At 42.4% G+C, this 116,525-nt stretch overlaps 3 protein-coding genes across 3 annotated transcripts; 2 read left to right on the top strand and 1 right to left on the bottom strand.

Moving 5' to 3' along the window:
* Positions 1–618: 618 nt before the first annotated feature.
* Positions 619–11,383, bottom strand: gpr142 (G protein-coupled receptor 142). The gene is made up of 3 exons (XM_072373566.1): positions 11,224–11,383; positions 4,322–4,476; positions 619–2,551 (listed from the first exon to the last, which is right to left on the bottom strand). The coding sequence occupies exons 2-3, from the start codon at positions 4,458–4,460 to the stop codon at positions 1,605–1,607; spliced, it is 1,086 nt and encodes a 361-aa protein (XP_072229667.1). The 5' UTR covers positions 4,461–4,476; positions 11,224–11,383; the 3' UTR covers positions 619–1,604.
* Positions 11,384–26,816: 15,433 nt separating this feature from the next.
* On the top strand, positions 26,817–32,261 carry btbd17a (BTB (POZ) domain containing 17a). Its single transcript, XM_072373569.1, has 3 exons — positions 26,817–26,895; positions 29,124–29,415; positions 31,108–32,261. Exons 1-3 carry the CDS (start codon positions 26,817–26,819, stop codon positions 32,180–32,182), a joined length of 1,446 nt encoding a protein of 481 aa, XP_072229670.1. The 3' UTR covers positions 32,183–32,261.
* Positions 32,262–33,980: 1,719 nt separating this feature from the next.
* map2k6 (mitogen-activated protein kinase kinase 6) lies at positions 33,981–64,126 on the top strand. Its single transcript, XM_072373567.1, has 12 exons — positions 33,981–34,305; positions 49,287–49,350; positions 51,585–51,633; positions 51,908–52,021; positions 53,310–53,429; positions 54,540–54,656; positions 54,759–54,810; positions 56,586–56,713; positions 57,221–57,298; positions 60,036–60,175; positions 61,423–61,468; positions 63,171–64,126. Exons 1-12 carry the CDS (start codon positions 34,215–34,217, stop codon positions 63,246–63,248), a joined length of 1,077 nt encoding a protein of 358 aa, XP_072229668.1. The 5' UTR covers positions 33,981–34,214; the 3' UTR covers positions 63,249–64,126.
* Positions 64,127–116,525: the final 52,399 nt, after the last annotated feature.

Genomic DNA, 116,525 nt, shown 5'->3' with positions numbered 1-116,525 from the left:
AATAAAACTGACTTGAACTGAATGTATGATGTCAGTTGAAGCTGTGAAGTGAAGCAGCCTGTGGGACACAACTCACTGCATCACAGCTCCATTTTGCCTTAAGTCTTAAGTAAAGTCAGGATTTTATTTTGCTAAGTTCAGTCAGTTTTATTGTATTTCTTGATCCTCCTGTAACTGTTTCTGCAAACACCAGATCATAGCTGCGTAGCATCGATATTTTACGATACATTCAGATCGATCGAACCTTAATCGATCTTCAGAATACGTTCCAGGAAGAACTCTTCAATGAAAGAAACTAAACTCATCTCTGAGTTTCCATCATCAGACAGAGGGGAGTTAGATCTGAAAGACTTTATCATGTATTACAGCCTTAAAACAATAAATCACTGACATTGATGTAAAATTTGCAGGTTTGTGTGATTTATTTTACAGTTAAAGGTTTAATTCTCACTGCCACAGGATGAGTATTTCTGTTTATCACAGCCAAAAACAATCTTTTAAACTCTGAAAAGGTGTCTTTAGAAAAGCAAAGGTTAAGACACTAAAAATAGACAAAATAGATCAAATACGAAGCCTTTTCCTAACAGCTTTCATGAACTAAATGAGGTTGTACTGTTATTGTAAACATGAACATTTAATACCATTCATCAGTCAAAAAAATACAAAAAACTCTTTTAAAGCTCTGTAATTAAAAAACATGTATTTGTACAGAAATATGTCAACGAGGTTGATTCAGATCTTTAAAGGTGGTGAGTGTGAATGCATCATTCACCCATTCAGTGCGTGGTGCAGTGGAAATGTACTAGCTGTCAGCTCCGTGTGTGCACATGTTCATGCATGCATGCCAGTGTGTTCCTTCTTGTGTGTGCGTGCGTTTGTGCACATCATCAGGCTAATCTGCAGTTTGCTTAGCCGCAGCCGAGGCCGTGTTGGGGTGAAGCAGCGGAGGAGCTGTTTGAAGGGCAGGGCCTTCACAAACGGTCAGCTTTCATTTTTTAAGCTCCAACGAGTTGCAATTCATGAAAAATAAACTAGAAGCTATAGCAGCTGCGTGGTTGTTTTTGCCTGAGAGTACAATTTCTTTTGCTCGATTGGCTTTGATCAGCAGGGTGGATCATGTTTGTGGGATTCAGCATCTTTACACAGAGCAGCCAGTTCGATTTTTGACTCTTTTCCTCCTTCTTTGCTATTTCCAGAATTACTATCAGAAAGGACACAGTCGTTGGATTCTGTGAACTAACCGTGAATTAATCAGATAAAATGATTCTTTCTGCACTAATGCAACAATATAAAATATATTCTGTCATATTACCACCATTTATGGAGAAGAAAATAATACCTACTTATGTTTTGTCAAATTCTTTTTAAGAAAAATAAATACGCGGCCATCTTATGATTTACATGGACAAACAACACCAAGGTCACAGAAGACAAAAACATACTTCCAGAGAGTTCGCTTCGTTTGAGGCCCTGTGAGAGAGCTCCAGGGCGGACTGGCTGCTGTCCACGCAGCGCCTGGAACGCAGCGTGTCCCTGGGGTCCCAAGAGCACCGGGACCGTGGGACGCCGGGTGTTTCGGATTAAGAGGAGGAGGGGACAGAAGGTCATGAGGGCTTTCTGGCCCTGCGTGGTGACAAGGGGGTGGAGTCCCGCTGCCAGCGCTTGTTGTTCCCGCTGTAGAGGGAAGAGATGGAGGCATTGTTGGGGGCCTGCTGCTGGGGCAGAGCGCGGCGGGGGTACAGCGGCCCCCCTCTGAGCAGCACCACGTCCCGCACAACGCTCCGGAAAGGCTTGCTGACGAAGCAGTAGAGGAAGAAGTTGACGGCGGTGTTGAGCATGGCCAGCATGTTTGAGAGGTCATAGGCCAGGTGCACACGCCAGTCTCTGTGCACTGAGGACACATACAGGTGGTAGATGATCACCACAGTTCTGGGAGCCCACAACACCGAAAACACGGAGGTGATGGCGAGCAGCATGGCGGTGGTTTTCCCAAGTCTTCGCTGTGGGCCACGCTCCTCCTGGCAGGGCTGCTGCCTCTGCCGTAACCTCAGCGTGTGGATTATCAGCGAGTTTAGGACCAGGAAGATGCTGCAGGGCAGGAAGTAGATGATGGTGACGTGAGTCCAGACGAGGACCGTGTCCAGCGGCGTGGGCGGGTGGCTGTTCCTCCACATGTCCGACCACCAGAAGAAAGGCACACCTGAAGCGAGGGATAGCGTCAGCACCACCAAGATGATCTTCCTGGCTCGCGCCGGGTAGCTGATCTGGCGGTGGAGGAGCGGGTGGCAGAGCGCCACGTAGCGGTCCACCGTGAGGGGCACGGTGGACCAGATGGAGGCGTGGTTGGCAGCGAACTCTGCAGCGCTGACCGAGTGCAGCAGGAGCTCGGGAACATCGCGGTGAAACACGGCCGTCTCCAGCAGGAAGCCGACGAAGATGATGAAGAGCTGGGAGAGAATATCTGATCCAGTCACTGCCAGAAGGTAGTAGTACAGAGCTTTCTTCGTGCGGGACGCCAGTCTGGACAAGGCCACCGCAGTGAGGACGTTTACTGGGAAAAACGGACAGGAATGTGATGATTTTGGCTGCAAATCTACGAATTAATTTTAATTTATTTAAAGGTAAAGAGAACACAATCTGGATTTCATCATGATTGACTATATAAATATGTTCATGCTGGACTAAAATGAAGGATCTTCAGCTTTCCAACACTCCTCATTACCTCCTGAGCTACAGTCATGACCTTAATCACGCCAAATCATTACAATATTTCTGTATTCAACTGCCTCTTTATCGATATCTGGAGGTATCTTGCTGTCAGAACACAGCTTATTAAGTTCCATGTTTACAATTCATGTGACACATTAAAATTGATGAAATTACAGCTGAACAGTTTATTCTGAAATTATGCCAAATGATACTTCCTTTTTGACATTAAACGATTATTCACATTATCATGAGATTCCTGTTTGATTGATGCCAACCTCATTGAAGTTTTTTTTATCTTACTTGTTCACATAAATAAATACCTTTCTTTACATTTTTGTTGGCATCTTACAGCCTTGTATAGTTCAATATAATATTAGTATTAATAGTTTAAATGCAGGTTGGTCCTTTCGATAATCTAAAAATGATTTAACGACATATTTACAGTTGTTTGTATGTTTAAATTAAGTAACATGGGGTCTAATTTAACCAGAGATATTCCAGATAAAATGAAGCACACCTTATTTTTTCAGTGTCATTTGTTGCTTCTTCACAAATAGTATGACAAAACCAGTACTAAACCCATCAGATCCCAGTCTTTCAAGACAGGAAGTCAGCTTTATTTGGAACTGTCTTGCTAAAATAAACTTATTTGCTCCTTGTAATTTTTGTGTTTTATTATCTATTATTAACTCTAATGTATAGCTATTGCAAAACTACCAAATCTTGTAGATTTTTCTTAATACTAAATGAGAAAATACCTGATCTAAATCAGTATGAGCCAAAAGTTTAACACAAAACTAGTGCTAAATGCTAATTAGCCTTGAAGCTAGCAGTGAGTGCCATCCGTGCAGCAACTTGTATCTCTGTTTGTTTGTTAGCCTGTTTAACTATTACGAATATTTAAGATCCAATAGCTTTTTCATAACACTAAATGAGAAAATAGCTTAATATAAATCAGTATGAGTCAAAAGTTTAACACCAAACTAGTGCTAAATGCTAATTAGCCTTGAAGCTAGCAGTGACTGCCATCCGTGCAGCAACTTGTATCTCTGTTTATTTATTTTTTTTTATTAGCCTGTTTCACGGTTTGTATTAATTTCAAAGCTTGCTTTCTCTTTTTTTCTGGAGGTTGTCCTCTCTGCTTTTGAAAGACACGCTGCTTTCTGCACGGATATATTTCCACAGTTTGGAAAGTGAAACGGCTGACTCGGGCCCTTTGGCTTTCAGATTTATTTACCTTTTAAGGACAGTTAGTGATTTGACCTGGAGGTCACCTGAATGTGTTCATGTCTTTGGTTGTTTTGAACACTATAAATCCCTGCTGGATCAATACCAAACATCACTGATTTATAGCAGCTTTGTCCATCAAATTTCTGTGAGCTGGTAAATTTGAACAAAAGAGAATTAAAAAATTGTTGGCTTGTGTGATGGATAAATAAATACTTAACTGATTATGAGATGATTAGATTGACATAAACCTGTGAGAATAACCATCAGTGGGTGTATTACCTCACTAGTCCATTAACACCCGTAATGTACCTCTAACTGACTTTTGTATTGATTTCTTAGGTCTTAGGTCCCCTTATTGTGCTCAGATGTGTTTACTGTTTACCTGGTACTCCTACGCAGAGCAGAATGCTGTAGTAGACAACAGGGATGAAGCCCAGGACACATTTGGACCTCTGCAGCTCCTCAGGTTTCAGGCCCAGCTCCTGGTGGCCGGATGCTGTCACATTGGGCCAGTCGATCATGACCTTGGTGCTTCCCCTGGAGGATAAAATGAGTCAGGAACAGAAAACCATGATTTTCAAAAGGTACAAAAAGTACAAAACAGCAGAGCATTTAGATGTAAGTTTAGTCTCCTGGAGGTCCTTGTTCTTGGAACATTTATTTTTAAAAACCTGGGGCACAAGTTGTTGGAAACATCCAGATTTAAGCTGATTTGGTTAGAATTGGGATATAAAGGATGGTGGTGATGATGATGAAATGACATCATTACAGCTTTTTAATTCCTCTACCAGCTCTGCTCTGTTGCCCTTAAAAACCTTAAAAACAAATCAGTGAACCACACTGTTATATAGGTTCACATATTTAGCTGTTGAAAACACACGCCACCCTGAGCAGATACCCCCTCATCCAAGAAATGAGGATCAGCTGTATTAGATAGTAAGCTGCTTAAAATAGGGACTTTTCCTAAAGTTCCTACCTGCCTTATCCAAACACTTGCCATTTACCCAGAATTTATGAAATGATTTGAGATTTACGGCTCCAGTCGGAGCCGATAAACTCAAGGCTGAAAGTGTTGGACGACAGCGTTGACACAAAGACTGACGCCTTGTTGGTTTTGGTCTGTTTGTGGGAGTTAAATCTGCCGTTTGTAATCCTAAAAGTTCTGACTAAATGGAGTAAAGCAGATGTGGTTTCTGAAGACTTGAAATGACACACTTTTGAGTCCAAATATCACATAATTTTGCCATATTTCTGTAAACCAACAAATAGTTTTATTATGGATTAATAAACTGTTTATTTTCAGTTAATCCTTTAGTCTATAAAGGTGTGAAAAAAACACTTTTTTTATAAATTGAAAGGCATTATCAGACCATCACAAGCTGTTTCCATCATTTTCTTTTTATCTTTTATGAACAAATATATTTTTATGCAGATTTGTAGTTTGTCTAGTTGGAACTGAAGTGGAACACAGGTTCAGCCAAGCTTCAATGAATACATCATATAAACAATAATTCACATGAAAGAAGTCTTCCAAATAATAACACCAAACAGTCTCCAGTTAGTTCTGAGTTACTAAATGTTTCAGGTTCATGACGTGAAAAAGAGTGAAAATCTATTAAATCTGCAATTTTACATGACACAAGTCTCAAAGTAATGGATTTCAGTCAGTTTATTGTTGTGCCTGCATCACATTTCTGTCTTTTACAGGCAGGGAATGTCACTTGGTAACGGTTAGACCTTGAGTTGGGAAAACTTTGAGAACAAGGTGGTTAATTAGAGAAAATTAGGGATAATTTTCACATGTTCAGGACATCGTGGTTGCTTTGACTTCAAGGTTTGCTGCTTCACCTCCTGTCAAAAAAGCACAAGTTCTGTGTGGAAGAAGAAAAGATAAACTCTGTTTTTGTGTGTACTTAAACTGAGTCACATACGTACACTGACTCATTCTTCGGTCCTGGAGCACCCGGGGGGCTGATTTACCGTAGTTTATGACTTTGGTTTCCAGCCCTGCACCCTTCTGCTTTGCAGTCACTTTTTGTGACTTTTTGATGGCGTCTGAGTGGCTTTTTCAACATGACATCGAATTCAGGCTCCAACAGAAGCTGAAGCTGTCCACTTTTATTTCACTAGAGGACTTCAAATGACTTGTAGGAAGGCTGGTGAGACAGTCAGTGCACATGTTCTGTACTTAACTAGTTCCTTTTTTCTTTCATTTTATTATTATTAATTATTATATGTTCCTGTTTTTGTCTCTTGTACGTTCAGTTAATCTGTAACTTTGTGTTTTGCTGCCTACCTAAAACAGGTCTCTCTTGAAAATGAGACCCTGGGTCTCAATGAGATTTTACCTGTTTAAATAAAGGTTAATAAAATAAAATAAAAATTCATGCATACGGCTGTGCATGTGCAGGGCTCAAACAGAGATTTGTTTTCAGGGAATGTGGGGGGTCATCCCACAGCAGTAGGAGGAGCCAAAGAGTTAAAACGTACTAAATTCTCGAGTGTTACACTAAAAGGTTTCCTCCTGTTAAAAGGGAGTTTTTTCTTTCCACCATCGCCTCATGCACACTCCTAACAGGCCGACTCGAAGAGAAGTTTAGGTTTAATCTGCTGGTTTCATAAGCGAAGCAGCTTTTTAATTGGCTTTGTATGAACTGGACAATGATTTGGAAATGAATAAATTGGATTATGATTGGATTACAATGAATTGGATCGTAATTGATGATATTGTGATTGGGTGCTATATAAATAAAACTGAATCAATCCGCCTCAGGAATCGTACACTAAGTCCAAGCTGCATCTGGTGGGTTCATAAATCTGGAAAATAGAGCCATAACCAATTCTTTTTAAAGCCCTGAGAACTTTTTCTTCAAAATGTAGATTAAGAGGGACTCTAAACGCAGTTTAATTTACAAAAAACGATCAACCTTTTATTGGAGCAAGGGGACCTCGGTTAATACATTAATATATATGTGTCACTGCATTAGTCTGATGGAGACTACCCTCTCTTTCATGCTACTGCGTGTTCATATTGATCTCTCATTAACAGCTTCAGATATAAACAGTGGAAACAATAAGCCGGTTAAAATGCTGAGTTTGAACTCAGTCCATTAAGCTGCAGGTTCACAACAACAGATGGGCTGACAGCGATGACCCCGTCACCCTCTCACGGCTCTTTATCCTCCTGTCTTCTCGTTGTGACCTTTTCACCTGGGTGCCATTCATCCTGTTTTTCACTGTCTGCTGCTACTCTTTCTGCTCTCCTAATTCTCTCCACTCATCCGTGAGGCCATATTTGGATTGTGTTATCTCTGAAGCTTTCAGTGACAGTCCATTTGTAGATGCTCAGCCAATGTAAACATGATAATAGAGCCACAATCACCCCATTCATGAAGGGACACTCCTGATGTGAGCATGGCACTCACCACCATGAGCAGTTGGTCATATTTAATTACTTCCATAGTCGAGCCTATTTATGTGCCAAAACACTGCGCTCCACTATATGACCGGGACCTTTTATGGCCTGCAGCAGCAATGTGATCATAACATTTAGGAGCATTGAATAGCTTTAATTCACCTGTCAGCACCATAAACTAGCAGAAAGACCAGGATCGAAACGTAATTTCAAAGATCAATGATGTGATTTACAGTGTAGAAAAGAGAAAGGTCAGTATAATGGAGCCTTTTTCACAGCAAACCACCTTCCAGGTTTCCTGAATTATCTTTTGGCTTTAGGCACAAAAACAACTTGTATTTACAGGAACTTTCCATGAAAGTACGGATCCTTCAGCCAGTTGTTACCTGCTAAAGACTTCAAACTATTTGGAAAATGACTCATTTGATGTTTCAAAAAGCAAAAGACAGGATCATCACAGGCTGCCATCTTAAAGTTTTGCATAGATAACTATCTCTGGACTTCATTTATTCCTCCTTAGATTACATCTGTGGCTTCATGTTGTTTTGTTGAAGCATAAAACTACATTAATTAGTTTGTGGAACACGTTAAGTTAACACTTCCTTCACAGTTTAACGTGCACTTTTAGGGTAGATCAGGGTTCAGAGTGAAACAGCAGACCTTTGTTTTTATGGTTAAAGTTACACCAAACATGAAGGAAGCGAACATACTGGATCAGCTTTGATATTTGAGCTGAAGCTGAATCATTTCCATAACTCCTGCAGACGCTGGAGAATTTGGCTAATTTCCTCTTTGGCTCCCTCTTCAGTTATGGGATGTAACACCACTGTCCTGAAAACGAGGGCTCGGTCAAATAGCCTGTATCCAAGATATTAGTAGCAGAAAAGATAAGAGCTACTCAGATTCTCTGAATTCTCCTTTAGCAGACGAAACACCTTTATGAGAAAAAGGAGATAATTCTGCCCAACAGTTCCTGGAGACGCAGCATTGTTTTCATCCACTCATAGGGACAGAAGGACAGAAGGATTTAAAAGATTTATAATCAAGTAATATTCTGTATTATCTCTATTATTATCTCTATTATACTACATTTGTAGTTTTAGTGCTGCAGACTCACATCACAGCTGAGTGACAGCGAGGTCGTCTTTTCCATCTTTCTTTCACTAACTTAAGAAAAGAACAACTTAAGAAAGAAGAACTTAAGAAAAGACCGAAGCCCAAATCTCTGTGTGAGCCCTAAATACGCACAGCCAAACGCAGAGACCATAAAGTAAAACAGCGGGGTTCAGGGATGGAAATGGGGCTGAAATACCCCAGTTCATGTCTTTCACCCCCCACAGACACACCTTCCGGGTGCTCTGGGGCAGTTTCTGGGGCAGTTTCAGGCCCAGAAACGAACAAAACAAAAGTTGTTGTACGTCAAAACAAGTCAGATGCTCATAGTTACGGAGGCCCTTGAGAGACGAGGAGTTGTGTTATCTCGCAATAATTACCTAGTTCCTCGATCCGTTTCTGAGGCACCGAGGCCACGAGACACAGCTGAAGCTCATGAATTAAAGGGACGTGCATAAAGGGCCATTTCGCAGCTTTTTTGATGTAGAGCATCCCACACTTGGTCCAATATGAAAACCACAGCAGTAAGACTGGAATGAATTACTTTACAAAGAATAAAGATTCATAAAAAAACAGATAATCTCACAGTTTTAGACAAGTTTCTGCATGAAGCAAAAAAGTGTTGCGAGGGAAGAAGAAGAAGAAGAAAAAAAGGTCAAATCTGAGATACATTCATAAATAACCCCTTTTTTCTTTCTTTTTTAATGATAAGAGAGTCTCAGAATCCACAATAAGTACTCTAAGCTGTCTGGAAACTCTGAAATACATTCTGGATGTCCTGAATCTGTTTAATTCACAACTTCTACAGCTGAATACTTCACTGACTCGACCAGTTAAGGCATCTGAAGGTAAAATATCTCTTTTACAATAAAGCCAAAGACAAGGTTTTTTTGTTTTTCATCAGATATTAGTAGCCAAATAATTATTTCAGCCGCGTTTTTCTTATTTACAAAGTGTTTTTTCAAGCAACAATTTGTCTTGGAAACAGCAGAAGAGGGGAAGAAGTTCTCTGTTCGTCCCTGAAAAGTTTACATCGTAATTATGTGACCGAAAGCTCCAGAGCATAAAACGATTTGTCTGCTCTGTCAACTGCAGTTTTCAAGGTCAAGACTGAACTTTCACAGAGACTTTAATCCAGAAATGAAATGCCACGTCCTTCGGCTCCGGAGGAAATGTGAGCTTCGAGTTATTCCACTTTGTTGTTTTTTTAGGGGCTTTGTTTATCAATAAAAAACGTCTCCGATTTCCCTCCCCGTTATGCAACAGCATTCCACGTGCTCAGATAAGATGTCCTATTCAGTATTAATAGGTGCGCAGCTCCCATAGGAGGTGTAGTGTGTGTGCAGAGATACATTCAGGGGCTGCAGGGTTGCTAACGGCACACAGCAGCGTGTTTTATTCATGCACATCATAACCTGGAGTTTAAACTAAGTTCATTTACTATCACTGAAAGACTGAAAACAATTATTAAATATTTCCCACCCAAATTAGACCTAAATATCTATGTTTTTTCCTGTATTAGCTGTTCCTTATATTTACATTTTGTAAGGGAGGTCAGTAGTGGATAAAACATGCATTTACTCATATTCAGCAACCCCAAAAATCCGCTCAACATGTAATCTGAGTCCATTTTAAACCTCTGAAACCGATGTTTGCCATGTCAAAGCCTCAGTAAACTCTGACCTAAGCAGCCAGAAATATATTTTTACGATCACTGGAACTTACTTCATCACATGCAGTGTTTCTGGATAAAGTGAAAACTGACAAAACAGCACAGTTTGGGTTGAATTTGAACATCTCGGTTGCATCCAACCTGTGAGATCGTTCAGGACCAACAGTGAGAAAGATGATGAATGAAAAGGTCGTCACAAAGGACCAGTAATGCCTTCAGATAATCAATAACCCACAGAACCAAGGACCTCTTAAATCCTTAAGCTCGGAGAGTTCAACATCTCCTTTACCAGAGAAAGCTCCTGTTTCCTCCAGAGGTGTTTTATTAGAGCCTCCCTCTGGGAGTTACATGTGTTCAACACAACAAATCCAGTCGAGCCTCAGGACATCAGTCGGTGCAGATCAGAGGCATATTTTTGATTAAGACTCTTTTTTTATAGTTTTCCCAGGGTTGAAATGCAGCTGGGGGCTGCAGGACACAGCTCTGCAGGGGGCTCAGAGCCCAGGAAGTTGAACTGAACTTCACTTAATTATTCATCGAGAGACGCTGCACCTGAAACAACAAGGCTGGGAAAGAAAGGGTGCTGCCAGCATAGCCGCTCGGCAGACATATCGCTGTTTCCCATGACAGCACGACAGATGCATGCTGCTGTTTGGGAGGAAAGTTAGAGGTTTCTTCTTGGATGCTGCTCAGGGAAAAGGATTCCAGTGAAAATCAGCAGCTGACAGACGACAGTGGAAAGAAATTACCATGCAGATCGTGAGTGGAGCGGCTGTTCAGAGGAGCCTGAGGCCAAAATCCTGACCTGTGGTCAGAGCTGTTGGGACGACTGAATCCAGAAGTAAATTCTGACAGCGCAAACTACAGGCTGGGTTGATGACAAATGTCTGTTTCTTGGAAGATTTGGGGTGTGAAACTACAGGAAAATACTTTAGGTAGCACAAAGTCAACAAGGAAACAAATGGAAGTGACACAATCCAGACGTGTTTCGCTGATTAACTTCGTGCTCCAACACGATGTGTAACAGCAAACGATCTTTCTACAGATTTAAAAGTACGTTCAGCCTCACAGTCGGCCGACTTACCTTCACATCCAGTTTCGCGGCGTCTCCACCTGGATCACAGCCACCCCTCTTCGCTGCTGTTCCCCCCAGAGGCTCCCACAGAGTCCCTGCTGGACGCTCGCTGAGGAGTCAAGGAGGAGGAGGAGGAGGAGAGGAGTCCAGGCAGCCGGTACATCACTGCAACAACTGAGCGGAGCGAGGGGAGAGAAATGAAGCAAAGGGGAGAGAAAATGAAGGGGAGGGTGGGGGAGGAGACTGATGTGAGAATAAGGGAGGAAACAGATCAGATGAAATGGAGAAGGTGCAAGAAAATACGAAGGAAAACCACACGGGATGAAAAGTGGTAATTTTCCCTGCAGAAGGAGCTAATGGAGATTTAATCCTGAAGTGTTTTCACGCTGGAAATGTGACAAAACAAATACGCTGAAAGCTTCCAGACTATATGCCAACCACATACAGCCACGATGAAGCTTACACAACCCTGCTGAGCAAAACGTAACTCGTTTATCAACCAAGGAGTGATTATTAAAAAGAAATCAATTTCAGTTTGACAAGCTTCACTGGCCTGACCATAAACATGTCGTAACACATTAATTATACAAAGTTTCTATGTAGAAAACTTAATAGAAAATAGAAATATTTTCCCACAGTTTGGTCTGTCTGACCTTCATCAGGTATCTACAGCTACGTTTATCTACAGCTACATTTATCGGGTATATCTACAGCTACGTTTATCTACAGCTACGTTCATCTACAGCTACGTTTATCGGGTATATCTACAGCTACGTTTATCTACAGCTACGTTCATCTACAGCTACGTTTATCGGGTATTTCTACAGCTACGTTAATCTACAGCTATGTTTATCGGGTATTTCTACAGTTACGTTTATCGGGTATTTCTACAGCTACGTTTATCGGGTATTTCTACAGCTACGTTTATCGGGTATTTCTACAGCTACGTTTATCGAGTATTTCTACAGCTACGTTTATCAGGTATTTCTACAGCTGCGTTTATCGGGTATATCTACAGCTATGTTTATCTATAGCTACGTTTATCGGGTATTTCTACAGCTACGTTAATCAGGTATTTCTACAGCTACGTTTATCTACAGCTACGTTTATCGGGTATTTCTACAGCTACGTTCATCAGGTATATCTACAGCTACGTTAATCTACAGCTACGTTCATCAGGTATATCTACAGCTACGTTAATCTACAGCTACGTTCATCAGGTATATCTACAGCTACGTTAATCTACAGCTACGTTTATCGGGTATTTCTACAGTTACGTTTATCGGGTATTTCTACAGCTACGTTTATCGGGTATTTCTACAGCTACGTTTATCGGGTATTTCTACAGCTACGTTTATCAGGTATATCTACAGCTATGTTTATCTACAGCTATGTTTATCGGGTATATCTACAGCTACGTTTATCGGGTATATCTACAGCTACGTTTATCTATAGCTACGTTTATCAGGTGTTTCTACAGTTACGTTTATCGGGTATTTCTACAGCTACGTTTATCGGGTATTTCTACAGCTACGTTTATCGAGTATTTCTACAGCTACGTTTATCGGGTATTTCTACAGCTGCGTTTATCAGGTATTTCTACAGCTACGTTTATCGGGTATATCTATAGCTACGTTCATTGGGTTTATCTACAGCTACGTATATATCTCCAGTTACGTTCATCTCGAGCTACGTTTATCTACAGCTACGTTCATCAGGTATTTCTACAGATATGATACCAATTCCATTTTGAGCACAAGCTCCGAGACCTTTTCCAGTGCTGTGATTAGTAAAGCCAACTTTGCTGGGTTCTTCAGTGGAAGAATCTCTTGCTTTTACGGGGTTTTAGGGGAGGTTTTATTTTTCTTGTTGGTGCATGGTGGTTTCTACGTTGGAACTTTTTTTTCTGAGATTCTTTGTGGATCCAAATCAACTCAACCTGAACGTTAGAGTCTTTCTGGCACTCCAGCTTGTGATGTCGAGTCTTTTGGGGAATTGAAGGTCTCTGGTTGAAAACATTCAGTTGCTTCACTGAGTTCCAGCAAGTCTCTTTTTGTGGTTCTGAAAAATCTTGTGGTTTAACTTTTTCAGGTGTAGAAACAGATCAGCTGGACACATTTCTGCTGAAGTGGGTTCTGGTACAGACACCTCAATGGGTCCATGCCGTTTTCCTCCATTTCATGGAGTCATCTGATGCTCACTTTAATCATATCAATTTGTTTTCTGCTGTAGCTCAATGTGACATTAGTGTGAGATTTACTGCCTCCAAATGTTTATCTTGAAGGGCTTCACCTCATAAATTTCATTAACTAATTTAGAGCTAATTTTAAAAAAACAACCCAATAACTAGGTTGGCTGCAAAAAAGGATTTGGAAAAATACTAAATTCTGAAAAACCATCAGCAAACTGGCTGGAGATGTGCTGTTAAAAAAAACTGAGAGATGAACAGCAGTTATTCTTCATTAGGTGTATGTGTGTTCTTAAATCATTTTTTGGCTTAAAATGGCATAAAGCTGCATAAATAAAAGGCAAAAATCTAGTAGATTTCTGCTCTTTGCCGTACCCTAACACCTCCGTTATAAAGACAAATCTCCATGTGTGCCCTGCACATGTACAGCCATACATGTGAGTTTAATGTTGTGTTGAAGGGACCATAAAGACGCCATCAAAAGCCCACAAAAATAACCCTAAAGACTTCAGAGCAAAACAAGTGTGATGCAGGGCTGGAAACCAAAGTTCCTGGGCCTCAGTTTCAGGCCCGGGAACCTGCATAACAAAAGTCCGTAGCTTTAAGGTTCAAACGCTTAACTAATATTGCTTTAATTGCAATAATTGTCAACTAAAATGTAATTATGACAGCTACATGCACTCAAAGGTATAATTTATTATTTGTCGTTTTCTTTTCCTTGTTCTACTGATAGTCAAATACGGCGTTAATGTACAACGACGCCCGGACAAATCAACTCCCGCTCCAACCAACCTGCACAGATTCAGTTTGTATACAATAATATACCCACAATTATTGGACAGCTGCAGCAATAATAAGTCATATGACCATCATTAATACCATTATGAGCTGTCCTTATATAATAAACTGCAGTATCTGTCCCGTCTGTTGGTTCTGTCCCAACTGGTGGAGTGTTGTACGAGGCGTGGAAGAGTTGCAGATATTTTAAAGTAAAACTTGATTTATTTAAACATAAAAAACAACATAAGGCTGAGCCGGATTACAAAAACTTAACTATGACTATGAAGAAAAAACTTGATTATGACAAAACAAAATCAGACTGTGACTAATGACCAAAAACATGGGAACAAACCTGAACCTGGAAACTAAATACTGAGGGGAGGTGATTGGTGACGGCGTGCAGCTGAGGGGGAAAACACAGGTGAAGTGAAGCTGATGACCACGAGTTACTGAGGGAAAAACATGGTAAAACATGGTAAAACTAACTTAACAGTTAGTTAACAGAAAGCTAAAACATGAAAACTAAGAACTAAAAACATAACAAAACCAACAGAGGTGACAGTATCAACACATGCTTCCATAAATAGCAGCTAATCTGGTGTCTGCGGAGCTGGAAAAACTCAGATTATGTGAAATGATAATTCATCTAACTTTAACATGTGGCAAAATAAAACGGGTTGCCATATTTTGACTGTTGCATTAGTGATTACAGACGTTGCTGTAAACTTCCACAGGCACAATGAACAGTGAAATGGAAGAATCCGTGTGTTACAAACCCTGATATGTCAAACAGATTAGACTTTTACTGTGAAACAAAAAGGTCCTGACAGCCGTGATGAAGGTCAGGACTCAACCTGCCGACGGCTGCCTCAGCTTATAAACTATGACCGTACGAAGACAGCTCACCTGTCTGAAGTTTAGTGGGCTATGAAGCGTCCTGTGTCAGGAGACAGGACACAGACAGGAGACAGCTACTTCAGCCCCTGCTTACATTTGGTCAAAAGCTGGATCACATTCATTCTCAGTAATCTGTTACTTGAGCTCTTTCTTCAGAAGATAAACTTTATCGTTCCCCACCGGGAGGTTTGGCTTTAGCTGCATTCAAGATCAGTCACATACTTCTTAATATCACAACGCAAACTGATCCCAAACGGAAATAGAAACAATGATTGGTCAGGCTATTGTAACTGGTGAGAAAGTAGGCATTAACAACAATAAGATGCTGGTGAGAACCTCTAATAAGGCCCGATGTCCTCTAAACCCTGTTCGGTATATATAACCGTTTCTATTTCTCTTATTTGGTGTGAGGTTAGTTTTGGCAGCATTACCGACAGAAAGACACAACTGTGGGAGTTGGAAACCCTGCAAAAGTCAGGTATTTCATTCATTTATTTGTCTAAATTTAATTTAATTTCCACAAAGCTCACGGGGCTGTTAAGGGGTCCAACTGCAGGCCTCTGAGCACTGAACGCACCGTATTTCAGCAAAAATAGAGTTTTATTCTTGACTATAAAACACTGCTCCAGTATTCCAGAACTGGCTAATGTCACAATCATTATCTTACAGTGTTTGGGAGTTTAAGATGCTCGGTTTGAACTTCAGCAGGTCGTCTGGACCGCCTCCACATGACTAAATGCATTGAGTTGCTGCCATGTGATTGGCTGATTGGCTATTTGTGTTAACAGGTAATTGAACAGGTGTTCCTAATAAAGTGGCAGGCGAGGGTCGGTCTGGTATGAAGGAAAATCAGGCAACTACATGGCTTTCTTCTCCCCTCGATGGTTAACTATGTGGTTACGGTTTCCATGTTTTTCTATTAATTCATTGTGATTCCTGTTATTTTATGTGAACTCTGACTGTAAGAAAACAGCTTCGTGACACATTATCATCTCACAACTTACAGCCGTAGATTGTACCACTACTAAAAAATGCATTAAATGATAGTTTTCCTAAACTTTAATCTGTGCAGCATCTAATGCCTCCAACAGAACTTCGAAAAAACTAATATAAAAAAGATATATATGTCCATCTTTACATATCTTCAGCTGTGGAAGATCATGGCTAAACTGTCATAGTTGCTTCTTATACATGAGACATCTTTGAAAACACATCTGCTCACATCTGAAGACAACGTCACTGGAGCTGATCAGTTCGTGATTCGAACCTTCGAACTGAATCAGGAAATCGCAAGTCTGAGGTCTCCGTTAACCCACAGCCTACGATCTCAGGCTGGCTGCTGCTAATTCCACCAGACGAGTTAGCGGCTGAGTTTTAAGCCACAATCTAAAGATTTTGAGTCCAGATCATTATTTGTAGGAGCACAAATAGATTTCTCACAGATTATTTCCCATCATGCACCTGGCTGAAATTCTAAACAACAATGAAGTGGACCGATAAGTAGTTTTTAGCCACAGCTGCATTTTAAAGTTCTGTTTTTATTCCCCTCATCACTCCCTCTGCAGGTATACTCAGGTATATGTATTCCCAGTCCACTGTTGGTCCTTATCGGATCATTTTCATGTTATCTGTGTTTGTTCCCTGTTAATTTTTTCTCCTCTGAGATCTCTTTGTTCAGTTCTTAAGACCTTTGAGACCATCTGCCTGTTATGCCTCCCAAAATGTGACACCGTAGGCCATTTGAAGTCCTACTTTGAATTGCAATATTTAGTTTTAGCTTAAATAAGCTGCTTAATGTTTATCTACATTAAGCAGCTTATTTAAGCTAAAACTAAGGGTAAACTAATAGTCGGATTTTATACAAAAACAGTGGTAAAAACGCACAAAGAACATTTTTTTTTGCATTCTGATTTATCTCCAAAAATAAGCCTGGAAGTGACACAAAAAGCCAAAGGAAAAATGTAAGAATAAAGTAAAGAGATGGAATTGGGACACGGTAGTTCAAATGGCCTCCAGCGAATGACAGCCAGTAGCACAAATGTAACATATGTATTCTTAACAGCCTTTGAAACTTAACATAATTAGCAGTGAGGAAATCACCACCATCAGTGGATCTGGGAGCCGACTTGTTGTTTTGCACAAGACAAATGTCTCCTTAATTTAACTAAATCCTTTCAGAGCGCACGTCTCATGGCTGCAAATTGTTGACGATAGCCGAGCTCCAAAGCAAACAGGGAGTTTAACGAGCAGATCTGATGGCCTAATTCATCTAAAGTGTGTTGACAAACCATTTGCAAACCTGATCCCTACGTGAGCTCGCTGTGACCCAATATGGCCGCCCTCACCCTGCAGCTGCATATCATTGTGTGTTTATCTGACATACAGTATCGTACCCCTGACCTTGCCCTGCAGCAGGAGGTCAGTCATGCCAATAATGAACCTTCCAGTTAATAATAATGCACAGACATGATTCGTTATCTATCAGACCTCTTGGACCGGAAGCTGGAGGTAATACATTTGTTTTGTGACGCTGATCAGTAGGAATTCGTTTCTCCTTTTGTGGACAGAAAAGACTTCTGGAATAAGGCTCACTAAGGCAGTGGCTTACACTGATAGAAGAGTAGCTAAATTCCCCTCCCTGTTTTTCGTACAATCAGGGATGTTTTTGCTTTTTTTTACCACATTCATACAGACAACCGGCATCATAACTTCTCACATACTTATGTATTTGCTACATATGTCAATTTTAAAGTCTCTACCTTTAAAATTTACTTATTTTATTAGTTTAAAAGACTATTAATTAGTCCTGCTATTCTATTATATTTACTTTAACCAGATGAACCCTACAGGACTCAGATCTTCTGGAAGAGGACCCCTAATTTCACCAAAATAAGAGCTAAAACCTACACAGTTACCTGTTAGCATATGGAGGTAGTTTTTTAGTAAATGGTGCTGTGTGGACTTGATTTCTTATGACAAAGGGAAGATATCTTTTTGATAAATGCCTGTATAGACAAGTGTCTGTCTCAGTTTCTGTCCTAATTACTAAAGTGGCATCAGGGGTTCTGGAGTTGGAGTTTTTACCCCACCAACTGCAACCAGTCAGGAATCAAGACCCCATCTTTACATACTTCATATATTCTGCCCTGCCACAACCACACCGTCAGATTGTAGGCTTTGCTTCGGCACACTGTCTTCTAGCCAACCTCTTTAGTTGCTGCGTGGGTTTTTGCGATGATCCTCATTGTTTCCTGTACTAATCGTGAACTCTATCCAGCCTTCTCCACCTGTAGCTCCGGCCCTGTACAGCCCAACCTAGTTTCACTTCTCTCCAACCAGCCAAGTCTCTAAACCGTAGAGGCCCGGCCTCCATTTCCTGCTTGTAATCTCTGACATGGATACTTTCCATGCCTGCTGGAAACAGCTCAGCCTGGCCAAGCCTCCTGCCTATTTGCATTCTTTCAGCAATAAATCACATTTTGCATTCAGACATTTCAAATGATGCAAGTCAGCTTTCTGGGTTCACTTGTCCTGTAGCTACTTACCAAATACCATGTCAATTTGGACCATAATAAGGGTCGACACGAAAGTAAGAATAGCCCTTAAAAACTGAATTTCATCAGGATTCCCATCAGGTCTCCAAATTTAGACTTCTATGGGTCCTTTCACCACTTTAACTGTACAAAGCAGTTATTGTGCCCACTAGAAGATAGCAGCTGATTTGGCTTTGCTATGACATTACGTCCATGGTGATAAGATTGTATCACCATAGATTGTACAAGAACATTGAACATGAACTGTCTTTAAAACGCAATACCACAGACGGCCACTAGGGAATGCCTTCAATGTTCCACTGAATCAACTAAAACTAATTTGATTCCTAAAGTAACAGTAGAGCAAATCTTTTTCTCTTTGTCTCCCCCTACAGTTGTGGGATGTAAGAACGCTGTCATAAAAACAAATCTCCCTGTTAGTCCTGCACATTAAGGCACTAAGGTGTGGGGCTGGAAACCAAAGTTGTGAACTGTGGTATCTCAGCCTCTGAGCCCTCTGGGCTAGTCTCTTCTCCTCTAACTTCTAAAGCGTTGCTCTAACCTGTTTTCTTTCTGTTTTGCTTTTTTTAAACTTGAGAAAATGGACATAATTGAATGAAATCAAACTGAAACTCTCCTCTGTAGGCTGGATGGATGTCATCATATTTACAATCATTGTTGATCTTAAAGTCAGATAAAGCACATTTTGAAATTTTGACCTTGAAACATACGTTGTGTTTTAGACTTTAGTTACTTTAAAATATGAAAAGGTAAAGAGACATTTTATTGAATTGTGGAGTTGGAGTTTCTTCTGTCTAAAACTTAAAATCCATGACGCAGTGGGATTGAGTATCTGGGCAAGCACAAGCCAACCTCAGTCCTAACACTCCTATAAATGGGCCCTCTACGATGCACAGAAATAGGGCTTCCCTGGATGCTCAGACTGTCTTTTTAAAACAACAAGGAACAATGAGAAAGGGAAAACCGGATGATTTTTATGAAGGCTAACCGGGGGCTTTTGGTGTGAGCGACCACAGCCGCTCACGACGCTCACGACCCGCCGCTTGTACTTCTTCTACCGCCGGAAGCGGCCAAAGGGGCGGGGCTTATATGTATAGCAACTAGCAGATATATATAATAATCCATCCATACAGCGGTTCCCTCTTTCACCATGGATCGTACTCTGGGCCTTCTTTGTGTTTGCGCTCTGCCGTTTTCTGCCTTTTTTCCACCTTTTTTCTGCCTTTTTTCCACCTTTTTTCCGCCTTTTTTCCACCTTTTTTCCGCCTTTTTTCCGCCTTCGGAATCCAGATCGGCCCTAATTACTAATTCGTCGCGTCGCTTCACTGCTCATTTGCATAAAGTTGAGCCTTTCTCAACTCTTGAAGCTCACGAAGCTCAGAACGCCGGCCGCTCATTGACGCCAGCTTACATTGAAAATGAACGGCAGCTGGCCGCTCACGCCGCTTTTGGTGTGCGCCCCCGGTAAAGCTGACATGGAAACACTCCAGCACAGTGAATCAGATCAATGCTTGATGGAGCGAAAGAGGAAGTTATGGCTACGATAGATTTCTGGATCACCACCAAAACCCGCCTCAGTTTTCACTTGATATTTAAAAAAACTGGTATAGGAGATGGCTAATTGTTAGAAAAATGATATAGTTATACTATGAGAAAAGCTGCAAGAATAAGAGTTTCTGTGATGGGGGGGGGGGGGCATCCTCCTGTCTTTTGGTTCTCATAATACTATGTAGCAAGCAAAAGTGTTTTGACTGTCTGAACTCGTCTTCCCATAACATTAAATGGACAGTAATGCCTTTTCCCATAATATCGTGTGGCCAGCAAACATAAACAATATAAATAGCAATAGCACCATTTTGTTAGCGGACAACTCTGAGCAGCTTCCTGACAGGTTGTGCCGACTCGTCTCTTTCTTGCAAGAAATAAATGTTTTGTGTTAATCGTTTCCAGCGACTCTGAGCCTAATTTTGAGAGAATTCTTCTAACACTAATATTAACAAATAAACTGCTGTGACTGCCAGATTTGAGCCAACGTCTCGGCTAAATTCTCTGCAGTAAGGACACACTGTGAGGATTGTACAATTTAACGATGTTAACTTCATCTACAGCATCAAGGTGAGTTTGCACTTGGCTCTGTGATGGACTGGCGACCTGTGCAGGGTCCGCCTCTCGCTGGGATGGGCTCCAGCCCCCGACCGACGGATTAAGCAGGGATAGAAAATGGATGGATGGATGGAGTTTGCACTTGGTAAAACTCGGTTTGCCTCATTGGTGCTGCTCATTTGAACTGCTCTGAGATCTGTTCAGAAGAAGAAGTCTTCACAAACAGTCCACCGGTGCCTCAGAACAAATAGCACTAATCATTTTATTAGAATTCTTTTATTTACTTGCTTGTTTTTATCAATCATGTTTGGCTGAGTGGTCAATAACACATTTGTCTGCAATGTGAAAAACTCAAACTATTGTATATATTTTGACTAATGCCTTTTAATAACCTAATTTAATTTGTTACGAGTATCTAGGTTTTACCGATCTGCTGCCCAGCAACGCTTGCAGATGTGTAAAAATATCTCTGCTGTCTCCTGAAAGTCTACATCAGTGTCAAGCCTACAAAAACCTACCGAGGATATTTTTTAGCACATTTCATGTGCCAGCACCATGTAATTTAATGATAAAGTTTCAACATTTCACATTTTAACACCGAGAGTCAGTCTGTGATTGGTTAAATACAAAACAAAACAACAACAAACAAGCAAAACAGCCCATAGAACTGTAATTTACAGTTTTACATGGTACTGACAATAAAAAACTAACGTTATTGAGTTAAACTGTTAAATTACTGCTTTAAAAGCTTCTGGAGCTTTAAATTAGCTTAACAATAGCTAAATACTTCTTTGTGGGTTTATAGGTCAAGCTAATATATATATTATACGTCACCTATATTTAATTAATCTATTAATTAATTAATGAACCTATCAGACCTCAATTTAATTAATTTTAATTAAATTATTTAAGTAACCTATTAATCTAGGCTAAAAACATATTTATTTCAGATGGCTTTTAATACCCAGTAGTATGGTGACACTTTTATATTATCTTATTCAATTTTGCTGTATTTTATTGCGTTTACTGTTATTTTATTGTTTTGTACTTATTCTTTTCTTTATTTATTATCTGCTGTAAAGCACTTTGGTGCCGAAATGGATTGTTGTAAAGGGCTGTAGAAATAAATTACATTTAAATTTACATATTTAGTAACAGTTTCCTCTCATGTTTTATGTGGTTAATTTCTTGAAATAACTCTTCTCCAAATCAATTTACTGAAGTTGCTCAGTGTTACATTCTGAGGAAGTTGTATCCTGCGGTTTGTGCATCTTTTCTGTGATTTATAGTCTTTATCTGCATACATTTCCCGCATTAAAGCAAATGTTCTTGAGGTCTAAAAGAGTTAGAAAGCAGAGGTAGTCGAGCCGCCTTAGTGAGATAAATCGATGCTGAGGCTGAGCTCGTCTCACGGTGACCTCGGCCTGGACGCCTGCCATAACCTCGGCTTTCCAGACTGTCACTCTGTGAAGCCTTCAGGCCATAAGACTCTGTGTCTGAAACCTGAGCCGCTTTCCAGTGAAACTCTGCCAAATTAACTCCACTCAGACGTACACTTTGTGACTGCATGTTCTCCTTTAAGCAAATTCATCCTGCTAAAAGTATTCCACTCTTGTTGTTGCTTTACAAATGACATAATTAAATGTGTATTATCGAAATTGGAATAATTGGGTGTTGGCTGCTGGATGACTGCAGCAGTAACCAGTAAGAAATGTGCTCTGCAGTGATGAATATTACATTTCCGTCTTATTTGTTCAAGTCATACCAAAGCAGTGACTCCATCTGGCAAAGACTCCTCACTATTTATCTCATGAAGACCTGTATTTGACTTTTAGCTGTAAAGCAAACACGAATTCAGTGATAATCTCAATATTTAAGTCCAAGTGATTACACAGTTAGATTTAAACACTGTTGTGGACAACACATTTAGGCTGGGAAACATAATTAATCATTCTGTAAAGCAAATAGTAGACCATGGACTGTAGGAAAAAAGTTTTACTCTTAAATTCTCACTTTTTTACACATACATTTCCCTAAAAGTACTAAAAGATTGAAATGTAAAGGCAGTATCAATGTAAATCCCTAGATTTTTCTGATTATTTCCCATCATGCACCTGTTGGAAATTCTTAACAATAAAGCCGACTGAAAGCAATTTTTCCCCCTTTCTGTCCTTCTTCTTCTTCTTGAAACACTGCAGAAGCGTTTGTGCTGTTGACATAATGCATAATGCTCCTCCTTTTGTACGGTCCAACTGAACCGTGCGTTTTTCTGGCCCATCGCCATGGTTACGCTCAGCCACAGCTTCTTGTTTAGCACATATTGGTTGAAAACGCAGAACGACTGAGCTAGACTTTAGATAGACATTTTTTTCAAAGCTCTTTTCCTATTATCTCGTAGGAAGAAATTATGGGATTAAAGGGACGATGGTGATGCGAGAAAGACCGCCTTAAAACAGCCTGGACTGAGTTTGATGACCACCTCACACCAAATGCCTCCTGTAAGATTCTTCCTCATGTAATTCACTTTTTTTAGTGTCTTGGATTTTATGTCACGTTCTGCTAATGTTTCCTAGTTTTTCCACTGAAAAATTAATAGTCATCGGATCCTGAGATTATGGCGGTGAGCCTGGAGAAGACCGAGTACGTCCAAAATGTGACCCAAAATGCACGACTAAAGGCTGAAAGCAGGCTGATGTCTGGACTCGGACCAAAAGGCAGGAACAAAGCAGGAATTAACAGGATGGACCAAGAAAAGAAGAGAAAAGAAGGCATGAAGGAGACAACGTAGTACTGCGGAATAATAAGGTAAAGAGAAGCAAGGAGCTCAGAGGGTGAATGCAGGTGAGTATTGATCAGAACCACCTGAAGCTGGCTTCATCCGTCCAGCAGGGAAGATGGGAGTGGGCGGGGCTTAGCAGAGGAGGTGGAGCTTAAGAAGTGAGTACTTTAGAAATGAAAATCAGAACCTTTCAAACAAAAGGGAACTAAATAAATCCCAGGGTTGTGTTCTGGGGGAGTTTTACACCTGCTGGTGGCTTCAGACGCCCTGATATATGCTCCCAGGAGCAGGAAGAAGGGTTTTTACACTATATGTCACCTTTTAAAGCTTATTATATGGAGTTATGTATATTGATTTAACCTGAACCTCATCCCAAGAAAGAGAATAAAATGTCTTGTGTCATTTTTGATTGATATTCTTTTTCTTTTAATTTCTTTTAGTGGAGTTTCCACTCGATGTTGTGTTAGTGTTTTGTGCTTTAAGCGGACTGTGTTCAGCAGCCCAGACTCTGACAGCTGGAGCTGCAACCGGTCTGACCTCTGGTGGAAACTGAGTGTAAATGCAGTGTTCTCTGGCTTTAACTGCAGAAAAGGAACGTAAACAGAGTTATTTTACTGTCACCTCACATTTCATATGCTAATCTTGTTCCTCTACTTGTATCTCACAGCACAAATAAAGATTTTTGCACAAAAGATGAGGAAGTTATAGTTAATATGATGCTTTGTAATGAAAAAACTGCTTTAATGATTGCAGAATGATCCAAAATGTTATGATTCCAGGTTCTCAAATGTGCCGATTTACAACATTTTCCTTTGTTCTGTACAATGCTGTGACCTTTGACCCATTTTTTTTACACCATTATCTGAATTTTTACAAAGCAAAAGACTGAGAGAGAAAACAATCCTCAAATTGATCCACTCAGGAAATAATTATCAGTTGCAGCTGGAATGAATGAGAGATGAAGTTCAACCATCTTTAAAAAGCTGCTTTTACACAGAATATATTCAGCAACAATATAAAAGAAGAACAATTGAACATCAGTTATAGTTTAGAAAAACATTTTTCTGAGTCACATACTTTACTTGGAACAGAGTATTTATACCGTCTTAAAACTTTAACTCCTTTATAAATACAAAATAAGTCCTGAAGGATGTGAATACTTACTGAAAATAAAAGGCCAATCATGAGGCTTTTTTGCTTGGATCACAGATAAATTTGTAGGTTTGGTTTGATTGTTGAAGAGGACTAAGCTTTTTAAGCATTTTTAAAATGTTTTTTACGGAGTTATAGTCGAAATAATGATGATTTGAGTGATTTCTTTGTGAGCTTCAGAGTGCAGATGAGCCTCTTGGTGTAACTTTAGGACACTGAAACCAGCATAATCACTGTTTTTCACCCCTAAATTAAACTGTGCAGAACTAAACATTTGTTTTTCTTTCCTCTTCGCACATACATGTCGAATCACTAGCAAAATACTTTGAAGCTTTTCACTATTTTTAATAATAGTACCTGATAATATTCTGAAAATCTGAAAGGCCCGAAACCATCAACAGCAACATGTTAGGAGCTGAAAGTCGTTGTATGATTAACCGGCTGCTGGCGAGCATCCAGCCACACAGACGGACTCAAACCAACAAACATAAAGTGAAATGAGTGTTTAAAAGGAGAATCTGAGGAGCTGAATTAAATTCACAGACGGAATCGATGGCTGAACTTTCTGTCAGAGCTAATGAAGCGTTCTGCAGCCCGAAGCTGTAAATAAATTGGTTGTGACAATATGTCACGCACATGTGACCCGGGTGAACACACTGACACACATAACTGCACGTGAAGAGTGTAAATACAGTTTAAAGCCATGCAGGCAGACCTTCCTGCTTATAAACCGTTCTTCTTTTGTCTCAAATAAACATGAATCATCACAAAGTAGTTTATGTATGAAGAGAAAATTTCCTCCTCACTAAAACCTTTTGAGTTACAGTTAAACCACTTCATTTATGTGGCACTAATGCTGGTTAATCCTAATTATTCCACTTTATTCTCAAAGTATTTAGACTTTATTCCCAAAGTATTTCGACTTTATTCCCAAAGTATTTCGACTTTATTCTTAAAGTATTTAGACTTTATTCCCAAAGTATTTAGACTTTATTCTCAAAGTATTTCGACTTTATTCACAAAGTATTTCGCCTTTATTCACAAAGTATTTCGACTTTATTCTCAAAGTATTTCGACTTTATTCTCAAAGTATTTGGACTTTATTCACAAAGTATTTAGACTTTATTCTCAAAGTATTTAGACTTTATTCTTGAAATGAGGAATTATAAAAAAGTTCTTCCTCTTTTTTTCCTCAGTGACCCAAATATTCCACATATACAGATGAATAAATACTCCATAAATTTGTCTATTTCAGGTTTAATAATCCCAGATTTGTGATTATTCTCACCTACATTTGAACAATCTGTGAGCTGGTTCAGTGGGCTGCCCGACCCAGCTGTGACGGGCACATCTGTCCACATGTGGAGCCGTAGCAGTGTAAAAGTCTGTGTTTGTAAGTTGTGAGACAGAAACATCTCCAGATGTTTTCTGTGGGTCAGTTTTCACATGAAGGGAATCATGACCTGTGAGGACTTATGTGAAAAACTGTTAGCATGTAGCTCCCCGGCTGCTACTCATAATAATAAAAAAAAACACTTTGTTCAGAGAATTTTTCACTGGTTTTATACAGATTTGTTGATTAACTGAGATGTGTTCTGTATGTTACTTTTGATAACCAGGTGTTATTGATCACAGCTGTTTTAACTTACGTGGCTGAAGACTGAAGCTTGTCTCAGAGGGTTCATGCTGTGTTGCAGAATAAAGGAGCTCAGACCAGAGATTCACTTTAAAGCTGCTGAGAACTGATAAAAAACTCATGTTTGAACATGTTTCAGTGAATCTCTGCAGCTGTTCATGACAAACATATAAAGAGATGAAGACTTTTGCACAGTACTGTGATACAAATGGATAAAATCTGACTTTGGCCAACTTCTTCAGACCTCCTGAAACCTTCCTGCTGTCCTTCTTCCGCTCTTTGGCCTCAGCAGTCTGAGGCTCCACAGCCTCCTCATCGGATCGATGCCGACCAGCCAAGGTCAGGAAGGTCAGGATCAGAGCGATGATCATGGAAACAATCCTGATCCGCCCACCAATCAATGCCACTGGTGATGTCCGGCCGGATGGGGCAAGGTCCACACAGACCTCCTCATCCTCTGCAGGCAGCCAGGAAGCAGAGATCCACAGGCAGTGAGGACAAGCAGGAGAGAAGATGGCGAGACGCGCTGCTCAGATCCACGCTGGGATGCTGTTTGTGGCTGTGTGGCTTCGGCTGGAGGCTGCTGCTGCAGGTAAGACGCACATCAGCTGCAGGGAAATGCTGTAAATGAGTGTTTGATGAGGCTGCTTCATGTGAATTTCATCTATTGACTCAAAAGGAATGAAGCTGGAGGCTGAATGAAAGTGATTTTAGGAGGTTTTGCCCTAAATCAACAGCTTACAGTCTAAATATCTCAGATTGTAAAGTTTGTGGCAGCAGGGGGTGTAATGTGATCAAACTGGCAGATATTATGCTGTAAAATAAATGCAAGTTCCCCAGTGAAACCGTCTAAATAAAACTGACAGACGACATCCACTGGATGTAGATAATGTATCTGAAGTTAATTCTCTAAATCTGATTGGTTTTGAATCTAAGATTCAGTATTTTTTGGGTGATTCCTGCAGCTTCTGGACTGTTTTTTCACCAGGCTGTGATTCGTGAGAAATTGACTGCTGGTAAATGAGTGCATTCCGGCTGTTTCTGGGTGGGGAAGGAAGTGTCAGACATTTATTGAGAATCAGAAAGAGGAACCACACTTTGCAAACGTGAATCAAGGCTCACATCCCTCCAGGGCAGTCCAGAAGAGGAAGGAGTGGAGGAGGGGTGCTAGTGTGCTGCAATGAAAACCGCCTCATCTGAGACAAAGCTTTAATTAAACATGACCCACAATCCTTCATTATTCAGACAGCCAGTGCAGCTGGACTGATCAATGGCATAGATTTTGATGATACTGCCCCTCTATTTGCTCTAATAAATACAGTGACCTCTAAAGTCTCATCTGTCTCTGAGCCCCCCCCACTCCTGCTCCTCAGAGTAAAACTCTAAATTAAACTATTCAGATGTGATTAAAGCTACCATTCCAGACTTAATTTTAAAGTAATTTTCCTACATTTCAGTCCAACCATGTAGAAATTACGAGCCTTTTTATCCACAGCCCCTCATTTCAGGCTCCATAATGTTTGGGACAGGTGGCTTCCAGGTGTTTCACTGCTTCTTCAGCGCAGGGATAAGATACCTCGGCTTGTTTCTACAGTCTGTGGCTGTTCAACATGAGGAGAGAAGCTGTTATGAGGCTGAAAAACCAGGATAAAACCATCAGAGACGTGGGTCAAACCTTAGGATCACCAACATCCGCTGCCTGGAATATCAAGAAGAAGAAAGAATGCTCTGAGATCCCAGAGGGACAGATAGGCCAAGAAAGACCTCACTGAGGGAAAGAAACATCCTCAAAGGCCCGTCCAACAGATCAGAACCAGCCTTCAGAGGCAGGTGTCTGTCCACAGAAGACTTTATGAACAGAAACACAGAGGCTACACTGCTACATGCTAACCGCTAGTTAGCCACTGCTACATGCTAACCGCTAGTTAGCCACAGAAACAGGATGGACACGTTACAGTGAGCCAAAAAGTCCTTAAAGCAGTTACAGAGTTCTGGAAAAACGTGTTCTGGACAGACCGGACCCAGATGAACCTGATCAGAGTGGTGGGGGTGTGATGGTGTGGGCATGCATGCTGCCACAGGTTCTGGCTGCCACAGGTTCTGCTGCCACAGGTTCTTGCTGCCACAGGTTCTGGTGCCACAGGTTCTGCTGCCACAGGTTCTGGCTGCCACAGGTTCTGCTGCCACAGGTTCTTGCTGCCACAGGTTCTGGCTGCCACAGGTTCTGGCTACCACAGGTTCTGGCTGCCACAGGTTCTGGCTGCCACAGGTTCTGCTGCCACAGGTTCTGGCTGCCACAGGTTCTGTTTGCCACAGGTTCTGGTCACTTATCTTCACTGATGATGGAGCTGCTGATGGCAGCTGCTCAATGAGCTCTGAGCCGGATAGAAACATCTGATCTGCGCCAGTTCCAGTAAACGCCTCCAAAGCTTCATCCTGCAACAAGACAATGATCCAAACATCCTGCTGAGCAGCACCAGAGTTTCTCAGAGCTGAAACATGGCCGAGCCCGTCAGCTGGTTCAGATCCAGCTGAGCTTTTATCTGCTGAAGGAGAGACTTAAAGGGACAATCCCCCCAGAACCAGCAGGAGCTGAAGGTGGCTGCAGCAGAGGCTCAGAGAGCATCACCTGAGAAGATACTCAGCACCTGCTGATGTCATCAAGCAGTCATCGTGTGTCAGAGAGATGCAACAAAGCACTAAACATGGCTGCTTAATGTACCCATTATTACTCTGTCCCAAACATTAAGGGGGTTTGTTTTCCTGGAAAACGTAGATATTTATGGGTATGAAAGGCACTAACAGCACATGTTCCTCCAGGTATGTTGAAAGTTGACTCCAACCCGGATGAAGGCAGCGGCGGCGACATAATCAGCCACTCGCTGACCCTGGTGCAGCGTCTGGAGGCTCTGCTGCTTCAGGGTAACGGGAGTGACGTGTCGCTGAGGGTGGAGACGCCCAGCGCCGACGAGGTGAAGGTGATCCAGGCGCACTCTTTGGTGCTCTCCCTGCACAGCCCCGTGTTCGAGGAGATGCTGCTGAGCCGCAACGGCAGCACGCTGGCGCTGCGCGAGAGCGCCGACTGCGCCGCCGTCTTTGACAAGTTCATCAGGTGAGAGTCACATTAGACCACTTTGAATTAGTCCCCCCCCCCCCAGAGGGACTAACTGTGCAGCAGCAGCCCGACATGTGAGACAATCCATCAATAATGAGTCCAACATGAAAGAAATTTAATCACGAGGGAACTGCTGAGCTGCTCAATAGCAGCTCCTGTGGAGCAGCGATAAGACACTGAGGAGCGGCACTGCAGCAGCAATCAATGCAAAAATCCATTTCTATCACACACGGAAATGAGGTTCTCCCATGTCTGAATCTCTGTTGTTGTGAATGCAGACCATATGTTGGCCTTTTTTCTACAAAAACTGCTTTAAATTCAAGATAAAAGGTGAGTTTAAAGCGAAAGTACCTGGAACTATGATGTCCCAAACAACAGCAGGAACCTTTTCTAGGGTCTTTACTCAGCTACACAGGGTATTTAACTCCTAAAACAGGCCCTGATTGGTCAACATTTTGAATAACCTCAGGTTTTACACCCGTTATAATTCATAAAACCTGTTCATTTTGGGTTGCACGGCAGGAAAAGCTGTTTCCTGTAGTAAAGCTGACATTTCTCCAGAATAAACGAGACGGAGCTCAAGAAATCTGTGAAATCGGAGCAATAAAACATTAATATCTGATTGTTTCCGAGTAATTTCAAACATCCAAAACCTGCACAAGTGTGACAGACAGATTTTAAGACGATAAGCTCCCACCAGGATGGTGATCGTGAAATATTTCAGCAGACATTTCTGGGTGCTGTTGGGTCCAAATGCACCGTAAATGGGGTAAAAGTTCAGCATATTGTGATCTGTGTGTCCCCCACAGGCCTGAACTCAGAAGATTTCATGAAATCCGTCTGCTGACATGTCTAAAAGGGCCTTAAATTCCCTCCTAAACTGTGTCATTTGCTGATGCCGTCTGCGATTTACAGCCAACAACAAACTAACCCTGTCAATGAATCCTTTAATCCATTCGGAACAACCACTTAATATCCAGAAGCTGTTTGAAATGAGGGATTTTAAAACACTGGAACAGAAATAACATAATTATTCAGTCTTAGCATAGTAACTGTTTCGTGTGAAGATGTTCTCCATAGCTGTAGCTTCCACCCTTTTGGTTTTGGTTTATTTAATTTCTACGTAATACAACGTAGAAAGCAGCCCATAATATTTCGTACGTACGTTCAAAGCCAGTGGTTGAACTAATTATCAGACCAGATGCTCCTGTTTTAGCCATAATGATCGAGTATCGATGCAATCTGTTGCTTTCCTTAACTTTTTTTAATTGGTTTTGCATGAATCGGACTAATTTGGGATTTAATTCTGATTATATTACAGTTTATTGAACTGAATCGTACAGTTCATACACCAGTGAGCACAGGTTTGATGGCGTGTTGATTCAATTGGATACATTTATCTTCTGTTTTATAGATATAGCGCCAAATCAAGCCAATTGCAATCCATTTTTTACTTGATTATTGCTAATTCTATTCATTATACAGATGAAAAAAAAATGATCTCACAAGAGAAGAGATTTATTTACAATATTTATTCATGGAGGGACAAAATAATGTTTTTCTCTGTTCAACCAGCAAATTTTGGTGATTTTGCTAAAAAGAGGCTGACCGGTCTGGTCCTTTGGTGCGTTGTCACGGTTCAGGAGGTGAGTGGCTCACCGACTCTCTGCTTCCCTTCTCTCTGTGCAGGTATCTGTACTGTGGGGAGATTTCTCTGCGTCTGGACCAGGCCACACCTCTGCACAAGCTGGCCACCAAGTACCAGGTGGCGAGTCTGCAGCAGGGCGTCACCCACTACATGACCCAGAACCTGGTCAGAGACTCCCCGGCGGGCCACGTGGCGGGCTGGTATGAGTACGCCCTGCAGGCCGGGGACGCCACTCTGAGGGACAGCTGTCTGCAGTTCCTGGCCTGGAACCTGTCGGCGGTGCTGCAGAGCGGCGAGTGGGCGAGCATCAGCGGTCAGCTGCTCATGACCCTGCTGCAGCGCTCTGACCTCATCCTGCAGAGCGAGACGGAGCTCTTCGCCGCCCTGGAGGCCTGGATCATCCAGAACGAGCCGGACGGTTTGACGGCGGAGAACGCTTTGAGGGCCGTGCGGTACGCCATGATGCCCCCACGGGAGCTGTTCCGGCTGCAGACCCAGTCCACGGTCCTGGCTCGCTATCAGGAGTCGGTGCGCGACCTGCTCTACATGTCCTACCAGTTTCACTCCGCCTCGCCGCTGCAGATGGCCAAATACTTTGACGTGAACTGCAGCCTGTTTGTGCCCCGGAACTACCTGTCCCCGCTGTGGGGGTCACCCTGGATCATCAACAACCCGACGCGGGACGACCGCAGCACCAGCTTCCAGACCCAGCTGGGGCCCAGCAGCCACGACGCCAGCAAGCGCGTGACTTGGAACGCCCTGTTCTCGCCACGCTGGTTACCCCTCAGCATGAGGTCGATGTACACGGAGACGGGCGCCATGCAGCCGACGCGCGTGGAGGGCGGGCGCCCTCGCATCATCATCACTCCGGCCACATCCAGCGCCGACTTCGCTGGCGTGAACTTCCAGAAGACCGTGCTGGTCATGGCTCGGCAGAAGGGGAAGATGGTGGTGAAGCACGTCTACAACTTCCACCAGAGCACCGAGGAAAACGGCGACTTCCTGGCCGAGGCCGACCTGTACCGCCGGACCTCCGAGTACCTCATCGACAGCTCCCTCGTCCTCCACATTGTGGTGAAACCGCTGTACCAATCCCTCATAACCACCAAGAACTGAGCGCGCCTCACTCATATCCCATCGTGGGGTCTGAATCCTGGCGTCACGTTTGGATCATTCGTCTGTTTTCATTGGGCAACTAACAACCGGAGCTGGCGTTTGGGAGGGTTTTGTGAGAGAAAAGGCGAGATAAAACACCTCGGAGTCGCTTTCTTTTTACTGTCAACAAATCACAGCAACGAATCGTGTCCTGCTGCTGAACAAACCCACACGAACGCAGCAACTGTAGATTAATCCGCCACTAAAAATAGTCCTCATCAGAGGCAGCGTTTCCTCCTATTTTAGAAGTTACCGGGCCTTCTTGTGGCATAAAATGTCTGCTAATCTCTGTAAACTCTCATTTCTTCTGTTTGTGACGGGATTTATTGACAGTAAGAAAACCAAAGACATCACCGGCCTCACGTTTTTGAAATATTGGTGCTATTGAACCCCATTTATCCATTGATTGTCACCCAGTGAGCACTGGTTTGATGGTTTGTTGATCAAGTGTTTTGGATAGAAAAGGGTTGAAAACTGATTTTTATTTCAGGATGTAGACACAATTAACTGCATTATAAACAGGAGTTAACTGGATGTGTAATGATAGACGTCTGAAGTAGCGTTTTTGATCAATAAATTGTTAAATCAGGGCAAACCGGGCACCAAATGTTCATCCTCCTCCTTTTTTTATGTAGAAGTTTTGGTCATCATTTACTCAGAAACCTTACAGTAGATTCCTTTTGTCATTTAGTTAAATCAATGTTTTAGATCATGTTGAATTTTTGTTCCCTGATTTTACCAATAAAGATTTTTACAGTTTTGTGTGACTTCATCTTGATTTTTGTAAAAGAAAATTTATATTTCTATGCATTTATTGGGACAGATTTAATGTTAATCACTGAAAGCAACAACAGTGAGGCTCAAACTGCTTTATTTTAGTCATTTTGCTGAAAAAAGGGAGGATTTCCTCATCTTCTGGGAATACTTACCTGACCACTTGTTCCAGAAATATTGCAGCAATAATTAGGACAACTTCAGATTAATAACATGGATTAGACCTGATCAATCGTCTGTTTTTCCACAGATGAACATCTGATCACTTTATAAAACATATTTCAGCTGCTCACACAGTGAATGCAACAGTAATACATCACATGATGATGGATGGAGTCTGCAGCTTTACTTACTCAAACAAAGACAAGTTAACCAGTTGATTAAGGACTGCTCTGATAAATGAGAAATGGTTTGAGTTTAACAGAAAGGTGCTTTCCAGGAAACTCAGACATGGGTACAAAGAGTGAAAACATATAATATGGTAAAAGAAAGAGGGGAAAAACACTTTAAAAACCTCTACAGAACTTGTTAGTCTCACATCTTCTTTCTTAACCCTACAGATAATCCCAGGAGAGACCTGTTTAAAACATAAAATCATCATCACCGCACAGCAAATACTGTCCAGTACATCAATGCTTTTTCTATTTCTCCATGTTCCTTAAAATAAGTTTAATATTACTTAAAGGGATCAAACTGGACGGCTTCATATCCTGTTGTTGCACTTTCCAACTCAAATATCAGGCACATATGTGACATTTTTGAGCAAACAGAAATATTAAACTGTAAGAATATTCCTCTGATATTTCCACTTTTACTCATTTATTGCTGTTTGGTGGCTTATTTTCTTAAAATGAGCTGCAACTGAACAGAAGATCAGGATGTTATCCCGCCGTCCCGCCTCCGAGACTACATTACCCACAAGCCTTTGCGCTCCAAGCAGGAAGAACGTTCTCTCGCTGGGGCTCACACTGATCCAAGTTAGGAGCTTTCAGCTGCCAGCCTTGGCCCATCATGTAAGTGCGGCGGAGAATTCTTTGCAGTGCAGTTGCAAGATTACCTGTTTTCCCGACGCCTGCGGGGGCTGTGCATTTCTACCAGCGCCCCGTGCACGGACACGCACGCTTCGGACGCGAAAAGGCTCCAAGTGCATGAAGATCGAGGCTTGTATTTTGCATCTTTGTTGCAAAGCAAGCCGCCGAAGCTCCAGTGCGAGAGGGCGATGGAGGGAGGGAGCGAGAAAGAAGGCAAAGTCTTTTGTGCTTCCCCTCCCCCTCATCAAAGCAAAGGGGAAATGTCTCAGTCAAAGGGAGGTAAGAACATGAAGCCGATCTGTGCAAAACTAGCGACATGCAATCACTGCTGCACGGTTTGCAACATGCACCGCTGCACATCGAGCTGGGCCGGTGCATTTTAAAGTTACAAGGCTTAGAAGGGTCAGTTGCATTTCCTGTTTGAGATCTTCCCCTTTGCACAGTTCCTGGTAAGACGATGCTGCGTGTGCTCACTCAGATTGACGCTATTAGCGGCGCACAGGCAGGGATGTGGAGCACAGGGGCGCCTTTCACAAGGGCAGTGCAACTCTTTATTAGAAACTCTGCCCGTGCACGCTGCTCGAGGTAAATCTTGGGGGGCATGTCGCGTGCAGGGCCACAAGTGTGCATGCGTTGGTGCAGGAAGGGGGGGGGGGGGGCATGACGTGACAACCTGCAGCTGTCAGTGTTCAAGTTTGTGTTCAGATTTGTCTCTGCTTGTGGGAGACAGAATGAAAACCTAATAATAGATTTAGTTGTGAGCTTTAAGGAGGCGGTGAGTTCAAGAGCAGGAGACTCTTTTGGGCTTTTAGAACGCTCCACGCACGGAGCGTCAGCTGCCGCTTCTGTCCAGGAAACTGGATATGTGTCAAACCCCTGGGTGTCCGCTGATGTGCAGCTTTTCCGCCGGCCTGTCACTGTTTGACCCCGGCAACAACACGCACTCCTGCAGCTCCGGGGGGGCAGCTGCAGTGAAAGCAGCTCAGGCGTGTTTTCCGCCCCTCTCCGTGTTTTCCCAGAAGTCCAAAGTGAGGCTGACTGATTGCACAACGTGCGCACACAGAAAACACAGAAAACACACACTCTGGCTGCACCGGAGGTGAACAGGTAGCAGAAGGAGGGCCCCGGAGGGCCGGAGCCTGTTTATCTGGAGCAGTCAAACGTCCACCCACCTTCACAGAGGAACCGCCAGCTCATCCTCCCATGAAGTGCTGTATTTACGTGAATGAGTCGGGTCGGGGGTTTCCTCAGAGCAGAAGTGGGTTTGAGCAGCAGCCCTCGGTGTCTTTTAATCGCAGCCTAACAGAGAGAAGCTGTTTGAATTATAATTAATAGTTTTAGATTTCTTACGCACTCAGACTTGATGCAGAGTTCTGCATCTGGAGGGATGTTTGCATCTCTTAGAGCATCATCCTCAGGCCTGGTTCTGGTTCTGGTTCTGGTACTGTCCTCTCACAGCAGTTCCCAGTTTGAATCCTGGCTGCATGTTCTTCTTCAGGTGCTCCAGGTTCTACCCACAGTTTGTCTCTGTGTGGTTCTGTAATGGACCGGCACCCAATGGCAGCTGGGACCGGCTCCAGCCGGTATAGAAAATGGACGGATGTCCCTGCAGAAACGCTTCATTTAATGAAAGCAACTATTGATCCAGTCCAGTCCAGGTAAATGGCCTCTTCCTGGTTCTGGTTCTGATGGTTTTTTCTCTCCACAGTCGCCTCGTGCAGCTCAGGACGGGGGATTGGATCAAAGAGAAGTTTCAGAGCGATCTGTTGGTTCCCTTCCTTGGACCAACATGGAATTGAATGCCTTTGTGTTTGATTGGATTAGAATGAATTGGATTGGATCTTTGAAGTGCCTTAACGTGACATTTGTTGTGATTTGGCGTTAGCGAGTTAAAACTGAAATAGACTGAACTGAGTCCTTATCCTAAACTCTGACACACAGCACTGAATACCTGCCATGGCTGTTCCACGGGACACATTAAGAGCCCATAACTGACCTAATTCATCTGTCAGAATCATCATTTTTATAGCAATGTAGCAAACATAGCATTAGCTTGTTCTGCTGAGCGGTCATCATGACATGCAGTGGATTAAGGGGACACTAGAGCGCCCTCTGCTGGATCTCAGGGCAAAGTGGAGCACATCCATCCATCCATTATCCTTCGCTTATCGGAGGTTGGGTCACGGAGGCAGCAGGTCCAGAATGGAAACCCAGACGTGCCTCTCTGGCTCCTCCTGGGGGATCCCAAGGTGTTGCCAGGCCAGAAGGGACACATAACCCCTCCAGCGGGTTCTGGGTTTCCCTCTTAGCCCTACTTCTGGTTGGAGGTGCCCAGAAAAGCTCCAAAGGGAGGCGACCAGGAGGCATCCTAACAGAGGAACCACCTCAGCTGACTCCTTTCTATGTGGAGGAGCAGCGGCTCCCTGCGGATGGTGGAGCTCCTCCCCCCATCTCTAAGGCTGAGCCCAGCCCCCCTCAGAAGGAAACTCATTTTCAGACCTCATTCTTTAAATCACTACCCAATACTAAAGCCTTTAACCTTTAATACTAAAACCTGTCTACCTTTATGAAATGAACAACAAAGTGAGAGCTTAAAGCTGAAACTTTTTATTCTGAATTTGTTTCTCTGGGCTCATCAGTTTGTGTCTCACTGCTTAAACGGGACCGTTGCTCTGGGTGAGAGTTCAGAAGAGAAGAGGATTCAGTGGAAAAGGAAAGTCATTATTACTGTGGGACAGATTACCCACATGTGCTCTGGACTGAAGTGACATCACTTGTAGGTGCAGATACAATTAAGATCAGCCCACCAGAGAAAGAACTCACCTGACTCCAGTTTTAGCTCCTGAAAGAATCCATACTGGAGCTCAGGTTTGATTTGTGTGTATTTAAACTACATTAAGACGTTATTTCCCTTATAATCAGCTTCTCATCCTTCTTTGTTGTAACTTGTAGTTACTGGTCAGCTTTGCTCTGACTGCTGCAGCCACGAGGCTCTGTGACCCCGGCACAATCCCCCTGTTTTCAGCTGTTTTCAGCTGGGCTTCCAGGCCTGTCGGGGCTTCTTCTTCTGCATCGTGGCTTCTTCTTCTGCACTAACAGCAGAAACGCATGCAGACGGCTAATTGCTTTGAAGTCAAACAGTTTGGTGTGTGTCCTCTGCTCAAAGTGAAAGAAAATAATAAACCCAGCTCTCATGTTTGAGATGGCAGCAGGTTTCCAGATTTCACTGCAGAGATGAGAATCAGGGCGATGATTTGAGGAGGCGGGGGTGTTGCACCTTAGCTTATTCACACACTGTAAGATAATGGAAGCTGATTGACTGCAGACTTTCACGTTTTCCTCGCCATTTCTGCCCGGTTACCTCCCAGCTCTCTCATTCCCTTGTCTGTGCTGCTAAATTTAGGAGCGTCTGAACCTGTGAAGATGCTGCTGGAGATGCTTTGTGTAGGCTTCATCTTCAAAGATAATTAAGTGATTCTCAAACATTTAGTTGCAGAAAACGGCTGCAAATCTTCTCCAGCTTCGATATTAAAATGGTTTTTTCAAAGCACTTGTGTTTAATAAAATAAATCCTCATCAGCTCCAATTAACACCTCAGAAGTAACTTAAACAAAGGGGGGATTTTAGGAAATGGGCAACTTATTGCCCTCTTAAGCTGAGTAAAGAACACATTTACCCTTTTTAATGTATAAATGATAAAAAGTTCCTTAAAATTTACCCCAAAGTACTGCAAAACCTTAAGATATTTAACATTAAGTTATATTAAACAGCAGTATTTAGTAGAGGAACAGTTTTGGCATCCTGTCATGTAACGGTGGCCACGTACGTGCACAGACACACTCTCACTTCTCTGCATTACAATGGGAAGCTTGATTTCAGTGACTCAGTGTTTTTCAGGTGTTGGCTTTGATGAGTACCAGTAACCTGACTGCTTACTGTGGAATAAACTGTGGAATAAACTAGCTGCTGCACGAGTGGATCCTGCTGATATTAATATTTATTATTTGGCTTTTCATCTTTCTTTAGTAGCACCAAATCTGAGAGCTCAACCTCTGTTTTCCACTTGTTTGTCTGTAGGAAGACGTCACTGATCTATAGATTCGGTGTTCTTGATTCCACTTGATTTAATTTCTCTCTAACTGGTTGGAGCCAGAAGTTTAAAAGACAAGATAAGAGTTGGGATTTCTACGCCAGGCTCGGTATATTGATGCATCACCATTATGGTCCTGTCATATATGGCCGTTCCCCCCCACAGAGGACGACACATACAATCCTGTCTCAGACTTTCAACCCTCAAATGTCAACCCTCTACTGCTTTTGGACATGTGGACACTTTTCTTGTGAGACTGATTTTTGCCAGAAAGGAAATCCGTTTAACCCCTGAACATGCACAGCCATGCACATGAATTTTATTCCCACAAAGCCGCCTTCAAAGCCCACAAAAATCAAACCACCTTAAAGGAAAACGGCGTGCTACGAGGCCGGAAGACAAAGTCGTGAACTGCGGCATCTCAGCCCTCAGTTTCAGGCCCAGGAGTGTGTATTACAAAGCTTTAAAACTTTAAAATAGTCACAAACATATAGTTTTAGAGGTGTTCAAACTTCCCTTGTGTTGCTCTAAGTCAAATGAAACAGGAAAATCCAAAAATATCTCACAGAAGTCATGAGTAGAAACTGATTATTTGGGTAATAGATGGATTCTATCGATCTTTCATCCATTAATTACATAACCGGATAAAAAAATACTTCTGCAGTAATAATTATTCACAAGAGAAGGTGTTTTAACATGTTAACAGGCCGACTGATTTCCATTAAAATGCTAACGTGAAATGTTCCCTTGAGTTTGTTCCGCTCGATATGTGAACCGGCTGCTTTCTGCTCAGATGCTGTAGCATTGATGTTGTGCTATCATGCTAAGCTAACTCTCTTTTACAATGAACACCCTGTTCAGTTTTTCTCTTTTCTTTGAAATGCTCCCAAACTTTAGACATTTTTCTTCTTTTTCTCTGATTTTACTCCTCGTTTCCTTCGGTTTCCTGCATCAAACCAAGCTGCTCCAAACGTGCGCACGTTGTGCGACAGCAATAACTGTCCGTGTGAAACGGGCAGAGCGTGTTGGTGGGAGTTAAACGAAGCATCCATGAAAATAAGTAGATTTTTTTGTAATACAGTTTCTTGGTTACTCGAGGACTCGTGTCAGCCTCTGGGTGGTTGTGATTTTTAAGAAGCTGCCAGTTGAGCAGCTCTGGAGATAAGCCGACAACCACGGGAGAAATGGCTTTGGGCATCAGTCGGATACTTCAGTCCGGTCCCAGTCTGCCACTGTGAAGCGGCGCCATTACACAATTGGAATATGAGCTGGAAAGAAGCAGAGGAACCTGCGGGGCTCGCAGTCGTTGTCTCAGGTGACGACAATGTTAATGAGCTGGTGACGACATGGTTCCCAAAGGAGCCTTCAACAGCTGTACCCTAAAGCAGCCGCCATCTTTGGAGTATCTCACAAACTGTCAGGGGAGGGGGGGGCAAACAGCCGAGGGCCCGAGCTGAAGTTATTTCCAATCCCTCCCCTCTTTGTGTCAGCCTCTGCGGTTCGCTGCCTCCCTCCTTCTGCGATTGATCCTTCTTCCTCTGGCTCTTTGGAATTCCATTGAGGAACTCTTGGGATTGTTTGAATTCCAGCCGGAGTGCATGTGTGGGTTACAGCTGGCACCGTGTGTCCGCCGTCATCCGGGCTCATTATCCTGCCAGCCGGACATTGGACTCGGGCGCTTCCTGCCCGCACTCTGCCTCTGCAGCACAGATCGTCCTGCAAACCTCCCTGTCAGCATTACTTTCCATCTCTGACAAACTAGCAAGCTGACATGCACGCGTGACGAGGCTGGTTGCATGCTCAGGTCGGGCGTGGCAGACACTGGAAGCTGTTCCCTTCTCGCTGACACTTCTTGAGGAAAAAGAAAGCTGCACTCATTACAGCAAAGCCAATTAATCACCTTCCCTGTTCTCTCTGGTTTCACTGGGAACAAGATGTGTCCCTGCACACACATCTCCTGTGGCCTCCCTCTGGCATTTCACCGCATATTTGAGCTCATGTGCTGGAAATCACTTGGAATGATATGTACTGCTGCTTTTAATTAACCCACACAGCCAACCACAATTTACAAGTTTGATTGTGAGCTTAGCAAGAATGAGCAGGAAACAAGGAAAGGATTGTGCATTTGAGTCGTGCAACATAATCTGAAGGAAGGCTGGACAGACATTTTTAGATTAAATCAAATACTTGTTTAAGTATTTAACTGCTAATATTCCTTTAGCTGCAGCATTCGGAGATGTTGCAATGCAGCAGTCTGTAAGTCTGTGCTTTTACCACCGAAATGTCCTGATTCCTGAAGCTGAATTTTAGAGAAACTTATCTCCACTACGTTACACAATGATTAGATTTTAATGCTTTTAAAAGGCTGGTCTGGGATAAGTTTATGTTTGTGTTAGCTTAACATCGGGGTGACGTTTTTTTTTATGTGGCCGTTGCAATTTACAAAAAATGTTCATAATTATAAAATACTATAATGTTTTTATTTATTTAACCTTTATTTAACCAGGAAATAAAACCTCTTTTCCTGGCTAAGATAGGCAGCAACTTAGGTCAGCAGTAATAACCAGAACAATACATTTAAACAAAATAAAATGTGCATGGAAATATAAAAGAGTGAATTATAGAAAACATAGTGTAGAGCTGATGATTTATTAGGTGTTTTCAGTATTCTATCCATTATTCCATCAATTAATTAGTTAGTCAGAGGGGAAATACATTTGTAATAATATATAATGAAAGGAGAATGTCGATAGGTTTATAGTACAGATATTTTATGTGGAATTATTCGAGTTGCTCGAGGAATTGTTTCAGCTCCTGATCAATATGGTAGTTGCATCAACTATTTGATTTCTCATAGTTCTGTGACTCCAGTTACATTTTAAATCATATTGATTAAAAAAAAACAATAATCTAGCAGCAACAAACTAATAAAATTAATTAGAATAGTTGGTAGTCGTGGTAAAAAGTCGTTGTTTAGGGCTATTTGTCAGAAATTATCTCCTGGTTGCAGTGAAGCTGAAGAAGCCTCTGACTGAAGACACCTCAGCGTTTTATAGGTGTGTTTTAGTTAATGTGTTAGCTAATGTTGTCATGATTAGCTTGATATAACAGTTTAACACATCTTGTGTAGCCTAATTTAAACTTAATGATATAACACAGCAAATTATGTCATGTTTAAGCTAACAGGGTTATTTTTGCTAATTAGCTGCTAACTTTAGCTGCAACTTATTTTATTAATTTACGCTTTAGTTTTCACAAAATGACGCTAAAAGATGGAACTTCAGTGCATGTAGAAGGCGACTCGGCCGGTTTGAGTGTAGCTGGGTGTGTTAGCCTGATGTTGAGAGCTTCAATTTTATATAATTTTTGTTGGTCTAAAATGTTTACTTGCATTTTAAAAGTGCAGTTTTGGTCAAACGCGAGTAAATATCGGCATCGCTTTTCCCAAATGGAGGTCACTGATGGGGGAGAAAAGCTTTAAAAGTTGCCTCTTTTCTGCTGGAAAGTAATTCAGCTCAGTGTTACTAATGGAAATGATGAATGTTGTTTGGTGGCTGTAGCATTTTAAGGAGATCAGCTGATCTGATAAACCGAAGGTAACGTTTTCTCCATTTCTCTGTTGAAAACTGTTGATTCACGTCAGTTTATGCACCAAAACTACTCAGAAGTTACAGAAATGACTTACAGAGATCAGCTGATTTCAATCAAAGCGTAACATGATACTAAGAGGCTTTGAAGATAATGTCAGATACAGAGATGACATTTCACAGACACGGTAGCAGTACTTTGTGTTATGATTGTATAGAACTAACAGTAACATTCACTCTAAGTTACCTTTTCACAGAATATCTAACCAAATGTAAAATTATATCTCTAAAAGTAACCTCTCAACTTGAGAAGGAGGTTTCACTCGATGGAGAAGACATCGTGACACATTTGAGTGATGGGTGTGTTGGGTAGTGTGTGCGTGTTGCGTTCAAACGCACTCGTAAATCACAGAATCTGACGAACAGCGGAGCCTCTTTAAATGGTGCTTATTGTAAAGAAATTGTTGTTGTGCTGTTTTGGCTAAAGTTGCAGCTAACATTACCTTGTTTTGGTGAATTTAGCAGGTGCTTTAGGTCAACGTTGTTGCTTATGATACGTCATTGCTGCTGATACATCTTTTTACTCCCTGTAAAGCTGTCTGTTTTTCTTTGAAGTCAATTGAAGATGATTATGAAGACTAAAAAAGGACAGATATATGACTAGATGCTGGCTCTACAGCTCTATACCTGTATACAAAATACATTACAGCATCTAAATGCTTGGTTTTATATTAATTCAAACTTGATTTTTTTTTTGGTAACTACTTATAATGTAGTGGTTAATATATGATTCAGGTTTACATGGTGGCTGATGAAATGCTATTTTGGCTAGCGTAGTGCTAACTTAAGCTAGTTTAGATTTTCATTTGGAACAATGTTCTCACTTTGTGGTGAAGTGGTGGCTAATGCTATCTTGTTTATGCTAATTTAGTGGCTAACATCAGACATAAGTAACTGTTTAGGCCAAAATAGTTGCTAATGTCATTTCTGTTCATTCACTTAGCTAAACGTGTTTTGTTCAGGCTTCCATAACGTAGAATGTAATGTTTTAAAATATAATGTGCATGCATGTTATATAAGTACGGCACTCTTTTAAGAGAACATCTGTCATGATGGATTTAAGGCGATGCCAAATGTCTGTTATTGTGACATCCTGTCTGTAACTGTAGAATCTGAACATTTCTTCCTTCATTGCCTCATATTGTGCTACAAAGCAGAGCTCTTGCTTATTCCTTCCAGCCACGGATTACATAATCCTCTGCCCCTGTGACCTCCACCACCTCTTCTCGGTTTCTTTTCCACACCTCTGCTCACTGCTGTCATTTCTTGTCAGACAGTTGCAGTTTTAAGATGAGTGCAGCTGTGCGATAGCCGCACTGATGCAGCTCTTTGCTACCACAGGCCTCGTGTCTTTGTGGAAATACATTGTGTACGTTAACAGGCGAGCCGAGGTCTGTGCTCTTGCTGTGAGGAACATGCCGCCTCTTGTCTCATGATCTCAGTGCAGCTGTAAGGCTGAAACATTTCTCAGCCGGTCACTGTATGCACTCATAGAGGAGCAGAAAGGATGCTGTCGCTTGGCTGTGATCACACAGAGAGCCTTTTGTTCAGACATTGTTTAAGGTCAATCATCTGATAAACTTCCAGGTCTGGTTAATGCCAGTGAAAGCGTTGAGCCTTCCTCTCTCTTAATGTGGAACTTGTCAGTACTTCTGCTGCAGAGGTTGTCTTTTTTTCATTCGAATGCTTGCTTTTTACGTCTGATTTTAGTGAGTTTGGTGGGAAGTGCAACAATAATTATTTGCATGGACGCTGAATTCAGACCTGTGTCAATCCAGTTTTACTCTCTGTGGAGCAGAATAAACTTGTTATACTTCCATCCACTCCAGCTTCTTGCATGCCAATAACATTAAGCTCTTATAAAAACATAATAAAAGTATGACTTTATCTAAATTCGATCGAGAATTTCTCAGGATTTATTTAATTTGGAGGTCAAAGGTCTTTTTAGCTTCCGCCTGTAGAATAGTTTGCTCACCATTATGAGATATTATTGTGTTTTCTTAAATTTATATCATATCTGATTTCCTTTTAACATCAGAGAGGCGAATGCAGAACATGTCAAGTTAGTTTATTTTAGATTTGATCATAAAAGAGAACAGTAGCAGCTCATTGATGGTAAACGGTCCTTCAGCTTTCTGTTTGTTTTACACTCTGTGTGTGAAGTTACCAGCAGGAAGTGAGTAAACTGAGAGTGAGTGCATGTGTGTGTGTGCATTTTATCTGGTGTTAGACATACGCACGCTGTTGCATCATCTCACCACATCACCCTGCATGTATGTGGCGCTAAAACAACAGGATAACGTTTCACTGCATGGCTTTGATGTCCTTTCAATGTATTTACATTCCTTTTTCCCCCCAAAACAATCATGGCAGCCAAGAGCCGTCCAACATGTTCGATGCACTTTAAAACTGCATTAAAAACCGTGAAAAGAGCCCTGTGTTCAGAGTTGATGCAGGTGCTGTTTCTCTGTGTTTTCTGGTTTCCAGTTTGAGTGGTTAGCGCAGTGCCCGTTTCCACTTGCTATTGTTGTCTGTGTAAATGCATGTAGGAGGGGCTCAAACTGACATTTTAGTGCAACAAAGCTGCTTTGGAAAGTGGAGACCAGGAGGCAGACAGCAAGAGGCCACCATTGGAGGACCACATAGCAGAGCAGCGTCACACCCTGCGCTTCTGGAACAGACCAGAGCACACTGGAGTGTGTTTGTGTGTTTATGCTATGCCTTCAGGAATGCTTTTTGAAAGACAGGTTCGTGCACAGCCTCCTGTGCTCGTACGCTGTCCCGGGAGAACAATGTGAGAAATTCCAGTTATGCCTCTGGCGCTGCTCCACATCTTCTAAGGAGACACACCTTCAGTTTTACTTTAAATAGCATGTTTTGACATCAGCTGTTCTTAGCGTCACACACGTTTCTCAGGGTAGAAAAACAAGCTGTTACCTGCCCTCCTGCTGCTGCTGCACCTTACCTGCATGCATCATTCCTCTAAAAGTGTCACCGGATTGTCAACTCTTCACGGGGCTTAAACATATCTGTCAAACATTTCAACAACTGCCGTTACTTTCTGATTGTCTGCCTAAGTGTGACAGAAAATGACTAAAAGTGTTATAGATCCATGATAATGTACTGAAGTGAACCACAGGAGCGAGGACCCAGAAAATAAACCATCATTGTGATTAAAGTCATGAAAACAACCAGATTTTAGCATCTGACAGACCTGTCCAACGGGGTCCATCTATGCCACCAGACTCCTTTGATAAAAACTGTAATTTTCCTTCTCAGAACCTGGCCTGCCTTGTTCTGCTCTGTTTCAACATGTCATTGAGGACGGTGAAGTCACACAGTAACAGTTAGAAAACAAGGCCGTAGCGGGTCATGGACTTCTGTGTTCTGTAAGAGGAAATCGCTGTTTTTGTCAGTTTGACGAGAGTTACTCCGGCATCCAGAAGTGCTGCGATTCCCTTGGTTTATAACAGTCTGAACCTGGGTTTGAACAAGGATTAAGATGCTTGTTTTGGTTGGGTGTAATAAGTAATATCAGTTGAATGAATAAGCGAAAAATCTCCAAACAACAAGGCTATATAATACAACTTTTGTTGGCTTCAAATTAAAGTTGACGGTCTGTCTTTGACTGTAGCTGTTTTTAGCCGTCTTAATGTGGCTTAGTTGTGTTTTCGTAAGCTAACTCTATAGCTTTATGCTGTGTGATAAGTTCTCTATGACTTTAGCTGCATAGTTAGCCATTTTATCCACTGTTATCGGCCTTTTTATGACTTTAGTTGTGTAATTAGCTGTCTTTAGGTAGCTTAGTTGTGTTTTAAGCTCCCTCTATAGCGATAAGCTTTCTATAACTTTAGCTGCACAGTTAGCCATCTTTTTAATTGTTATTCGTCTTCCTGGCTTTATCTGTGTAGTTTGCCATCTTTTTAGCTGTTAAGTTCTTGGTCGTTCTATAACTGAAGCTCTGCAGGTTTACAGTTTCTATCAATTTCCCTGTATAATTATCTCTTTATTTGACTGTAGCTAAACAGCTAAAAAAGATGGCTAACTACAGCTAACCGTGTTTTCTTTTTGGCTGTTTAGCTAGCTTTCTCTCTATAGCTTTAGTTGTGCAGTTATCTCTTTTAAAGCTTTATCTGTGTGGTTAGCATGTTTACTTGACTGTGGCTGTGTAGTTGGTTGTCTGTTCCTGACTTTAACTGTTTGTATTCCTCCTTTCTTTGGCTTTACCATGTAGTTAGGCGTAATTAGCTTTATAGTTAGCTGCCTTTCTTAGGTTTAGCCATCTAGTTAGCTCTTAATTGACTTTAAGTGACCTCTTTCTGTGACTTTAGCTGTGTTTTGTTTTTTTTGCCTGTGTGGCTTAGTTTTTCCTTGACTAAAAGTGTGTAGTTAGCTATCATTTTTAGCTGTGTAGGCACCTTTTTATGACTTTAGTGGTGTAGTTACCCCTTTCTTTGATTTTTATGTGTAGTTATACATAATCAACTTCATGCACATTGTGTTTTTGTCTCCCTTTGACTTAATGTATCTACATCTTTTTACGATTTGAACATGCCAACAGCTGTCTTTAGCTGTGTAGTTTGCCATCTTTTTAGCTCTTTCTGTGACTTTAGCTGTGTTTTGTTTTTTTTTTTGCCTGTGTGGCTTAGTTTTTCTTTGACTAAAAGTGTGTAGTTAGCTATCATTTTTAGCTGTGTAGGCACCTTTTTATGACTTTAGTGGTGTAGTTACCCCTTTCTTTGATTTTTATGTGTAGTTATACATAATCAACTTCATGCACATTGTGTTTTTGTCTCCCTTTGACTTAATGTATCTACATCTTTTTATGATTTGAACATGCTAACAGCTGTCTTTAGCTGTGTGATTAGCTGGCTTCTATTTACTTTAGTTGTGTATAAAGTAAACTACATTTTGATTTCCAGTTGTTCACTTTTCTCATTTCATAAATTTGAAAAGGTTTTAGAGTGTACATGTATCACCACATCTTTAGCATGAATACTGTAACTATACTGCCTTTGTATGGCAGCATAGTTGTAGGAATCTGTGCTTTACTTGGGGCCTTAAAGGACTGTGAATGGGCTGAGCTGCTGTGAGCCAGTCTGAGGAGGTTTGAGCCAGATGCTACCTGTAGACAAAGCAACCACTCATGAATTAACAAGGCGTCAAGCTGGTAAAGTCTCAGTGCAGCACCTCCACATGGAGCAAGCCCACCTGGGTCGCCAGATGTCCCCCTCCTCTTATTGCTTTTTATCTTCTTCTTGCTTGCTGTGCCTGTTACATTCGGTTAGGATCTGGAGCCTCTCGCTGCATCCAACCGTGAGTATTGGTGTTGAGGCGAAGCTTTGGTCGCTGCTCGTTTCTGTATCCACAGGAAATGTAAAATTGTAGAGGAGATCAGGCAGAAACAGTCGGTTTGTGTCACTTTACATCAGCAGGAGGTTTTCGGTGCCTGACGGCTGATGTGAGTAAGCAGAAAATTGTCAGCTTTTAAACATTCGATTTGTACTGCAGAGCGGATTTATACAGTCGGTTATTAAGTGCAAATTTACCACGGTAACTGTTGTTAAGGTTTGACTGACATGTCTTTTGCAGCTGTATAGAAAAGTAAATGTAATCAGGTCTACAGAACATACACTCTGCGGTGGTTGAAGGGGAAAAACAAGAGAAAGTTGAGCTGGATGATCAACTGATCTTTCATCCTGAGCTATGCTGTGCTTTCATCTTGTGGTGCGCTCCGGTGCCACTGAAACCATCCTCTGGAGTCTCATCAGTCTGCTTTCTGCTGCTCAAAACTCACTAAGACTCACAAGTTTACCCAGAGAGACGAGCTGGTGCACAGATAATATACAACAGATATAAAACCAAACCAAACCTCTTGAATGGGATGACTTGGGGCTTATCTCTTATGTATCTGCAGTGTGTCGTTGTGAGCTCTGGCAACATTTCATTTGCATTTATATGATTTTATAAACAAATGAATCGATGCGCAACAATCATTTCTGTCGCCTAACAGTGAAAACTGAGCATTAGCTGCAGCAGCTAAGATCTAAGAGCTGGCTTTGTCTGTCGGGGGGGAAGAAATCTCCAATATATCTATAAATGCAGCTAAATTTAACGTGATAAATCAAAAAAGACTTACAGCCGTGCGGCATTCTGTGTCATTGCTCCTTAACTCTGGAATGATAATAAGAGGAAATCAGACTATCTGACTCAGTGTGTGGCATCAGACTAGCAGCTTTTTTACTTTATGGTTGTTTGGATTATTAACCGTAAGGCAGATGATTAGAATTCCTGCCTTTTTGCTGCTTCGAAACAAATCAGGAAAAAATAAAACGCTGAACAATCGTTTAATAATTGAGTTTAAATATCGCAAAACTAACACAAATGCAAAGTTTGTGCTCATTGTTGTGGACTTCGTGCACGGCAGGCGGCTCCAAAATGATCCGGCGTCAAAATCAGAGCAGGTCCGACGACTTAAAACGACTGAAAAATGTTAAAAAAGTGAATCGGAGAAGTTGAAACGGTGCAGTTAAGACGCATCATCCTCTGGAAATGAGCTCTGGACACATCAAGGCTGAACATGAGCGATATAACAGCAGCTGTCTGCAAACATTCATCCAACTTCCTAAAGCATTCGCCACAATGCCGCCTTTTCAAAGGTGAAGGTAAAGTGAATTTATTTAATCATGATTAAAAGTTTGAATTCCTTTACAGCAGCACAGTTTTTACATCTTGACTCATACTTCCTGTCCTACTAATAGTGATGTCATCTTAACTTATATTAATTTATTTATGTATATTATTAAAAGCACAATAAATTATTATCTTAAGACACCAGAGAAGTCTTTAAATATTAATTCATATTTAGGAAGCTCAAACCAGTTAATATAAATGTCTTTTACATTTTTTTATTTAATTCTCTAACAACTGAAAAAACTGTTATATGCATTATTGATTATTTCTGTTTAAAAGAAACAACTCAACATCTAAACTGATTGGTTTAAAATATTAAAGGATTGATGCATAATCAATAGAAAATTATTCTTCAACATTAAATGTTGAACCTTTGTCGCCCTCTTCAGGCAGTCGGAGTAATTACACAAACCCAAAAAGATCAAAATGTTTCAAATTAAGAACATTTCTTTCTAATTTGGACGATTTCTTCATCAAAAACTTTTTTCAAACAGGAAACAGCGGCAGTAATTTGTTGAAACACAGTTTTATAGACAAAGTGATTCCATTTCTGATGCTACTCCTGAAAAACACATTTTTAGAGATCTTTGCAACCAACTTGGCACAGAAGTGTCTGTTTTGGGGACATTTCCAGCCTTACAGAGTCATTACCGGGACAGGAAACTCCCTCAGAAATAAAAGTCGAGCTCGAGATGTTGGACAGAGAGATGGAAAGTTTTGCTGTATTTATCTAATTATTTCTGCACTTTACCCACTTTTTTTGTTCATCCTTCACGCTGCAGCAGTGATTTTATTTCCTTTAAAAGCCTTTTTTTTCTGTTTGTTTCCAGTTAGGAAGAAGCCGGCGCTCAAGCTCCCCAAGGAGGCGTTTGAGCAGCCTGCGCCCGCCGCAGTGTAAGTCTTTCCTCCTCCTCACGTGCACAGTCCTGCAGTGTATTGATCGTCACATCCTGGCTCACACCAACCCGATCTCTTTGCTGAATACGAGTAATAAAAATCAACTCCATCCATCCTCTGCGTTAAACGCAGTGAAAACCTCAGCAGGACGGCTTCTTCCTCATTAATGTGAAGCTCAGAATGAAGCTGCTTCTGGGAAAAGATTTAAATGTTCAGGTTTTGTTCAAATGAATCATTTTCACTGAAAAAGCTGCGGCTGCTGGCTGTCGGTGACCCGGTTTCAGTTTAATTTAGCATCATCAGCTGTATTTAATCATGTTTAATACAATTTAGTTTAGTTAATAACACCTTTATTAGCACAGTGTGACACATGGGGTGAAAAAGAAAGTACACCCTCATCTGGTCATTATAAGGTCAGAAAACTCAGTAAATCCAACCTCAGACAAACGCATGAAATATGAGACAAAACACAGAAGCAGAGCCTGAAAAACTAAGTGAACCCTGACTGCTTTCACAGGAACTAAGAGGGTAAGAAGCAGCCAGGAGCTGCTGATCAATGCTCTGATTAACTGATCCTCAGTCAGTGTGAGCAGCTCTATAAAAGCAGAAGTTCTGTCAGTTTAACACGATGCCAAGGAGGAAAGACACCAGCAATGATCTCAGAGAAGCAGCTGCTGCTGCCCATCAGTCTGGGAAGGGTTATAAGGCCATTTCCACACTATCTGGAGTCCATCGTTCTACAGAGAGAAAGATTATTCACAAGTGGAAAACATTCAGGACAGCTGTCAATCTTCCCAGGAGTGGACGTCCCAGCAAGTTCACCCCAAGGTGAAGAAGCCCAGAGCTACATCTCAGACTCTGCAGGCCTCAGTTAGCATGCTAAAGGTTAAAGGTCATACATCTCAGACTCTACAGGCCTCAGTTAGCATGTTAAAGGTCAAAGTTCACCCCAAGGTGAAGAAGCCCAGAGCTACATCTCAGACTCTACAGGCCTCAGTTAGCATGCTAAAGGTTAAAGGTCACCCCAAGGTGAAAAAGCCCAGAGCTACATCTCAGACTCTCCAGGCCTCAGTTAGCATGTTAAAGGTTAAAGGTCACCCCAAGGTGAAAAAGCCCAGAGCTACATCTCAGACTCTCCAGGCCTCAGTTAGCATGTTAAAGGTTAAAGGTCACCCCAAGGTGAAGAAGCCCAGAGCTACATCTCAGACTCTACAGGCCTCAGTTAGCATGTTAAAGGTTAAAGGTCACCCCAAGGTGAAAAAGCCCAGAGCTACATCTCAGACTATACAGGCCTCAGTTAGCATGTTAAAGGTTAAAGGTCACCACAAGGTGAAAAAGCCCAGAGCTACATCTCAGACTCTACAGGCCTCAGTTAGCATGTTAAAGGTTAAAGGTCACCCCAAGGTGAAAAAGCCCAGAGCTACATCTCAGACTCCACAGGCCTCAGTTAGCATGTTAAAGGTCAAAGGTCACCCCAAGGTGAAAAAGCCCAGAGCTACATCTCAGACTCTACAGGCCTCAGTTAGCATGTTAAAGGTTAAAGGTCATACATCTCAGACTCTACAGGCCTCAGTTAGCATGCTAAAGGTTAAAGGTCATACATCTCAGACTCTACAGGCCTCAGTTAGCATGTTAAAGGTTAAAGGTCATGACAGCACAGTTAGAAAAAGACTGAACAAGGATGGCTTGTTTGGAAGGGCTGCAGGAGAAAGCCTCTTCTCTCTAAAAAGAACATGGCTGCTGGATCAGGGGTTCACTTAGTTTTACACTCACTGCTTCTGGGTTTTGGCTTTAATCTTTTTAAATAAATAATGATTTGGTTAAATATCTGAAGTTGTTTTTTACCAATTTTTGTTATTTTATTATTTCCTGAAACCTTTAATTTGATGGAAAACTAACAAACATTTTCTTTAATTTCTGTGTTTTTAAAACTCTTTTACTGGGTTTTTAATGCCAGTTAAATGTTTTTATCCCATTATTTTCCCATTTGATTGCATTTTCCTCTTGTTTTAGTTCAACTTTGAGCTTTATATTCATATTAATTCATAAATTCATAATTTTGTGCACGAATAAATTAGTTAAAAGCTGCTGAAAAGGTCCAAATAAATGAACCATATAAATCCAGACAGGTTTCTTATTTCTTTCGGTTAATCTCCATTTTTCTTTGACTCGTCTGCAAATTTGAGCAGTTGAAGCAGCTTATATCTCATTAAATGTCTTTGTTGTTTCAGACCCCCCAGAGATCTGGATTCCAAGGCTTGTGTGACGATCGGAGAAAAGGTAATTTACTTCTTTGGCTCGTGTTTCTCCGTCTCACTCCGGCCTTCTGCACCACATCTTTCCTCCTTCTCCTGGTGTTTTTGTGGCTGATCCGCGCTGTTTGGCTGAGTTAAAGCGGTTCTGAATGCCTCTCAGGCAGTAAAAATGTTAGTTTTAAACTCATTGAATCAGAGGAATTGTCCATCGGCAGAGCTTCATGCTTCCCTGCAGGCTGAATAACGTCAGAAGGAGCTTTTTCCTGTGTTTACGTTCTCTGACGCTGTGTCCGGAGCAGAAATGCGAGGTGACGGCAGATGACCTGGAGCAGATCTGTGAGCTCGGGCGGGGAGCGTACGGCGTGGTGGACAAGATGAGGCACGTGCCCAGCGATCAGATCATGGCTGTTAAGGTCGGTGAGCGACTGGCGCCTCAAACACTCTGTTTTAATCGATCTAACTGACTTCACTGCATAGAAATCTACTTCCTGTTCGGTTCAAGTACTTAAACTTTGATATTTTAGCTTCAGTTTCTTGTTTTTGGTTCAAATATTGTTACTTTTCTCACTGTATTTATGTACTTTCTGCTGATTAACGGCTACTTTGGCTGATAAGTTAATCCTGACAAAGATATGGAATCACCTCAATGAAAAACTGTTTAATTTAACAGCTGAACTTTTTGTTTTCATCATTTTACGTGAAGTGGAGGAGAAATGTGGAATTAGCTGCAAACTGAATGGGAAAGTTGTAAAAGTGAAGCGTCTGTCCAACAGAAGGATGGGGAAAGTTTCAGGAAACGCCAACAAGCAGCGGAACTCCGGGCCGGGATCTAAAATATGCTGCATAATGTTTCAATAACTGCAGATTATTTGGGCACTAAAGCCGAACTCTGTGGAAACGTCTTCTGACCTTAACGATAACACGAGGACTGGAGATCCGGCTCTTCGGCACCAGCAAGTAGCAGCCTGCTGCTGCACAAATCCACTCCTGAACCAAAGTGTGAGACGAGGGGGAAATGAAGTATTCACATTCGGTGCTGATGGGTCGTAACCAGGCCGTAAACCAGGCCGTAAACCAGGCTGTAAACAGGCCGTAAACCAGGCAGTAAACGGGTCGTAACCAGGCAGTAAACAGGCCGTAAACGGGTCGTAACCAGGCCGTTAACCAGGCTGTAAACAGGCCGTAAACGGGTCGTAACCCAGGCCGTAAACCAGGCTGTAAACAGGCCGTAAACCAGGCAGTAAACAGGCCGTAAACGGGTCGTAACCAGGCAGTAAACAGGCCGTAAACGGGTCGTAACCAGGCCGTTAACCAGGCTGTAAACAGGCCGTAAACGGGTCGTAACCCAGGCCGTAACCAGGCCGTAAACGGGTTGTAACCAGGCCGTAAACGGGTCGTAAACCAGGCCATAACCAGGCAGTAACAAGGTTGTAAACCAAGCCGTAACCAGGTCATTAACCAGGCCGTAAACCAGTCCGTAAGCGGAGCTTCAAAATGCAAAAGGAAGAAATGCAGGAGAGCAGCGATTTGTTGAAAAGTGCATTTAAGCTCAAACTGGCTGTTGATCAGCTGATCAGATGTTTAACAGCACAGTGTGTGTTAAGGTGTGACCTCTGAACTTGTTTATCTGATGGTTTCAGTGTTTAGTTGCAGAGTAATAATGACTTTTGGGTGATCTATTTTCCTGTTGTCCTTCCTCAGAGGATTCGGGCCACCGTGAACACTCGGGAGCAGAAGAGGCTGCTGATGGACCTGGACATCTCCATGAGGACAGTGGACTGTTTTTACACCGTCACCTTCTACGGAGCATTATTCAGAGAGGTAACGGCAGAAAGAAACAGAGATAATTCAGCTTGTGTCGTCATAAACGAGCGTCTGCTGGGGAAGATGAGATGGAAACTGGCTCAAAGTGTGGTTTGTTCAATAAAAACTTGTTTAGCATCTTTCTGCTGATGATCCGACGTTTAAATTTAAAGGAAAAACTATTTTAGAGCAAAGCTGAAAGGAAACGAGAGACGTGGAAAAACATGTTAGAAGATTATTTTGATTAAAACTAAACGGGAAATAAAAGTTTTCTTAAAGATCACCGGAAAAGGATGTAAAAATGAACATATTTAGAAAAAGAAGAAGAAGAAAAGGATAAATGATAATTTTTATTCAAACAGGCTATTTTTTATTGTTTCTGAGAATGAAAACTGTTTTTGTTCTGAACTGAGAGAGTAAAAAGGCTCCGGGGAGCCGGTAAAAACGGGCTGCTGGAAGGAAAGTGCGACACAAACGATGTGCGTCGAACCTTTTTGTGTTTAAAACTTCAGTGAAATTACATTCTCAGTTCTACATGTTTGTGGTTTTAACAGTAAAAAAATCTAACTTTTTCCTCATCAGATTTGATGCTTTTTGTGCAATTTTTGGTCCAATTTATGAACATCGTCCGTCAGAAGGCAAAAATAACCGTAAAGTCGCACAAAGGGAAAGTTTTTGAGATGAAATCCTTCAGCTACAAACTCCAAAGGTCCAGTTTTCATCTTTTCCTCGTCTGGAGTGCAGTGCATTATGGGACACTCGGCTGCCCCAAGTACAATGGGGGCGGAGCCAGAACACATACCTGCAGTAGAACCGGATCAGCGGCCGTTTCCTCGTCACTTTTTGTGATTTCAGATCATTTTATCCTCGTTTTTCCTTTAGAAACACGCTGAATGTCAGAGGAAAGCTGCCGGCGGCTGTTTGGAACGAACACGTTGCTTTTAAGTGTTGGAAGTAATTGTGTTTCCAACAGTGTTCGTATCGGGCCACAACCGTCCAGTGGATGCTCAGGATTTCCTCCCTGTGACTCAGGGAAACCTGCTGCTTCCTGCCTGTTTGGAATCTGATGGGCTGCTTTGTTTTTTTTTTGTTGTCCTGATCTCTCCAAATCTCCCCGTCTGTTGCCAGGGCGACGTCTGGATCTGCATGGAGCTGATGGACACCTCCCTCGACAAGTTCTACAAGCAGGTGATCGAGAAGGGCCTGAGCATCCCCGAGGACATCCTGGGAAAGATCGCCGTCTCAGTGGGTTCCCTTTCCTGTGGCGGCTCACTTCATCCAAACATAATGATTTACAGTATTTATGATGCAAGTCTCATTTGCTTATTAATGGTTTTGTTATCACAGATCGTAAAAGCTCTGGAGCATCTGCACAGCAATCTGCAAGTCATCCACAGAGGTAAGAGCCTGAGTGCAAAGCCATTAAACTCTGAGGCGGAGTCGATATCCACTCAGCTGCTTCTTCCTTCCTTCCTCTGAGCCGGTTCCAGCTCTTACTGAAGGACCATAAAAGTGTGAACTGAGCTGTTTAATTTGCACCCTTCTCTGGTGGATTGTTTGGAGAGATTTTACAGGGTCGAATGAAGACCGAGGAGCAGAAGTTGTGGAAGCTGAGCCGGAAGACAAAGCTTTCAATTCTCCAGTCAGGCTGTAGATTTAAAATTTAAGTTGTAACCGAACGCATTAGGTTATGAAATTAGTGCCCTTAAGTGTGGAGGGGGGGGCGCCTCCCAATGTGATCCAAGATGATTGGAGTGTGAAGTCGAGCTGCTGCTGCTTTACATCAAACAGAGTCGACTGATGAACAAAGATTTGTTGAAGCATGAACATAAATCCAGAGTTTTTTCTCAGTTCTCAGCAGCTTTAAAGTGAATCTCTGGTCTGAGCTCCTTTATTCTCCAACACAGCCTGAACCCTCTGAGACCAGCTTTCTGTCATTTCTTTAAGGAGTCTTCAGGAATAGTTCTCCAGGCTTCTTGAAGGACATCCCAAAGCTCTTCTTTGGATGTGGGCTGCCTTTTGTTCCGTTCTCTGTCAGATGATCCCACACTGCTTCAATAATGTTGAGGTCCGGGCTCTGGGGAGGATTCATCCCTCCATAAGACCTGTTGCCACTGATTTTCAGTCCACTTCTTGTGTCATTTAGCATAGCTCAGCCTTTTCTCCCTGTTTCCCTTCCTTAAGAACGGCTTCTTGACAGCCACCCTTCCATGGAGCCCATTTCTGATGAGGCTTGGGCCAACAGTAGATGGATCAGCTGAAGGTCCAGATGCATCTCTCAGGTCCTGTCAGGTCACAGCTGGATTTTTTCCTCTTTCTTAAGGACATCACTTTCAGATCCTGTTCATCTGCTGTAGATAGTTTTTTAGGCCTGACACTTCTTCTTTTGTCCTCCACTTGTCCAGTTTCCTCAAATGTTTTAAGGACACACTGCACACCATGCTGAGATATGCCAAGTTTTCAGCTAATAGCTCTTTGGGAATCACCTTGTTGCTGCAGAAATCCTATTTTCTGTCTGTCAAACTGTGTTTTCTTTGCTGTTTTTCATAGATGCAGCTAAAGAAATGGGAACAAATGATGTGTCTTTGTGACAAAGTGCCTAAAGATCCAGTTTAAAATGGCTTCTTTGCTAAGTTGTCTGTTCTGTGTCGACACAACACTGGTTCATCCCTTGAGTTAGGAGCCTTTTTTCTGCCTGAATGCTTCATGGGTCAGAGTTAAGTGGCTGAACAAAGAAAAAACACTGAAAATGCTCAGGAACAAGGACTGAAGATGAGTGAAAAAGCAGAAAATGTCCAAAGAAAAACTCTGAAGGAGCTTCAGAAAGCTGCAGAACTGTTGATCAGGACACTTTAAAGGTTACAGGAGGTCTGGCTGTTTGTACTGAAGGTTTTATAGAACTTTTCTAATATATATTATTCACAATGTTTGATTCTCACTGTATTTGTTTTATTCTTAGTTTTTTATATATGTATCCTGCTTTGTGTTGCTCCCTCAGACCATTTTTACCTTTTTTCTCTGTTTGTAACCAAAGCTTTACGACCACATGTTGATAATCTGAGCATCAGACCTCTGTGACCACTGCTGTTGGTTTCATATTCACCGAGAGGCAGCAGGTGAGACAGACGGCTGTTCCTGAAGCTAAATCTGCTGTTTTCCTTGTCCTCCCTCCAGATGTGAAGCCCTCAAATGTGCTGATCAACACTCAGGGCCAGGTGAAGATGTGCGACTTTGGCATCAGCGGCTACCTGGTTGACTCTGTGGCTAAAACCATGGACGCTGGCTGCAAACCGTACATGGCGGTAAGTGAACCGTCTGCAGCTGTAGCTTTATTTTAAAGTATTTTAAAGCACTTTATTCATGCTGTGCACTGGAGCTCGTCTTAACTTTATTTATATCGCACCTTTCATACAAAACGTGCTCGACTGAGCCAAAGTTCGGCAAAACAGCCGAAGCAAACGGATGAGAATAAATATTTTAACCCTTTAAGCGCCTTCAGCCTGAATAAAACAGGCTCAAAGTCCCAGGTTAACATTAAATCTTCTTTCTACTCACTACCACCAGATAACAGACAGGTTTTATCTGAATTATCCTCTAAATTAAGCTGTCTTCATGTTCGAAATATCCCAGTAAACAAAACGCCGTTAGCTCATGCAGCTAACAGGAAGTGCTTATATGACAGATGTCTGGGTGAAATATTGAACAAGACCAGATGTTTCGGTTCAAATCTTTGATGAAGGTGCAGAGTGATTATGGTGGAGCAGGTGGAGGTAGATGGGGGAGTCATCATGTGATCTTGTGTTCTGCAGCCGGAGAGGATCAACCCCGAGACGAACCAGAAGGGCTACAATGTCAAGTCTGACATCTGGAGTTTAGGGATCACCATGGTAAGCCAGCCTCTCACTCATAGACCCGGCTGTCCTAAGTTTGCTCGTCTTCTTTCACCCAGAACACGTACAGGGTTATTTCCAGGTAAGAAGTGAGCAGTTAAAGAGGCCAGCTCTTCACAAAAGCCTTTCAAGAGCTGTTAAATATTCAGAGCTTTCAGAGTTTTTAATCATCAAGGACTCGCCGTCGGCTTGACTTTGGTCTGTCCTCGTCTCCATCCATTAAAACGTCTGTTCCAGTCGAGCAGAAAATGTTCCAGCACAGCTTTAATAATTCTGAGGTTTTAAAGTGAAACGCGGAGCTGAAGTTATGAGTGAAGCGAAGCCGTTGCTTTAGGTTTGAACCGCTGATGGAACGCCTGAACAGCGCTGTTTGGGAAGACTTTTCCTGCTTGTGGGGTTTTTGTTTGTTTTACGTTTTTATGCATTTTATCCAAAGCGACTTACAGGTAGGCAGATAGGGTAAGGCCTTGCCTAGGGACCCCTACTGGAGGTAATACCTTTCATGCAGGGGAATTGAACTCAGGTCTCCCACATGAAAGGTGGCAATCATACCACTACACTATCCAGTCCCTATGGTCCCTATGGGACCTATGGGTCTCACACAGGGCAGTGTCCTGAGGTGAGATGTTATTCAGAGTGACTTTCACATCCCTTACCAGACAGATCAGCAAGAAGCACGGTCACGTGCACTGTCCAGCTACGGTTACAGCTCAACTTGGTTTCATTTAACCAGACCGCAATTCTTGTCTAAAAGTACGTGACGGAATCGAGTTATTGAATCTGTGATAAAACCCTCCAGACATCCTGCTGCCTCCTCTGTGGGACGTCACGGTACACGAGTCCAGCTGAGCACCGCTCAGACGCCGTCTTTAAGCTGCTTTAACGGTGCTTCTGTCAGATGAGGCTGTGGCTATAAAATCAGGCTTTTATTAGAGCAGAGCGACAGTCTGGAAACGCTTTAAGTGAGTCTGAATGGGCTGATTTTCTGTTCCAGTTTCTGACAAAAGAATTAAAAAAATATGTGAATGAGAGCAGCTAAATTGGGAATTCAGCTGGATTAATAAACACTTTACTGTTTTACAAAAGGATGCAAAACGATTGAACTTTGGAGCATGTGCAGAGCATCAAGGTCCGTTTGAGTCCAGTAGCCTGTATAAATGCAGGAGTTATATGATGTCTAACCGCATTATCCACGATTTCAGTCAGATTAACATGTTTAAGATGTTTAAAAGTCAGGTTTTGCTCAAACTAATACAATAATACATTATTTTCCTTGTGTCGTGTCAACATACTTATTTTTCACTCGGTCTCATTATAATTTATTATTATTATTATTCATTTTAAAAAAGGCAGAAAGTTTTGGCCCAAAACAATGGTAAGAAAACAGTTTAAGAACAGTTTGGAACTGCCTGATGCAGGTTGGAACCGGTTTGGTCCAGTCCTGAGACACATGTGACATCATTGGTTGGCTGAAAGCCAAACCAATGAGGGAGAAGTATTGGTTGTGATCGTGCTGTTGCCAAGCAGAAAAAAGGTTGTTTTTTCTTAAGAAAAGGGAGGCCTTAATCAGAAAATGAGTGAATAAAATCAGTCTTTTTCCAGAAATAGTTGAGAGTATTTGACCTTTGGGATCCACAGAACACAGATCAGTACGCTGATGTATCTTCCCACGTGTATTTTAAATCTTTAAATAGATAAAAGACAAATAACCTAAATCTTTAAATCCGTATATTCGAATCAGAGTACGTTGTTGGGGTTTATTTGAAGCCTTCAGATCTGGGCAGCTTGCAGTCTCTGATTCATCTGAGTTCTGATTCATGTCAAAGTCTGCACAGTGTGAGGCCATCTGTCTGAAAGTTGAAAGCTGATCCTCAACAAATCAAAAAATACACCGAGAACCGGATCAGACAGAAGGGTGACGGAAGGGCCTTCACTGATATTATATATATTATTCATTTATTCAACAAAGAAATGACAATTTTTCAGATTTAAAATCTCTTTTACAAGACAGACAGCAGCCCAGGCAGCAATAAACACATATGCTGAACACAGAATGATAAATGGAGTCATTTTATACAGAAAATGCACCATTTCTCCCAGAAGATTATTGAAATAAGAAATATTTTGGAATCCACATCTTTCCTCCTTTATGAACGTTTAAACAACACATAGAAATAGAGAGAGAAAGCTAAATTTGACTCCAAAAACTGGGCTGGATAAAGTGATTTTCTTTGGTTATTAAGACTTTGCTGCACCCCCTTTGGAAAGAAACAGTTCCCTCCATTAGGTGTTGGTGCACTTCTCCTCCCAGGCCTCCTCCGTGTTGATAGAACTAAATTTAACAGATGCAAAGGGCACTACAAATAAAATGTATTATTATTTTATTATTTAGCTGCAGCTCTGATTGTTTTATGCTAAACATATTTGGAAATGTTCTCTTCAATCATTTAGCTTTTAAATCTCTCTGTCATGTTTGAAGATTACAGCCACTAAAAACACTTGATTTGTTCTGCTCTCTGAGTGGAAGTTATCGGCTAATTGAACTGTTTTTATAGTTTATTTTAAGAATCTGTTGCCGGTGCAATGATGTGAATCTCCCCTGATATTTGGAAGCTTTGAAGATTAACTACAGATTGATGAGTTGTGATCAGTTCCCGTCTCACCTGCTTGCTTTTTGTGATCTGTCGGTCAGGTCTGGATTGAATAACTCGTGTCCTTCTCTCTCTGTGCTCAGATCGAACTCGCCATCCTGCGCTTCCCTTACGACTCGTGGGGGACGCCCTTTCAGCAGCTGAAGCAGGTGGTGGAAGAACCTTCGCCCCAGCTTCCTGCCAACCAGTTTTCCCCGGAGTTTGTTGACTTCACCACTCAGTGGTACGTCTTTTTCTATCATTTCTGCCTCTACCTTCCAGCCCGAGCCCCTGCTCAGAAACACCCAGATGCTGCAACAAGTCACACAGAAATCTTCATAAATCTCAGCTGAATTCACTCTTAATGGTGCCTTTTTTTCGTAAATTTGTAAGTCCAAAAGTCTGTTCTGACTCGGCAGATATGCAGCGTGACATTAAAGTTCTGCATCACTTCATGGAAATTTGATAATTGCCTGAAACCTTTCTGTTCTTTTTGCTGAAAAAAACAGACCACTTTGTCCTGTTGGGCAACCACTCATCACCAATAAATCAAATTACGTCTTAAAAGTGACATATTCTGTAAAAACTTCTTCTTCCTGTTCCTGGGAGCATATATCAGGGCGTCTGAAGTCACCAGCAGGTGTAAAACTCCCCAAAAACACAACCCTGGTATTTATTTATTTCCTCTTTGTTTGAAAGTTCCTCATTTAACTCCTTAAGATGGCCCCGCCCCCTCTGCTAAGCCCCGCCCACTCACATCCACCCTGCTGGACGGATGAAGCCAGCTTCTGGTGGAAATGTTCTGTACTGAGGAGCATGCATCTTCCATCCAGCAGCAGCCTCAGAGGATATAAGAGCCCAGTGAATAAACTATATCTGAGGCTAATGTTCCAGCAGAGTTAGCTAAAGACTGTGAATGTGCAGCAAACACTTTTCATCCCACTGTTTTAACAACTTGGTCCAGTTCAACGCTGGACTGAAGGAACTGAGCCACAAAGAGGATCAGTTCCAACTCTCAGAGCCTGAACTTCAGAGCAGGGAAATGGAAGCATCTGAGAAATAACTCCTCATGGTTTATTTACTGATTTATTTCTTCCTTTAGCAGCAGCTAACGCTAACAGCTTAGTTAATGAAATAACTCCTCATGGTTTATTTACCGATTTATTTCTTCCTTTAGCAGCAGCTAACGCTAACACTGTTTTTACACAGTTGGTACGTCTGGATGAAAATAATGGAGCCTCGCTATAAAAGGAATTATGGGACAGAATTAACTCCTTTCTCTCATGAATAATTAAGGAAGCATTGGAGCTCCTTTCCTTAGTATTTGGTGGATTCAAACAGCTCTGATCACGGCTGCTGCTGCTCCTAGGTTCTATCTCAGGTTCCTGAGTAAAGTTAAACTATTCAACCAGACCAGAAACAGTTCAAAATGTATCGTCAATGGTCAGTTATCAACATTTTGACTTTATTTACTTGTTGTTTCTCCTGCAGCTTAAAGAAGGTTTCTAAAGAGCGGCCGACGTACACAGAACTCATGGTGAGTTTCCTCTTATATTCATCTTTTTATGACTTTTTCTTCTGTCTCGTGCTCAGATGCAGACATCTTGGAGTGCTGCTAATTGGACACTGGGGGGTGCCCAAAGACTGTTATTTTTTTAAAACCCTTTTCTCACATCTGTTGACTCAAGACGAGATGCTTCAGAGGTCACATTCAAGGAAGGATGTCAAAAAACACAATGCACAAAGGAAAAGATGCAAAACCACAAGAAAGAGCTGAAAACAAAGTGAACTCGGAGTTCTGTGACCACACAGATGTAGATGCAAAAAACACAAAAAACACCGTGAATATCCTGCACAAGACGTAGAATAACTACAAATGGGTAGAAAAGACACAAAATAACCAATGAGAGATCAGAAGGTTCAGATAGATGTTTCCTGAAAATGAACACAGCAGATATAAATTCTTTGGAAAGGATCCCTGCAAAGTACAAACAGCGTTGTTGAGCTATTAAGACACAAAGCCACAACTACAAGATGCACAACAACTCTTAAGAGATGTAATATTAACACAGACGGGTCCACAATCACTGTCGAATGACACCAAATATGCACTTAAAGGTTCAGACTGAATACAAAAAGAACAAAGTGACTATAATGAGATAAAAAGGGACCAAAAAGACCACGACAAGGTGCCTGATGACCACTGAAAGTCAAAAGAAGAAAATAAGGCTCAAAACAGACTGCTGTTTGGGCCTTATAGTGTCCTCAGAACACAAATAGATGCAAACGCATCAGGGAGAGACGCACAATGAGCACAAACTGATCCAAAATGATCTGTAAAAGACTTGGATGCAAAAACATCACAAAGATGCAAAATAACCACGACAGAAAATAAGACACGAACAGAATGGAAACGAGCTCAGAAAGACCGCTTCAAGGTGCAAAACGTTCGGTTGGAGATGCAAAATGACCAGAAATAGACAGAATGCTCATTATCAAAAGTTAACAGTCTACAAGGAGAATAATTTACACCACAGAGAGGCAAAATGACTGTAACGGATGCTTAAAAGACACAAAAAGATTCAAAACTGCAAATATTTTAAATAAATAGCTGTTCAGAACCTTTTTTGTCTCCAATAAATGAAAAACAATTAGATGCAAAATCAGTGCAAACGGCACAAGAAGACTTCTATAAGATGCAAAAAGACGTTTGAATTAACTATAAAGTGACACAGCACCCACTGTTTGAAACAAAATTATCCAATAGAACCACTTAGAGAAGTAAAGTGGGTCCAGAATCAGTTAAAGAAGCAGACAGTCCAAAAAGTGTTCACTAACATGTACAAAACAACCACTAAGAGATTGAAATGTCCAAAAATGGTCATTTCACCACTACAAGGTGTGTTACATGAAATAAGGTGGAACTACTGTTGCTGCTACCTGCAGCTCATAGTTTATCATCAGATGATGAACCACATCAGAAAACCAGGAAGAAAGAAGGTCCAACGACCACCAGTATTGCACAAAGATGGTGAATATAGCTGCAAAATAACCACAAATAGGTGCAAAAACACAACTAAGCTGTGAAAGATGATAATCAAATTCCAGCCGAGGGATCCGGGTCTGGTTTGGTTCAGTGTTGGAGTTGTGGGGCTTTTACATGTTTCTATCCAGGTTCTGTTCTCACCTCATCCATCACCCGTCATCACCAAGTAATTCCTCATCTGTCTCCTCCTCAGCAACATCCCTTCTTCACCTCCCACGAGGCCAAAGAAACCGACGTGGCTAGCTTTGTGAAAGTCATCCTGGGGGACTGATGGCCTCCACTCAGGAGGGCCGGAGGGAGGATCTGATGAGGAGGAAAATCAATCCGACAAACAAAAACCGCTGATCACAACCCCCACCCCCCCGGAACCTGCAGGATTCCCTGTTACCCCCACCCCTCCAGAGGCAGACGGACGAAGCAAAGCGAGGAGTTCAGCCCCGCCCCCACCTGGCCTCCATGTCCTCTGGGACACGGTGGGAGGGGTGGGGTGGGGTGGGACGGGTGCTTTGCACATAATCTGGAATAATTCAAGGTGTCTGTATGCAAAAACCTCCCTCGTTGATCAGATTAGCTCCACCTCTGTGCACCTCCTACTCAAACATTATCAGAGTTGGTTTCCTTCTCTTGTTGCTGAAAAATGAAGTTGGAAGAGGTGCAGATTATATAAAAAGATGATTGATATAATGCTATCTGTGTATAATCTAAATGTTTGCCTACTCAAAGCAAGTGTTGCATCAGATTATTAATTGTCAGCATGTACAGAATATATCTCTGGTGGCTCAGAAGGCCAGTGAGGAGCAGTTATAGTCTGGTTGTTCACTTCAGGGCCCCCTGGTGGTCACTAATAGGTACTGCACCTCAATTGCTTTGAGATCTAACTACACATTTTGGGCTCTAGGCTGCCTGTGAGTGTGTAAGTGTGTGTAAGTGCGCTGGTTTATGATGTATGTGTGCGTTTGTAGGGCTGCACGGTTCCTGGTGTGAGTAGATCATCATTTTTATTCACATTGTGCCAGTGAGAGCTCATCCGTCGTTCTGCTGCTCTGAGTTAATGTCGGTTTAGCATTCAGGGCGTTGTGCTGCAACAAATTAAGCATTTCCATCTATTTTCTTTGCTAAAATCTGTCAGATATCCTTTTTTGCCCTAAATTTGGAAGGGGTGATTTTATTTTTCAGTTGATTTTAACTTTTTTTTTTTAGTATGTCTTCATATTTTCAGAAATAAAACCAAGATAGCAGTATTAGGAAAAGCTTTTTCAAGCTGGTTTTTGTTTTTAAAACCACCACGTGACGATTAGAATGACACAAGAAACAAATCTTCACACACCAACATGTAGCTTTACTGAAGCTTTGGATTTTTCAAAAGTAACAAAGAAAAGAAAACTGTACGACGAGCCATAAGAATTAGCATCACAAGAATTAGCATCACAAGAATTAGCATCATAAGAATTAGCATCATAAGCATCAGCATCATAAGAATCAGCATATTTTGCTGCTTTTTGGTGTGACTGAGCCTGTAAAGTGGATACAAATGAGGATAGGACAGTGAGTCCAAGCAGATGAGCCAGTATTACCATTAGTTGTGTTTCCATCCATTTGTTTCTATGTGCCTTTCCAACTGCTCACATGTTCCACGTTACGCTTTACTGAGGTAGAAATGTTACAAGTTTTAGTTACGATCTGCGTAAAGCAGAAGGCTTAAGCTGAAGAGATGGTAAGCAAAAAGAGCAGAAACCTTCCAAGATGTTTAAATACTTTTTTTTTCTTTTTAAAGTCCTCGTGAAAGTATTTGCATTTAACCAACATCTTAATTATACACGTTTCTGGCTCCAAAATGGTTAAAAGAGTAGTTTTATAAGTATCGTTAATAATATTTAATTTCAGACAGTTGTGGGAAAACCAAAAAAAATGTTGGCTTATCCGGTCTTTGGGGGCATAAACTAAATTGTCATCAAATCAAAAACCTTGAATTTTGAATATCAACAGAGCTGATATGGAATGGTGGGTGGAGCCTGATCAGGCCAGTGGAGCCGACCAATCAGAGCAGACTGGTGTTTTTTAGGAGGGGCAGCTGCCCAAGCTTCTGATTTTACAGATTTCTGTTAAAAAGTGCACTCTATTAGCTGCTTTATGTGAGCTTTAATGACATTAAAGTGAGCTTTAATGTCATTTTTCTTCTGATTTAATGACATCCACTGATGATTAAGGGCTCTACCTGCTGTTGTAGAGAATAGAAACAGCTTTTCTTTTGCTAACATTCCCAAAATTTATTTGAAATGTTCACAAATCTGGATGGAAACAAGCTAATGTTAGTTTTTATGGTAACATATGCGTTTACCCATCAGTTTATCTCTCAGACTCTTGAAACTCTGAATCTTTTTCCAAAAGATGAGACCAAAACCTTAGTTTAATCTCTGAAATTAGGAGGATGATTGTCCTAAAACAACACGCTTTCATTCTGCTGCTGTATTTGTGGGGCAGAAATCTGCCACCTTCTCGGCAGGGTTCAGATTTTTAAACATGCACGTTGCACCGTGTGTTTCAGATGCGTTATGTGCAGACAGCTTAAACGTCTCAGCCTCTCTGACACACTGCTGCCACTTGTTGGATGATTTAATTTGTTGCAGCTCCAGGTCTTGATCGTGCAAACGTTGTCACATGAGGAAGAACCGCACGAAGCGGCCGTGCAGCCCTGCGAAGCTCCGCCCTCTTTAAAGTGCTGTGTGTTGTGGGAAATGATTGCCCACATTCCTCCCGTTGTCTGTACTGAGCCCATCACAACCCTCTCCACTCCATGCTCAACATGAAAGGAACTGGACGTTATTGCTATTATTGTTCTTAATATTATATTAATTATTGTTATTTAGGTCCAGGTTTTCCCCAGACATATTTACCGCAGTTTCTCTTATTTATTACAACTGCTGTTTCCCTCTGAAACTTGAGTGATTCATTGGAGACGTTTCTCGTGCGTTTGCGTGGGCTGCGTATGTTTTTGTCGTGTTCTTCTTGGCTCAAACACGTAAATGCTTTTCAAATGTATCTTGCAAGCCTTGTATGTGCCTAAAAAACTAAGAAATGAATATGTTGTATAAGGATGATGCAGGGATCAGCTCCCTCCCTTTCACACGCTGCATGGCATCGTAATTCCACTTCCTGTTTGCTTTAATTATTCTGTGTTGTACTGTTGCTGGAGCTTGAGGTTGTCTTGTCTCTGACGTTGCTCGGTTCTTGAAATTTCTCTCACGGTAGTTTGAGGGCTCGACCCAGCTTTAGCAGTTGGTTTTATTACTTCTCTAATGTCAAAATGGGAAACTTGAAATGCTGCATGTGGCTGGGCATCGTCACAGCTGGATGATTTAAAGTGTCCTCCTGCCTTTAAAATATTTAGTTGCTTATGATTCTCTTTAGTAGTTTTTAAAGTTACTTAAAGACTCAATCTGTGATCAGGACAAGTTTTAGTCCTCTCCCACATTAATTAACAGGACTTTTACCTCCAACCTAAGAGTATATTTGAGTTTTCTTTTTTGGCCACTTGAGGGCAGCAAAACAAACTCTAAAATGATTGCCTCTTGCTTTTTTGGTCTCTACACCTGAGGGAAGCACTTGGAGCCAGTTGAACAAAGCATTGAAAGTCAAGGATTCCAGAGTCTAAAATCAGTGGCACAAAACATCACAAAACAAGTCTCGTCCTTAAGATTTCCTTAAAGGGTCTATAGGTAAGGTACCTTATAAAAAGAAATTCCTTAAAATTAGTTACAACAGCACATAAGTCCTGAGCAACAACCAAACAAGATAATTAATGAACCATAAGGCAGCTCCAACTGTGTCTTAACTGCAACAAACCATAAAGAAAATGAGCAAATACAGAAAACTGTTGCACTCAAAGCCGAACGATTCCTGTTGACTACCCCAGAATAATTTGTCCAGCTGTTCGGTCGGATCTGTGCAACAGCTTGGGGCGAGTCCCTCAGCTAAGGTTTAGCCTCGACTTTCAGATAGAGATCTTTAGGCGTTTTATCACTTCGGATACTCCGCTTTCTTCCCCAGGTGGGTGGGAATTTGTTAGGAAACTAAAATGAGATCTTCCATCGGCTAAAACAATGAGCTGAAAGGTGCTAAAATGCTGTAAAAAGTTCAACACCAACGTTTTCTGTTCTTAAGCTCGAATATAACTCACTTAAATGTAAATACATGTTAAATAATAAAGAAGAACCGTAAAAATTTGAAAGAAAACAACAACTAGGCCCCTCCCCCTCCCTGCTGAGGGGGCAGGTGTGTAACCACGGTAACCATTAAAGTGACTGACTCGCTTTTTTTCAGATCGTCAGTCTTTCTGGACACGATGAAAGTTTCGGCTCATTTAAATAAATGGAGCATTAAATATCTGCTGATGATGCTTCAAAGCCTCCCCATTTTTCATCGTTTTGTCCACATCGTTCAGGTCCTTCAGGGTTTTCTACACATTGATAAACAAATCTAAGACCTGTGCCAATAAAACAAGTCTTTACGTGATTGGATAAATCCAGCCAGGCTGAGTTAGGGCTCCTCTTATTTGTTGTTTCTTTAACTTTGATTAAATTTAGTTGGAAACCGTCGCAGATTGGGTCTTTAAAACTACTCCAGGTCGCACCTTCTGATCAGTTCTTTTTAATATATATTTAAAGTTTTCAGGCCTTCAGCACACACTCTTTTGCCCTCAGTCCACTGCAGTGTGTCGTTATATCTGGAAGTTTCCTGTTTTTTGGCTGATTAGCAACCTTCCTCTCGCCCCCTCACCTGCTCCCAGCCGGGCTCAGGTCCCACGACCTTTAGCTCCGATAACTCCTGGAAGTGTTTCCTTCTTTTTTCCGTTGTGTACTGAACCGTTAGCCTCCTCCGTGAGTTTGACCGCCTGCTGAGAGGCAGATGACACACGGTGGGTGTTATTGTGTTTACTTCTACATCCCATTGCCGCCTCTTTTTGCAGTGAAGGTGAGTCAGAGGGTTTATGGAAGACAGAAGTCACCCCAGTGAGGACATAAAGGGCTCCCTCGTGAGTACATTTCCGTGCTGAAGGTGGAAATATACTCTTGAGAAACTCTTGTTACATTGCATGATGAAATTAGCGAAAATTCAAGTCACACTTTTTCTGTCACGGGTCAAGCTGCTGAGGGTCTCATGTGCCAGTTTCGTCTTTACATAATCAACCATTTCACTAATTTAGCAAATGTGACCAAAGAAAAGCAGACCAGGACCCTTTGATTCATCGTCACGTCTTCTAGCAGAGTGTTTTTAGGTGTTTCAAGTGCCTAACCTTTCATTTCTGTGGTTGTACATTTAGATGTTTGTGAATGATGCTTAAACACTGTTTTGGTCCTTCATTTCCTCTCCGGGACCCACTGACACTGCATGTTGCTGTGATGTTTTGCACTGTACCGCGGAGCCATGTCACATAGTCACGATATAAGTGCGTTACTGTAAGGAAACGGTCGTTCAGTCCAAGAGGAGTTGCTGTCTTTGGGGTCTTAAGAGAGTTCGGAGTTTGAAAATTCTTTGGTATCTGGTTTATTTTTCAGTCGAGTCTCGGGAAACACAAATATTGCAACCTCTCTGCTCGGTAGCGCCTCCAGTGGTCAGAAACTCCACGTGGTGCCTTTTAACATTAACAATCGAATGAAGATTAGTGAAGAAGTTGCTGCGTTTGCGTAGTTTTAACGGCACCGAACTGCTTTACTGTTACAATTCAGACTGACTGGAATGCTTTACGGCCTGCGTCTTCATCCACACAGGAACAGATCGTGCTGTCAGTTTTGTTACAAGTCGAAGCAAACCTGCTGGTTTTAGCTGTGCAGTGCGTGGGATGTAGTGACATGAAGAGGCTCCAACCAAATGAATCCGCTCAATAGAGCATCCTGCAGACTTTTTGTATATAAATGTCTGATTCAAAGGTTATGAAAAGCCATTATCCTTATTTTCACACCATTTCAAACAAAGTTATTAGTTTTTATCTGCCAATGGATTACTCTAAATCTTACATATTTGAACTAGCTTTCTTGTCAGCTGGGTGATTAACTTGTTGTCTGATGGAAACGGTTCTCCCACAATGCAATGCACAGAGATGCTGGCGCTGCTAAGTGGAAACAGTCATCAAATAGAATTTGTTTTAGTTATCAGCAACCTTCCCAAGATGATGTTTGAAACAAACTGCACTGAAAATCAGCCGATGCCCAACAGTCTGGATAATGGAAGGAAAATGGAAAGAAGTGAGATCAACACTTTAAACACTTCTGTAACTCCGCCGTGACGTTTGGTCTCAGAACGCCGTCTCTTATGACACTTCTGGTCATTCCAGTCAGGAATGAGAACGGAGACGAGTCACGGTACCTTCCTCTGTGTTAGTCTGACCCTGTCGGGCTGCCGATCAGAGGGCAGTGTTATCTTTACGCTGCTGCTCCTCTCTGGAGGAGGAAAAAAGAGACGCCCGGCATCAGAAAAAGCTTTTTGTGTCCGTTTCTTTGTGTCTTCACTGTTTATCTCTGCCTGCTTGCCATGTGGGGAACTCCCCATCTGTTTGTGACCCGCTCTCACCTGCTGAGTAAACGCCGCTCGCTGGGGGCAGGACGTCCGTGTGGAAGCGCCGCATCATCATCATCACGCCCCTCTTGACCTCTTGAGTAGATCTGGGCACGTATTTCTGGATGATGCAGCTTTGACTGGAACTAGATGCATTTATTTATTTTTAGTTTGAGGTCAGATGGAGACGTGAGGCTCGGAGAGAATCTGAGGAAATTTTGCTCACCTTCCTCATCCTCGGTGCGTCAGCGGATCAATGAAAAATATCTTTAAAAAAAGCCTGTGTTCGAGGGCCGCTTCTGGCCCTTTAAAGAAGATTATTTCAGGTGTAAATTTGTCGTTTGTAAACCTGCGACATGACTTGTGACCCGTGGAGCTTTCTGTTGGTAACCTGCTGGTGCACAGCTGTATGTGACTTCTGATGTTGCGGTGTTGTGTTCTTTAATTCGTTGTGGGGGGGGGGATAATCCAGAGATGCTACTGTACGTGAAAGAGGGTCTTTTTGTTGCTGTCGGGTGGGTTCGGGGAGGGTTACAGCTCCATGCCCCATGGGAAGTGAAGTTCTCAGTATATTTACACGTCTCTTAAGCCTCTGCTAAAGACTGATGACTGTTCACTTAGAGCTCAATGAATTTCTATAAATATTTTAGATTGCTCAAACTGATTGTGTGCAATTGTAATGATGGAAATTCAATAAAAAAAAGAGGTATTTTTACACAATAAGCTCTGTGTCTGCTTTGTTCTGTGGGAAGACAGATGTTTCAACCATCTGTGAACTCCTTTTACACTAAAGAATGATGGAGTAAAACAAGAAGAAGTTCACAATAATGTGAAAAAGCCGTGTCAGCATTCTGCAGGTGTTTAATTTCCACTAAAGACACGATCCAAAAGAAGCTGGGACCGGTCCGTTTCCCACTGTGTAGCATCCCCTCTTCTTTTAACATCTGGAACTGAGGAGACCAGCTGCTGGACCTTTGGCAGAGGAATGTGGTCGGATTCCTGGCTCTTCTTTGCTGTATTTGAGATGTTTTCAGGTGGTGAAACATCTGGACTGCAGGCAGGTCAGTGCAGCACTCGGACTCTTCTTTGATGATATTATGTTCTGTAGATGATGGAATATTTAAAGACTGAGGAACATTATTCTGAAATTGATCCACAGTTTTTTGCAGGTTGATGAGACTCTACCTCTCTAAGGTGCTCTTTTTCCACCCAATCATGCTACTGACCTGCTGCTAATTAACCGGATTGGGTCCAATGTGTTCCTCCAGCTAAACTTGTGTTGTGACAAAAACATTTTTCTTTGTTCTATTTTAAATAAAATGTTGTGATATGAGATTTGAAAACCTTTATTTTATTTTATTTTTTACATTTTACACAGCGTCCAAACTTTTTTAGCGTTGGGACTGTAGTAGCACCTCGATGTAGGATTATTTTACTCAAAGTAATAAATCTGTAATAAATCTTTTCTTAATCATTGAAAGCTTGAGCTCACAAAGTAGGTCTCTGGGTTAAATTCAGATTTTTTTTCCTTACTTTGACATCTAAAAAGGCGTCTCAACGCTGATCTAAGCTTATGTTGTTTATGTATTTAGCAGACGCTTTTATCCAAAGCGACTTACAAATTAAATGTCGCGTTAGCCTGTTCTGAGCCGGCGCTCTTTGATTGCCCGCCTCTTTCTGAGGCCGCAGAGAGCTTCAGAGCTGGGAACTGGACCTGCTGAACTTCCCCGCTCGTATGGTGTGAAGATATCGCTTGTAAAAAAATAACAACACAGAATCTCCTGCACCCCCCCGGAGCGAGATGAGAGCAGAGCGAAGCAAAACAAAGCCAGCAGCAGTTAAACACGGAGGGGACAACAAAGCAGAATACCTGCGACCCCTTGTTTCTCACACACCACCTGCTCCTGCTCACACTCGGCCTTGACGCACATCCCCCCTCCTGAGCTTTAAAGTGTGTGTGTGGGGGGGGTTTCTGGCCCTTACACCGCACAACATCTTCCTTCCTCTAACGACCATCGCTCAGCTTTCGGCATGCAAAGTTCAGCCTGCAGTTTAGAAAAGTCCATCCTGCATTCGTAGAAAGTAAAACAAAATCTGAGGCTTTTCTGTTGTTTGTTTACTGAACTGGAAGCTCGTTCGTCACCGCCTCGCCGCCTGTGAACGCCTTCTGTTGAGGTACCTGCCGCTTTACACGGGAGGATCAAGGAGAAAACCTGTACTCGATCCTCCATCATCTGAGCTTCCTCTTTGGTGTGAGAAGCACTCGGTTCACACAGTTACAAGCAGAACAGATGTTAACAGAAGTAAGGCTGTTCGAACACGATGCTGCACCAGTAATTCTGGACATGTTCATGAATTTCTATCAGTTTTCCGAGCTGGTCTGGATGCTGTGCTGCTGGAAGGACCTCTGCTCCTTATCTTCACATCTATTACGATGCATAACCATGGCAACAAGTTGTTAACCTGTTGGAGCAGCTATAATACCTGCAATAAGACCCCAAATCAAGAGGAATTGAAGAGGAGGAAGTTTAAACCATTCCTTCTCTTGATCATCATGGAGCTCTGACAGTTCTGTTAAATCTAATAATACTTTATAAATCCCTGAAGGAAAATTATATCACTGCAGAATTAATTATCATTAAAGATCAGCTGTTGTTACAGACAGATAACATAATAAAATATAAACCAGCTGAAGTGCAGCAGAGAGGAAGGTGTGGTAGAAACCTTCAGGTCTGCATCAGTGGTGTTGTTTCCGTAGCTTAGCAACAACTCAGCTGATGATGTCACAGCGTCAGCAGGTAACTCAGGTGAACTCTCAGCAGACAACATGGACAGAAACAGTTCAACATCTGGGCTGCAGAGACACTCCTTCTCAGTGACACGTCCAGGATTCCACCATCTGCTGTTAACCAGCTCTGTGATCCTCCTCCTTTACTGTTAGCGCTCTGTCTGCAGTCTCTGTCTGCCCGGATAGTCTTAAAGCTGAGCAGAGAGCTGTTAGAGTTGTTCCTGTAGCCAGGTCCAGGATTCCACCATCTGCTGTTAACCAGCTCTGTAATCCTCCTCCTTTACTGTTAGCGCTCTGTCTGCAGTCTCCGTCTGCCCGGATAGTCTTAAAGCTGAGCAGAGAGCTGTTCCTGCAGTATCTGTGGGGTTTCCTGTGCTTTTTCCTCATGTTCGACTCACCTGTGGCTGCCCTGACGAGCTCCTCTTTATAAGTCTCAGTCTGCACCAGCTCATCTGCTTTCATGCAGTATCATACGGCCAATTATTCTTGTTCCATGTTTTCATTCGTCTCCAGGACTTTTATATCTGTCTGGATTTTTTGATTACTTGGATCTGAGCAACCCGGAGCTCCAGCATTTATCTGTGAAATCTTCTCTCGTCATTATTTAATCTCCCCTGCTGTCTGCTCTGGAAGGTTGTAAATCCAAGCAGAACCACTCAGTAAGCCCTGTTCCATCACTAAAAATCAGACTGCAGTCGTCTTTTCACCCTTCGCAGTCTTTCTCCTCTAAGACTCTTCTGTAAATAAACACTTTTAATATAAATTATTAATGTTTAATTGCACCGAATAAACAAAATGTAAGAAAAAACAAACCATTTCCCTGAAAGGATGTGTTTAAAACAAGTTTTTTAAAAGATTTTGATCTGGTCATCATGCCAATAATTATCTGATAAACTGGAAATTTAACTGATAAAGTCTCATTCATTTCAAAGGTTTTACGTATCTGAACATATAAGGAGAAAAAAGGTCTTAAAATTACCTTTATACAACTTGAGATGAGCATTCGACATTATGATGGTCATTATTCATTCAACAAAAATGTGTCTTCCATTGGGCTTAAGGTGCACTTTCTATTTCAGATTAGGGTTTTATTTAGTTTAATCCACACGGTAGATGTAAGGTTTTGTCTTTCAGCTCAGCCACAGACCTTAATATTAATATTTTGAAAACATTATATAAAATATAAGAAAACAACAATGTTTGTTCCAACTAAAAACCCTCGACATCATGTTGAGCTGCTGATCTTCATGATCCTACAGCTGCATCACCACATATGTGCATAAATATTTAATACTCATCATTGGACTCGTTTCTATCTTAAGTCGTGTGAAAGCAGCATCAACAGAATGAAAACTTACTCCTAATGTGAAAGAAATCGGTTCAATGTGTGCTCACACAGGTGGAATATGTGTAGAACTGACTAAAATAACCATTCTAGCTTTGAAACTGCATGATATGGAGCCAGTTTTCTCCATCATAGCTAACCTCTCCATGTAGCTTTGGATTTTTTTACCATTAACGTCTCACCAGGGAAACATTGATCCAAACAGTTAGCTTCACAGAGACTCTTCTGCCCATTATCCACAGCTCAGAAACAGGAGGATGTGAAGTGACTCGATTCTTAATGAACTCATTCGGGTTGTAGAATCATCTCATCGGACTGAGCTACTGTTGGCATGATTTCTTTTAATGCTTCTGGGACAAAAACACTCAAACTTGTGATGTTTTTGTCCCAGATCAGTTTATCTATGAACTGAAACTGCATTCCTGCCACTTCGAGTGCCTTTTAAAAGTTTGTAATCTTTAAAGTCCTCCTTTGATGAATGTGGAACTTTTAGTAAGTTTTAAACAAATCTATGTGCTTCATGTCTGCTTTGAATCTGCAGAGCAGCGCCGACAGTCTCAGAGAGGTGAGGTTGGACAGCCCTGAGCGCAAATGTTCACTTTGAGTTTGAGTTTTATTAAGCATCTACAGACTTATTTGACTGTGCTTTAGTTCTACTCTTTGGGTCCACAACATACTACTTCCTCACAGGGGTGAGAGGAGAAGGAAGTGTTTAAAAAGGTAGGTCCACACCGATGAGGAACACGTTCCATCTGCGTTTAAACTAAAAGTACAGAAGCCCAGAGGTGCCAGAATCTGTCAGAATGGCTAAACTGAATAAAGTAGGTTCAAAATGAGCAGTTTAGTTTATTCGCTGTCACTTTAGAGGTTTTTATTTAAACTTACTCGCAGAATAAGATGGATACAGTCAAGATAATAACTGCAAAGCAGAGTTAAATATACAAAGAGGGTTAAAGAAACGCAGCACGTTTACTGCAGCATCCTTCAAGTAAACTGAATGTAAAATAATAATTCATATCGCCTTCAGCAAAGGATTTCTTGATGTAATCATTAAAAATGAACATTGCTTTGCATGATTTCTATTTGAATTCATTGTTTTTTTCTGCTGATATAATGAGGACCAGGATAAACTGAACAGTTTGTGAAACCCTGACACTGGTGTAACACCTCGAAGGCAGAGTGTGCGACTGGTGGCTAAGAGCAAAGCGTTGGTCCACGCCGGAGCTTTTCTCAAACTCATCCCCAAAGTGTCTAATTTACATTCATGTAAATCAATGAGCTAATTAAATGACTACTTTCTCCATACATTTCCCTCAGATGGCTTTTGTCGTTAATTGGTGCTATATAAAGCAAACTGAATTTAACCGTAACCCACCACCTCGTGCTTCACATGAGGACTGACTGGAGTCCTGCTTCAACCAATCAGTGCGTCTGCATCCGTCTGGTTTCAGCCTCCCAGCAGGAGAACAGATCAGGATGAACAGAGCTGCCTCTCAGACACCAGGAGAATAAACTCTGCTCATAATATGAAATGCTTCAGAAAAGAGGGGACATGACATCACAGGGAAATGGGGAATGGCTGCAGCTGTCCACGGCCAAAGTGTCCCAATGAAGGACCAGAAAGAGAGAGTTAAATGTTTTATTTCTTGTTGTCATTTGAGCGTCACGACGCGTTTCGCCTAAACCTAACCGTGGGTTTGGCTACAGCAGGTCAGATGGGACTCAAAGTTGATCCAACCCCTCCCACCTCCTTAGAACCAGTTTTGGGAAATACACAAGCTGTATAATGTGTGACATAATGGAAATTATGAATAAAGTGCAAATGTTTTCAAATAAAAACGTAAGGATTAACATTTCAGTACAAAAATATGGTAATTCAGCCCCGAACTGATGAGTCTTCTCACAACCAAAGTAAAAACTGACTAATTAACATTATGACATCAAATTCAAATCAAGACACAGATCAGAGGACAGAAACAGCGGCACGGCGGCCAACCAAAACCACAGAAGAAGAAAAATGGCGCTTACTGGTTGTAGCTCTTCAGACGTTCTGCCTGTGGAAGAAGGACAAAGAAGGTTAAGTTTTACAGAAACTCGACTGGGTTCAGAGGTTCATTCAAGCTGAGACATAAGATTATTCAAATATTTTCTTTGGTTTTGAAGCTCCATTTTGTTTTGAAGTGTAATTTGCGACCATTAAGCTACAGTCTAGATGCGTTCACGTTACAGCCGTTAACCTGAAAAATGTATCATGGCTTCTTCCGCTGCCCGTGACGTCACCTGGCAGCAAAATGGCGGTTGCAGCAAAATCTGGTAGAAAGCTGTAAAGTGGGACTATTTTAATATAAGCAAGTGTCTTGAAATGGGAAAAGACTGACAAAATATGCGGCTTGCTTCTCAGGGGGAAACCCCACAAATCTCAAAGTCCATTTAAGAAGCCTGCCCAAGGCGGCTAATGTCCCCGAAAGAGAAGAAAAGGTTTTACTTCTGTACTCGGTTTCCCTTGTGAATGAAAAATAAGTTTCTTTATAACCTGCAATCATTAGTTCCATAAACTTTAATGTATCAGCTTCTCCGTAACAAACGGGCGTATAAGGCCGCATTTTGTGGCCTTAAAGCTGCTGAATTAGAGGCGGATTGAGCTTCCTCAAACCTGTCGGTGAGCACGAGCTTTAAAGTTCTGTTAACACAGCTTTACGTGATAAACAGGGCTTTTTAAAAATCAAATTCACCCGGAAACAACATCGTGTCCAAATAAAACTGATTTCTTACCTTCTGGGATGAGTTTCCGGTCCGAACACAACTCAGTTCGGCCTGATGCCGCCATCTGAGCCGCGCGCTGGGCCGCAGCTGATATGGGTTCCCGCTGATTGCGCGCACACCTGCTCCAATCAGGCCAGGTTCATTCAGCCCATGGACGTCAGAGGGGGGCGGGGTTTTGTTGGGAAGGGCGGGGAAGCGCGCACACTTATCAATGATTAAGGATTTGATTTGAAGTTATTTTATAATAGCAGTTATAAGAGAACTAGAATGAATGAACGCGCATCTTTACTGTTAAATGGTACATGGACTGTACTTGTATTGCGCTTATCTAGTCTAACTGACCACTCAAAGCACTTCTAACACTAAGAAAATGAAACTTTGATAGCTAAATCAAGCCATTTAAGGAACATAACAGTATTATTTGTATCCTTGAATGTGTCGTTTATTCAGTTTATTCAGCTTAACATTCCCAGGCACAGCAGATGAAAGACACCACACATGAAAAGAAGAAAAGTCTGCACTCATGACTCTGGGCTTTCTTGCATTTCCAAAAGTGGATCTTCTCAGTTGACCTGCTGATGAAAATCAGCAGGGCCGAGACATGGCTTTCATCCATAAGGCAAGGCAAGTTTATTTGTACAATTCAACGACAAGGTGATTCAAAGTGCTTTACAGAGACATTAAAACAGAAGAAATAAAAAATAAAAAGCATGATTTAAAATTTAAGCAAAAGAAAGAAATGGGAACAATAGATAAAATCAGGAAAAATTATATATATGAAAGATAAAATCAGGAGTTAAAATCTGATTCCGTTTTGAAACTCAAGCTTATTCAAATGCAGCTGAAAATAGATGTTTCTTCAACCTGGACTTAAATACTGAGAGTTTCAGCTGATCTGAGGCTTTCTGGGAGTTTGTTCCAGACATGTGGAGCATAGAAGCTGAATGCAGCTTCTCCAGGTCTGGTTCTGACTCTGGGAACTGATAAAGAACCGGATCCAGATGACCTGAGGGGTCTGGGAGGTTCATAGTGGGTCAGGAGGTCACTGATGTATTTTGGACCCTTCAGAGCTTTATAGACCAGCATCAGAACTTTAAAGTCTATCCTCTAACATCCATAAGGTCCCTGTTAGCGTTCATAAGGGCCAAATGTGTTGGTCTCTCCAGGTTTTGAGCCTGAGAAAGAGCGCTCTGATATGGGCAGGTTCATCCATGTGGATATGTCAGCATGAGGCCATTTAATTTGTTTTGCTTATTTCACAGAGCTGAAGTTGGTCCCGTTATTCCCGACTAAACTTTTGATTTAATTTGTTAGAGCTGAAGTTGGTCCCTGTATGGCGCTGTGGCTGCCCAACGCAGAAGGTCACCTTTTCCGTAGCTATCAGCTCTTTTTGAGTTATTGGTTTGGTTCCTTTGCCACTATTATTTGGTAGAAATCACATTACTCCTAAACAATCTTTCACCCCAGCCAATCACAGACAAACGCTACCTGATATGTCTAATCAGGGTAAATCCATGTCCAGGAACGTCCAAACCACCAACATAACTATTAAATATGTGGAACTAGGCTCCAAAATGGTATGTTATTCCAAAAAACCTAACAGGTGGAGAAATTTTATGGCCGAAATGGGCGTACAACATGTCCCTAACTTCTAACCGTACGAGTTACAGTGAAAAAAGCAGAAACATTTACCGATATTTGCTCATTTGTGGTGCACCACATGGTGGCGCTTTTGAAATATTTAATTTTGTGAAGCACTGGAAAATGAGGAAACTGACATTTTTGTGGAATTTCCCGCAGACCGCCATTCAAATGTAGGAATAACAACCAAAAATGAAGGCTGAAACAGCCATTTCTCTGCCAAATGAGAGTTAAATAACCTGCTAAAACATGAATGAAATCCTTTGATATACTTTAAAAGGACTAGAATCAACGTTCCCCTCACTGATAAGAGCTGGAAACCTCTGATGTTGCAGCGTTTGGGCCACAGGAGCACCAGCAGGACTTTGCTGCTACACGCCTGCCATGCTGCTGCTGCGTGCCCTGGTTTGAATTTCTGAATATAAGCGTCTGGCTTCCCATACTGACAGCTGATGATGTCATGGAAACTCTTCTGAGCAGTGCACTTAAAAACTGGAGAATGATTTATAATGAAAGGCAGCCCCCTCCTCTTTTTTTTTCATTTTCATTTTCCAGAAAGGGGATGTGAGGTTCAGCTTCAGCGCTGGACTTCACATGAAGAGTTTATGCCTCGATGTAACCAAAAGCAGCCTTTACAGCCTGTCATGTTCAGCCTGCAGACATGAGGGGCCTTGGCGGATATCTTTTGTAGCTCCAGAGCCCCACGGCTTCTTGCACAGAACAGAAGTCCACAGAGCCTCACTTGACCCTTTCTTTGGTTTGTGGAGCAGGCAGCAGGGAGCTCAGGCCTCAGGCTCTGCAGCCCGACTGACAGACGCACACTTTCACTCTTAATAATGGTGAAAATCTGTGTTACATAAGACAAAAACTAAAATCCCTGATCAGTCGTGTCCTCCTGAATCTCCTCAGGCAGCTAATAGATGTGCTGACAGCCGTGCCAAGAAGTCCAACAACAATAAAAAGCTCTGTGAGAAGGGGAGTTACCCGGAGGAAGCGGTGGACTTATTTGGGAGGAGGATGAAGGCGGCCCTGGAGGTGGAGAAGCTTGTGCACCTGCATTAGCGCAACTCCTTGGGAAAACGGAAGAAAACAGGATCCAAAACTCAAACAACATCCTGTAAGCCCCCCCCCAACCCTCCTCTGTTCCTCCTCACCTCATCCCAGCAGTGTTTACAAGGTTTTCCTGCTCCTTTCCTCAGAAGTGGGACAGAGATGAATCGGTCCGGGACGAGCGAGGCACTTCCTGCTCATTTGCATCGAAACTTCCCATTCATTCTTGCTTTCTCTAAATAAATAAATAAATTACCGGCTTGGGAGCTTCTCAGATCCTGTTGTATTGAATGAAAACACGACAACTCATCGACTCCTGCAGAGGGTGACGCCTCCGCTCTGATAGTAATCCTGCTTCTTTTTGGGAAGTTTGGAAAAGGAGGGAAGTCCTGGAAACAAAGTTCCCAAAATATTGTTGTGATTCATAACGGCAGCTCGTGTGATTCCTGGTCAGGACAGTGCAAAGCCATCTTATTACCCTCCCTTATGGATTATTTTTGTGCTGATGAGAGGAGGGAGAGGAAAAAGGAAAAGCAATGATTAAGCAGAAGTTAAAGGACAGCTCGTGACTCTCATTCAATGTGAGGAAACCTGCTCTGATGATACGTGCTTATAGTCAAGTTTTTTAATCAGATACGTCAGACTCAAAGCCAAATATACTGCTGGAGAAGGCGATAAAATCCCCAATCCTAAAGAAGAGGATCCCGAGATGCTTTGAGAGTTTGGAGATGAGCTGAAATGACACGAGAAATGACACATTCTGATTTAGAAGTCATGTTTCTTGATTAATGAAGCAGAGGTCCAAAACTGTAGCGAATTTATCGTTAACCACTGATGCAAAATAATACATTTTTAATAGAAATTTTACAAAGATTTTAATAGAGCTCTGAAAGCAAAGTGCAGAATGAAAAAAATGAAAAACCTGAAATTGGCAGGATTGCAAATGTTCATTAAAATCTTTATTTTTATGCCTCTGAAACAATGAGAAACATTAAATAAAAACCACATGGAAGCTTAAACCTTAATATTTTTTATGCTTTGGAAATATCCTGATCCAGCCCTCATTTCTTTCACACTTTCTTATAATCTTTAAAGTGTCCTGATCAATAGATCTGCAGCTTTCTGAAGCTCTTTCACAGTTTTTCTTTGGACATTTTCTGCTTTTCCCCTCATTTTCAGTCCTTGTACCTGAGCATTTTCAGAGGAATGTGTTTTTTCTTTGTTCAGCCACTTAACTCTGAGCTACCTTCAGGCAGAAAAAAGGCTCCTAACTCAAGGGATGAACCAGTGTTGTGTCGACACAGAACAGACAACTTAGCAAAGAAGCCATTTTAAACTGGATCTTTAGGCACTTTGTTACCAGCAGCCTGTCACAAAGACACATCATTTGTTCCCATTTCTTTAGCTGCATCTATGAAAAACAGCAAAGAAAACACAGTTTGACAGACAGAAAATAGGATTTCTGCAGCAACAAGGTGATTCCCAAAGAGCTATTAGCTGAAAACTTGGCATATCTCAGCATGGTGTGCAGTGTGTCCTTAAAACATTTGAGGAAACTGGACAAGTGGAGGACAAAAGAAGAAGTGTCAGGCCTAAAAAACTATCTCCAGCAGATGAACAGGATCTGAAAGTGATGTCCTTAAGAAAGAGGAAAAAATCCAGCTGTGACCTGACAGGACCTGAGAGATGCATCTGGACCTTCAGCTGATCCATCTACTGTTGGCCCAAGCCTCATCAGAAATGGTCTCCATGGAAGGGTGGCTGTCAAGAAGCCGTTCTTAAGGAAGGGAAACAGGGAGAAAAGGCTGAGCTGTGCCAAATGACACAAGAAGTGGACTGAAAATCAGTGGCAACAGGTCTTATGGAGGGATGAATCCTCCCCAGAGCCCGGACCTCAACATTATTGAAGCAGTGTGGGATCATCTGACAGAGAACGGAACAAAAGGCAGCCCACATCCAAAGAAGAGCTTTGGGATGTCCTTCAAGAAGCCTGGAGAACTATTCCTGAAGACTCCTTAAAGAAATGACAGAAAGCTTGTCTCAGAGGGTTCAGGCTGTGTTGGAGAATAAAGGAGCTCAGACCAGATATTCACTTTAAAGCTGCTGAGAACTGAACAAACTCTGGTTTTACATTTATATCTGCACATCTAAATAAATCATTTCATGTGCTCCTGGAAATACTCAGAAATGAGGGGTTGCTGAAGACTTAGAAGCACACAGATCTACTCAGACAGGTGTGATTAAAACTGCAAATCATATTAAAAAGCTCTATATTTGAGATGAAAAAAGAAAACAATGAAAGCATTCTACATGCCACTAGAGAGATGTTGCTTGCATAAGATGGTATTGCCGTACTTGAGTGGTCTGACCACAGACTCAGAGGGTACGCCATGCTTGCCAAATACAGAGGAAGTGACTACCAAAGAGGAAGTGAACATGTTCCGTTTATGTGCGCGACCTACAGGAAGAAGAAGTGTTAAAGTTACGAGCAGAGTGGGAGCTCTGCTTTTAGGGGGCATCCTGTTCACAGCAAATGCTTCCTGCTCTCATCCCCCAACACCTCAAAACAACCTCAGAGGTGGGGGAGCATGGGGGGGGGGGGGGGGGGGGGGCTGCCTGACATGTGAACCTGCCAACAACTGCTCACAGGTGGAAACAATACTGTGCCCACAGAGCTTCTCTGTCTATACAGTGAGCTCCTATAGACGTCCCAAAAGTCCTGAATGGAAAAAATGATGTTTTTAATTTTAGCCGCCGCATTCCTGCACACAGACTCACATAATGGGGCCCCTACCAACACACATAGCTTCTTAAACTTCACAGAACATCAGGTTGTTATGAAATGACCGAAAAAAGTGTCACGCAACAGCAGCAGGAACAAAGCCGTGGTCCTGGCTGAACGCCGACTCTTAGCTGCCACAGGTCGCGCAGCTCTGTACGTGAACTCGACTGTGATCTGAAGAAGCTTATCAGAATCAAGGTAATGAGAGCTGGATGTTCTTAATCCCTGGATCTGGATGAATGCATCTGAATTTTCATGCAGCTGCAGATTGAATCAGGTCGGCCGACTTGCTTTATCAAGCGCTCCAAAGTATTGGAGGAGCCCTTTAGGTGAAGAAACCCTCTTACTGCTAAACTCTTGCAGTGTAATGCTTGACGTAGGTCTGCAACGCTGCATCTATCCTAGTAAATATCCCCCCCTGTGCCCTTTCAAATCCAAAGCAGGCGATGGTGCCCCTGCTGCGTCTATCTGATATGCCCCATTGTCAAACATGTGCCCCACCCTTACCAAGTCCCTTAAATCCACCCTTCTGGCTTTTGTTTGGGCTATTGGCACCAACAGGTTCAGCTGTTATCAGCCATCTTGTGGCACTCTTATATCACACAACTTAAAATAAGAGGAGGGTGGAGACAGCACATGCCAGGTCCACTCCCTCTGTAATCCCCCCTTCCTCTCATCAGTCACTTGTTCGTACACATGTGAATAACAGCCAGTGTGTAGCTGGATGCTGCAGCTGCCTGAAATCACAGCGAGGGTGACACGAACCTCAGGTCAACATGCTCTCAGTTTACTTCCCTCTGCCTGTTTCACACAGACAGAATGAATATATTAATGCGCCATTATAATAACGAATGAAAGACACAAAACTGTCATTTGTGCTGTCAAATAAAAAAATTCCAGCTATGAGTTATGGTAGAAAAGCAGTTAAGAGTGAAATAACCCATCTAGATTTTACCTGCTGTCCTGCAATGAAGAGAAGATTTACCAAATATCCATTTTTTTTCCTATTTTTTTGAGTATTTCTTCATTGTATTACAATTGCTGTATTTTCTGTTTCAAAACTGAACAGCTGCAGTTATTGACTGTTAACTAAAATAAACTTCTCTCTGATAACAGCATCATAAAATATGCTAACAAATTTTAAATTTGGATTTTTAAAAGCATGTTTTAAGTGGAAAATAACCCTATTATTCACTAAAGAGTTGGCAGTCACTGACTTTAAAACATCCTAAATAGAAAACCCAAAGTAAAGACAACACAGAGATGTCAAGTCACAACTCGAAGACAGAATGAGATATAAATATAGATATATATCAGATATATAATATAATGAGAGGAAAGCACATGGTGACCATAAAAGAGAGAGAATTAAAGGAAACAGAAAACAAGCTAAATTAGACTGATCAAAATGAGACACAGGACAATGAGAAGAAGGCAAAAGATTATAAAAGACATAATTTAATCTCATAATAACTCAGAAAGATTGAAATGAGATATAAAACAAGCAAAATAATAACCAATTAAAAACACACAACACAAAAGAAATGAACTTATCACAACTAGACACCAAATAGAAGTTTTGTATTTGATGCAATGCAAATCAAACGCACCCTTTGGAATCAGGCGGGCTTTTTAAACGCTCTGACCCCGCCCACACTGTTTTGCCCGCTAACGGTTCAATGCTAACGGTTCTATGCTAACGGTTCTTTGCTAACGGTCGTTTAATGTCGCACTTATTAATCCCTGAATTAGTTTAAAATGTTGCTTCGGGTCGGGTTTTTTTGTATAAAATAACGTTGTTGGAAGCTGCTGCCATCATCATTCACCGATCCTTTTCTTGTTATTGACTTCACATGTCCACCAGAACCAGAACCAGGACTTTTAAGGAGGATTATTTCTGTTGAGGCTGCTTTGACCTCTTTTTTTTCTCAAAAAAACTGCTCCACTTTTGAAAGGTAAGGACTTGCTGCTGATGCTAATATGAAATATCCATGTTGATCTCTCCTTATCGGCCTTCAGTTTGTTAATAATTTAAGTGATTAAACTAAAGATGGTGTTTATGTTTATTCTCATGACATCTGCTAGCTGATAACAGCCACATCTGCTGGACTTAACCATTAATAATTAATTGCTTCCTTTTTGGCTGAGCTTATTTTTATTTTTGGAACACAAATTACAACTTATGTTGTTATTCTCCTGCTGAAATACTGAATTATGAACACTCATGTTGAGTATTGTGTGTGCAGTAAGCTTTAGTTATTGTCTGACTACTGTAAATTTGCGCCAGCTGTTTATTGACCATTGTTAGAGGTTTTCAGATCCAACACAATGTAAAAGTTCTGTTCCAAGTAAAACTCTTGGAATAATTAGGAGGAAGCCAGTCTCTAAATATCACTGTGAAAATGCAGGCCACTAATTTTGATTAAGAGAATCAGAAATAACCACCAACACTACTTCAGTAGTTTATTTTATTTGTTCGAAATGATCATTTCAGTTAGCAAACATGCTTATTTTAGCTTCAACCACTTATTTTCTTTATCTTTATCTTTAATAAGATGGATAAGAGCCTAAAGTTTGAAGTATTAAGCTAAATGAATCTTTAAATAGTAGAAGAGTGGACTACTTTTCTGTTTTTTAAAGACCTTTCACCTCTCGTCAGCTTTATAATTTCTAACTGATTGGTGGGGAGTTTCAGGCTTATAAACTGTTGCTACTTTCACCCTTTGAGAGGTATTGAGTACACCGATGTGTCCCAAATTATTGTGTTAGTCTGACCAAAACCAGCTTTTAGAAAATTCATATAAACATGGTGCTCTGACTGAAATTGTACCGGACAAACGCACCAAGACTCAAACTGAGCCTGACGCCTTGTACATGCTCCAGATTTCCATCTTTTGGCACATTTTTGCAAAGTGTACATTAAGCAGAATTCACAACAAAGCTGTTTTCATCCACATATTTTTCTTTTGTGAGCTGGCTAAACACATCAGACACTGGGACTGAACATCAGTGGCAACGTGGCCACTTGTCAGAGCTGCCATATGAGGTGGGATACGTCCTGGATGGGTTGCAAGTCCTTCATTTGCCAACCTACAAACAAACAGCCACGCATGCTCGCCCTGCAGCTGTTTCAGAATCACCAGTCAGCCCAACCCGCATGTTTCTGGACAGTTGGAGGAGGCCGGAGTACCCAGAGGGAACCCACTCATGCACAAACTCCAGCCACAAAGGCCCCAGTTGAGATTCGAATAAGGAACTTGCTGTAAGGTGACGGTGCTAACCACAACAACACCGCCGTGTAGCCATATAACAAAAATATAAACGTATTTACTGCTGACTTCCACAACTAAGCTTTCTATTTCATGAGCTAAAATATCCTCCGATCTCAATTGCTGTCACAGTCAAATTCAAAATATTGCTACCAAACATCCATTCTGCTCAAATATCAGGTTTTAAACCTTTAATACTGAATAGCTGGTAAACAGCCTTCGTCAGTTTTGACCTTCACACGGATGATTTACAGACCAGCAAGTGATACATCCACTGAACGGCTGCTCGGAGGTTGTAAAGGTTCAGGGTAGGAATTGGGGATTATCTCCTCTGTTTAACAGTTCAGCACCATGCAGCCGCGCTATGCTTTAAACAAGAGACTCTACCCGGTAACAACAACAACAACAACAACAAAGTATCTCCATGCTTGACATGGCAGTGTGTAGGTTGCTCTCCTGCAGGAGGCTCTGTGCACAGCCGGTTAACCACCTCATAAAGGCTGTAAAATGTAAACAAGCTGTACAGTTATGTTAACAAGGCTCAGAGGGATGTCCTATAGGCAGGGTCTTAGTATAGAAGCACAACGTCATGGGACTCCCACGACACACAGAAATACCAGCTACTGTTGATGTTTTTACCCTAACTTTTATTTCAGTCGAGCTGAATCTTTGCTGCTGTCACAATTTGAATAATTTGCAATAAGGTTGATACTGATTCAGTGGAACTAAGTAGTGGGTTTAGGTGCCATGTTAGTATTTTTAGTTCTGGTGAAATTTTTACAGAAATTAGCCACTTTTTGTCCTTCTGTTCTCTTCTAGCGTCATTCTCAGCTAACAAGCCACCTGATTGTTATTAAAATGCTAACGTGATCAATGTTCCCTTGTGTTTGTTCCGCTCAGTGGACTCGATATGTGAACTGGCTGGCATTACATTTTCGTTACTACAACTTTGGTGTTTTCCACCAACTTTCCACAAGCCAAATGACGCTACTTCTTTTTTTATTTTCATTGTTTTATGGTAGTTAACCTTACGGCATGGCATCCATAAATCTACTAATGCAGAAATAACACATCTGGAACGTGATTTATCTTAGAATTAAGACATTTCGACACATCTGGTACCACCTCTGTGCCTCTGCTTCATCTGTGTGGCGTTTACCACTTCGTCCTAAGGATAGGGGGGGATTGGTGGCTGGAACCTAAGGTAGACTCCAGACAGGTCGGCAGTCTATCGTAGGGTCAACACAGACAGGGTCATACTCACTCCTGAGCTCAAGTTATATTCACCAGTTAACCTGAACTGCGTGTTGTTGGATAAGCTGGAGCACCGAGAAAGAAGCCAGAAACTCCACACATAAGGACCCACCTGGGATTCGAACCAGGAACTCTCTTACTGTGAGGAGATGGCGCTGGGAAAGGGACACTAAAGCAAAACTAGCTAAAGCTAACCATACGTTTGAATGATTAAGTCATAATTAATATGTGATATGTTATTTATTTCATTTTTTACTGCAATGATATAGTTTCCCTTCGGAAGTGATAAAGTATAACCCTAAAAATCTCCCCCAAAAAAGAAAAGATGGGGCCGTGAAAATTCCCCTGACGAATCCCCTCGGTCGTCTGAGGGAAAGTGGAGCAGCAGAGATGCTGCCAGCAGTTTTCTCCCCTTCTGCTTCCATTGCATCGAATGTCTCCTGCCGTGCTTTTTCTTTCCACTCACGCTTCCGCTCTGTAATTCAAGACCAAACAACACAAATGGTTGTGGCTTGGGGTAAAAATGAAACATCAAAGTGGAGTTGCTGAGTGGATAAAAAGAGCCTAGAGATTGTGAACCACCCCCCCCCTCCCTCTGCGCTATTTTGACTCATCACATTTTTTCCGTCTGAAAAGCCTGGGCTGATCATGTTCCCTGATTGCGGTTTGTTTCCCCTTGTTAAAGAGAATATAGTTAAAATTAGAGTTTCTGAGCATCTGCTTTGACACCACACTCCTTCGGATCTGTCGGGTCGGTGCATCTGTGCTGCTTCCGTTATTTCCCTCCGTGCAAAGCGTAACTGAGAGGAGACGCTCTGGCATGTGATCGATCCATTTAACCCACCTTTAAGATGGCTGCTTTCAACAACTATTAACTAATAAAACATTAGTTAAGGATTCAAATGTTTTCAGTAGTTAGTTCCTGAAACGGCATCTTTAAATGGAAAGAGTCAGTTGCTGTCCAGACTTTACCACATGGACTGAATACTTTGGGTGAGACATGTTTGATATATTTAGGCTAAATGATGATGGTACAGATGGAAGCTGAAGGTTGCATGCATTTCACTGTGGCACCAATGTCTTATTTATCACCATTTTTCCACACTGTGGGTGGTTATTAGAAGGTAATCAGAGCAGGAGATGGCTAATTGACGGTTTTCTGGCCTCTGTAGAACAGTAAAGCTGCACAGTAACGTTGTGAGATGACGGATGTGAAATACTGGGCGATATGGTGGAGGGAGGCAGGGATTAACGGTGGGTCATTAAAGAATTCACACTGTTTTGAAAGCAGACATCTGGGCACACTTTGGATTTTATAAACTTACTGGAAAGCAAGAACTAGATTAGATGCACGTGGCGTGTAAAACCTGCGTGGCAGTTGGACGGTTTTAGGGAACCACGTTAGTCGTTTTCACCCTAACCGCTGCAGCCTCAAACAGCACAGCCGGCCAAACTAAAAAGAAGTGATGCCAGCTTTGCCCTCTGACTTAGAGAGGGAAGGGAATCACCAAATTTATGGCAACCTCAGGAGGTTCATCATCCAGAACTCAGGGTTTGGTCTGGGGTTGAACATCTGAAGTCCCATCCTGTCAGAGGATCTCTCTCTTTCTTCTGGAGCTAAATGATCATCCCCACTGTGTGGTGCTCTTGCTTTAACTGACCCAGTAACGCCTCATCGTGCGTTTTTTGTGCACATTCCCGTCATATTTGGGCCATAATCAGCCCTCAGTGATTAACATGACCTTCTCAGTCATTTATCACCTGCTGACGAACATGACCTTCTCTAATTATTCATCAGCGATGGAAACTTGTGCAAAGAGACGTGCAACTATTTCATTATTCCCATCTGAGATGCTTAATGGGAATCAGCCTTTTAATAGACCAGGTGGGAAACACCAGCTAGAGTAACTGAAGCCGGGTATCTCTGGCACGTGCTGTCTTTAAAAGGAGCTATTTTTGAATCCACCCTTTAAGAGAAAGGCAACAAATAATAATTAGCTGCCGTGAAGCAGGACAGCTGGCTGTCCACGGGCATCAAACACATGTAGACAAACACATGAAAGCAGAGGTCAGGAGGGCAGCACCAACTGTGTGGCTCTGTGCACAGACACTCTTCTGGGAAGCTGCAGATAAACGCTTCTGCTGTTGCAAAATGTTCAGTTTGGATTGACCGCGATTGAGTAAGTATTTCAAAACGTTTTACTGTAACTTCTTTGTGGGAAAATTACCACAGAGGAAGGCTTTTCGTGTCCAGCATGCAGTCAGTGCTCAGGCTTCCAGTCCAAACTGCAGTCGTGGGGAAAAGTAAGTACACCCCCTTTTGGCCTGGCCTCGGGGACGTCCACTCCTGGGAAGATTGACAGCTGTCCTGAATGTTTTCCACTTGTGAATAATCTTTCTCTCTGTAGAATGATGGACTCCAGATAGTCTGGAAATGGCCTTATAACCCTTCCCAGACTGATGGGCAGCAACAGCTGCTTCTCTGAGATCATTGCTGGTGTCTTTCCTCCTTGGCATCGTGTTAAAACACACCTGAAAACTGACAGAACTTCTGCTTTTATAGAGCTGCTCACACTGACTGAGGATCAGTTATGCTATGTTAACTTTTATTTATGTCCTGTTACATCAGGTCAAATTCCTGTGCACGTTGTACACTGATTCTGATTAATCAGAGCATGCTTGGGTTTAGTTTTTGCTGAATAAATTATGACATAAACACGTGTTTTTGTTCATCTTAGGTTGTATTTACCAAATTTTTTTAAGGACCAGATGATTCTTTATGACTTCCTTATATCTAAAATCTTGGACTTTTACTTTCTTTTTCTTAAGCAAAAGGCTAAAGAAACTTCCAGCAAAAAGCATTGATCAGCAGCTCCTGGCTGCTTCTTATTCTCTTAGTTCCTGTGGAAGCAGTGAGTAAATAGATTGTGTAATATGTCATTTCATTCATCTGAGGGTGTATTTACCTCATTTTCAGGATTTCTCTTATGTGCTGATATGTAAGAATAGTGAATAATAGATTATTTAGTGTCATCCCACAACAGTTAGATTAAGTTATTTCTTCTTCTGGTGGGAACAGGTAAAATAACCAGTTGTTTTGTCATGTGACTGACTTCCATCCTTAATCCGTTGGTCGGCTCGGGGGGGCTGCAGCCTATCCCAGGACAGGTTGCAGGTCCATCACAGGCCACACAGAGACAAACAACCACACACACTCAGTCCTAAGGACACCTACCATGCATGTCTGTGAGGTGCTAACAGCCAATCTGCACCATCTGCAGCCCCGTGACTGACTTCATGCCACTAATTCAGTGAAATTTAACTAACATTCTGCATTCTACAATGAAATCTGAGCTTGTATCTTTCCATCCTCTTTAATCTGTGTTTGCATCACATTTTACTTCATCACAAAAAGATTCAGGAAGACATTAAAATGAAATTAAAATGAATTTGTGTGGCTGTAAAGCATAAATGACCCCTGACAGACGTGTTGGGCTTCAGCCCATGAAGATCTGACGCAGTGTGAGTATTCCAGCTCCCACGGTTAAATGGGATGCTGCTGATTGACTCCGTGGTGTCAGACCTGAGTTTCAGAGCGAGCCGGTGGACTCAGAGCGCTGCAGGGCCTCGCTGTGATAAACTGTGAGGGCTGACGCAGGCCGGTGTCCGGCTGGGGCCGTAAACAGCTCCTCCACCGTGTCACACCGACTCCCACAGCAGCTGGTTCCGCCCATTGTTCTCCGCTCCCAGAGAAAGCGTCATAAGCTGCAGCGACACCTCTCAAGGATGCCCCCAGAGCGACCCAGTGCACCTCTTTCACACAATTCATCTCAATCTGTCAGGAAAATGGAGGCCGAGCGCATAATGGAGCGGCCCAAGACGGGCTGGGAAGCTGGAATGTCGAAGAAAAATGACCAATCTGGTTTGGGAGAAAGTTTCAAACATAGTCTGACTGCAGCGCTTCAGAGAAGAAGAGTTATTTGTGTCTTTTAGTTGATTTTCTTCTTTAAACTCCCAGACAAACAGTTTAATGACGTCACACTTTGATAAGCCGGTGGAATCATTCTCCCATCAACATATAAAGCAACGCAGCTCGCCGTCACACTTCTACACTAAACCTGCGTTTAGCCTTAAATTAAAAAGCTTTTTCATGTTTTTCTTCACAAGTCGGCACGTTTTTCATTCAAAAGAAAAGACTATTTCAAATGTAAACTCAGCCCAACATCAATATTTAAGGAGAAAATTCAAATCAAATGATTTTATTCCAAGGAAACCCCAAATCCAAAGAACACCATACCAACTGTGAAGCACGGGGGTGGAAACATCATGCTTTGGGGCTGTTTTTCTGCAAGGGGACCAGGACGACTGATCCGTGTTAAGGACAGAATGAATGGGGCCACGTATCGTGAGATTTTGAATGAAAACCTTCCATCGGCATTGAAGATGAAACGTGGCTGGATCTTTCAGCATGACAATGATCCCAAACACCCCGCCTGGGCAACGAAGGAGTGGCTTCGTAAGAAGCATTTCAAGGTCCTGGAGTGGCCCAGCCAGTCTCCAGATCTCAACCCCATAGAAAATCTGTGGAGGGAGTTGAAAGTCCGTGTTGCCCAGCGACAGCCCAAAAACATCACTGCTCCAGAGGAGGAATGGGCCAAAATACCAGCAACAGTGTGTGAAAACCTTGTGAAGACTTACAGAAAACGTGTGACCTCTGTCATTGGTAACAAAGTATTGAGATGAACTTCTGTTATTGACCAAATACTCATTTTCCACCATATTTTGCAAATAAATTCTTTGAAAATCAGACAATGTAATTTTCTGGATTTCTTTTTCTCATTTTGTCTCTCATAGTTGTGATAAGTGATGTGATGAGTTGTGAAAACGTGTGACCTCTGTCATTGCCAACAAGGGGTATATAACAAAGTATTGAGATGAACTTCTGTTATTGACCAAATACTCATTTTCCACCATATTTTGCAAATGTAATTTTCTGGGTTTTTGTTTCTCATTTTGTCTCTCATGTTTGAGGTATACCTATGAGGAAAATTACAGGCCTCTCTCATCTTTTTAACTGGGAGAACTTGCACAATTGGTGGTTGACTAAATACCTTTTGCCCCACTGCATTATGAGTTCATGTCCTTCACATGGGCTTGTTTTGATGGACATGGTCACATGGACGGTCCTAACTGAAGCCCTGTGTGTCCCGGCAGCATCGGTCGGACTGGGACCGAACACATATTTCACAAACCAGCAGCAGCTCGTACAAGAATGCAGAAATGCTGGACAGTTGTCTGCATTTTGAACACGCCTGCAGCTCAGAAACGGAGCAGCCATGCGTGGCCGAAGGCTGCGAAGCAGCTACTAATCCAAAATAAACCAAAGCAGCAGCGACCTGCTCGACCTCGGCGTCTGCCACTGTGTTTATCAGGCGTTTCTCCTCAGCCGCTGGGGCACAGCTTTACAGGAAACTTGCAGGAGCATCTGAATCCGGCCCTCATCTCTACCTTTTTCCTGAAGTTAGGAAGTCTCTCTGTATATTTAGACCACAGCTGTCCAACATGGAAATATCCAAGGCCCCCAAATGGCTCAGAGAGGCAGACGGTGACTAAACTCGAAGATAAAATCACACCAGAGCCGAACAAGGTCACAGCGGCGGCATTATAGCAGAAACACAGATGAGGCAAATGCTTTTAATGAGCTAAATTTGTCATTTTTGACAAAGAAACTAAAGCAGGAAACTTTGATAAATGTGTGGACGAAAAACACACTTCAAAGACTTACAGGAATCGTTTAAGTTTGTTAAAGGGAAGTCGTGATTATTGGGCTGATTTAAAAGAAAGAAGAAGAAGCTTCTTCACACAGAAATGTTGTCCTTTTCTTTTAACTCATCTGAAAACTTTGAAAATACTCACATTATTTAGTTTTTTGTTAATATATCGCTCTAAGTAAAGATTGAAGTAAAGATTATGAGAGATGATGGGAAGCTGCTCACAAAGTAAGAAGAGACGAAGAAGAATGCAGAAGGAAAGGTTTGTTTTACTTTATTACAATAGAGAAAAAAACAACCAAAAGGCTTTATCTGGATCAGTAAATTACACTAAATGCTTTACAACTAAAGGAGGAATTAAAACAAAATCAGCAGAAAATGTAATTAAAATGACAAAAATCAGTCATTTCAGTTAAAACGATACATTTATGCCCAGGATCCTTCTGAGAAGAAACAGAAAGAGAAACAAAAGGGGGAATAATCATTAATCTTCGTTGTTTTAATCGCTGACAGATACTTTTGATCATCAACTGCTCCAGAACCTCCCGGCTGGGATTTCCCACAGTTCACTGTGGTTCCACACCACCCTGACCTCTGCTTCGTGCACGTTCCCTTTAACCAGCTGTCACTCTGCCTGTGTGAAACAGCTGTGTGTGAGGGGGAAAAAGGGTGTGACGGACAGGAGACAATGACTGTTGGAAGGCCGTTTTTAGACTGCTCTGACCCGTTTCCAGTGTCATCCAAAGATTCCAGTTGGAGTGTTTTGGCTGCTGTGGCAGGAAGGGCAGAGCAACTGTGCTGCAACTCGAAGCACCATCAGACGGTGTCTGAAAAAATAGATTTAATCCTTCAGAAGAGGTGTTTCTGTGTCGAGGTTAGAGAGGCCGCATGCCCCCATCTTCCTGTCATTGTCCCAGTCATCCTCCCTTTTTCCATGACTGAGCAGAAAGCCAGCAGCACTCGGAGCTGTGATTTATGAAGCTTCAGGTGAACCAACACTGATGTAAACACAAGGAAAATGACCATTTTACATCATAAATCTCTTTTAAAAAGAATCCTGTTTACATTTGCTGCCAAAGCAAGACTCCGACTTTCCTCCAAACTTCCCTGCAGGAACAATGCTGGACTGTGTGAAGATGTTGGTGCAATAAACAAACGCACCGGCTGCGGTTTTGCACTGATGGCGGCGGTTTAGCATCACAAAGCAGATCCAGGTTTCCGTGCAGGATGGTCAGGGGATGAATCCAGGTGGGAAACCTTTATCTGGAGGTTTATTTTGGTCATAAAGATCAAAAGGAACATCCTGGGAAATGCGGACAAAGCTCGTCTTTGTCTCGGTTTGAGACTCCCACGATCAGTAAAAACGCATCTCGAACGTGATCAGGGAGGTCCAGACGGGCGAGGCATCACCAGGTCAAAGGTCAGCCTACTCGACCGAGTCCAAAAGTCTCCTCGAATGACCACGAGAACCCCGTATCTGCTCAGGCATCGACCCCACGCCTCCTCCATCAGCCGGTGGCCAACTTTCAACTTTCAGATAAGGTTTTGTATAGAAAAAGGATTAAATTGAAGATTTAGTTCCTTTCAGTTAAATTTGAGTAAATATTTTACAAAAATAAAGAAAAAATATAATAATTCCCAACTAACTGTATTTACTCTAAGTCCTCAGAGAGTTCTGCTTTTGCTTTAAGTCATATTTATCTGATGGATTTGTGCACCGGCCAGAGTTTACGGCGTTCCACAGGGTTCTGGATGAGGGCCAACTTGGTTTTCTCCATAAGCGTTTCCTTTGGGCAGCTTGATGAGGAAGCATCTTCCCAGCTCTGTTTGTCAGTCAGCTGCTGAGGTTAGAGGCTCGTCTCAGAGACCTTAAAGCCCGGACGATCTGTGATTTTCTACTTTCTAATTCAAACAAATCTCCGGTAATTCGTCTTGGACCCTCAGAGATTCACTGTCTAACCCTACAGTTACTCTGAATGGTTTTAGCTTGACTTCTAGAACCGCTGTAAGAAACCTTGGAGTCATTTTTTAAATTTATTTATCACAATTTGACTTTTATTTTGCATAATAAACAGGAATATTACCAAAATCAGAAACATGAAGTGTCCAAACAAGCCTGATTACTGACTGGTACCACCTATAAAAGATCACATTTATCCCCTTTCTACACTGGCTCCCTGTTGGATTAAGGTTGCTCCCTGCTACCTTAAAGATTTCATCATTTCATATCAACCCTCAGGAACTCTTTGTTCTCGGAGCGCTGGCTTGATATTCCCAGAGTTTCCAAGAAGAGTTTCCGAGGCCGTGCACAAAAGATGCGTCGCTCAGAAACCACAAAGAGGCCTCTTCCTGCTCATAAACTGGTTTTCATGAAGAAAAATGAGAATGTCCGCACTTCACACACGTTTTTAAAGCATTTTACCATAAAACAGAACAATTTCACAGTCTAAAGTTGGTTTAAAGTTAGTTTTTTGTACTATAAATACCATTTTCTTTGCGCTTTGAGTTGACACGGCTTCCTAAAGCTCATTGTTTGCAGGTCAGTTTTTAGGAGGAGAAAAATACGTTTAAACTTTCCAGAGTTGTTAATCTCACATTGAGCCAGCAGTTGTTTCTCTGGCCGTGCCTGGGGAAGCATCCCTGAGTAACTATCATGTTTCAACACGAGTAAAAGCCGCAGAAGATGTTTATAGGTTGGGTTTCCAGGCAGGAAAAGGAGAGGAAAGATGTCAGCGCGGACCTGCTGCTGGAGGTTTGTGATGCACAACACGGGCAACATTACAGCTGATTGTTTTAAAAGGTTTATTTAGTGTCATTAACTTCATTCCTTCCACTGAAATACTGTCAGATACTCGAGTTTTAGGTCATCAGAAAGCCAAGAAACTGATCTTTTTAGAGGTTGCGAAGATTTAATTGTTAGAAGTGTAAGTGTAAGATCCTTATTTAACCCTTATTTGGATTGAGGTGTCCAGATTTGGGACTGAATGATAACTATCCTCACAGATCAATTTGAACTTCCAATCACTTTATTAGTTGTCACTTCAAGTCTCTGCATCCTGTTTGATCCCTGAACTCTTCATGGGGCTTTATCTCAGAGTCCTGTTATAGTTTTCTGCTGTTCTGAGAGCTCGAGGTCCGCTCTGCTTTCAGAATAAACAGGACAGGTGACATTTTACCTTTTAAAGTTCCACTGATCTCAGGGATGAGTGGAAAAGTTCAGGCCTGCTGCCTAATAAAAATGTGTCTAATACACTGTGTGCACTTTGACTTTAGCTTGTTAACATTTCCAATTGTTTGCTTTTGGCTGTTAACATGTGGGTGATATATTAGACGGGCTGATTTATGGCCAAATGAAGTCTGCAGCTGAAAGATGCTGCCTTTATTATTCAGGATTATTATTAAAACTCGCAGAAAGTTGCCCGCTTTCTTTTTTCCAAAAACCTAAGATGGTATAATTTCTTTGTCTGAATTAAGATGTTTCGTTTATGTTTCGATAAATAAGGCTCCCATAATTCCTCCAAAAACCTTTAGGATAAAACGGGTATGAAAAAAGGAATGAATTTAATGATTATTAATCAATTTTTAGCTCCAAGCTTCACTTAAACACCATCACAGAGACGCTCCAGTAGGGCCAAAAGTTTGAAACCCGAGACATCGGTTTTTAAGAGATATTTCATTGTTTTTAAAGTGTGGCAGCAGCCAGCATTCAGAGCGCTCTCAGTTTGGAGAACTGGGCTCACAGCTACTCAAAAAAGACCACAGAAGAGCAAATTTTCACCATCTAAATAACTAAAATCTTTAAAACCTCAGACGTTCGATTGAATCGCATCACGCCAGAAGCTGGACATTCTGTCTTTATTTGGCTCTTCTTTTCTGTGAAAACACAGATTTCTGAAACATGATGCTGTGCTGCGGTAGGAATCCTGATGGCACTTTTCCCGCATCTTTTATGTTGCGTAACTATTGGGGCAGCTATGATGCCTGGAATAAGACCCAAATCAAGGTGAGTCGAAGAGGAGGCGTCTCGGATGCAGAGCGGGAACAGAGTGGAAAGAAAGGTGAAAGAAGTTTAAAGCATTTCCTCCCCTGATCATCAGGGGAAATGTGAGATCTCTGGTGGATAAAATGGACGAGCTTTGGACTCCTGATGAGGACACAGCAGGAATATCAGGCAGAGACCTGGCTGCAGGAACAACTCTAACAGCTCTCTGCTCAGCTTTAAGACTATCCGGGCAGACAGAGACTGCAGACAGAGCGCTAACAGTAAAGGAGGAGGATCACAGAGCTGGTTAACAACAGATGGTGGAATCCTGGACCTGGCTGCAGGAACAACTCTAACAGCTCTCTGCTCAGCTTTAAGACTATCCGGGCAGACAGAGACTGCAGACAGAGCGCTAACAGTAAAGGAGGAGGATCACAGAGCTGGTTAACAACAGATGGTGGAATCCTGGACCTGGCTGCAGGAACAACTCTAACAGCTCTCTGCTCAGCTTTAAGACTATCCGGGCAGACAGAGACTGCAGACAGAGCGCTAACAATAAAGGAGGAAGATCACAGAGCTGGTTAACAACAGATGGTGGAATCCTGGACCTAGCTGCAGGAACAACTCTAACAGCTCTCTGCTCAGCTTTAAGACTATCCGGGCAGACAGAGACTGCAGACAGAGCGCTAACAGTAAAGGAGGAGGATCACAGAGCTGGTTAACAACAGATGGTGGAATCCTGGACCTGGCTGCAGGAACAGCTCTCTGCTCAGCTTTAAGACTACCCGGGCAGACAGAGACTGCAGACAGAGCGCTAACAGTAAAGGAGGAGGATTACTACTGAGTTACCTGCTGACGCTGTGTGTGACATCATCAGCTAAGTTGTTGCTAAGCTACGGAAACAACACTCCAACCCTCTGATGGAGACCTCTGAAGGTTTCTACCACACCTTCCTCTCTGCTGCCATTTCTACATGTTTGTCAGCTGATTTATATTTTATTTTGTTGTCTGTCTGTAAGAATATTGTTTCTTTAATAATAATAATCACTGCAGCAACTTAATTCATCTAATTTCCCTTCAGGGGTTAATAAAGTATTAAACTGAATGAAACTGAATTGATATGAAGGCCACAACAGCTTTTTAACAGCTGAGGATTGTCAGTGTTGCCACTGATCTGGGATTAGCTGCTTTCATTTTTACTGTCGTGTATTTGGTATTTTAATTTATTTAGATCTAAAATGTGATTATATCTCCTGCTGTGGGCCTTTTTATGGTATTACTCTGGAAAAACTTTGGCCCAAACCGGACGTCTGGTCCTTCTGATGTCAGAGGCACACGGGAGGAGAGTCGCAGCTGAAGAAACAAGCAGCCACATTGATGATTGAATAAAAGGGACTTCTCTTTCCTCACATCCTTATCTCAGGATGCATCTCAGGCCTCTAATACCTGCCATCCTCATTAGATGTTAAGACAAAGGTCTGTGTCATCCTGCCTCCTCCGAACTGCATTTTCTCCATTGATCATCGTGCGATTGATGAGTTTGATAAGGTTTGAATAGATTGCTGTTCAGGCATCTGAAGTCAGGGGAATTTAAAGAACTGAGGCAGATGGAGGTTTTGCACTTTCCTGATGAGCTCCGACGGTCTGTAATAAATAATAAGGATGTTACGTTTTAAGCTTTATTTATTTATTTATTTATCTATTTATTTATCTATTTTCCCCTTGTCCTGTTCAGCTTTATGGCAGCAGAATTGTAGTCTGAATACCTTTGATGCCAAACAGATTTGCTTTGCCAAGGGAAGTTTTATAAATGTAAAGCTCCCCTTGATGCCCATTTACTTATTTCTGTTTACAATATATAACATGTAATAGAGCTGAACCGGACCGGGAAAGAAGAAGAGGAAAGAAGAGGAAACAGAACAAAAATAGAAACAAAAACCAGACAACCACCAGTAAAAAAACAAAACAGACAACAATCCATGGTCTCTGTTGCGAATCCAGCCTTAGAGCCACCAGGAGCACCTGAAAGCAGAATGTTTTAAGCTTTAAAGGTAGCTAATTCCAGCCACTATAGCAGTTAAAAATGACAGCTAAACAAGACGATCCACCATGAGAAGAAGCCCTCTGGAGTAAACGCAGCATTCTGACAGAATGAACTGAAACGGCTTCGAGTATTTCAGCCTCGCGGGGTCAAGTCTTCTTGAGTTACAGTACACAGTAAACACTTTGTGGGCTGACGGGAACACAGAGCTCATAAAATCATGTCATCCATAAGTACAGGGAATACAATTTAACCCCATGACCCCCACTTACATCCACTTAAGTCCTCAGGGTTTATTATGGCTCATACCTGGGGGGGGGGGATCCCAAACACAGCTGTTGACAGTATAGTTCACTGTTTGTTAAAAACTGAATCAAACCATATACTGTATGTATTCCAGGGACTCAGTCACTCCGGTAAAGGGATGGCAAAGCAGACGTGATGCAGTTATAGATGTGTTTACCTGCTCCACACACCCCTGGTTTCTATGGTGACAACTGCAAAACGAGGAGTCCGTGGCAGCAGCAACAGCAGGAGCATCAAACCAGCTGATACTGGCCCACATGCACACTAACACGCACACACTCTGCACCATTAGCCTCCATAAGAAGCCAGGGCCTGTCAGCATTAATCAGCTCCGGCCTGTTATTGCGAACCGTTTAGCGGAGGTGTACCTGGACACATCTAACAGCAGGTTCCCCCCCCCCCAGCATCATGTGTGCACAGCCCATCTGATCCAGAGAACAACCAGGTCTTTGTGATCTGTTATCCAGCATCGGGTGGACAACAGATTCTGCCTCAAACGGTGGTTTCTTCTTCACATTTAACTAAACTAAAAACAGCCGGTAATGCATCTTGGCTCGTGTTCAGCTCTAACCGACTTTAGTTTTAGTAGATTTGTATTTAATTGCTCAGATTAGATGTGCGATGTTTCAACATTTGCTCATTGTGATAAACAGCTTTCTCGTGGTTATGACTGAACTGTCTGAGCTGCTGCTTGTGAGGCAAAGAATTGGATATATCTGAAACTGATCTGCTCGCTATCCAAAACTCTCATTAATTACACTAAGAATGGCGGTAAAACCACCTGAGGAGGGAAGTTAACGCTGCATTGTGTGTCTGAAAGGTGAAACCGATAAATCTCTGCTTTTTTCACTCTTCTCTGTCCTCAAAGGAGTGCCCCCCCCATCCTTTAGATGAATGTAGTGCACTATGATGATACATTTTGAGGCAATCCTTTCAAGCTTCTCAGATATACAGCTCCGGTGGTTTTCCAGATCTTTTTGCTGAGTCATTGAGGGGACAGCCGTAGGTTTTAGGTGCTTTTTGTGCGATTTTGACCGATTATTCACGGATTTTTACTCTACTTTTCTGGGAACATAAACTCTGCTTCCATCCACACTGAGCAACATTCCTGCTTCTTCTCATCAGAATCAAACTGTTGATCCTCATTCAGATAAATTCAGAGCGTCTCTGAGAGGAAAAGCAGAAATAAAAGATAATGAATAAACCAGCAGGGCCCTGCTTTCTCTTTGTGTTTAGATCTTTCAAACCTTTGGACCGTTCACCTTAACAACCATCGGACTGTTTTTCTTGGCCTTCGTGTTTTCAGAAGCTTCAGAAACTCTCTGCAGATGATCTGTTCCTGGTTAACATTCAGATCGGGGGAAGAGCGCTTTGCCAGGCGTTTGGTTTCTCTTTCCTCGCTCTGCTCTCTGTCCTCAGCTGTGATTGGCTCATGCAGGCAGGTGGTCGACAGGGAGCGCTTGATTTCCTGTTGCTTTGCGCTGCGTTGGCGAAACTCGCCTTTCAAATATCGGACGAATATGTTCGATTAGTTTTAGGAAGTCGGGATTAAATTCGATGAATTGTTTTCTTCATATATTTGTTTAAATTTGATCGTTTTGGGTTTGTGGAGCAGATATCAGTTTGAATATTGTTGAAGTTTCCATCCTGAGTTACAGCTGCTTAATACAAACGTTAATTTCACAATTTTGTTGTTGTGGACAAATTATGAGCAGTTGTTGCTTTTAAAGAGGTTTTTCTTTGGCAGTGACTCAGTCATAAAGGCTCTTTCAGGGCTAAATTAAGCCTTTGATTGCTGATCCTATTAATAAAACTGTGGACCATGCAGAGGGGACATGGAGAGCCCTCCACGCCACATCGTGCTGAATAAATGACCAATTCTGTGGTGTGAAAACACTGACTATATAAGGACTGACAAAATCCTGTTTTCCTCTTCAATACAGTGAAGTAAGTGCACTTTAATACTTTAACACCAGAACATAATCAGATCTTTTACTAATTACGTTCTACATTAAAGGATTGGCAAATATAATCATTAGATTTTTTTAAATAAACCAAATTCATGCTGGAATTGTCCTTTTAAATTTAACAACCAGTGATGTAAGTGGACACATGCACCAGTATTTGGTGATTTTGGAGGGAATTAATTCCAATAAATTCCAGAAAGTCATAAAATTTGAAGTCCTGTGGCAAAATACTGGAGAGATCTTTTGATCTACCAGGTTTATCGGAGGAAATGAGTTGGTATAATTGGGATGACATAATCTGGTTTGGCTCTGGTCCAAACCCGGCACCTCACCAATGCCAACTCCACCAACTCCTGCTGGAGTCCAAGTCTGCACAGCCCATTTCTCTCCACTACTTTCTTTGAGCTTGAACCCGACTTAAATCGCCACGTTGTAATAATCACCCCAAGTATTCACATCTCGTGGGAGTTAATTACGAGAGAAGGTACACCCCCGATCACCCCATGTCAATAAAAACTTTGCATTAAGCAATTACATGTTACCCAAAGCCAGCTCTGTGTTTCTGGCAGATTTGTTTATTTGATGCTGTTGGTGGTTCACTCGTGCTTGGATGTAACCGTTCCCTCTTCATGTGGCTCCCTCAGGGGAGTTTGGCCCCAGAGCTGAGGTAGTTGCTTGTCAGCATCCTCCCACTCCAGGCAGCGTGTGCCCATAGCAACATCTGGGCACAGCAGGGAGAGTGTTACATCTCTGGTGTATACTGACATAAAGCAGGAGCAGCATGACCACTTTTAGGTGAAAATGATCAGGCGTGTGGTGCATTCTGTGCTTTGCTTGCAGCTTTAAATGTCTTCTACCAGCAGATATCTGACCAGATGATTCCAGCTGGATCCTGAGATGTTATTTGTACAGTTTCTTTAAAAATCTCTTTACAGTAACAGTGTGCTGGTGACTGAATGTGAAACAGGGAAATCAGTCTCAGATCCTCACCAAAAAGCTGCTGCTGAAAGGCCGGCGGAGCCGGGAGAGGAGGACCAGTTTCCTCTTCCAGGACACTTGCAGGTGGAAATCTTAACGTTTATGGCTGTCATGACAAAGTGTCACACAAATATTTCCATCCATCATCTTCCTCTCATCAGAGGTCGGGTCAGAGCTAACAGGTCCTCAGCAGCACTATCCAGCTCCTCCTGGGGATCCCGAGGCGTTCCCAGGTCAGCTGGGATATATAATCCCTCCAGTGAGTTCTGGTTCTGACCCGGGGCCTCCTCCCAGGAGGCATCCTAACAGAGGAACCACCTCAGCTGACTCCTTTCTATGCGGAGGAGCAGCGGCTCTACCCCGAGCTCCCCCCTGGATGATGGAGCTCCTCCCCCTATATGATGGAGCCCCTCCCCCTGGATGATGGAGCTCCTCCCTCCGAATGGTGAAGCTCCTCCCCCCGGATGATGGAGCTCCTCCCCCCGGATGATGGAGCTCCTTCCCCCGGATGATGGAGCTCCTTCCCCTGGACGATGGAGCTCCTCCCTCCGAATGGTGGAGCTCCTCCCCCTGGATGATGGAGCTCCCCCCTGGATGATGGAGCTCCTCCCGCTGGATGGTGGAGCTCCTCCCCCCGGATGATGGAGCTCCTTCCCCTGGACGATGGAGCTCCTCCCTCCGAATGGTGGAGCTCCTCCCCCTGGATGATGGAGCTCCCCCCTGGATGATGGAGCTCCTCCCGCTGGATGGTGGAGCTCCTCCCCCCGGATGATGGAGCTCCTTCCCCTGGACGATGGAGCTCCTCCCTCCGAATGGTGGAGCTCCTCCCCCTGGATGATGGAGCTCCCCCCTGGATGATGGAGCTCCTCCCGCTGGATGGTGGAGCTCCTCCCCCTGGATGATGGAGCTCCTCCACCCGGATGGTGGAGCTCCTCCCCTTATCTCTAAGGCTGAGCCTCAACACAAAAATGCATCTGTTTGCATTTTTCCTCTGACTTTATTTGTAATCGAGCGACCCAAACGGTTCCCTTTGTGTTTGGTCTGAACGCAGCGATGTTGGCTTTTGTTTGACACTTCACGTGATTCTGTGGGCTCCCTGCTGTGTCCACAGCCTGATAACAAGGAGCAGCTACGCCTCCATTAATCGTGCTGTTGTAATCGGTCTCCGTAAGCTCTCAGGCTTTGGTCTGATTGGGTATGTCTCTGTAGACTTTGGATATGCCATGATTGGCATTTTAGGCCAAGTTGATATTTATGGTAAAGGAAATGGGTTAAATCTTAATATTTAAAGTTGAAAGTGTTCAAATAGATCGTTCTCTTTCTGGACGAAACACATTTAAACTCAATGAGCTGAGCTTGCAATTCTGGAAAGTCATGCCAAGTCAGATCATGACCGACTTATTTTAAGTTTCCCAAAGAACTGACGCTGTTACTGTAATGTAAGAAGAAGCACTTATTCATGCCCTTCCATGTCCTTTCAGAGCAGTTTCTCTGTGACAGTCAAAGTGAAACCGCTACTCTGCACATGAGCAGCCAGAAGAGGAAGAGTCACGAATCAGCTGTGACACTACGAGCTAACAGGAGTAGATTTAAGGAGGACACAAAGTCTGCTGGAGCCGGTGTAAAAACGTCAAACACAAGAGAGTGAAGGCTGAAGGTTCTCCCTCCTGATGTCTGCTGGACTGACTCATACCGTCAGGATCGTGCTAAAAATGTTCTCGTCACACATCGGAGAACAAAAGTCTGACTGCAACAAAAAGTAAGCGAAACCGACTCTGAGGGGTGATAAAGTTAAAGCTTTATCACATTAATCCAGAAGGTTAAGGAAACCTAATCATCAGAGGAAGCAGTCTGAAGCTGAAGTCTGAAGCTGAAGTCTGAAGCTGGAAGCTGAAGTCTGAAGCTAAAGTCTGAAGCTAAAGTCTGAAGCTGAAGTCTGTAGCTGAAGTCTGAAGCTAAAGTCTGAAGCTAAAGTCTGTAGCTGAAGTCTGAAGCTGAAGTCTGAAGTCTGAAGCTAAAGTCTGAAGCTGAAGTCTGAAGCTGAAGTCTGAAGCTAAAGTCTGAAGCTAAAGTCTGAAGCTAAAGTCTGAAGCTATGCTAGCAGCTTGAAGAGGCACAAAAACCTAGTTCACCAACGTGTTCAGCGACTGAACAACATCCTGATGTTTGCGTTACCAGGGGCTCACACCAAAAGCGTTGTGAGTGACCACAGCCGCTCACGACGCTCACAACCCGCCGCTTCTACTTCTTCTGCCGCCGGAAGCGGCCAAAGGGGCGGGGCTTATATGTATAGCAACTAGCATATATATATAATAATCCATCCATACATCGGTTCCCTCTTTCACCAGGGATCGTACTCTGGGCCTTCTTTGCGTTTCTTTGTGTTTGCACTCTGCCGTTTTCCGCTTTTTTCCGCCTTCGGAATCCAGATCGGCCCTAATTGGCTGTCGTCGCGTAGCGTCACTGCTCATTTGCATAAAGTTGAGACTTTCTCAACTCTTGAAGCTCATGAAGCTCATGAAGCTCACAACGCCAGCTTACATTGAAAATGAATGGCAGCTGGCCGCTCACGACGCTTTTGGTGTGAGCCCCCGGTTATTTACATGGCTTCTGTCTTAAAGAATGATCACGCTAATGTTTGCTAAAATATGAGCCCAACCTATATAACAAAGTATTTAACATACATGACATTGTTAGTGGAGAGACATGCTCCCAACTTGATGCCTGGAAAAACCGATTTTATCAAGTAATTAATCAGTTTAATGTCCACCACTAGGTGGGAAGTAGAGTCAGGGAACCAAACCACTGGGAACCAAACCACTGGGAACCAAACCACTGGTTTGGTTCTCCAGAGTCAGACCTGGAACGAACCACAGTCCAGTTCAGAGTTTGTTCAAAGGTTATTGCAGCTAACGGCAGCAGCACCACTGATTTATTTCAGCATCTCAGATGGAGGCATCCAGCCCAGGGGGAGAAATGTGGCTCAGTACCCGATGCTAAAGCACCACAAAAACCCGCAACAAAGCAGGTAACGTTAGTGGGATAATTTCCGTCTCCATGTTGGACAAAGCTGCGGTTTATCCACAGGATGAACACTTGGGACCCAGGTATGTGCTACCAACCAGGAAGTATTTACAGGAAGTTGCCTCGTCAACTGTACATGTGAGAAGATCGGGGAGGGGGGGCATTTTACTCCCCCACAACGGTGCATTTCAGCTGCAACGTGGGAACTAACTTTAGCTCGGTCCAGCAGGGAGTGAGAGGAAAACACCATTTCCTCCATGAAAAGGTTTGTTCTTTGCTCCTCTCTGAGCGGGCTGATAATCCACCTGCAGCCGCTGCAGCATCAAGGCGAAGCTCTCAAAGAGCTCCCTTTGCTGATTGTTGGCATATTTAAATTCCACCTGCTGCCATCGATGTAGCACCTCAGCCACGAGCCCAAAGCTTGGAGCCAGGCAAGAAGGATCCTTCAGCCGCCTCATCAATTAACCGAGTTGGTTTAAAATAAAGTCCAATGGACCCAAGGCGGGGATAACTTTCATCTATCTAAAATGTAACGGATCGTTATGAGGTTTGTTAAAAATGATCATTATTATCATCATTATCAAGCAAAGACTGTTAGAGGAAAACAGGTATCCTTTGAATGGTGTTATGGTGTTTTTCCTCCTCTTTTCCCTCTTTTCTGTCTTCTCAAACCCCAGCTGGTCGAGGCGGATGGCCACCCTTCCTGGTTCTGGTTCTGCCAGAGGTTTCTTCCTGGTTCTGCCAGAGGTTTCTTCCTGGTTCTGGTTCTGCCAGAAGTTTCTTCCTGGTTCTGCCAGAGGTTTCTTCCTGGTTCTGGTTCTGCCAGAGGTTTCTTCCTGGTTCTGGTTCTGCCAGAGGTTTCTTCCTGGTTCTGGTTCTGCCAGAGGTTTCTTCCTGGTTCTGGTTCTGCCAGAAGTTTCTTCCTGGTTCTGCCAGAGGTTTCTTCCTGGTTCTGGTTCTGCCAGAGGTTTCTTCCTTAGCTCGGATATTATTTTTGAATTGGCTCCATATGAATTAATTGGATTATGATTACAATGAATTGAATTCCAATTGGCTTGAATTGGACTTTATTATTTAAGTGCCTTGAGATGACAATTGTTGTAATCTGGCGCTATATAAATAAAGTTGAATTGAATTGAACTGCAGTTAATTATTACTCATTTCTTACTTCAGGTTCAACAAACGTGTCCAAACACGTGTTGCTCTGTTTGAAAGTGACGGGCAGATATATGGAGCCTTCATACGGCGACTTTGCATTGAAATGATCAATGAATAAAACAGCAGTGACATCATCACGTGGCACGTCACGCTCGTGCCACTCTGGTCGGGATTTCAGGCCGACGTGTCGACAAAATGTTTGCATCGGTTTAATTTATTGTCAGTGTGGTGTTATTCCCATAGGAAAAAATTATATTTTTCAAAGTAAAGGCCCATTTTTACGCCTTAAGGTTTTTACTTCTATGTTGTGTGCTGACGGGTGGAGGTGGAGGTGCTTTAAGCTGTTACCAATAACCAAAAACAGGCTCCTGTGGTTCAAAAGTGTGATAAATCAGCTGCTAAATAAGCCTGTTCTCAGTATCTTTACTTCTCCTGATTATATTTTACTTTAACTTAATGAGACACTATGATCTGAGAAAGCTGAGAGGTGGTTTGGTCCAACTGGATCCAGGACAAAAAACTAGCAGGCTGTGAAAAAAAGGAACGAATTCGAGTGTCGTCTTTGTCTTTATTGCAAATAAAATCCCAAACTACAGGACAGTTAAGGTCGTCCCAAACCAAGCTGAAAACTGCTCTCGCCATGCCTGTTCGGGCCGATTAAAGGCGTTTAATCGGCATCAGGTCTGGGAGACACTAAATCTTTAGTATGTTAATGTGACATTTTGTGCATTAAAACATGACTGAGCTTGAATCATGTTGGATATTCTAAAATAAGAGCTAATGATGAGCTGAATTCATTGTTTTCTTAACAATATTAGATGATTTATAGACTCCATTCTGCACTGCAAGTCATGTCCTCTTGTGCATGCGTATGTTATATGTCGTTGGTGGCAGTTAAAGGTCAAAGGGCAAATGTTTTTTTTTAACCAGATGCTGGCGAACGCAGCAGCGGCGTCCTGCAAACTGACGAGGCTCCTGTTCCGCTACATTCAGAGGACTCCACTTTTACTCGGTTCTGATTTCTTTCATGTTATTTACGTGGCTTCCTCTAAGCCACGTTATGTCGATAAATACCACAAACTGCTCCTTTAAGCACAAGCCAAAAGGCCTCGGGTTCAAAAATCACAATGTGATGCGAGCCTTTGGACGCCGCGGGGAGCGCCGTCATGACAAGCTGCGCCGGTGCCAAGGCCTCCTCTGATCCCCGACTGCAGCCATCAAACATGACTGCAGCTGCCACGCAGAATACCACCTGTGTCCACTTTTAGCGAAGCTACCTGTGCGGCCTCCCGGTAAATTAAGTTTAGCTGTTTCTGTTCTGGATCTGTGGGAGTTTCTCTTGCTCCTGCCTTCTGTGGGCGGGGCTCCCAGAGTGGCTGATCGGACTCACCTGTGCTGGATGGATACCTCTGACTGCTCTCCAGTCTCTTTGGATCGTACCTTTGTTGAATAATCTCCTGGACAGACTGGAGTCCGCAGCCTGGACCTTGGGAGATCTCACCTGGACTCACTTACCTGTCTTACGCCACTCTGCTCCTCGGGAGTTTTTACCGTTGCCAAGGAAACCCACCTGATGAGTAGAAATCTTCAACCGTTACTGGATCTTTTTCATTCTGGAAACTCTCCCGTTTATCTCGTCAGGCTCTCTCTGGATGACGCTGACAACATTTTCTTATTAACTGTTTTAGTTTGTCTCATGATAGCAGAAAGTGACGATTTCAGAACACTCACTTCGTCAAATTCAATTCAATTCAATTCAACTTTATTTATAAAGCGCCAGATTACAACAATTGTCATCTCAAGGCACTTAAGTAATATAGTCCAATTCAAGCCAATTGGAATTCAATCCATTGTAATTATAATCCAATTAATTCATATGGAGCCAATTCAAAAAATAATATCCTAGCTAAGGAAACCAACAGATTGGACCGAAACTTGTCTAATTCACACAAAAAAGGAAATTCCAAACTTCTCACTAGCAAGAAGCTGAAACCAGGACATGTTTCCGGAGGGAATTTGCAAGTTAATAAACTAAAACATTCCCACAAAAGTCCCAAACAGGTGGTGGGAGGAAGCCACACAAGCACGGGGAGTAATGCATTAATGCAGGCTGGGATTCGAACCAAGAGCCCTCCTGTGATGATTGCTGACCTCTGCAGCTGTGCAGCTCTTCACGAAGAAGTGTGTGACAGACTGGCACCTTAGTGTGGAGGATATAATCCCACCAGGTCAACGAGGTGTTTCCCAATAAGTCCTGAATCATCAGTGACCCGAGGCTTCAGGTCGGGAGACGGGGAGTTACTGAGGAGTGAGCAGAGAGAGCAAGAAGGCCTGCAGGAAAAAGATGGAGCTCCAGCAGAACAATGTAAAGGATGTGAGGTCAGGGATGGACACGACTGCAGGCTGCAAGAAGAACGGGGGTCAGACTCTCCTCCCACCTGCCTACAGCTACAAAGACCCTCAGCTTCCCTGTTCAGCTTTATGAGCCTCACATCAGGACACACTGAGACCTCCTCCACCTCCAACCTTACTCTCACCAGCTGAAGAAGCAGCTGGAGAACAAGGCTGCAGGTCCAAATGTGTCCCGGTTGCTCACGGTCCATCGGTTTAACAGGCTAATGGTCAGCACTGCACACCCTCAGCCTTCAGCCAGAGGCTTCTTCAGCTCCCATGCAGTTAGGACTGGGAGGGGCTCACAGAAAAACCCAACATAGCTCTACTCTGATTATTTCTTCCTCCATGTTTCTGTTTCACCTGTTTCTCTCTGAACAGTCTATCCTGAAACAGCATCATTTCCCTGAGGGGATTAATAAATGACCAGTCGTTTAATGTCAGCACTGACCGAGTTATCTGGGACCTGCATGACAAAGAGCCTCCTGTCGCCATCGGTTAGGTCAGTGAATGATGCTGCAGATTAAACCTTTCTGTGATCCTCAAAGCACCGTTTACCGTACGCTTTTGGACCTCCACACAGTTGTTTTTGTGGTCTCTGCTCCTTGTCAGCGGCAGATCTGTGAGGGAAAGTCGGCTCTCTGATTTGATTTGTTTTTGCTGCTTGCTCACTGATGTGTCATGCTCTATAAAAAGAACGAGCGAGGCCAGATCGAATTAACAAAACGATTCAGCCCCGTAATGATGATGATGATGACAGGAACGCTTTCTAATTGGCTGCTACAGACATAAACTGTGTGTTTGTGTTTGTGTGGTTATCACCGGGATGAGCCAGCAGATCCCATCGTACCACAAGGTGTCCTAACCTGCACTGCATTGTCACGCCATAAAAGGTCAACCGACTTTGGCGTTCTGCTGCTACATCACGCTGCCCCTCACATTACTCGCATTCTTTGGCTTTTTTGTCAACCTGACATTCCAGTGGGCATTTGATAGGCGTATAATAGAAGGATCAGAGCTGGAATTTGTTGAACAAACTGTGGTGCTCCGACCCTGAAAACCTTTATTGTGGGCTCACAATGCTTCTTTAACATGTTCCAAAGCTCTCTGTTTGATTAGAAATATGAGCTGTGTTACATTGGCTGGAATGTACATGAAAAAGCTCCTTAAACATCACATGAAGCTCCTTGTAAAATGCTAAATTGTTCTAATCCATAAAAGAAGAGTGAAACATCTTGTGTTGCAACAAAGCTGCGCACAGCTGGCTCGAGGTGGAATTTTAAGGTCGTATTCAGGCATCCAAAAGCAAAACAAGTAGCACATCGTTCCGCCTGAACTGCTTTCATTTAATCACTTCAGAAGCTGCTTATTCAGGTTTCTCTTTGGCCAGCAGTTTAGTGAATAGTTCTGACATCTGATATTAGTTCATATAAGTACAGTATGCTTCTGTCAGCGTCCGAGACTCATCTCCCTGCAATGCCCTCTGAGATGGATCTGTTGACAGCTCTGTCTGTCAAACAGTGAAGCTCAGGTTGCTTCGGGTGGACGAGCGCCGTGTTTACCTCGGATACCACCGCCACAGGAAAGGTCAAGGTTAGACTGAATGAGCCGGGTCAAACTACGTCTAATCTTGTCACAGTTAGAATGCGGGGACAACCTCCTGGGGATTGCCTCCAAGCAGAATTACCTCCAGAATACACTTGGTACACATTCAAGCTGTATCTGAGGTATGGAAGTACTTTTAGAACTTTATTCGTAAGGTCATCTCAGGACAATTTAATTGAAACGCGATTTCTTGGCATTTGTTCTAACAATTAACAGATATAAATGTGCCCTATAGCTCCGACGGTCTGTGATAAATAATAAGGATGTTATGTTTTAAGCTTTATTTATCTATTTATTTATCTATTTTCCCCTTGTCCTGTTCAGCATTATGGCAGCAGAATTGTAGTCTGAATACCTTTGATGCCAAACAGATTTGCTTTGCCAAGGGAAGTTTTATAAATGTAAAGCTCCCCTTGATGCCCATTTACTTATTTCTGTTTACAATATATAACATGTAATAGAACTGAACCGGAAAGAAGAGGAAACAGAACAAAAATAGAAACAAAAACCAGCTGCTACACCTGTAAAAAGACAAAACAGACAACAATCCATGCCCTCTGAGGGGAATCCAGCCTTAGAGCCACCAGGAGCACCTGAAAGCAGAATGTTTTAAGCTTTAAAGGTAGCTAATTCCAGCCACTATAGCAGTTAAAAATGACAGCTAAACAAGACACAAATGTGCCCTGCAGGTGTTTTAATGTTCAATAAACTTTATTTTCTGTGTTTTCTGCACCTGTTGTCTGTCTGAAAGGCTCTGTTTTACCTCCTGTCTCTTTAAGGAACCACCTGAGAGGTCCAGGCTGCTCTGATTGGTCACTTCATTCCAAACGGTGGAATATAAGACAACTGTGCATTCTTTGTTTGAGGCAGGGCTGCACAACTAATCAAATCACAACCTCGATCTAGATTTTTACTTCATTACAATTAATCATCCGATATTAAAAATGCGAGCTTCTGTGAGCGTTGCTACTTTGGGTTTAGGAGTGTGAGCAAAAACACACAGAGAGTGTTGTGGAAGCCCCACAAACGTATTTAACCATCTGAAAACAAAGGAAAGCATCGGTCCGATGGCCGGTCCAACATCAACCAGCACCGACTGTTTTCTGCAGGTTTGAATAATTTAAACAGGCAGAGAAAGCAGGACCCTGCTGCTTTATTCTGTCAGACGTTTCAAGCATAAAGTCAAAATATGAGCGATAATCGTACTGTGTGCAGGTGTAACCATGGATACATTACCAGCTATTTATTTGATGCTGCCACATCATCTGAGTTTATGTGGTTTTCTTTGACACTATTTCCAGTCTCTTTAAAGTACTTATTATCACACTGTGTCTGTGCTGAAGGTGACAGAAAGTCTGAAACCTTTTCTGAACTATTTCAAAAGTTCATTCATGCACAGCATGTTGTTATGCCGATGCATTAATGCTGGGTTGGTTTAATCTTAATTGTTCAGCTTTAATCTGGGTAATTGGGCTCTTTTCTCAAAGTATTTAAACTTTGGTGTAATCCAAATACTCAAATAATGAATGAAAATAATTGTGATTATTATTTTGGCCTTTAGACAGCAGATGTGCACATTTATTTCATGCTTGTGTCGTTAAGTTATGGGAAGACAGTCTGAACTCTGGTAAAGTATGGAATATAACTCCCCTGATGTGGGCTTTTTCACCTGTGGCACCTTTTAAAGAAACTCTGAAGATCTTTGAATAAATGTGCTACATATTATAATAATTCTAACAAATCTCTGTCAGCTTGTAGAATATGAAACGGATCATTTGTTCCAGCTGAAGACAACAAAGTGTGAAACTCTTTCTGCTTTCTGCTCGTCTGCCAGCGAGCAGATGCAGGAAATGGAAACGCCTCTTTTGGGGATATGAATCATCTGGTCAACAGCGCAGTGAGATCTAATTTTGCCTTCAAAGAGGACAGTAAACGAGCAGAGAGGTACGAGGAAGGCTGATGAATTATGCAGGATGTGACATAACGGCAACATATTGTTTACCAGCCTTGTGTCTAACCTACTTAAAAGTACAACAACACATTTTGTTTTTGTATCAGGACACAGGGATCGCTCTGCTTTGTTTGAGGTCAGGTGACAGTCAGGGACATCCCGGTGACATTGGTTGTGACCCACTTGTGGACACCAGCAACCAGAGAAATGGCTCTAGATTTAGCCAATGCAAGGTGACCTTTACAGTGGAGAGAGTCCTCCAGGAAGCTGTTGCAGCTAAAGACTGACTTGTTTGCTCAGCATGTCAACAATGAGAAGAAGATTTTAGTGAATGTGGAGGAAAACGATGATGTGCTGGATGGTGACGTCGCTTGGCGTCGCATCAAAGATGCGTCAACTTCAGCTTGGCAGGGCCTCAAAGTAAAGCTCCAGCCAGAGGCAATGAGGCGTTTCAGGTCCACTGGATGGTCAGCCCAGCGGAAAATTCCACCGTCTCTGTGCTGGTTCGGATTCATTGTTATCAACCTCATTCCTGTTAACACGGCTCCCAAAACTCTGAGTAATTTTCCTCGATTTTATGGGAAATTAAAACCAAAGATTTGTCTTGTTGGTTATAGTACAAGCCTCGAAATTTCACAATTGAGTAAAAATGACGCAGCTGAATTTATCACTAAATCTGCTGAATATGGGTCACCTGGTGTTAAATATGCTGAGCGTTGGTCACCTGGTGCTCCTCACGTTAAATCTGCTGAGCGTTGGTCACCTGGTGCTCCTGATGTTAAATCTGCTGAGTGTTGGTCACCTGGTGCTCCTGGTGTTAAATCTGCTGAGCGTTGGTCACCTGGTGCTCCTGACTTTAAATATGCTGAGCGTTGGTCACCTGGTGCTCCTGATGTTAAATCTGCTGAGCGTTGGTCACCTGGTGCTCCTTACTTTAAATCTGCTGAGCGTTGGTCACCTGGTGCTCCTGATGTTAAATCTGCTGAGCGTTGGTCACCTGGTGCTCCTCACGTTAAATCTGCTGAGCGTTGGTCACCTGGTGCTCCTGGTGTTAAATCTGCTGAGCGTTGGTCACCTGGTGCTCCTGATGTTAAATCTGCTGAGCGTTGGTCACCTGGTGCTCCTGATGTTAAATCTGCTGAGCGTTGGTCACCTGGTGTTAAATCTGCTGAGCGTTGGTCACCTGGAGCTCCTGACGTTAAATGTTCCCGACCAGCCAATCGTGTCTCAGCCTCATATCAAAGGTTACCTGTTACCTGACCTCCAAGCGTACTCCAGCACCTCCAGAACGTGATTTTCCTCATTCGTAACGTTGTGTTGGTGGCAAACCTTTGAATAGCTGTCGATCCCCACAGAAACGGCTCCAATTTATTCTCATTGAGCGTCTTTTCCTTTCAGAAGCCGGCCGCTCGCGGTGGCGCTCGCGGTGGCGTTCCTTCCCTCTGATGTGCCGCGTTGTCTTGCATCTCCTGCTTTTGGGTTGGTACCTTTATGAATCTGCCTCCTTACTGGTAAGCAGGATTTTCTTTTCTCTTTTTCTTTTTTCAGAGGTATATTTTTATAGATAAAATACAGATGGAACGAGACTCCTGTAACCTGTCTGATGACAGAATATTCTCTGGGCCTCTTAAATCTGACCCCTAACCTGAATATTATAACATTCTGCAACTGATTTAAATATTTTATGTTGTGGACTTCATGTAACAGGGAAAACCGTTCGGTGACACATCACTTTAACCCCAAGGAAACCAGGTTGTTTTCGGAGGCAACTGCAACAAAACAGCTCAAAGGATTCTTAAAAAAAAGAGCTGAATATAACCATCTCAATAGAAATTGAAGCCATTATTTGTAAATGCTGACAGGGCCAGGTGAGGGGGTGTTATTCTGCATTTCTGCAGCCGTCAGTGGGAGCTGAGCTTGTTTTCACATCTGATGAATCATTCTCTGAGAGGGTTGGCTGTCTTTTAGCTCTGTTTTTGAACTTTAGTCACGTCAAGTCTTTTTCCAGCTGCTTTTCTGAACACGCATTAGCGATAGCCGCCCCAGCACCGGCTCTGCTTCACACTCCTCAGCCCTGGCTCCCATTGTTGTGACATCAGGAGGAGAGGGATTTTTCACGCTGACAGAACAAAGCTGGCTCTAAATACGTCGTTACGAGTCTGCAGAAGGATATCAGAGGTTCTGCTCGGCCCAAATTAGCCATAACTGAGCCGGACGACTGGCACGACATGAATTACCGCCCAGAAGCCTCCCAGCTTCTTCGAGGCGTCCACCTTGAGTGAAGATGGTTTTGTCTGGCCAGGCAGGGGTCCGTGTGAAGCAGGAAGACCTCAACTCAGCCAGAGACAAAACACAGACGATCACAGGTCCGCTGGAGGGCCGGGTCTGTTTGAACGTCAGGTTCCCAGAAGCCTCAATAAAAGCCAGGCGTTCCGGTTATAGTTATGGAGCACAGATTGTGTTTGTGTTGCAGGTCCAAGCTTTTTACTCCTGTGTTGTTGTTTCCAGCTTACAGCCTGAACACGGCTCAGTGAGCTGTGCAGCATGATGTATAAAACACAAATAAATAGTGATCAAATGTAAACAGTTTGGATACTTGATATCTCAGGAGTTTACACAGAAATAATGGAAGCTGGCCTAACATTTACCTTCACATGTTTACTCCTCTGATACACAGTGTTATTGTTCTCATAAACAGGGAGCCAGCAGAGCTGCACAATAGGAGCAGAATACAGCTCTGAAAGTGGCTCTCAGACAGGAAGAGCCTTTCCTGGTCGCAACTTTATATTAATAATCCAATAAATAAATGCAATATTAAATGGTGTGACCGGAAAGGGCCTCCTTACTTTCCCACCCTTTGTGGACAAAGTGGTGCCAAATTCTGTGTTCGAAAAAAAAAAAAAAGAACTTTTGTTTACAAAACTGAAATGAGATGAAAATGTTCTCTCTGACGACTCATTTTTCCAAATGTTTGACTCAAACTGCGCCCTGAGTGGAATTCAACGCAGCGTGTGGATCAAAGCATGAAATGCGATTGGTAAATTTCTCTCAGAGGAAATATGAAAAACACAATCTGAATCTGACTAAAACTAGTCTGACTCATTTTCCCTTTCAACATGATACTGTGAGCGCTTCACTGGAGTCTTCCCTCCACAGCAAACTGAGGAATTTTCCATTGAGCTGGATTTACGTCCACTTTTTCTGTTCTTTTTTCTTGTCTGTGCACCTAAAGAAGGTTGTAGAAGAGTATAATCAGGGATGTTTCCACTTTTCTGAGGCTTTTTAGCCTCTTTTGATTCATTTACTGACCATAAAATGGTTGAAATGAATGTACATATTCTGTAAAAATCCCTTCTTTCTCTTCCAGGGAGCATAATTCTGCGTGATTGAAGTCACCAAGTGTAAAAAAACACAATCCTGACATCTGTTCAGTAGTTCAGTTTGTTAGAAAGTTCCTCATTTAACGAGCCGTTCTGATTTTAATTCCTAAAGTAAGTCACTCCTTAAGTTGGCTCCGCCTCCTATGCTAAGCCCCGCCCCCTCACAGCCACCCTGCTGGATGGATGAAGCCAGCTTCTGGTGGAAATGTTCTGCTGTCAGCTGTACTGAGGAGCATGCATCTTCCATCCAGCAGCAGCCTCAGAGGATATAAGAGCCCAGTGGATAAACTATATCTGAGGCTAATGTTCCAGCAGAGTTAGCTAAAGACAACTTGGTCCAGTTCAACGCTGGACTGAAGGAACTGAGCCACAAAGAGGATCAGTTCCAGCTCTCAGAGCCTGAACTCCAGAAAAGGGAAATGGAAGTATCTGAGAAATAACTCCTCATGGTTTATTTACTGATTTATTTCTTCCTTTAGCAGCAGCTAACGCTAACAGCTTAGCTAATGAAGTAACTCCTCATGGTTTATTTACCGATTTATTTCTGCCTTTAGCAGCAGCTAACGCTAACAGCTTAGCTAATGAAATAACTCCTCATGGTTTATTTATTGATTTATTTCTTCCTTTAGCAGCAGCTAACGCTAACAGCTTAGCTAATGAAATAACTCCTCATGGTTTATTTACTGATTTATTTCTTCCTTTAGCAGCAGCTAACGCTAACAGCTTAGCTAATGAAGTAACTCCTCATGGTTTATTTACCGATTTATTTCTGCCTTTAGCAGCAGCTAACGCTAACAGCTTAGCTAATGAAATAATTCCTCATGGTTTATTTACTGATTTATTTTCTCCTTTAGCAGCAGCTAACGCTAACAGCTTAGCTAAAGAAGATGACGTACACCAACTTCTAAGGAGTTACTGCTGTTCCTTTCTGAAAGATGAACATTATTGTTCCCACATTACTTTGTTAGCTGAAGCTTTCTGGTTGAACGGTTCCGTTCTGTAACTCAGACAACCTGCAGCTGTGTAGATAAGGTTTCAGTCGAATTTATTCAGTCCAAAGCCTGTCTTAAACATCTCAATAAGACCTCAGAAAGCTGTGTGAAGTTGTTAAAAAAGGGCAGAACATGTCAGCTTCCTTCCAACCTTTGATTGATCCTAAATTCCCTTTGCATCAGCACAACAAACCCAAACAACTACATAATAACTACATTCAGCTACATGAAGAACAAGGAGAGCTGCAGCAGATGTTACTGCCTCCACACAGATGTTGCCCACAGGTTTTACACATTACTGTACGGCTACCATTAAGGTTTTATAGATGAAAATGCTCATCAATACCAGTGCTTTTTGGTACTCTCATCAATCCCACTTTCTGTAATTCCAATTAAAAAGTAAAGACATGAGATGTAAATATGTGGAAGTATTCAGCAGCTATGAAACATTACAGCCAGACCCGAGTTTCTCACAGCTTTTCTGTCATCTGTTCTGTGTTTTTCATGATTACATTAAAGCAGAAACCCAGGGAGTGTCACATCACTCTGTCCTTTTAC

Source organism: Leuresthes tenuis, unplaced genomic scaffold (genome assembly GCF_036924035.1).
Source record: "Leuresthes tenuis unplaced genomic scaffold, fLeuTen1.0.hap1 SCAF_20, whole genome shotgun sequence".
NCBI lineage: Eukaryota > Metazoa > Chordata > Actinopteri > Atheriniformes > Atherinopsidae > Leuresthes > Leuresthes tenuis.
This window is presented reverse-complemented; position numbering and strand designations above follow the sequence as displayed.

Coding starts and splice junctions, on each gene's coding strand:
- btbd17a (XM_072373569.1), top strand. CDS start 26,817: ATGGCGAGACGCGCTGCTCAGATCCACGCTGGGATGCTGTTTGTGGCT. Junction 26,896..29,123: donor GCTGGAGGCTGCTGCTGCAG/GTAAGACGCACA, acceptor ATGTTCCTCCAG/GTATGTTGAAAGTTGACTCC. Junction 29,416..31,107: donor GTCTTTGACAAGTTCATCAG/GTGAGAGTCACA, acceptor CTCTCTGTGCAG/GTATCTGTACTGTGGGGAGA.
- map2k6 (XM_072373567.1), top strand. CDS start 34,215: ATGGAGGGAGGGAGCGAGAAAGAAGGCAAAGTCTTTTGTGCTTCCCCT. Junction 56,714..57,220: donor GCTGCAAACCGTACATGGCG/GTAAGTGAACCG, acceptor TGTGTTCTGCAG/CCGGAGAGGATCAACCCCGA. Junction 60,176..61,422: donor GTTGACTTCACCACTCAGTG/GTACGTCTTTTT, acceptor TTTCTCCTGCAG/CTTAAAGAAGGTTTCTAAAG.
- gpr142 (XM_072373566.1), bottom strand. CDS start 4,460: ATGATCGACTGGCCCAATGTGACAGCATCCGGCCACCAGGAGCTGGGC. Junction 2,552..4,321: donor GCTCTGCGTAGGAGTACCAG/GTAAACAGTAAA, acceptor CGTTTTTCCCAG/TAAACGTCCTCACTGCGGTG.